Consider the following 144,179-nt stretch of genomic DNA (forward strand, 5'->3'; position numbering starts at 1 on the left):
TCCTGTTCAGAAAAAAAAAGATGCAGCTGTAGGAATTTGGTCATGAACAGGGTTAGTAATAAAAATTTCATAAGAGAAAATGTCTCACAGCATTTTACAACCTGAAATGACAATCAGCAAACTGCAGAAAGGAAGCACAGGCAGCACAGGTGGGAAGCAGGCTTTTCAGCCCACCTGGTTTATCACATGAGAACTTGTACTAATATATTTATAGTACCTTATTATGTGTATTTCAATAGCTAAGATAACTCGTGTTTTATCTCAACACATCATGGGTTCAGGAAGTCGCCTTCCAGAGAGGAGCTTATGATCCACTTCTAGTGCAGTACTGAGGGAGTGCTGTACTGTCAGAGGGTCAGTACTGAGGGAGAGCTATACTGTCAGAGGGTCAGTACTGAGGGAGAGCTGTACTGTCAGAGGGTCAGTACTGAGGGAGAGCTGCACTGTCAGAGGGTGAGTACTGAGGGAGATCTGTACTCTCAGAGGGTGAGTACTGAGGGAGATCTGTACTGTCAGAGAGTAAGCACTGAGGGAGATCTGTACTGTCAGAGGGTCAGTACTGAGAGAATGCTGCACTGTTGGAGGGTCAGTACTGAGGGAGTGCTGCACTGTCAGAGAGTCAGTACTGAGGGAGCACTGTACTGTCAGAGGGTCGGACTGAGGGAGCGATGCACTTTCAGAAGGTCAGTACTGAGAGAGTGCTGCACTGTCAGAGGGTCAGTACCAAGGGAGCACTGCACTACTAGCACATCAGCGCTGAGGTAATGCTGCAGTGTCATAGCGGCTGTACTGTCAGAAGGTCAGGATTGAGGGAGCACCGCACTATTGGCTGGTCTGGACTGAGGTAATGCTGCAGTGTCATAGCAGCTGTAATGTTAGAGGGTCAGTACTGAGGGAGTGTCGTACTGTTGGAGGGTCGGTTCTGTGAGAGTATAACACTGTGAGAGGGGCTGTGCTGAGGAAGCACTACACTGTCAGAGGGGCAATACTGAGGGTGTGATGCACTGTTAGAGGGGCCATTCTAGGGCAGTGCTGTGCTGTTGGAGGTACCATCTCTCAGATGAGTCGTTGAACCGAGTTGTCCTCCTTCCCTCTCAGGTAGACATAAAAAGTTGCATGGCAAAATTTCAAAGAAGAGCAGAGAATTTCTCCGAAGCACAGTAGCTAACATCATACCTCAACCAACATCCCTAAAACAGATTGTTTCATCGTTCTTTTACTGCTTTTAAGACCTTCCTTTGTGTAAATTGGCTCCTGCAGCTTCTACTTTACATCAGTGATTCCTCTTCAAAAGTACTTCATTAACTGTTAAATGCCATGGGACTTCCTGAGATCATGAAAAGGTTCTATCTAAATGCAAGTCTTTGCTTCATCATTAATGACTCATTTTAAGGTGTAATCGCATTTTTTATGTAGGAAGACAGAGCCATCATTTTGCAGACACAAAGAGAAAAGGATATAAATAATCAGTTAATCCATTCTATTTTAATTCATTAAAGGAGGCTCTGCTCAATTCCAAATAGTGCCAGGAGATATTTTGCATCCACCTGAATAGACATTTTTTTATTCTATCATGAGATGTGGATGTCGTTGGCAAGATCAGCATTCATTGCCCATCCCTAATTGCCCTTGAGAAGGTAGGTATGAGTTGCCTTCTTGAGCCACCGCAGTCCATCTGGTAGGTACACCCACAGTGCTGCTCGGAAGGGAGTTGCAAGATTTTGACCCTGCGACAGTGAAGGGACAGCGATACGGCTTTAAGTCAGGATGGTGAGTGGCTTGGAGAGGAAATCTCAGGTGGTGGAGTTCCCATGTATCTGCTGCCCTTGTCCTTCCGAATGGTAGGGGTCACGAGTTTGGAAGGTGATTTTGAAGGAGCCTTGGTGAGATGCTACAGTGCATCTGCTGCCACTATGAATCAGTGGTGGGGGGAGTGTATGTTCAAGGAGGTGGATGGGGTGCCATTCAAACGGACTGGTTTCTCTTGGATGGTGTCAAGCTTCTTGATTGTTGTTGGAGTGGCACTCATCCAGCCAAGTGGAGAGTGTGTGCCTAGTGGACAGGCTTTGGGGAGTTGAGAGGTGAATTACTCACCTAAGACTTCCCAGCATCTGACTTGCTCTTGTAGCCACAGTATTTATATGGCTGGTCAAGTTCAGTTTCCAATCAATGGTAACCCCAAGGATGTTGGAAGTGGGGGTTTCAGCGATAGCAACACCATTGATGTCAGGTTCTCTCCTGTTGGAGATGGTCATTGACTGGCACTCGTGTGACATGAATGCTACTTGCCACTTATCAGTTCAAGCCTGAATATTGTCTACATCTTGGTGCATGTTGGCACAGACTGCTTGAGTATCTGAGGAGTTGTGAATGGTACTGAAAAATGACACCTCTGGCAGTGCAGTGTGCTCTCTGTGCTACACTCAGGCTTTTAAGTAGGACTTGAGCCCACAGCCATCACTAAGAGTTACACCACCATGAGAGGAGAGTTGAGAGGAACGACAACAGCATTCCTGGAAGAGAAATTAGTGTGGGATAGGGGAATGAACTGCAGAGTGTATGAGCTGGGATGGGGGCATTAGGGAATTCTTTTCATTTATACTCTGGCTGTTTCTGGTAACATTGGCCTTCTGCTTGAACTGCTGCTACAGCTGAGTGAGTGGCGTGTTTTTTTTAAATTCGTTCATGGGATGTGGGCATTGCTGGCTAAGCTAGCATTTATTGCCCATCCCTAATTGCCCTTGAGAAGGTGGTGGCGAGTTGCCTTCTTCAAGCACTGCAGTCCCTGTGTTGTATAGGAACACCCACTGCTGTTGGAGGGGCACCAGTAAGGGAGCACTTCATTGTGGGAGAGGCAATATTAAGGGTTTGCTGCACTTGTTGGAGGGGCAGTATTGAGGAGCGCTTCACTATGTGGGGCAGTACTGAGTGCTGCTCAGTCTTGGCCTGTACTGAGGGAGTGCTGCACCGTCAGAGGGGCAGTACTGAGGGAGTGCTGCACTGTAGGAGAGGAAGTACTGAGGGAGTGCTGCAATGTCAGAGGGTCAGTACTGAGGGAGCACTGCATGGTTGGAGGGTCAGTACTTAGGGAGTGGTACGCTGTCAGAGGTGCAGTACTGCGGTAGTGCTGCACTGTCAGAGGGGTAGTACTGAGCAAGCGCTGCCCTGTCAGCGGGGTAGTACTGAGCAAGCACTGTACTGTCAGGGGGCAGTACTCAGTGCATGCTGCACAGTCAGTGGGGCAGTACTGAGGGAGTGCTGCATTGTTGGAGGGGAAGTATCACAGAATCACAAAATCACTCACTGCAGAATAGGCCCTTTGGCCCATCGAGTCTGCACTGACACGTAAAAAAGACCTGACCCACCTACCTAATCCCATTTACCAGCACTTAGCCCATAGCCTTGAATGTTATGACGTGCCAAGTGCTCATCCAGGTACTTTTTAACGGATGTGAGGCAACCCGCCTCCACCACCCTCCCAGGCAGCGCATTCCAAACTGTCACCACCCTCTGGGTTAAAAAGATTTTCCTCACATCACCCCTAAACCTTCTGCCCCTCATCTTGAACTTATGCCCCCTTGTGACTGACCCTTCAACTAAGGGGAACAGCTGCTCCCTATCCACCCTGTCCATGCCCCTCATAATCTTGTACACCTCGATCAGGTCACCCCTCAGTCTTCTCTGCTCCAACGAAAACAACCCAAGTCTATCCAATCTCTCTTCATAACTTAAATGTTTCATCCCAGGCAACATCCTGGTGAATCTCCTCTGCATCCCCTCCAGTGCAATCACATCCTTCCTATAATGTGGTGACCAGAACTGCACACAGTACTCCAGCTGTGCCCTCACCAAGGTTCTATACAATTCCAACATGATCTCCCTACTTTTGTAATCTATGCCTCGATTGATAAAGGCAAGTGTCCATATGCCTTTTTCACCACACCACTAACATGCCCATCCGCCTTCAGAGATCTATGGATACACACACCAAGGTCCCTTTGTTCCTCAGGACTTCCAAGTGTCATGCCATTTATTGAATACTTCCTTGTCAAATTACTCCTTCCAAAGTGTATCACCTCACACTTTTCAGGGTTAAATTCCATCTGCCACTTATCTGCCCATTTGACCATCCCGTCTACATCTTCCTGTAACCCAAGACACTCAACCATACTATTAACCACCCAGCCAATCTTTGTGTCATCCACAAACTTACTAATCCTAGCCCCCACATAGCCATCTATGTCGTTTATATAAATGACAAATAATAAGGAACCCAGCACAGATCCCTGTGGTACGCCACTGGACATTGGCTTCCAGTCAATAAAGCATCCTTCTGTCATCACCCTCTGTCTCCTACAACTAAGCCAATTTTGAATCCACCTTATCAAATTACCCTGTATCCCATGTGCATTTGCCTTCTTTATAAGTCTCCCATGTGGGACCTTGTCAAAAGCTTCGCTGAAATCCATATAAACTACATCAACTGCACTACCCTCATCTACACACCTGGTCACCTCCTCAAAAAATTCAATCAGACTTGTTAGGCATGACCTCCCCCTGAAAAAACCATGCTGACTATCCCTGATCAAACTTTGCCTCTCCAAGTGGAGATAGATTATCTCCTTCAGAACTTTCTCCAATAGTTTCCCTACCACTGACGTGAGATCTGCTGGCCTGTAGTTCCCGGGCTTATCTCTACAACCCTTCTGAAATAGCGGAACCACATTAGCTGTTCTCCAGTTCTCTGGCATCTCCCCCGTGGCCAGAGAGGAATTAAAAATTTGGGTCAGAGCCCCTGCGATCTTCTCCCTTGCCTCCCTCAGCAGTCTGGGACACAAATCATCCGGAGCTGGAGATTTGTCCACTTTTAAGCCTGCCAACACCTCCAATACCTTGTCACTCCCTATTTCAATTTGCTCAAGAACCTCATAGTCTCTCTCCCTGAGTTCGATACCTTCATCCTCATTCTCTTGGGTGAAGACGGATGTGAAGTATCCATTCAACACTCTAGCGATGTCCTCTGGCTCCACCCATAGATTGCCCCCTTGGTCCCTTATGGGCCCTACTCTTTCCCTGGTTATCCTCTTCCCATTGATATACTTCTAGAATATCTTGGGATTTTCCCTATTTTTACCAGCCAGAGCTTTCTCATATTCCCTCTTTGTTCTCGTAATTGCTTTCTTTAGCACCACCCTGCACTGTCTGTACTCCACTAATGCCTCCGCTGATTTGCTTCCCTTGTACCTGCTAAAAGCCTCTCTTTTCCTTCTCATTGTAACCTAAATATCTCTGGTCATCCATGGTTCTCTGGGCTTGTTACTCCTTCCTATCACCCTAGAGGGAACACGTTGAGCCTGTACCCTCCCCATTTCCTTTTTAAACACCCCCCACTGTTCCTCTGTAGATTTCCCCAATAGTAACTGTTCCCAATCTACCTTGGCCAGATCCTGCCTTATTTTACTAAAATCCACTCTCCCCCAATCCAAAACATCTTTTTGCAACTTGTCTATTTCTTTGTCCATAACAAACTTAAATTGTGGTTGCTATCACTAAAATGCTCCCCCACCACCTCAGCCACATGAGTGGCTTTATTCCCCAGAATTAGGTCCAGCAATGCACTGGTCCCTTGTTGGATCGTCTACATATTGACCTAAAAAGTTGTCCTGTACACATTTCAAGAAATCCACTCCATCCAAGCCCTTAACACTATGTCCATCCCAATTTGTGTTGGGAAAGTTGAAATCACCTAATATAATTACCCTATTGTTATTGTTTTTACACACCTCCACAAATTGTGCACATATTTGCCCTTCAATTTCCCGTTGACTATCTGGGGGTCTATAATAAACACCTAACAATGTGGTTGCCCCTTTTTAATTCCTAAGCTCTACCCACAAAGCTTCATTCAATGCCCCTCCAAGATATCATCTCTACTTACTGCAGTAATCGACTCCTTAACTAATAATGCAGTGCCTCCTCCTCTTTTACCCTCTCCCCTGTCTCGCCTGAAGATTCTACATCCCAGAATGTTGAGCTGCCATTCCTGCCCCTCCCTCAACTGAGTACTGAGGGAGTGTTGCACTGTTGGAGAGTCGTATTGAGCGAGCCCTACTCTGTCAGGGGGACAGTAATGAGGGGTGCTGCACAGTTGAGGGAAAGTACTGAGGATGCACTGCACTGTCAGAGGGTCAGTGCTGAGGGAGTGCTGATTGTCAGAGGGTCAATACTGAGGAAGTGCTGCACTGTCAGAGGGTCAGTACTGAGGGAGCATCACACTGTCGGAGGGGCAATTCTGAGGGAGTGCTACACTGTTGGAGGGGCAGCACTGAGGGAGCGGTGCATTGTCAGAGCGGCAGCACTGAGTGAGTGCTACACTGTCAGGCAGGCAGTACTGAGGGAGTGCTGTACTGTCGGAGGGGCAGTGCTGAGGGAGTGCTGTACTGTCAGAGGGGCAGTACTGAGGGAGTGCTGCATTGTTGGAGGGAAAGTACTGAGGAAGCACTGCACTGTCAGAGGGTTAGTACTGAGGGAATGCTGCACTGTCTGAAGGCCAGTACTGAGGAAGCTCCACACTGCCAGAGAGACAGTACTGAGGGAGTGCTGCATTGTCAGAGGGGCAGTACTGAGGGAGTGCTGCACTGTTGGAGGGAAAGTACTGAGGAAGCACTGCACTGTTAGAGGGTTAGTACTGAGGGAATGCTGCACTGTCAGAAGGTCAGTCCTGAGGAAGCTCCACAATGTCAGAGAGACAGAACTGAGGGAGTGCTGCATTATCAGAGGGGCAGTACTGAAAAAGCGCTGCACTGTCAGGCAGGCAGAACTGAGGGATCAATGCACTGTTGAAGGGGCAGTACTGAGGGAATGCTGCACTGTGGGAGGGGCAATTCTGAGGGAGTGCTGCATTGTTGGAGGGGCAGTACTGAGGGTGTGCTGCATTGTTGGAGGGCCAGTACTGAGCAAGCCCTACTTTGTCAGAGGGACAGTACTGAGGGGCCGCTGCACAGTTGGAGGGGAAGTATTGAGGAAGAACTGCACTGTCAGAGGGTCAGTATTGAGGGAGTGCTGCTTTTTCAGAGGGGCAGTACTACAGAAATGCTACACTATTAGACAGGCAGTACTGAGGAAGCTTTCCACTGTCAGGATCATTACTGAGGAAGTTCTACACTGTTGATGGGACAGTACTGAGGGAATGCTGCACTGTCTGAGGGTCAGTGCTGATGGAGTGCTGAACAGTCAGAGGGGCGGTACTGAGGGGTCGCTGCACTGCTAGATGGGCAGTACTGAGGGAACGCTGCACTGTCAGGATTGTTACTGAGGGAGTGCTACACTGTTGGAGGGGCAGTACTGAAGGAGTGATGCACTGTTGGAGGTGCAGTACTGAAGGAGTGCTGCACTGTTGGAGGGGCAGTACTGAGGGAGTGCTGTACTGTAGGAGGGGCTGTAGGGAGTATTGCACTGTTGGACTGGCAGTTCTAGGTGATTTAGATAGTTATAAGCCAATCACTTGTATCAGCCTGGCTGGATAAGAATGCCAGGTTGCCTTCCCCGAAGGACATTAGTGAATGAGTTGAGTTTCTATAACAATCCTTTGTGGTCACTTTTACGGATACCAGCTTTTTATTTCTAGATTTTTAAAAACTGAATTCACATTCTTAAATTGCTGTGTTAGGATTTGAATTCACATTCACTAGATTACTGGCCCAGTGAAATAACCACGACACTACTGCACCCCAGGGTTCAAAGTAGGTCAGGAAGTGTCCGACCTTTGGAACGATCCCAATGGGTGAAGATGATAACTGCTTGGCCCTTATGTCCTGATACATTCTTCAGGAAATTAGAACATGGTGTAGTAGAGGGAACGGGATAATGTTTCCTATCGACACATCATGGACTTAATTATCTCAGCGAGTCGGGGAGGAATTTCCCAGGACTTTTTCTGAAACTGGTCAGAATATTTTTGCCTTCACCCCACCGGAGTGTGTCATCCTAATGAATGATTGGAAAGGATAGTGGATGAGGTGTTATTGAATGGATATGGTGGCCATGGAAGGCCCTGATGGCCCTTTCTAATCTGTCTTTGAACCTGTTCATATGGGATGAAGGTAATAGGCTGAAGATGTCAGTGGGTCCAGTTTAGAGTAGAGAGAAGAAATTCAGAGTTGGCTTTGCTCCTTGGATGATTCTGGAGTACTAGGAGAGCTCAGGGGTGCAGAGAAGAGTAAGGGTGGTGGAGGTACTTGTGATAGTCAAGCCTATCCGGGGGCAAAAACCACACGTTCATCTCAAGTTAAATAGGATCTCTCACAAAATAGTGCCCACTTTTCCTTACACAATACCAGTCACTGCACTTCCAAATAGTTCACCAGGTGACATGGAATGTTTCTAAGAGATGATGTAGGAGGTGACAGTGGGGAAGGTGAAGGGAAAATGTGTCTAGTCAGGCTGGTCAGGTCACCACGGTGTGAACAGCCTTGCTGGACTAGCTTGCCTTTTCCTGCCCATCAGTTCATATGTCGTATTCCTGATATGATGTACATCAAAGTGTGCTGTAGCCTGTCGCTCATATAATTGAGGCCGTGGAGGTGAATGTTGTCCAAGTGGCATAGTTGGAATGGGTGTTTACGGGGAGGTTAGGCAAAGACTAAGCAATGTGGTTTGTTTCAATGTCAGTGCAGGTGCAGAGCATGTTGTCTTGGGCACACACATAAGCAGGTGTGAGAAAGATTGTTAATACACCCTAGAATACACAGATCCATGTACAACGGCTGTGTTGCTAGAGGCAGCAGCAGTTGACTGTATACTATAAAAATGAGATAATTCACCCATCCAGTGGCACAGGTATTCAAACATGGACCTCAAGAAAGGAATTCAGAGGTCGGGAAATCAGGTATTTTTTTTTCTAATAGGTCCTCCAACAGTTAGTGGTGATAGGTGATTACATAATGTATCATACACTGTAAGTGGGAATGTAATGGCGTCACAAATTGGGCTGGATTTTGATCAGTTCAGTGGGTCGCACCCTTTTCTCTGAGTTAGGATGGTTGTTGGCTCAGATCCCAGTCCAGAAACATGGAGGAGGATTCTCCCCTCGCCGGGCAGGCGCGGCAGGTGGTCCCAGGAGTGGCCGCGCAATGGTCTGCCTCCCACGATCGGGGGGCCCCGAGCGTGGTTTCACACTGAAACGCTCAGTGCTGCCTGAGTGGGGAGGGGGAGGAGGGAGAGCATGGAAGTCGGCACATGTGCTCAGGCGCACGCGCAGAAAGCTCCCTGACAGCGCACAGCTGCCCCAGGGAGCTGAAGATTTTTCACGTTAAAAATAAAGAATGGAAAAATAAGGGACGCATGTGACTCTGTTATATGAGCAGGGACGTGTTAATAATGAGTTTTAAAAGCCCGTGGATGAGGTTTTGCGAAAAATGCAAAGGCCGCTTGGCCTATTCACCCGCCCGCCAACCGAACGCTTGGACAGGCAGCGAAACATTCCGCTTAATTTATTGATTAAGGGCCGTAATAGGCCTCTTAATTGTTGGCGAGCGCACTGCCGCCTCTCTCGCACGCGCCCGCTGAGTGAAATATCGTGAGAGCGCACGATGACGTTGGGACACTCGCCCGATGACACCGCGCACAATTTTACTCTCGTTCGGGTCGGACGCGTGTCTGCCTGACGAGGGAAAAATTCTGCCCATGGGCACAATGAATTCTGGCACTCTAGAACTGCACTCTCAGAAGTGCTGTCTTTTACATGAGGCGTTAAATTGAGAGCCGGTCTTCCCTCTGAAGCGGCTGTAAAAGATGCTGTTCAGAAAAGAGATAGAGGAGTTATTTTGGTGTCTTCAATGAAGGGCATGACACTAGGAAGTTCTGAGGAACAAAGGTACCTTGGCGTGTGTGCCCATAGATCTCTGAAGGCGGAGGGGCATGTTAGTGGGGCGGTGAAAAAGGCATATGGGACACTTGCCTTTATCAGTCGAGGCATAGATTACAAAAGGAGGGAGGTCATGTTGGAGTTGTATAGAACCTTGGTGAGGTCACAGCTGGAATACTGTGTGCAGTTCTGGTCGCCACATTATAGGAAGGATGTGATTGCACTGGAGGGGGTGCAGAGGAGATTCACCAGGATGTTGCCTGGGATGAAACATTTAAGTTATGAAGAGAGGTTGGATAGACTTGGGTTGTTTTCGTTGGAGCAGAGAAGACTGAGGGGCGACCTGATCAAGGTGTACAAGATTATGAGGGGCATGGATAGGGTGGATAGGGAATAGCTGTTCCCCTTAGTTGAAGGGTCGATCACGAGGGGACACAAGTTCAAGATGAGGGACACGAGGTTTAGGGTGGATATGAGGAAAAACTTTTTAACCCAGAGGGTGGTGACGGTCTGGAATGCGCTCCCTGGGAGGGTGGTGGAGGCGGGTTGCCTCACATCCTTTAAAAAGTATCTGGCACGTCATAACGTTCAAGGCTATGGGCCAAGTGCTGGTAAATGGGATTAGGTAGGTAGGTCAGGTGTTTCTCACCTGTCGGTGCAGACTCGATGGGCCGAAGGGCCCCTTCTGCACTGTGTGATTCTGTGATCCTGTGATTCTGTGGCAGGGCCTGTTTGTGGATGCAGCTGAAGATCCACAGTGAACCATTGCTTGTTGATGCCTTGCTAGACCCTGGGTTTATTGATGGTGCCTGTCATTCCTGCACATGACCGAGAACCAATGTCGCCGAAGACTGCACATGTCAAGGGAACTGGTTGGTCACATGTGCCACCTGCTGAAGGATTTGGTGCCACGGGGGACATGGAGGGCATCCACTGCAAGTGGCTGTGAAAGTGACAGCGGTGCTCAATTTTTATGCCAGTGGCTCCTTCCAGGGCTCCACAGGTGACCTGTGCAGGATCTCACAAGCCTCCACGCTCACATGTATCCAGGAGATCACGGACACCATCTTCGCAAAGGCGCAGAACTTTGTGTATTTTGCCTCGGATCAGGAAAGCCAGGAAACAAGAGAGCTGGGATTTGCCCAGATGTCAAGTTTTCCACAGGTGCAGAGGGCCATCGACTGCACCCACGTGGCACTTAGATCTCTGGCAACAAACAGTCAACTATGTCAACCACAAGGGCTTCTACTCACTGAATGTTCAACTGGTTTACAAGCACCACAAATGCATCCTACAGGTCTGCGCATGATTCCCAGTGAACCCTCCTACATCTTTGGCAGGTCTCAAATCCCTGACATCTTCCAGGGTCCACAGAGGCTGCAGGATTGGCTCCTTGGGGACAAGGGCCACCCCGTGAGGATGTGCATGATGATGCCCATGCGGTGGCCTCAGACTGCAGCAGGGTGACGGTATAACGAGGCTCATGCCACGGCCCAGACTTTGGTGGAGCAAATGATAGGCATTTAAAAAAACCAGGTCCCGGTGCCTCGAACAGTCTGGTGGAGCACTGCAATACAGTCCCCAGAGAGGGCCGCACATCATTGTTGCCTGCTATGCGCTCCACAAACTGGCTGCAACGGTGGGGGGAGGACCTGGCTGAGGAAGAGATGGAGGAGCTGCACGTATCCTCCAATGAGGAGGACATCGAAGGGGGTGATGAGGATGAGGTCGTCGAAGGCAAGGATGCTGGCATTGCACTGACCAGACGAGGCAGGCGCGCTTGGGAGGCCCTAATAGCTGCTGTATGAGGAGTGCTCATTGCTTGTTTCAGATTTCCAGAATCTGCAGTATTTTGCTTTCAGCTTCCCTCAGCTACTCTTTTCCTTTTTATATACATGTAGATGCTTTTACAGTCTGCTTTGATATTTCTGAGGCAGGAATGGGACAATACGGCATGAAAACCCACCATCGAGGCCAGCGGGTAAAACATCCTTCTTCCCGCCCTTTACCCCCCTTGTGTCCTCCTCACAATCTACTTTCCTACCTATCTTTGTATCATCAGCAAATTTGGTTACATCCAAGTCATTCATATAGATTGTAAATAGTTGAGGCCCCAGCACTGATCTCTGTGGCATTCTACTAGTTGTAGTTTGCCAACCTGAAAATGATCCATTTTTCTCATCTCTCTGTTTCCTATTTGTTAGCCAATAATCTGTGCATGCTATTGTATTATCCCTAACATCATGAGCTCTTATCTTGTGTAGAAACCTTTTACTTAGTAACTTATTGAATGAAATCCAAATGCACTACATCTACTGGTTCCCCTTTATCCCATTTGCTTGTTACATCTTCAAAGAATTCTAATAAATTTGTCAAACATGATTCCCCTTTCACAAAGCCATGTTGACTCTGCCTGATTGTATTACAAGTTTCTAAATGCCTTGATGCAGCAGATTCAATAATTGATTCTAACATTTTCCCAATAACAGGTGTTAGGCTAACTGGCCAACAGTTTCCTGTTTTCAGTCCCCCTCTTTTCTTCAACAGAAGTGTTATATTTGTGATTTTCCAGTTTGCTTAGATCCTTCCAGAATCTAGGGAATTTTGGAAGATTACAACCAATGCATCCACTACCCCTGCAGCCACTTCAATTCAGACCCCAGGATTCAGTCCATTAGGCCCAGGGGACTTGTCAGCCTTTACTCTCGTTAGTTTTCCTAGTACTTTTTGTCCAGTGATTGTTTTAAATTTTATCCTCTCTTTTACCCCTTGATTTTCTATTTTTCTTGGGATACTTTTTGTGACTTCTACTGTGAAGACAGATACAAAATATTTGTTTAGTCTCTTCCTTTTCCTTGTTTTCCAATATTAATACCCCAGTCTCATCCTCTAAGAGACCAACACTTACTTCAGCTACTCTTTTCCTTTTTATATATGTCGAAGCTCTTACAGTCTGTTTTTATATTTCTTACTAGTTTCCTCTCATACTCTAATTTATCCCTCTTTATTGTTTTTGCCATCCTTTGCTGGTTTCTAAAAAATTCCCAATGTTCCAACCTACCACTAATCTTTGCAGCATTGTATGCCTTTCCTTTCAATTTGATACTGCCATTAACTTCCTTAGTTAGCCACAGATGGTCTGTCCTTCTCATACAGTCTTTCTACCAGCATAGACCAGTTGGGCCGAATAGCCACTTTCTGTGCTATAGATAGGGTAGACAAGAAGGAGCTTTTCCCCTTGGTGGAGGGATCAATAACCAGGGGGCATAGATTTAAGGTTTGGAGGGGATGTGAGGAAGAATATTTTCACCCAGAGGGTGGTGGGAATCTGGAACTCACTGCATGAAAGGGTGGTAGAGGCAGAAACCCTCATAACATTTAAGAAGTATTTGGATGTACATTTGCGATGCCATGGCATACAAGGCTATGGGCCTAGTGCTGGAAAATGGGATTAGAATAGTTAAGTACTTGTTTGACTGGCGCAGGCTCGATGGGCCGAAGGGCCTTTTTCTGTGGTGTAGACCCCCATGACTCTGAGATTTTATGTAGACTATCAGCAGTCCACCTATCTCATTAATTGCTTACAAATCATCTGCTACTATTACAATTTCAGAGTGGCTGAAGGCCCACATTGGGAAGGAATTTTAGAGCTTGAGGTGTCAAAAAGTCAAAACAAAATAATAAATTAAATAATGAAGTCAAATGCATCAGTTGAGGCTTTAAAAACTCTTCCAGCAGCACCTGGCTATGCAAATGAGCAGCTGCTGTACAAAAATAAACGTCAGCATTTTGCTTTGTGCCACGCATTTAACGCAAAATAAAAATAACATATTTTTTAAAAGTTCTTAAAAATGAAATTTCTGCCAGTTAAAAAATCAGTGGCCTTGGTCGTTGTCCCCTCCCCTTTTAAAACGTTGCCTTTAAGATTACGGGACGAAGAGCGACGCAGGCGTCGACCCAGCTTTGATCGCGAGCAGCCGCTGGCGTATTGTGATTGACAGGAGCCCTGGACCAATAGATGGTGAGTACCGCCATTTCCCTGTCTAAAGCGTGAGCGGCAAAATAGCCAATTGGCGTGAGCCGAGGGCGGGTCTTGGCGCCAGTGATCAAGATAAAAACAAGGCTCATGAGGACTCGAAGCCGCGACTTTGCTCTTCTCCGCCGATGTTGCCAGAGCTGCTGAGTTTTCCCTAGGTATTTTTTTTTTTTAATTTTTTTGCCAGTGATTAAGTTCGTGTGAGTGGGAATAAGATGGCGGCAGCGGAGTGAGGGATAGGAGTTAAGTAGGCGAGCAGGAGCGGTGCAGATGGAGTTAAAATAGAGACAGGGCCCTGTAATTAGGCCTTGTTACCGCCCCCATGCTTGGATGCCATGGTTACTGCCCCCTGGTGCCCATTTGGATGCTGTGGTTACTGCTCCCTCCCGGTGCCCATTTGGATGCTGTGGTTACTGCTCCCTCCCGGTGCCCATTTGGATGCTGTGGTTACTGCTCCCCCCCCCGGTGCCCATTTGGATGCTGTGGTTACTGCTCCCCCCCCGGTGCCCATTTGGATGCTGTGGTTACTGCTCCCCCCCCCCGGTGCCCATTTGGATGCTGTGGTTACTGCTCCCCCCCCCGGTGCCCATTTGGATGCTGTGGTTACTGCTCCCCCCCCCGGTGCCCATTTGGATGCTGTGGTTACTGCTCCCCCCCCGGTGCCCATTTGGATGCTGTGGTTACTGCTCCCCCCCGGTGCCCATTTGGATGCTGTGGTTACTGCTCCCCCCCGGTGCCCATTTGGATGCTGTGGTTACTGCTCCCCCCCCGGTGCCCATTTGGATGCTGTGGTTACTGCTCCCCCCTCCCCCGGTGCCCATTTGGATGCTGTGGTTACTGCTCCCCCCCCGGTGCCCATTTGGATGCTGTGGTTACTGCTCCCCCCCGGTGCCCATTTGGATGCTGTGGTTACTGCTCCCCCCCCGTGCCCATTTGGATGCTGTGGTTACTGCTCCCCCCCTGGTGCCCATTTGGATGCTGTGGTTACTGCTCCCCCCGGTGCCCATTTGGATGCTGTGGTTACTCCACCCTGTGTGCCTGGTAAAATGCCAGGGCTACTGGCTCTGGTTGGATGCCATGGTTCCTGCCCTGCCTCTGTCCATTGGTGTCTGGGAGGCGATCCCCATTTTGTTGTTCCCTGCTGCTATGCAGGAATGTGGATGTTGCTAGTTTTTTAAAATATTAATTCACGGGATGTGGACTTCACTGGCTGGACCAGCATTTCTCCAAGTCAGGGTGATGAGTGACTTGGAGGGGAATCTCCAGGTGGTGGTGTTCAAATCTATCTGTTGCCCTTGTCCTTTCAGGTGGTAATGGTTGTGGGTTTGGAAAGTGCTGTCTAAGGAGCCTTGGTAAATTCCTGTAGTGCATCTTGTAGATGGTATATACTGCTGCTACTGTGCGTTGGTGGTGGAGGGAGTTAATGTTTGTGGATGTGGTGCCAATCAAGCGGGCTGATTTGTCCTGGATGGTGCCTAGCTTCTTGAGTGTTGTGGGAGCTGCACTCATCCAGGCAAGTGGGGAATGTTCCATCACATTCCTGACTTGTACCTTATAGATGGTAGACAGGCTTTGGGGAGTCAGGACGTGAGTTATTGGTCACTAGATTCCTAGCAGTATGAATGTAGTTAAGTCGTTCTGGATGGCGGGGGTTGGGAGGAGAAGGGGTTCTAAAATGAACAACCATTTTCCTTTTATTTATTAGATGTCATGTTACTAGCAAGGCTAGATTGTCCCTAATCTGCCTTTCAGTGTCTTGTTAGGCCATTTTAGAGGGCAGTGAAGTGCCAACCAGGTTGCTGTGGATCTGGAGTCACATGTAGGCCAGACTGGCAAAGAATGTGAGATTTTCTTCCTTGACTATTAGTGATAGCTTTTTTTAACAACAGTTTGGTTGTCATGTCACCATCACTGATAATAGCCTTTTATTCCAAATTAATTTAACTTACATTCCTTAGCTGGCATGGTGGGTTTTGAAGTTTAGTCTTTGAGTCATTAGTCCAAGTTGTACTAGTCCAGTAACATAATTGCTATACTATCGTTCCTAGTGCTTCTTCGGAGACTTTCTTAAAAACCCACCCACCTGCTTTAACATGCTATCACTAGGGTTGTCAACCCTCTGGGAGTGGCCTGGAATCTCCAGGAACTAAAGATTGATCTCCTGGATACTGCTGTGAGCAACCCTGGTTAAATCAGGGCCATTAATAACAATTGTTTTTTTCTATTTTACTTGAATACTTTTGTTATAAAAATATTGAAGAGAGCAGGCTGTTTAATAGTTTTATATAATAATATGCAGTTGGAGACATGGTCATGTGAATGATGAAAACTCGTGGAATATGTTGAACCATAATTGGCAACTTTGATTTCTTCCCTGATCTGAATGGGCTTATGAACTTATCTCAACATGGCAAGTGGGTTATGGTTGCTGAATGAAGCAGCATTATAGACTCATCCATTTTATGCGCACGATGTGGTGCCACTGCCAGGGCCACCATCAATTGACTGTCTCTTAACTGAGTGGCTTGCTAGCCCATTTCAGAGGGCAGTTAAAAGAATTAACCACATTTCTCTGGTGTGTAGTCACACATAGACTAGGACGAGTAAGGATGGCATATTATAATTGTGTGTTTAAAAAGGGAGGACGAGATTCACTTAATTACAGGCCAGTCAGCCTTACCTCAGTGGTGGGCAAAATATTGCAAAAAATTTTGAGGGTCAGTACAAGTTATCATTTAGAAAGGTATGGATTGTTCTTCGCTCTTGGAGGTGAAGATGACCATATTCCTCAGCTGGGGTGTTTGGTGAGGTTATGGTGGGCACATAGGTGACCACTAAGTTGCCTGGAAGGTTCTTCTGCAAATAGGGCAGGATACCACAGACGATTGAGTCTTGGGTCAGCTGCTGGCTCGTGATTTTTTTCCTCTCCTTGCGTTTTCTTTCTCCTCTGATATGTGTTTGCTTTTCAAGGAGGCCGCACCACTTCATTGTGACTGGTGCAGTGATCCTGGCGAGCTTCTCCCGGGTCTCGGGAATGATATCAAAGACAGTCAGCATGGATTTATTGAGGACAGGTCATGTGTGGCTAACTTAATTGAATTTTTTTTTAGGGGATACCGAGGGTCCGTGAGGATAGTGCATTTGATGTAGTGCACACGGATTTTAGCACGGCTTTTGACAAGGTCCCACGGAGCAGATTGGTTGGTAAAGTAAAATCTATGGCACCCAAGGGAAAGTGGCAAGTTGGGTCCAAAATTGATCAGTGGCAGGAAGCAAAGAGTAATGGTCAATAAGTGTTGGAAAGATTGTTCCCAGTGGCAGACCCCAGGATTTTAGAATTATATAAAGGTTACAGTTGAGTTCAGTGTTTTCAGAACCATTTCTTAGCGCAGCACATTTTTAGCACCAACCAGAGAGCAAGCTATTCCAGATCTGGTAATGTGCAATGAGACAGGGATTATATGATAGAATTTCAGATTCAGTTTGAGGGAGAGAGAGAGGAGTGGATCTAAGACAAGTGTTTTAAAGGTAAATAAGGGAAGTTATGAGGCATGAAGACAGAGCTGGCCAAAGTGAGCTGGGAAATTAGGTTAAGTGATAGGTAAATAGAAATGCCGTGGCAGACATTTAAGAGATATTTTAGAATATGCAGAATACATTTCAATAAGAAAGAAAGACTCTAGGAAATGGACACATCATCCATGGCTAGCTAAAGATCGAATTGAAAGGAAAAGCGTATAATTCTGCAAAGATGAGTCGCAGGACAGAAGATTGGACAGAATATAAAGAATAGCAAAGAATGACTAAACGATAATAATAAAGGAGAAATTTAAAGTGAGAGAAAGCTAGCTAGAAATGTTAAAAAAAAAACAGATAGTAAAAGTTTCTACAGGCATTTAAAAAAAAGAGAGTAAGTAAAATGAGTGTTGGTCCTCTAGAGTGAGAATGAGGAATTTAATAATAAAAAAATAAGGAAAAGACAGATAAATTGAACAGATATTTTATATCTGTCTTTATTGTGGAGGATATAGATAACATCCCAAAAATAATTGTGAATCAGGAGATGAAAGGGAAGGAGGAACTTAAAACAATTACAATCACCAGGGAAAGAGTACTGAGAAAATTACTAGAACTAAAAGTTAACAAGCCCCCAGGTCCTGATGGACTCTGTCCTAGGGTTTAAAAGAAGTGGTTGCTGAAATACTAGATGTATTGGTTTTAATTTCCCAAAATTCTCTAGATTCTGGAAAGGTCCCATCAGATTGGAAAATAGCCAGTGTGATTCCTCTATTCAAGAGAGGAAGGAGACAGAAAGCAGGAAACTGCAGGCCAGTTAGCTTAACATCTGTTGTGGGGAAATTGCTAGAATCTATTATTAAGGAGGTTATAGCAGGGCACTTTGAAAATCTCAAGCAGTCAGGCAGAGTCGACATGGTTTGGTGAAATCATGTTTAACTAATTTATTGGAGTTCTTTGAAGCAGTAACAAGCAGTGTGGATAAAGGATGTGCTGCACTTGAAGGAATTAACAAGGTGCCACATCAAAGGTTACTACACAGAATAAGATGGGTAACATATTAGCATGGATAGTGGATTGTTTAGCTAACAGGAAGCAGATTGTAAGGATAAATGGGTTGTCTTTGCTGCAAGATGTGATGAGTGGTGTGCCACGGATCCCTGCTGGGGCCTCAACTATTTACAATTTATATAAATGATTTGGATGAAGGGACCAAATATACAGTTGCTAAATTTGCTGATGACACAAAGATAGGTAGGAAAGTAAGTTGTGAAGAGGACATAAGGAGTCTGCAACGGGAAGTAGATAGGTTAAGTGAGTGGGCAAACATTTGGCAGATGGAGTATAATGTGGGAAAATGTGAACTTGTCCAGTTTGGCAAGAAGAAACACAGCATATTATTTAAATGAAGCGAGATTGCAGAACTCTGAGGTGCAGAGGGATCTGGATGTCTTGGTACTTGAATCAGGAAAAGTTAGTATGCAGGTACATCAAATCAGTAGGAAGGCAAATAGAATTTTGTTTATTGTAAAGGCTTTGGAATATAAAAGTAAGGATGTCTTTCTACAGTTCTACAAGGTGTTGGTGAGACCACATCTAGAATACTGTGTACAGTTTTGGTCTCCTTATTTAAGAAAGGGTATTAATGCGTTAGAAGCAGTTCAGAGAAGGTTCACTCAACTGATACCTGGGATTTTTTTGGGGGGGGTGGGTGTGGTGGTGTGGGGCTGTGGTTATTATCTTAAAAGGAAAGGTTGGTCGAGTTGGACAGGAAGGTGTGACTGTAGGTGAAGCAGGTGTGGGGACCCAGTGGGTAGTGTTCGAGGAGCCTCGGCCCCTGCAACTGCCCAACAGTTACAAGGTTCTTGCAAGCTGTGTGGGAGAGATCAGGGACTGCAGGGAGGGTGAGTGAACTGACCACAGCACCATGGTATAGGGAGCCATTCAAGTGGGGGGAGGTAAAGGCAGTATAGCAGGGGCCAGTATAATCAGGGGGATTGATCCAGTTCTCTGCAGCCGTGAGCATGAGTCCCAAAAGCTGTGTTGCCTGCCAGGGTTAAGGACATCTCCTAAAGGCTGGAGAGGAACTTGGAGTGGGAGGGGAGGGATCCAGTTGTTGTCTTCCACGTTGGTACCAATGACATTGACAGGACTAGAAACGAGCTTCTGCTGAAAGAATTTGAACAGCTAGGAGCTAAATTAAAAAGCAGAACTTCCAAGGTAATAATCTTAGGATTACTACCTGAGCCATGGGCAAACTGGCATTGGGTAAATAAAGTCAAGGAGTTAAATGCATGGCTCAGAGATTGGCATGGGAGGAATGGATTTCAGTTCATGGGCCACTGGCACCAGTACTGGGGTAGAAGGGAACTGTTCCTGTGGGATGGGCTTCACTTGAACCACGCTGGGACCAGTGTCCTGGCAAACCAAATAACTAGGGCTGTAGAGAGGGCTTTAAAGAAGCGGGGGAGGGTTCTGGAAAGAGTACTTAGGCTTACAAAGCAAAAGGACATGGCAGCCTTGCAGGGCGCTATTTGGGTAATGATACCTAGAGTGTGACAGGAAGGCTCAGAGTGTGCAAACATCAAAAAAAAGCAGCAAATGGGGCCAAAGGGGGGAAAAATGGTTAGAAGGCAAAATGAATGGCCCTTAAAGTATTATTCGTGTCAGTATTCGGAACAAAATAAATGAATTAACAGCACAAATAGAGGTTAATGGGTGTGACCTTTATAGTCATTACGGAGATGTGGTTGCAAGGAGATCAAAGCTGGGAACTAAATATTCAGGTGTATGTGACTTTTCGAAAGGGCAGGCAGGAAGGAAAGGGTGGTGCAGTAAAAGCAAAAAACTGCGCATGCTGGAAATCCAAACCAAAAATAAAAATATCTGGAAACACTCAGCAGGTCTGACAGCATCTGTGGAGAGGAATACAGTTAACGTTTCGAGTCCGTATGACTCTTCAACAGAACTGGTGGGGTAGCTTTGTTAGTAGGAGATGGAATAAGTACGATAGCTAGAAAGGACCTTGGATCAGAAGATGTAGAATCCATATGGGTGGAGGTAAGAAATAACAAGGGGAAGAAGGCATTGGGAATAGTCTATAGTTCCCCTGACAGTAGCTATACTGTAGGACAGAGAATAAATCAGGAGATAATGAGGGCATGTAAAAAAGGCTTTACATTATTCGTGGGTGACTTTAATCTTCATGTGGATTGGGAAAATCAAATTGGTAGAGGTAGACATGATCAAGAATTCATAGTTTGTTTGGTTCAGTTTCTTAGAACAATATGTTGTGAATCCAACCAGGGATCAGGCTATTTTGGATCTGGTAATGTGTAATGAGGCAGGTTTAATAAATAATCTTGAGTAAAGGATCCCCGAGGAAACACTGACCATAACATGGTAGAATTTAGCATTCAGTTTGAGAGTGAGAAACTTGGGTCGGAAACAACTGTGCTAAACTTAAATAAAGGTAATTACAATGGAATGAGGGCAGAGTTAGCTGGTGTGGACTGGGAAAGCAGTTTAGCAGAAAAGACAGTTGATGAACAATAGCAGACGTTTAAGAAATTAGTTCATGACTCTACATCCCAGATATATCCCAGTGAGGAAGAAGGATTCAAGGAAGGCGATAAACCAACCATGGTTAACCAAGGAAGTTAAGGACAGTATCAAATTGAAAGAAAAAACATAGCAAAGATTAGTGGTAAGCCAGAGGATTGGGGAAGTTTTAAAAACCAGCAAAAGATGAGCAAAACAATAATAGAGGGAGAAAATAAACTTTGAGAGTAAACTAGCAATAATATAAAAACAGACAGTGAGAGCTGCTTTAAATATATAAAGAAGAGAGAAGCCAAAGTGAACATAGGCTCCTTAGAGAATGGAGCTGGGGAAATAATAATGGGGGACCAGGAAATGGCAGAGGAGTTGAATAAATACTTTGCTTCAATCATCATGGCAGAAGATATTAATAGCATTACAAAAATACTAACTTATCGAGGGGAAGAAATGAATACAATAACTATTGCTAGAGAAAATGTACTCGGGGGAAACTAATGGGGCTAAAGGATGATAAGTACCCTGGGCCTGATATGTTGCATCCTAGGATATGAAAGAAAGTAGCTAAATAGATAGTGGATGCATTGGTAGTAATCTTCCAAGAATCCTTAGATTCTGGAAAAGTCCTAGAGGATTAGAGAATGGCCAATGTAACACCCTTTTTCAAAAAGGGTGGGTGACAAAAAACAGGTAACTGCAAGCCAGTTAGCTTAACATCTGTCATTGGGAAAATGTTGGAGTCTATTATAAAGGATGTAATAACAGAGAAATACATAATCTAATCAAGCAGTCAGCATGGCTTCATGAAGGGGAAGTCATGTCTAACAAATTTATTGGAATTCTTTGAGGAGGTAACAAGCAGGATAGACAAAGGGGAGCCAGTAGATGTAATATATTTGGATTTCCAAAGGGTGTTTGATAGGGTACTGCTCATAAGGCTAGGGTACCGCACATAAGGCTACTTAATAAGGTAAGAGTCCATGGTGTTGGGGGTAGTATATTAGCATGGATAGAGGATTGGCTAACTAATAGAAGACAGAGTTGGGATAAGTGGGGGGGCATTTTCGGGATGGCAACCTGTAATGAGGAGTGCCACAGGGATCAGTGCTGGGGCCTCAATTTTTTACAATATATGTTAATGACTTAGATGAGGGAAGTGAATGTACTATCATCCAGTTTGCAGATGACACAAAAATAGGTGGGAAGGCAAGTTGTGAGGATGACACAAGGAGTCTACAGAGGGATATAGACAGGTTAAGTGAATGGGCAAAAACTTGGAAGATGGAATATAATGTGGGAAAATGAGGTTATGCACTTTGATTGGAAGAATAGAGGAGCTGAATATAATTTAAATTGAGAAAGGCTGCAGAAAGCTACAGAGGGATTGTGCATGAATCCCAAAAAGCTAACATAAAAGTTCAACAGGTACTTGGGAAGGCATGTGGAATGTTGGTCTTTATTTCAAAGGGAATGTAGTATAAGAAAGGAAAGTCTTGCTAAAACTATACAAGGCACTAGTTAGACTACACCTAGAATACTGAGCCATTTTGGTCCCCTTTATCTAAAGAAAGATATACTGGCATTGAAGGTAGTCCAGAGAAGGTTCACTAGGTTAATCCCAGGTATGGAGGGATTTTCTTATGAGGAGAAGTTGAGTAGGTTAGGCCTGTACTCATTGGAGTTTAGAAGAATGAGAGGCGACCTTATTGAAACATGTAAGATTCTTAGGTGGCTTGACAGGGTAGATACTAAGAGGTTGTTTCACCTTGTGGGAGAGTCTAGGACTGGAGAGCATAATCTCAGAGTAAGGGGTCGCCCATTTAAAACAGAGATGAGGAGGAATTTCTTCTCTCAGAGGGTAGTCAGTCTGTGGAATTCTTTATCGCAGAGGGCTGTTGAGGGTCGTTAAGTATATTCAAGTCTGAGATATACAGATTTTTAATCAGTAAGGGAATCAAAAGTTATGGGGAAAAGGCGGAATAGTGGTGTTGAGGATTATCAGAGCCATAATCTCATTGAATGGCAGAGCAGACTCAATGGGCTGAATGGCCTACTTCTGCTCCTACATCTTATGGTCACAGGAACATAGGACTTCGAAGCAGGAGGAGGCCATTTGGCTTTTCAAATCTACTCTGCCATTCAAAATGATCATGGCTAATTTGGTTGTTGTCTCAGCTCTAGTTTCCTCTGTCCTCCCACATAACCCTTAATTCTCTCCTTTATCAAAAATCTATCTAACTCTGCCTTGTATAAATTTAAAAACCTAGCCACCACTACTTTCTGGGGAAGAGTTCCACAGACTAATGACTCTTTGAGAGAAAAAAAAATCCTCATCTGGATCTCATGTAGATCTCTTATTCTTGAACTGTTACCCCTACTTTTAGTCTCTCCCACAGGAGGAAACATCCTCCATGTGTCCACCCTATCAAGTCCCCTCAAGATCTTACATTTTCCAATAAGATTTCCACTCATTATTCTAAACTCCAATGGGATAACCTCTTCATCCCAGGAATGAGTTGAGTAAACCACTTGCTGAATGTGCATACTAACTTTTCCTGATTCATGTACCAGGAAACACAGATCCCTCTGTACCTCAGAGTTTTGCAATCTCTCTCCATTTAAATAGTATATTGTTTTTCTGTTCTTCTTGCCAAAATGAAGAAGTTCATATTTATCCACATTACGTTCCATCAGCCAATTTTTTGCCCACTCACTTAATCTGCCTGGAAACCTTTGCAGACTCCTTATGTCCCCTTGACAACTTACTTTCTTACCTATCTTGGTGTGGTCGGTAAATTTAGCAACCATACATTTGATCCCTTCATTCAAGTAATTGATATCAATTGTAAAACATTGAGGACCCAGCGTTGATTCCTGTGGCACTCCACTAATTTCAGCTTGCCAACAGGAAAATGAGCCATTTAGCCTACTTTATGCTTCCTGTTGGCTAACCAGCCCTTTATCCATGCTAATATGTTCGCTCCCTACACCATGTGCTCTTATCTTGTGAAGGGGGTAATCCATTAAAGTTTGGAAGATTGAAAGATGGCCTTATTGAAACATATATGAGCTTCTAAGGGGACTTGGCAAGGTGGATGCTGAAAGGATGTTTCCCCTTGTGAGAGAGAATAGAACTAGGGGACACGGTTTAAAAATAAGGGGTCTCATATTTAAGACGGAGATGAGAAGAAATTTTTTGAGGCTCGTGAACCTTTGGAACTCCCTCCCCGAGAGAGCAGTGGAAGCAGGGCCAATGAATATGAGGCAGATAGATTCATGATTAACAAGGAAGTCAAATGTTACCAGGGGTAGGTAGAATTTGATGGTATGGCCGCAATCAGATCAGTTATGATCTTATTGAATGGCGGTGCAGGCTCAAAGGGCCAAATGGTCCACTCCTGCTCTTAATTCATATGTTTGTATGTAGTACAGAAGGAGAGCATCCAGCCCATCTGTCTATGCTGACTCTCTGCTAGAGCAACTCAGTTGGTTCCCAGCCCTGTCGTATTTTTCTCTTCAGGTGTTTATCCATTTCCCTTTATGAAAGGCACAATTTAATTTGTCTTCATCACGGACATGCCAGATCCTAACCGCTTGCTGTGTAAAAACTTTTTCCTCATGTTGCCATTGCTCCTTTTGCATTCACCTTATATCGATGTCCTTTGATTGTCAAACCTTCCACTGATATGGACAGTTTCTCTCTATCTGCTCTGTCTAGATTTTGAAGATCTATTAAATCTCCTCGCAACCTTCTCTTCTCTAAGGAGAGCAGCCCCAGTTTCTCTAATCTATCCATGAAAGTCCCTCATCCCTGGAACCATTCTTGTAAATCTTTTCTGCACCCATTCTAAAACCTTTGCATTGTTCCTAAAGTTTGGTGCCCAGAATTGGACACAATACTCCAGCTGGGGTTGAACCAATGTTTTATAATAAATGTTCATCATAACTTCCTTGCTTTTGTACTCAGTGCCTCTATAAAACCCAGGATCTTGTATGCCCTTTTCACCGCTTTCTCAATCTGACCTGCCACTTTCAATGATTAGTGCACCCCCAAGTCTTGCTCTTCCGGCATCCCCTGCAGAATTTTTTCTTTTACTTATTCGTGGGATGTGGGCGTTGTTGTATGGGCCAGCATTTGTTGCCCATCCCTAATTACACTTGGGAAGGTGGTGGTAAGCTGCCTTGTGAACTGCTGCAGTCATGTGGTGTAGGTGTACTCAGTGTTGTTAGGGTGGGAGTTCCAGGATTTTGACCCAGCGACACTGAAGGAACAGCAATATATTTCTGAGTCAGGATGGTGAGTGGCATGGAGGGGAATTTCCAGGTGGTGGTGGTCTCATGTGTCTGCTCCCCTTGTCCTTCTAGATGGTAGTGGTTGTAGGTTTGAAAGGTGCTATCTAAGGAGGCTTGGTGAGATCCTGCACTGTATCTTGTAGATGGTACGCATTGCTGTCACTGTGCATTGGTGGTGGAGGGGGTGAATGTTTGCGAATGGGGTGCCAGTCAAGTGGGCTACTTTATGTCAAGCTTCTTGAGTGCTGTTGGAGCTGCACTCATCCAGGCAAGTGGAGAATATTCCATCACATTCCTGACTTGTGTCTTGTAGATGGTGGACAGGCTCTGGGGAGTCAAGAGTGAGTTACTCGCTACAGGATTCCTAGCCTCTTACCTGCTGTTGTAGCCACAGCATTTATATAGCTAGACCTGTTCAGTTTCTGGTCAACCATAACCCCCAGGATGTTGATAGTAGGTAATTCAACGATGGTAATGCCATTGAATGTCAAGGGGTGATGGTTAGATTTTCTCTTGGAGATGGTTCAAATGTTGGAGATAGCCCAAATGTTCTCCTTGTTCTTACTACCAAAGTATATCACCTCTTACTCTGGATTAAATTTCATCTGCCCGTTCCACCAGTGTTTCTCTGCCCCCTTAAAAAGCTGATTGACATAAAACCATGAGGAGGATAGCATAGTTTTGTGGCCTCGTATTAGGACCCTTGCTTTTTGTGGCATATATCAATGATTCAGATTTAAATGCATGAGGCGAGAATAAGAAGATAATACATGTAGATGATGCAAAAATGTGGATGATAGTGAGGGAAAAAAGTTGTAACATGCAGGAAAGCATCATTGGACTGATGAAGTGGGCAAAAAATGTGGCAAATGGATGTGTGAGGTAATGCATCTGGGGAGGCCAAACGGAAAGAGAATACAGAATCGATGGTAGAATATTAGGAAGTGTGGAGGGACAGAGGACCTTAGAGCGTCTTTGAAGGTAACAAGACAGGTCAAGAATCACAGAATTATTACCATGCTGATGGAGGCTATTGAGTGACCATAATATGATAGAATTTTTCATCAAGATGGAGAGTGATGTAGTTGATTCTGAGATTTGGGTCCTGAATCTTAATAAAGGAAATTACGATGGTATGAGGCACGAGTTGGCTATGATGGATTGGGAAACGTTACTTAAAGGGATGATGGTGGATAGCCAATGGCAAACGTTCAAAGAGCGCATGGATGAACTGCAACAATTGTTTATTCCTGTCTGGTGCAAAAGTAAAACAGGAAGGGTGGCCAAACCACGGTTTACAAGGGAAATTAGAGATAGTATTAGATGCAAGAAAGAGGCATACAAATTGGCCAGAAAAAACTACAGACCTGTGGATTGGGAGCAGTTTAGAATTCAGCAAAGGAGGACCAAGGGATTGATTAAGAAGGGGAAAATAGGAGTACGAGAGTAAGCTTGCAGGGATCATAAAAACTGATTGTAAAAGTTTCTATCAGTATGTGAAGAAAAAAAGATTGGTGAAGACAAACAAAAGTCCCTTACAGTAAGAAACAGGGGAATTTATAATGGGGGATTTCAATATGCAGGTAGACTGGGAAAATCAGGTTGGTAGTGGATCCTAATAAAAGGAATTTGTGGAATGTCTACGAGATGGCTTTTTGGAGCAGCTTGTGATGGAGCCCACTAGGAAACAGGCAATTCTAGATTTAGTGATGTGTAATGAGGCAGATTTGATAAGGGAGCTTAAGGTGAAGGGACCCTTAGGAGGAAGTATCCATAATATGATAGAATTTACCCTGCAATTTTATATGAAAAAGCTGCAATCAGATGTAACGGTATTACAGTTGAATAAAGGCAACTACAAAGGCATGAAGGAGGAGCTGGCCAGAATTGACTGGGAGATGAGCCTAGCAGGAAAGACAGTGGAACGTCAATGGCAGGAGTTTCTGGGAGTAATTTGGGAGACACAGCAAAAATTCATCCCTAGGAAGAAGAAGCATACTAAAGGGAGGACGAGGCAACCATGGCTGACAAGGGAAGTCAGGGACAGCATAAAATCTAAAGAGAAAGCATACAATGTGGCGAAGAACAGTGGGGAAACCAGGGGATTGGGAAGCATACAACGACCAACATAGGACAACTAAAATAGAAATAAGGAGGGAGAAGATTAATTATGAGGGTAAACTAGCCAGTAATATAAAAGAAGATTGCAAGAGTTTTTTTAGATATATAAAGGGTAAGAGAGGCAAAAATGGACATTGGGCCGCTGGAAAATAACGCTGGAGAAGTAGTAGTGGGGAACAAAGAAACGGCGGAGGAACTGAATAGGTACTTTGCGTCAGTCTTCACAGTGGAAGACACGAGTGATATCCCCAAAGTTCAAGAGAGTTGGAGGGCAGAGGTGAGTATGGTGACCATTACCAAGGAGAAGGTGCTAGGAAAACTGAAAGGTCTCAAGGTGGATAAATCACCTGGACCAGATGGATTACACCCCAGAGTTCTGAAGGAGATAGCTGAAGAGATAGTGGAGGCATTAATGGTGATCTTTCAGGAATCACTGGAGTCAGGGAGTGTCCTAGAGGACTGGAAAATCGCTAATGTAACCCCCTGTTTAAGAAGGGAGTGAGGCAAAAGACGGGAAATTACAGGCCGATTAGCCTGACCTCGGTCGTTGGTAAGATTTTAGAGTCCATTATTAAGGATGAGATTTCAGAATACTTGGAAGTGCATGGTAAAATCGGGCAAAGTCAGCATGGTTTCATCAAGGGGAGGTCATGCCTGACAAATCTGTTAGAGTTCTTTGAGGAGGTAATGAGTAGGTTAGACAAAGGAAAGTCAATGGATGTTATCGACTTGGACTTCCAGAAGGCCTTTGACAAGGTGCCGCACAGGAGGCTGCTCAGTAAGATAAGAGCCCCTGGTATTAGAGGCAAGGTACTAGCATGGAAAGAAGATTGGCTGTCTGGCAGGAAGTAGAGAGTGGGGATAAAAGGGGGTCCTTCTCAGAATGGCGGCCGGTGACTTGTGGAGTTCCGCAGGGGTCAGTGTTGGGACCACAACTTTTTACTTTTTATACATTAATGATCTAGATGAAGGAACTGAGGGCATCCTGGCTAGGTTTGCAGATGATACAAAGATAGGTGGAGGGACAGGTAGTATTGAGGAGGTGGGGAGGCTGCAGAAGGATTTAGACAGGTTAGGAAATAGGGCAAATAAGTGGCAGATGGAATACAACGTGGGGAAGTGTGAGGTCATGCACTTTGGTAGGAAGAATAGAGGCATAGACTATTTTCTAAATGGGGAGAGAATTCAGAAATCTGGAGTGCAAAGGGATTTGGGAGTCCTAGTCCAGGATTCTCTTAAGGTTAACTTGCAGGTTGAGTTGGTAGTTAGGAAAGCAAATGCAATGTTGGCATTTATTTCGAGAGGACTAGAATATAAGCAGGGATGTGCTGCTGAGGCTTTATAAGGCTCTGGTCAGACCACATTTAGAATATTGTGAGCAATTTTGGGCCCTGTATCACAGGAAGGATGTTCTGGCCCTGGAGAGGATCCAGAGGAGGTTCATGAGAACGATCCCAGGAATGAAAGATTTAACATATGAGGACTCTGGGTCTATACTTGATGGAGTTTAGAAGGATGAGGGGGATCTGATTGAAACTTATAGAATACTGAAAGGCCTGGATAGAGTGGATGTGGGGAAGATGTTTCCATTAGTAGAAGAGACTAGGACCTGAGGGCACAGCCTCAGAGTAAAGGGAAGACCTTTTAGAACAGAGATGAGGAGAAACTTCTTTAGCCAGAGAGTGGTGAATCTATGGAATTCATTGCCACAGAAGGCTGTGGAGGCCAGGTCATTGAGTGTATTTAAGACCAAGATAGATAGGTTCTTGATTGGTAAGGGGATCAAAGGTTACAGGGAGAAGGCGGGAGAATGGGGTTGAGAAACTTATCAGCCATGATTGAATGGCAGAGCAGACTCGATGAGCCGAATGGCCTAATTTCTGCTTCTATGTCTTATGGAACAAAGAAATGGCTGACCAACTAAATACATACTTTGGTTCTGTCTTCACAAAGGAGGACACTAATAACATACCAGAAATAGAAATGTCGGGGAACACAGGGATTAGTGAGAGGGAGGAACTGAAAGAAATCATTATTAGTAGGGAAATGGTGTTGGGGAAATTGATGGGATTGAAGTCCGATAAATCCCCGGGGCCTGATAATCTGCATCCCAGAGTACTTAAGGAAGTGGCCCTAGAAATAGTGGATGCGTTGGTAGTCATCTTCTGAGATTCTATAGACTCTGAAACAGTTTCTACAGATTGGAGGGTAGCTAATGTAACCCCACTATTTAAAAAGGGAGGTAGAGAGAAAACAGGGAATTATAGACCAGTCAGCCTGATGTCGGTAGTGGGGAAAATTCTAGAGTCCATTATAAAAGATTTAATAGCTAAGCACGTGGAAAACAGTGGCAGAATCGGACGGAGCCAGGATTTATGAGAGGCAAATCATGCTAGGCAAATCTACTGGAATTTTTTGAGCATGTAACTAGTAGAGTTGATGAGGGGAGCCAGTGGATGTGGTTTATTTGGACTTTCAGAAGACTTTTGACAAAGTTCCACATTAGAGATTGGCGTGTAAAATTAAAGCGCGTGGGGTTGGGGGTAGTGTATTGAAATGGATAGAAAACTGATTGGCAGACAGGAAACAAAGCGTAGGAATAAATGGGTCTTTTTCCGAATGGCAGGCAGTGACTAGTGGGATACCGCAGGGATCGGCGCTGGGACCCCAGTTATTCACAATATATGTTAATGATTTTAGATGAGGGAATTAAATGTAATATCTCCAAATTTGCAGATGACACAAAGCTGAGTGGGAGGGTGAGCTGTGAGGAGGATGCAGAGATGCGTCAATGTGATTTGGACAAGCTGAGTGAGTAGGCAAATGCATGGCAGATGCAGAATAATGTGGATAAATGTGAGGTTATCCATTTTGGTAGCAAAAACAGGAAGGCAGATTATTACCTGAATGGCGATAAATTGAGAGAGAGGAATGTGCAACGAGCCTTGGTGTCCTTGTACACCAGTCGCTGAAGGTAAGCATGCAGGTGCAGCAGGTGGTAAAGAAGGCAAATGGTATGTTGGCCTTCATAGCCAGAGGATTTGAGTACAAGAACAGAGAAGTCTTGCTGCAATTATACGGGGCCTTGGTGAGACCACACCTGGAATATTGTGTGCAGTTTTGGCCTCCTTATCTGAGGAAGGATGTACTTGCTATAGAGGGAGTGCAGTGAAGGTTTACCCGACTGATTCCTGGGATGGCAGGACTGACATATGAGGAGAGATTGAGTCAGTTAGGATTGTATTCGTTGGAGTTCAGAAGAATGAGGGGAGATCTCATAGAAACCTATAAAATTCTAACAGGACCAGACAGAGTAGATGCAGGAAGAATGTTCCTGATGGTGGGGGAGTCCAGAACCAGGGGTCACAGTCTGAGGATATGGGGTAGACCACTTAGGACTGAGATGGGGAGAAATTTCTTCACCCAGAGTGTGGAATTCGCTACCACAGAAAGTAGCTGAGATCAAAACATTGTATGTTTTCTAGAAGGAGTTAGATATAGCTCTTGGGCTAAAGGGATCAAAGGGTATGGGGAGAAAGCGGGAGCAGGCTATTGAGTTGGATGATCAGCCATGATCATAATGAATGGTGGAGCAGGCTCGAAGGGCTGAATGGCCTACTTCTGCTCCTAGTTTCTATCATGTCTGTAGCAGCTTTCTAAATGAGCATTATGACTTTGTGCCATTCTTCTGCCTTTTCCCCGTACCCTTGTAACTCTTTCGAGTACAAACCCGTTTCCATCTGTTTCAGATGAAGTTATATTGTTTCATAGTTTGCCATTGTGAGATTTGAACTCTTGATCTTGGGGTTACAAACCCAGTACCATAACCACTTGGCTATTTAGGCCAAGCCCCCTGTACCCTTGTACATTGTTTCTATTCAAATAATCATCTAATTGCCCTCTTGAATGCCTTGATCGAACCTGCCTCCACCACACTTCAGGCAGTGCATTCCAGAAAGAAGGTGATTGAGAAGGTATGTGGTAGACTTCCCTTTATTAGGTAAGGCATAGAGTTTAAGAGCAGGGAGGTTATAGGAACTATATAAAACTAGTTAGGCCATAGTAAGAATACTGCGCACAGTTCTGATCATCACATTGCAGAAAGGATGTAATCACATTAGTGAGGGTACGGGAAAGATTTGAGTGTGTTGCTGGGGAATGAGGAATTTTAGTTATGAGGAATGATTGGCTAAGCTGGGATTAGTTTCTTTGGAGTAGAGGAAGCAGAGGAGAGATTTAAATGAGCTGTATGAGATTTTGAGGCCAAGGTAGAGGATATTTTTTCCATTGTTGAGGTCAATAACAGGGGTCTAGATTTAAAGTAATTGGCAGAAGAATTAGAGGGGCGTTTGAGAAATCTTTTCACCCAGAGGGTGTTGGGGTTTGGTGCTCAGTGCCTGAAAGAGTGGTCAAGACAGAAGCCCTCGCTGCACTTTAATAAAAAAAAAGTTCTTGGATATTCACTTGAAGTGCTGTAACCTGTTGGACTCAGGGCAAGAATTGGAGGTGAGATCAGGCTAGATTATTCCTTTTTGACCAGCACAGACATAAAGGACTGAATGTCCTCCATCTGTGCTGTGCATTTTCTATGTTCCAGATTCATATAATTAACTGAATTTAAATTTCCTAGCTGCCATGGTGGGTTTTTTGAACTTTTGACTGGGTCATTAGTTGAGGCCTTTGAATTATTCGTCCAGTAACATAACCACTAGGCTGATGTACTCCTGGTAACATAGTGTACAGCGTGCATTCCATCCATATTCTTTTGTCACATACAATGTTAGTATTTAATTGAGAGGGAATAGGAGAATTAAGAATTAGAGTTTGTTCTATGATCGTTGAGATGTGACAAATGGTATTCCTTGGGCATCAGTGCCATGGTGGTAATGTCACGTTACTAGTAATCCAGCGGCCCAGGCTAATGCAGTGGGGACACTGGTTCAGGTCCTACCATGGCAGCTAGTGGAATTTAAATTCAATTAATAAACCTGGAATATAAAGGTCGTTTTAGTAATGGTGACCGTGAAACTATCATCGATTATTGTAAAAACCCCTCTGGTTTACTAATGTTATTTAGGGAAGCATCCTCAACTGGCCTTACATCTGACTCCAGACCCATAGCAAGTTGGTTGACTCTTTTAATTGCAAGTAGCAAGCCACTCATATGAACATATGAATTAGGAGCAGGAGTAGGTCACTTGGCCCCTCAAGCCTGCTGCACCATTCAATAAGGTCATGGCAATAAGATCAATAAATTCAAGGGCAATTAGGGATGGGTAACAATTGCTGGCCTTGCTGGCAATGCCCACATCCCATTAAAGACTGAAGAAAAAAAATCTGTGATGAGGTCTCTGCTTTTCATCATCTATATTGATGACTTGACTGAATGAATAGAGAGTTTTATATTCCATTTTACAGATGACACTAAGTTAGGAGGCACAATAAGTTGTTTAGATGGGCGTAGGAAGTCATAAAGGATTGTAAACGAAGAGAGTGGGGGCAGAACAATGGCAGATGGGGTTTCATGAAAGCAATCATCCACTTTGTTAGTAGAGAGCTTTGGGTGTCAATGTACACTGGTTACTTTATGTACCTGCACACTAACTTTTAGTTATCAAAAAGACTAACAAAATGTTGGCCTTTCTCTGTGTTTTTGAGAAAGTGATGCTTCAATTCTAAGGAGCTCTGGTCAGACTCTATCTGGAGTACTTGTCATTAGTTCTCACCTCGCCTCGGAGGATATATTAGCCTTGGGTGTGGTACTGAGTATAAATAGAATTGAGGCTTGAAGAGTTAAATTAAAACGGTAGGCTGCATATCCTTTGAGTTTAGAAGGATGAGTGTTTATTTAATTGAGGCCTTTTAAAATAGGATTTGATAGAGATGGAGAATTAAGAATTGGAATAAAGAGTTTATTCTGTGATTGTTGAGATTTGCTCTGGTGGGGGAAATACAGTACCGAGAGGCACAGTTTTAAAATTAGAGCTTAGGCCATTTAGGAGGAAAATCAGAAAACACTTTTCACCCTAAGTACAGTGTCACATAAGAGACTTGTTAGCAAAATTGATACCCAAGGGTTTAAATGGGTAATGGCTGCATGGATATAAACTTGGCATGACAAAAAAATAGAGGGTAGTGGTCAATGTGCAGCGTTGTCCTGCAGGGATCAATATTGGAACCACCGCTCTTTGATGTACATTAATGACCTGGCTTTGGCTATAGAGGGCATATTTTCAAAGCTGGCTGATGACAAAGTTTGGAAATGTGGTTATCAGTGAGGAGGAGGATAATAGCAGATTTCACAAGGGCATAGATTGGAGAAATGAGCAGACACATGGAAGATGAATTTAATGCAGCAAAGTGTGATACATCTTGGAAGGAAAAGTTACTAGAGACAATGTAAACAAAATGGTACTATTTCATCAGGGGTGCTGAAATGGAGACACTTTGGGTTCATGTACGTGAATGTTTGAAGGTGGCAAAATTGCTTGTGAGACTCCAGGCTGGAGTATTAGAGCTAATTCTAGGCATCACATTTTAGGAATGATTTTAAAACTTTGGAAAGAATGCAGGGGATATTTAACAGAATGGTGCCAGGGCTGAGGGACTGGCAAAGGTGGCATTGTTCTACATAAAGCAGAGAAGGAGAAGACAACTTACAGGGATAAGGGGAAAGAATGGTTGAGTGGGACTTTTTGTTAGGGCCAGCACACCCTTGATTGGCTGAGCAGCCTCATAGAATCATAGAATGATTACAGCACAGAAAGTGGCCATTTAGCCCATCATATCAGTGCTGACTTTGTGCAAGAGCAACTCACCTGTGCCCACTCCCCTGCATTTTCCCCATAGCCCTGCAAATTTTTTCTGTTGAGATAATTGCCCAATTCTGCTTTGAAAGCCATGATTGAATTTGCTTCCACTGCCCCCTCAGGCAGAGCACTCCAGATCTTAACTATTCAAAAAGTTTTTCCTCATGTTGCCATTTCCTCTTTTGCCAATCATTTTAAATCATTATCCTCTGGTTCTCGATCTTTCTGCCAATGGGAACAGTTTCTCTCTATCTGCTTTTCCAAGCCCCTCATGATTTTGAACACCTTTGGTTTGTTAGGGAGAAAAATACATTTCTGTGCAGTGGCAGGACACTTATCTAGTTATTAACAAATAACAGCACCATTTACGGAAAGAGCCAGTTGACATCTGAAATTTACACTATTTGGCTACCTGTCAATAAATTGTCTGTTAAAGATGCAAATGGATGAATAGGCTCAGTAGTAACTTCTGACCAGGGCAGCTCACTAACATTTTGTTTTGAAAAAATCGGTCAGAATTTACTATAGTTGGACATCCAACAGTTGCTTGTTAGTTAGTCTTGTCCTTGCACGTTTTTAAAATTTTTACATGGCAAGTTGCTGACTGTTTTCCCCATGACTGATGATAAGATCACCTTGGATCGTTATTGACCCCTTGGATTTGTTCCCTATAGTTTTGATTCTCTTGGAGAGCAGAAAGCTTCTTCACTATAATCTCAGGACATGAGAAGTGTAATGGGCTGTATGCCACTGTTGGGTATGGGTCTCGAGGGAGCTGGAGAAGGAGTATGGAGGATTTTGAGATGATATTTTAATACTTAAATTGGTTTAAGTCCAATTTTCGTGATTGTATATCAGTGCCAGTTTGCCACCTTCCATAAGTGTGAAAGTTTATTACAGAAACAGTGATGAAATGCTGACTTTCTCTCATTCCAGTGACGCTGTGACATTCCTCTTTACCGTTGATTAAGGACTCGTCTGGCTGAAGAATTTCATGAGGATTGAGGGAACACCTTGATGGAAGGCTCTTCATCTCCCCACACCTCTAGGCCTTCGTCTTCACGCAAGCGTGAAGGAAGTGTGGAAAGCCAGCATAGGTCATGCGTCCGAGTGACCTCCAAGCCAGTAAGGAAAGTACGGCGAATGGCGAGGTGGAACACCACAGACTACACGGTTCACGATACCGACAATGACATGCTCTTGATCATTTCTAATGAAAACAGGGTGCAGAGGAAGCCGAGGAAACTGGCAGGGAAGAAAAGTAACCGGAAGTTGAACGCACAGCACAGTTCCCACAAAAATAAGGTTTCCCTGGACAATAGAAGGATGAAGGAGGCCATGTCTAAGAGCCTGGCAGGCCAGGTTAAGCTAACTGATTCAGAACTGGAGCCTGAGAAGACAGAAGTCTTGGACCGATGGGGCCAAGAGCTTCCGATCGAAGTCTTAGTTCATATCTTCCATTATGTAGTGTCATCGAATGGGGCCGTACCATTTCTGTGCAGGTAAAGACACAGTGAGCGAGGGAGCATTTATTTCTTATTGGGTGTTTGTAACCTCATACTGTACAGATAACTCTTGTCAAAAGTTTTTCCCCTTCCCTTTGAAAGGCTATTAAGGATTCTGCTTCCCTTACTATCTCTGGTTGCGCATCGATGTACTAACAACCTTCCTGCAGTTGAGCTTATTTGCACCATGCAGTGGGTAGAGACTTTCTGATATAATTGTTTTCCCTATGATGGATGGTAAGGTTATTGACCCCTTAGATTTGATCCCTGTAATTTTGACTTTCTTGGAGAACAAAGCTTCTCCAGTATAATCTCAGGATTACAAATCTGCATTTCCGTCTGTGTGGTGGTGCGATTTTGATCTTCCTGAGCTTTCTTTTGTTTTTAAACAGGATGGCCCGTGTTTGTCACCTGTGGTATGGAGCTGCTGCCAACCCCAAACTCTGGCAGAAAGTTACAATCTCCTATTGCTGGACAGATTCTGGAAAGAAACTGGTGCCTCCAATTCAAAGAAAAATCCAAAACACCCTCAACTGGCTAAGAGACAACAGGTTTGTATAAGTTTGTGCGAGGTGGGGGAAATGGGCATGGTCTTTTCAGGTGAGGACTGCTGTTGGAATGGTAAACAACAAGAAGTTGCATTTATATAACAAAGTTAATGTTGTAAAATGTCCCAAAGAGCTTCACGATAGCATTACCAAACAAAATTTTACATTAAGCCATGTAAGTAGACATTAGGAGTGTTGAGGAGTTGGGTATTAGGGGACACCTTTTAAAGGAGAGAATAGTGGAAAGTTTTAAAGGATATTCCACAGTTTCGAACCTTGACAACTAAAAGCATGGCTGTTGATGATGAAGTGAAGGAAGTTACTCAGCATTGGAGGAGTGTTGAGTTCTTGGAGGGTTACAGAGATGGGGAGGAGTGGGCCATGGAAGGATTTGAATTCTGGAAACACAATTTTAAATTTGAGGTGTTGTAGGGCTGAGAACCGGTGTAGGTGAATAGCACAGGGGTGATGTTTGAAGAGTACGGTGTGAGCTCGGATATGGACAGCAGAGTTTTGGATGGGCTGATGGTTATGGAGCTTGAGCTCTAAACTTTCCTCCCCTCCCATGAAATATACCACCTTGTCCAGCATTTGGTCACCTGGCCTACACTCTCCTCTCTTGGCCCTGTCTCCATTTCCTGCAATGGTTCCACTAAGCCCCTTGAACTGTTTTCAGGTTGAAGGCAGCGAGAAGTGAAAAGTCATATTACTCCTAGCAGTAAAGAAACAGCCACTGAAATGGCTTTAACTTTGAGACAGGCACAGGTTCTCACTCCTGAGGAGTGCATGATCATTCTCTGTGCTAAAAACAAAAAACTGCGGATGCTGGAAATCCAAAACAAAAACAGAATTACCTGGAAAAACTCAGCAGGTCTGGCAGCATCAGCAGAGAAGGAAAGAGTTGATGTTTCGAGTCCTCATGACCCTTCAACAGAACTGGTGAGTTTTTCCAGGTAATTCTGTTTTTGATTCTCTGTGCTAAGTTGGCTGGCTTTCAAAATGAAAGGAGTCAGTTTCAAGATGGGAAGTTGTGGTAAAGTTGTAAACTGATTTAATCGGCATTTGTTTTTAAATGTACAGGTTTACACAGCTTCGGGAGTTCTCTCTCTGCCACTGGAACAATCTAGTGAGTTACACCATGAAGGTAAGACTGACCTTCAAGGCTCGCTCTCCAGTTGGATTAGCAGTGTGCAGTTTGCTTTTCAGTGTGAAGTCACCTTCAAAGGAATATCCACTAATGCTAACTCTTTAACTCAGTCACTCAAATGTTAAAGGCAAAACTTACCAATATTTCCAAAAATGGTGGGATCGATTTACAATGATATTTTCCGGTTTTGTACTCTAGTTTGATCTGTTCCTTTCCCTTTATAGGCACAGCCTGGGTATAGAGGCGTAAAAATAATCAACTTAGCTGGCGAAAAGTTGTGTTTAAAGAAAACAAAGGTCCAATCATCTGCTTGTATGTGAGAGTTGATAATCAGAGGGCATAAGGATGCAAATATTGGTAGTGGAATAGTTCTACTATTGTGGTTAAACTGCATTGTGGAGGAAGCTTTACTTTGCTTCCCCTTACTTGGGCATGCTTGATAGGGCAGCTTGATTGTGTGTGCTTTACGCTGCACTGTATATGCTTGAATTAAAGGGATTTTCATCTGTCCTGTACTTTATCTGATCTGCAACCTAATATTGAGGTAGGATGAAAATTGTAGGGAAGCATTCATTCTGTACTGTTGAGTTTAATTTCCACGTTGTTCCATATGGCACCATCTCATCGTGTTTAATTTGGGAGCAGTGTTCCAGGTCTCTCTGTTGCTCCAGCATTTTTATTATATTGCTGAGAAGAGAAGCTTTTCATTTTGGAATGATCAGGACAAATGCAAAAATACCAAATTTCAAACAATTGTAACAGTTTATATTACAGGAGGAAAGGGTGCTGATTGGCCAAGGCGTTGCCATTTAGAAAGCAATGGGGAACTATAAGCTCCCCAGGTTCCAGGGTAATCCAAAAAAGGTTTAAACCTATTCCTTATGTTTGCAGAGCACAAGTCCCTGTGTATAAATGTATGTCACTTTTAGCAAGTGTAAATGAGCCATGTTATGAGCAAAAACAGAAAATGCTGGAAAAACTCAGCAGGCCTAACAGCATCTGTGGAGAGAAAAAGAGTTAACGTTTCGAGTCCTTATGACTCTTCTTGAAACATTAACTTTTCTTTCTTTTCTCTCTACAGACGCTGTTAGACCTGCTGAGTTTTTCCAGCATTTTCTGTTTTTGTTTTAGATTTCCAGCATCCGCAGTATTATCTCATGTTACGAGCAAGACTGTTTATCTTAAATTGGTTGCCAACGTGGCTGTTTATTGTTCAGCAAGTGTTGCCCAATTGCAGGATTGCATCTAATAATAGCTGTGCAAGTGGTATTTTCCACTAACAGGATGCTGCCATCAGTCTAAAAAAGATGTTCTGCCTAACACAATTGAGCAATGTCGTGTATGAATTTCAGTGCTGGTGCTGTGGTAGGAAGGTAGGCCATCCGTTCTAATAATTGGTTGATCAAATCAAACTTTGGTTCCTTTGGTTGTTCGTAATAGGCAGTGTACAGACTTTACTCAACTAGCTGGTGTTTGTAAAACCCAAACAAAATGTCTATTGTTAGATGCGATTCCATAATTGGGCAGCACTTGCTGAATAACCCTGAGTACGCCAATAGCTACACTAACAATCAATTTAAGATGATCAGTCTTGCTGTAATGTGGTTCATTTACCCTTTCTAGAAACAACATGAATTCATACACAGGGGCCCAATTGTCTGCAAACAAAAGGGATATGTTCAAGCTTTAAACCTTTTTTTGAATTACTTGGGAGCTTTCTCCATGGCAATGCCTTGGCCAATCAAAGTTGAAGTGCCAACCAATCAACATACTTTTCTCCTGTAATATAAATTGTTATGATTGTTTGAAGTTTTTTTAATTCAGTCATGGGATGTGGATGTTGCTGGCAGCCAGCATTTATTACCCATCTCTAATTGCCCTTGGGAAGATGGTGATGAGCTGCTGCCTTGAACCGCTGCTGTCCATGTGGTGTAGGCATTCTTGTCCTGATGAGTGCAAGACAAAAAGCTTCGGCAACATGTCTCTCTTTTCAGCAATATTCAAGTTCTGTACAGCTGAGCGACCATTTTTTACACTGTAGCTGTTGCTGTTTTCCTCTTTTCAGACCATCACGGAGTCCTGCCCTCACTTAGTCTCCTTGCGGCTGACTAACTGCACCGGTGTCACATCTGATATCTTTGAGGCATTGATCACCCATTGCCGGAAGCTGGAAAGTTTAAATCTGCAACATTCAGTGGTAAGTGGACTACTTGTGAGTTGCACGCTTGAGTTGTAAGCGTACACTCCAGTAATTGCACCAGTTTGAACAAGAGTTCAGTCCGCCTATCATGCCTGGGCTGGTGCTGATTATTCTTGACCCCTTTTATTATTATTTTTTGACCAATATTGATGTAATTCCCTCTTAAATGTATTGGACTTGCTTTAATGGCTATTCTGTTTGCTTATGTGGGAAACTTTTATTATTAAACCCTGTGTTTATGCCCTATTATCGATTCACCAGCTAATATAAACAGCCTTATCCTTTAGTGTGGTTTCTAGGAGTTTCGTACTACTATGAGTCTAATCATTCTATACTAACCTGCCTTAACCTTTTCCAATTTTTGGATTATGGATAGCAACATAAAGCCATTTGCTCCTTTTGAGACTGCTCCACAATTCAGTAAAATCATGACTGATCTGATTGTGGCACTAACTCTAATTTCATTCCAGCCCCCTATAACTCTCAAATGCCTTGTAGATCAAAAATCTGTCTAACTCATCCTTGAATATATTCAATGACCCAGCCTCCACTGCTCTGGGGTAGAGAATTTCAAAGGTTAAAGACCTTTTGAGACTCTTCTTCGTATCTCTTAAATCGGAGATCCCTTATTTTGAAACTGTTCCACCTAGTACTAGATTCCCCCATGAGGGGAAGCATCTTCTCAGCATGTACCCTGTCAAACGCCACCCCCTCTTCCCCCCCCGCCCCCCCCACCAACCTCCCCAGAATCTTCTGTTTCGTTAAGATCATCTCTCATTCTTCTAAACTCCAATGAGTGTAGATTCAACCTGCTGAACCTTTCCTCATAAGACAATCCCTTCATCCCAGGAATCAGCCTAGTGAACCTTCTCCGAACTGCCTTGAAAAAGATATATCCCTGAAGTAAGAATACTAACTGTACACAAGTACTCTGTGTGGTCTATTAGACTCCAACTTGTTCCCCCAGTTGTTGCTATTTACTCAACTAGCCACGCATACACACCATCTTAACTGGTTACTCTTCCACCTGGGTGCCAAAGCATTATTCATTGCTCCCATCTGTATGTTGGTTTCCCAGCCCCAGGAAAATGGTCACAGAATGGTGCTGAATCAGTGTCCCTGCCAGTGGTGATGTCCAGTTACTTCAGTGTGCTAGAAATCTTTTTATAATCCTGTAATGTTTATGAATTCTGAGTCTTTTACATAATCAAAATAACACTGTATGACTACATGCGGGCCACAGTTAGCTTTTGTAAAATTCAAATGCAGGAAATTATATGGCAAAAGTGCATACGAACATGTTTGCTGTCTGGGTAATAATGTAGAGTAAAGTGTAGTTTTGTAAGCAGAGTTTACTGACTGCCATTTAGGTTGTTTCTACTTGGGTTAACATGGCACTCTAATCCAGAGCGCATTCTATTAATCTGCTTCAATTTGTCTAAAAATCTACTGTATTTTAATAACCGGTGGCCTTTAGTCTCAGCCTTGGACATCACAGACAATGCAATTCCATATGTATGGGAAGTGTGCCCTCTACAGTTGCAATGTCACTAAACTCAGCCTTTCTTATTAGAGCCACCACTTTTGCCAAGAATTTCTTCACCCCTCCTAATAGATCCCTCTTTGATTTGGTTTCTCTTTTTGTCCGATTACTGCTTTGGGAAGATTATTTCTTTGGAGGTTTTTCTATATTAGAGAGAAATTGGCACTCTCTAAATGCAGGCTGTTATTTAGAAAGTATTTGACTCTTTATGTTGTCTTCTGTTTTTTCCTTTATAATTACTGTAGATTCACCTTGTGATATCTCTCTTTGCTCTTCCAGTACTTTTAATTTCACCTAATTCTTCTGGCTTTAATCTGGGGAATAGAGAAGCTGGAAGTGGGTTGTGATGTCAATTTTAAAATAAAATGCTTCGTGGTACAGTAGGCAAAGATATTAATAACCCTCTGAGATCTGGGTTGAATCCATCCCAAGTTGAATATGATAATAGCTGCATTTCTCTGCTGGCTGGCTGAGTACTGTCTGAGATTATATGGACGTTCAGATCCAAATTTGTGGAACCTTTTCAGTCGGTATTAATTGGCCCTCCCATTCATTAAGGCTACTGAAATAAATGGAAGAATGCCATTTTAATTCATTTAGGGATGGCAGGTGAGGTATATGGTTTGTGCAGAGTGAAGGATGCTTTATCTTGTATCTAACCCTAGAGTGACCAAAATAAGAGTATTGCTTTCCTTAGTAATGACATCATTCTCCTAGTTAAATGCAAAATCCATGATAATTTCGTGTGTGTTTTGTAAAAGATCAGTGCTGTGACTCTATCAAGATCTTTTATTTAATATCAATGGCAGCAGAAAGTAAGTATTGAAAATGTTTCTAGAATTGCAGTGGATGTAGCAACTGCAGCCCTGGTTGAAAGTTCAACACAGACCAAACACTTCCTGAACAGAAGGTCTTCCATGCCTCCTCTGCCCCATCCTCTCCAAGCTTACCTTGTCTATGACACTGCTCCCTTGATTTCCTACCTGTTCAACTCCTGATGATGCAGCTATGTTGTTGATGGTCCCTTCTCTGGCACCATCACTGCAAAATCACTGTTATCACTCCCTCAAAAACCCAGCCTCAGTCTTTCCAGCCTGTCCCTTTGCTGCCACATCTCCCAGTTCCTTTTCCTCACTAAGGCCCTCAAAGCTGCAGAGGCTAGGTTAGTTGGAGCTTTCAGAACTGAGAGTGATGAATGACAGGAAGCTGTTTCTTTGAGTTTTGATCCCCATATTGTGTGTTTTTCTTTACAGGTTGACACTGTAGCTGTTGTTAATTTTCTTGAAGCAGCAGGTTCGAATCTGAAACAACTGTGTGTGACTTACAGCAGTCGCCTGCACAACATCTTCAATGCTATTGTGGTAAGGCATATCATAGGTGGCAATTTAGAATCAGTCATAGAATGGTTAACAGTACAGAAGGAGGCCATTTGGTCCATTGTGTACATGATGGCTCTCTGCAAGGACAACTCATTTAATCGGACTCTCTTGCCTTTTCCCTGTAGTCCTGTAATTTTTTTTCTCTCAGGAACCCATTATATTTGGGCTATGGTATGGGAGGGGGAAATATTCTGCGATATATAAAGTAAATCCCACATGACACACTTGGATTCCATTACCAGAGTACAAGCAGGGGTACAGTTTTGTAGGACTAGGCTGAGAGTCTGTCTGATTTATATTGGTTTCATTTGTAATAAAATAACAGTTTTCTTAGTTAAAGGTTGCTGGTGGATATTTTTTCCACCATCCTTTTCATGCTCTCAGGTTGATACCATTCATCATTCCCATGGCTTAGTGAGGTAGCCTCTGGAACAGAAGGTTATGTGTCAATATTGAAGAAATGCTGCACTATGGATGTGTCATCTTTTGGATGAGAATTGAAACTGAGGCCTTGTTTGCTCTTTCAAGTGAACATAAGATTCCTTGAACAAGAGTTAGAGGAGTTCTCCCTGGTCTCTTGGCCAAAATTTATCCTTAACCAACATCACTGAAAAAACAGATGATCTAGCCATTTATCACATTGCTGTTTGTGAGACCTTGCTATACATAACTTGGCTGCTGTGCTTCCTATATTACAACATTGATTATATGAAAAAAAAGTAATTAGTTAGCTTCAAAGCACTTTGAGAGTCCTGAGGTTGTGAAAGATGTTAAATAAATGCAAGTTTTTGTTTTCTTTATTCCGGGGCTACCCCCTGGGATGTTGATCTTGGGGGATTCAGTGCTGGTAATGCCATTGAATGTCAAGGGGCGATGGTTAGATTCTCTCTTGTTGGAGATGGTTATTGCCCGGCACTTGTGTGGTGTGAATGTTACTTGTCACTTGTCAGCCCAAGCCTGGATGTTGTCCAGGTCTTGCTGCATTTGGACATGGACTACTTTAGTACCTGAGGAGTCGTGAATGGTGCTAAACATTGTATAATCAACAGCAAACACCCTCACTTCTGACCTTTATGATGGACGGAAGGTCAGTGAATCCAAACTGAGTCTCAGTAAGCAGGTTATTGCAGAGCAAGTGCCGCTTGAAAGCACTGTTGATGACCTCTTCCATCATTTTACTGATGATCGAGAGTAGACTGATGGGGCAGTAATTGGCTGGCTTGGATTTGTCCTGAAAGATTGGAGAAGTTGGGATTGTTCTCCTTGGTGAAGAGAAGGTTGAGAGGAGATTTGATTGACAATTCAAAATCATGAGGGATCTGGACAGAGTAGATAGGAAATCTGCTTCTGCTGGTAGAAGGATTGAGAACCAGTGGACAAAGATTTAAGGTAGTTGACAGAAGAAGCGATGGTGACATAAGGAACAACGTTTTCATGCAGGAAGTGGTTCGGATCTGGAAAGCGCTCCCTGAGAATGTGGTGGAGCCAGGGTCAATCGAGGCTTTTGAAGGGAATTAGATCATTATTTGAAAAGGATAAATTTGTAGGGTGATGGGGAAAAGAGGAACGAGCTGGTGGGGCAGCATTGGACTCCCTGCATTTCCCAGTTGACTCCCTGCTTTACTCACCTGTTTTCTCTTGTGCTTCTGTCCTGTAGGCGGGCTGCTGCACTGAACTTCGGCTACTGGAGGTAAACACTGAAATCAAGCAGACCAACCCCTATTTCCAGTTCTGCATTGAGATGCTGCAGGCCGGCTGTCCCAAGCTGCAGGTATTTCATGAGTAATTGCTTCACATTCTGTCCTTTTGGGAAAGATTCCTTCTCTCTTCAGTATCCCCCTCATTAAAGAAATACAGCTTCAGTCCTCTGTTCTGGTAATCTAATGCCCCATCTCCAACCTCGCCTTCATCTTCAAAGTCCTCCATTGTGTCCTTATGCCTATTTCCTCCACAAGTCTCAATTTTAATTCTTCCTATTAGACGACTGTTCTAATTCCTAAAGCAAGTTTAAAGCATAGAACTAGAGCTAATCTTTGCAAAGCTTTGTTTCTTTGCAGAATTGCATGTTACAAGCACACACCAGTCAGTTTTAGCCTGTGCCTATTTCGAGGGCTGAAGTAAATCCTTCAGTCACCCCTAATTCTAGGTTGTCCCACAAGAGGAAACATTCTTTCCACATTCACCCTTCAAGACCGCTCACTCTTCAAAACTCCAGCGAATACAAGCCTAGCCTGTCCAACCTTTTTTATAAGACAACCCACCCATTCCAGGTACATTTTCAGTAATTCAGTAAACCTTCTCTGAACTTTTTCCACTGCATTTGCATCCTAAAAAATGAGGGGTCACCCATTTATGATCATAGGAGTGTATGAAATAGGAGCAGAAATAGGCCATTCAGCCCCTCGATCCTGCTCTGCCATTCAATAAGATCTTGGCTGATTTGTTTGTATTTTGAGTTCTCCATTCCCACTTACCCCTGATAACCTTTGATTCCCTTGCCTACCAAGAATCTATCTACCTCTGCCTCAAAAATATTCATTGACCCCATTTCCACTGCCTTCTGAGGCAGAGAGTTCCAAAGTCACACAACCCCCTGATAGAAAAACTTTTTCCTCATCTCTGTCCTATAAAGGTGAGTCCTAATTTTAACAGTGCCCCCTAGTACTGGACTCATTCACAAGTGGAAACATCCCTTCAGAGCTCTGAAGAAGAGTCATACAGACCCAAATCATTAACTCCCTTTCACTCTCCACAGTCACTGTCAGACCTGCTGAGTTTTTTTTGGCATTTTCTGTTTCTCTTTCAGAATCCTAGCATCTGCAGTATTTTGCTTTTATCCTTGCCTTTATGTTCAATTCCTTTTGTAGTAAAGGATAGTATTCCATTAGCCTTCTTGAAAAAGTCCCACACAAGCTGTTAGTGTGTAAAATAAAAGCACATGGTATTGGGGGTAATATATTGACATGGATTGAGAATTGGTTAGCAGACAGGAAACAGTAGGAATAAATGGGTCTTTTTCAGAGTGGCAGGCGGTGACTTGTGGAGTACAGCAGGGATCAGTGCTTGGGTCGACTAGGTCTGTATTCACTGGAGTTTAGAAAAATGAGAGGGGATCTCGTTGAAACTTATAAAATTCTGATAGGGATGGACAGACTGGATGCAGGGATGATGTTTCATCTGGCTGGAGGGTCTAGAACAAGGGGTCACAGTCTCAGGATACGGGGTAAGCCATTTAGGACTCAGATGAGGAGAAACTTCTTCACTCAGGGTGGTGAACTGTGGAATTCTCTACCACAAAGCTATGGAGGTCAAGTCACTGAATATATTTAAGAAGGAAATAGATTTCTAGACCCCAAAGGCACCAAGGGGTATGGGGAAAGAGCAGGAGTATGGCATTGAGATAGAGGATCAGGCATGATCATATTGAATGGCAGAGCAGGCTCGAAATGACCTATCCTGCTCCTATTTTCTGTGTTTCTATTGCATGCTGTATATGGCTAGTCCAGTTCAGTTTCTGGTCAATGGTAACCCCCAGGATGTTGATAGTGGAGGATTCAGTGATGGTAATGCCATTGAACGTCAATGGGTGATGGTTAGATACTCTCTTGTTGGAGATGGTCTTTGCCTGACACTTGTGTGGTGCAAATGTTACTTGCCAGCCTGGATATTGTCCAGGTCTTGCTGTCTTTAGACATGGACTGCTTCAGTACCTGATGAGTCACAAGTGAGCTGAACATTGTGCAATCATCAGTGAACATCCCCACTTCTGACCTTATGACACTACCCTGAGGAACTCCTGCAGTGACGTCCTGGAGGTGAGATGACTGATCTCCAACAACCATAACCATTTTCCTTTGTGCTAGGTATGACTCCAACCAGTGGAGAGTTTTCCCCCTGATTCCATTGCCTGTAAGTTATGATTCTGTGTGGATGACTGTCAGACTGTTGCTTGGCTAGTGAGACAGCTCTCCCAATTTTGGCACTAGCCCCCAGATGTTAGTAAGGAAGACTTTGACCTTGTAGGGTCAACAGGGCTGAGTTTGCTGCTGTTGTTTCTGGTGCCTAGGTCGCTTTCATTCCTTTTTTTGTAGTGGTTTGATACAACTGAGTGACTTGCTAGGCCATTCAAGAGTCAACCATATTGCTATGGGTCTGGAGTCACATGTAGCCCAGACCAGGTAAGGATGACAGATTTCCTTCCCTAAAGGACATTAATGAACATGATGGGTCTTTACAACAATTGACTATGGTTCCATGGTCATCATTAGACTTTTAATTCCAGATTTTTATTGAATTCAAATTCCACCATCTGCCATAGCAGGATTCGAACCCGGGCTCCCAGAGTGTTACCCTGGGTCCCTGGGTTAGTAGTCCAGTGACAATGCCACTACGTCATCGCCTCCCCAGTTTGATGTTATCTTTTTAACTTTTTTAGTTAACCAGTTAGTTATTGGGCCCTCTCCTCGTAATTTTTCCTTCTCATTGGAAAGTGTCTATTCTGCGTATTCTTAAATGTCTGCCATTGCATCTCCATTGATCTATCCCACCCCAATTGCCCTTGAGAAGGAGGTGGGTTTCTACCTTCTTGAAACTTGCTCGGCCATTTCAGAGGGCAGTTAAGATTCAGCCAGGTTGCCATGGGTCTGGAGTCAGACCAGACCAGGAGGGCAGATTTCCACCCCTAAAGGACATCAGTGAACCAGATTGGCTTTTACGACAATCTGGTAGTTACGTAATCACCATTATTGATTGTAGCTTTTATTCCAGATTTATTGAATTAACTGCATTTAAGTAACCTTGCTGCCATGGTGGGATTTAGACTCCTGTCTCATGATAAATAGTCCAGGCCTCAGAATTACCAGTTCAATAACATAACCACAATGCCACCATTCCTGGTATAGTCTCCAACTCCTCGTTGCAAACAGCCATCTCATCATTAGCTGCAATTTTCTCATGGCCACACTTTTTGCAACCTGAGCTGAGTTACCAACTTCATATTCTGTCCAGTGCAAAGATGCCCACTTCTATCTTTTATAACATCATCCATCCACACCTGAATCTCAGCTCATCTGCCACTGACATCCTCATCCATGCCTTGACTTGAGTGGATAATGTCTGATCTACCACCCTCCGTGAACTTTAGCTCATCCAAGAAGATGCTATCCTGCACCAAACCCCTCTTGTCCATCACCCTTGTCCTTGCCGAGCAACATTGAGGCATTGGCAGTGCTTCCCCCCTCCTTTGAACTATCCATTCGTCTGAAGTCTAGATGTAACATTTATTCACTCTCCTTTTAAGGAAAAATAAGTCCCGTTCTGTTGTCCTGCACTGATTTCTGGTCAGGATCAGCATTGTACCCCTCAGAATCACATCAAAGGCCTTTGAAGTTGGAGCCAAGTGCTTGCCAATGTTGTCTTAGCAATGGTTTATGAAGGGGTTAAAATGCGCTGTGTGAGCGAGTAGTGAATTGCATTTTGGATTCCATTCCAGATCTTCAGTATGGTCTGTTAACGTTGGGCCTTGAAGTAGCTGGTCAATATTTGCATTCCGATCTTATGTTCTTCTCCTGTGTGCTCAGCAATACTCATTCAAAGTTTAGATCTCATCCGTTATCATTCAGTGTCCCAGACATTGAGAACCTTTAACAATTTCTTGTGCAGGTGCTGAGGCTCCTGAACTTGACCTGGTTCCCAAAGGCTTGCACGATGATTGTTTCACCGGAGGTTGGCTTCTCGGAGCTGGAGGAGTTGTGCTTGGCCACTTCATCATTCTCGCTGGTCACGGACGAAGTTCTGGTGAAGCTGCTGCACTTGTCATCCAGGTTACGGACATTAGACCTGAGAGGTTGTTATCGGATCACATCAGCAGGATTACAGCTTCTGCCCTGTCAAGGTAAGGACATGTTTCTCTGAAACCACTTTATGACTCCTCCATCTAGATATGTGTATGTTTAGGGCACTTTGATTTATTCTTATTTAATATTACAGGTGTATTGCTACAACCAGGTTAGTTTTCTAGCTCACTGTTTTCCCTAAGCTCTCCCAGATCAGGCAAAAGATGTTTAAGATGCAGGATAAATCATCTCTTTGCTCTGAGCTCTCCCAAACCAAGGACGGCACAGGTTAGATACAGAGTAAAGCTCCCTTTACACTGTTCCTATCAAACACTGCCAGGACAGGTATAGCACTGGGTTAGATACAGAATAAAGTTCTCCCCACACTGTCCCATCATCCAATAATAGGGCAGGTAGAATGTGTTCGCTGCAGATTGAACCACTGCCGTCCAACTCATGTGTGAGCTGTTATAGGAGGTTGCTATCTTTATTTAGTTTAGGGTGAGTTATCCTGTCAGAAAGTGCACTCTTCTCATTGTAATCTGGTCACATCCTTGCATTTACCCCAGGAAGAACTCTGTCTCACCATCCCATGGCACTGAGCCCTTGAGCGCACTGGTGGCTCTCTGCAATTTGCAGCAAGGTCCATCCTCCTTCCACAGGAAAAGAGTCATGGAATTTATCACAGTCTAAATGATTGATGGTCCATCTTCATCTAGAACGCTAGAAGACACAAATTACGTACCAGAAATTGAGAGTGACCAAGAGGCTAATAAGTGTTTTTCACTGCTGATATTAACATTATTAGAGAAACTAAAGAGACTAAAAGTTGACAAATCCCCAGGACCTGATGGCCTACATCCTAGGGTTCTACATTTCTAGAGGTAAGATTGGTCAGGAAGAATAGAAAAGCAGCATATTATTTAAATGGGAGAGATACATCAGAACACTGAGGTACAGAGGGATCTGGGTGTCCTGGTACATGAATCACAAAATGTTAGTATGCAGATACAGCAAGTGATTGGGAAGGCAAATGGAATGTTGGTGTTTATTGCAAGGGGAATGGAATATAAAAGTAGGGATGCTTTGCTAGACATACAGATGTTGTTGAGACCGCATTTTATTTTTAATTCATTCGTGGGCTTTACTGGCTAGGCCATCATTTATTGCCCATTCTTAATTGCTTTTGAAAAGGTGGTTGCGAATTGTCGTCTTGAACAGCTGCAGTCCATGTGGTATAGGTACACCCGTAGTGCTGTTGGGGAGGGAGTTTCAGGATTTTAACCCGACAACAGTGAAGGAATGGTGATGTGATGTATTCCCAAGTCAGGATGGTGAGTAGCTTGAAGGGGAGCTTCTAGGTGGTGATGTACCCATGTATCTGCTGCCCTTGTTCTTCCAGATGGTAGCGGTCATGGCTTTGGAAGATGCTGTCTAAGGAGCCTTGGTGAATTCCTGTAGTGCATATGTATATGATACACACTATCTCTGCACTGGTGGTGGAGGGAATGAATGTTTGTGGAAGGGGTACCAATCAAGCAGGCTGCTTTGTCCTGGATGGCGTCAAGCTTCTCAAGTGTTGTTGGAGCTGCACCTATCCAGGCAAGTGGAGAGTGTTCCATCATTCTCCTGACTTGTGCCTTGTGGAAGTGGACAGGCTTTGGGGAGTCAGGAGGTGAGTTATTCATCGCAGGATTTCTAGCGTCTGAACTGTTCTTGCAGCCTCAGTATTTATGTGGCTAGTCCAGTTCAGATACTGGTCATTGGTAACCCCCAGGATGTTGATGTTGGGGGTTTCAGCAATGATAATACCATTGAATGTCAAGGGATAATGATGAGAATCTGTCTCTTGGAGAAGGTCATTGTCTGGCACTTGTGTGGCATGAATGTTATTTGGCACTTGTCAGCCCAAGCTTGGGTATCGTCCAGGTCTTTCTGCATTTGACATGGACTGCTTTAGTATCTGAAGTCGTGAATGGTGCTGAATGTTGTGCAATCATCAGTGAACATCCCTACTTCTGACCTTATGATGGAAGGAAGGTCATTGATGAAGCAGCTGAAGATGGTTGGGCCTCAGACTGTGGCACTCCCTGAGGAACTCCTGCAGCGATGTACTGGAGCTGAGATGATGGACCTCCAACAGCCAGAACCATCTTTCTTTGTGCTAGGTATGATTCCAACCAGCAGAGAATTTTCCCCCTGGTTCCCATTGACCACAGGTTTGCTAGGGCTTCTTGATGCCACACTCGGTCAAATGCTGCCTTGATGTCAAGGGCTCTCACTCTCACCTCACCCTGGGAGTTCTGCTCTTTTGTCCATGTTTGAACCAAGGCTGCAATGAGGTCAAGAGCTGAGTGGGTCTCCTTCAGAAAGGATATAAATGTGTCAGAAGGAGTTCTGAGAAAGGTAACTTAGCTGATTTAAACCCCACCCCACAATCCCTGGTATCCTACGAGCAAAGGTTGGGCAGGCTGGTCCTGTATCCATTGGAGTTTAGAAGAATGACAAATGTATAAGATCCTGAAGGGACTCAACAGAGTGGCTACTGAGAGGATGTTTCCCCTTGTGGGAGAGACTAGAACTAGGGGACAAAGTTTAAAAATAAGGAGTCTCCCATTTAAGGAGGAGATGATGAGAATTTTTTTTTCTCAAGAGGCTCGTTAGTCTGAGAAATTTTCTTCCCAGGGACTGGTGGAGGCAGGGTCATTATTTTTAAATCAGCAATAGATAGATTCTTGACTAACAAAGGAATCGAAGGTTAACGGTAAGGTGGGAACGTGGCGATGAGGCCTCAATCAGATCAGCTAAGATCTTATTGAATGGCAGAGCAGGCTTGAGGAGCCAAATGGCCTCCTCCTGTTTCTGACTTGTATGTTTTTATGAAACAGTGTGTGGATAAATGGGGCATTTTCAAGTTGGCAGTCTAACTAGTGGAGTGCTTCAAGTATCAGAGCTACTTACAATCTGTATATCAGTGACTTAACTGAAGAGACCGAGAGTAATGTATCCAATTTTGATGATGATACATTTCCATTTTGCTTTGTAAGTTGGGGAGAACACGAAGAGGCTGCAAAGGTTAAGTGAGTGGGCAACAAGGTGGCAGATGGGGTATAATGTGGGGAAATGTGAGATTATGTACTTTGGTCGTAAGATTAGAAAGTAGAATATTTTTTAAAAGGCATGAAACTTCTAAATATTGATGTTCAGAGAGACTTGAGTGTACCCGTAGAAGGAACACAAAGTTAGCATTCAGGTACAGCAAGTAATTGGGAAGCCACATGGCATGTTGGCCTTCATTGCAAGTGGGTGCAGTACAGAAATAAGGAAGCCTTGCACAGGGCTTTAATGAGTCCACACCTGGAGCACTGTGTAGTTTTAGACTCCATATTTAAGGAGGGATATACTTGCCTTGGAGGTGGTCCTTTGAAGGCTCGCCAGATTGGTCCCTGGGATGAAGGTCCTATGATGAGACGGTGAGTAAATTGGTCTATATTCTCTGCAGTTTAGAATGAGATATGATCTCATTGAATCATACAGGATTCTGAAGGTTTGACAAGACAGACAGAGGCTGTTTTCCTGGCTGGGGAATCTAGAACACGGGAGCACAGTCTCAGGGTAAGGGGTTGTGGGAGGGTGGGGGGGTTGGAATTACTAGCATTGATCACAACCACAGGACATCTCAAAGTTCTTTACAGCCAATTAAACACCTTTTAAAAGAATAAAACTGTTGTAATGCAGGGTTGAGAAGGCATTGGCCATTTCAGACCGAAATGGGAAATTTCTTCACTCAGTGGGCTGTGAATCTTTGGAATCTTATACCCCATATAGTATATCCTTCCTTAAATATGGAGACAAGTGTTTTGGGTGCTCATTCAGTATATTCAAGACTGGAATGATGCTGAAACCAAGGATAATGGCAGTGGGCAGGAAAGTGTTGTTGTGGATCAATCCCATGATCATATTGCATGGACTTGAAGGACCATGTGATCTACTCCTCTCCTATTTCTTATGTTCTTATGGAACTGACAAATACCAGGCAATTTGGGGCCAGTTCCTGGAGGCTCAAAAGACATGAGGCCCTCCCATCTGCAGTGGTTATTCGTGTCTAGCCTTGGTTTGCAATATAAAGGGTGATAAGGGGATGGCATAGTGGTATTGTCGCTGGACTAGTAATCCAGAGACCCAGGGTAATGCTCTGGGGACCTGGGTTCGAATCCTGCCGCGGTAGATGGTGGAATTTGGATTCAGTAAAAATCTGGAATTAAAAGTCTAATTATGACCATGAAACCATTGTCGATTTGTTGTAAAGACCCATCTGGTTCACTGAAGGAAATCTGCTGTCCTTACCTGGTCTGGTCTGGCCTACATATGACTCCAGACCCACAATGTGGTTGACTCTTAAATGCCCTTTGAACAAGGGCAATTAGGGATTGGCAATAAATGGCTAGCCTAGCCAGCGATGCATACAGGATTCTGAAGAGGTTTGACAGGAAAAGCACAGAGGTTCATGAATGAATATATAAAAAAAAAAAGGCCTCAAGCTTGTACCTTTTAATTGAGCCTGTGTAATTAATGTTTGTCAGAACCTGTCCTACCTAATTCGGTTCTGGTGAGACAAAACTCTCCAAGGAGGCAAGAAATTTCTCCCCTGGCCCCTGAAGTAAAATATAATATCGGTAAAATATAAAACCTGACTCGTGGACAGTCTTATGGGCCTTGAGAAATAGGGTTTCAATCCATCCCATCATCTGTACCAGTGGCACTCAGTATATGGGCTCAGAGCTCCTTTATGTCCCTCCTGTCCCCTCTTTCAGCTCTTGGGAGACTTACTGCTACATATCTCTGGGGCTCCATTCAAGTCCTACAGCTGTGAGATTGCTGCCTAGAGATTTTGCATTATTACAACTCCCTCTCCTGGTGGTTATAGAGAGAGAATCCGAGCAGAGACGTGAACCTGTCTCAACCAAGATGCTATATTAAACCTGCATGTCCTGTAGAACTTATTCCTTCTGCCTTGCCCTTAACCTGTGGCTGCATTATTGAGATCAGGATCTGATGCTGGAAGAATCATGAGTGCAATCTTATGTCCATTCAAACCCTGCCTACTTGAACAACAGCAACCTGCATTTATATAGCCTCTTTTTAACTCAAGAAGTACTGTAGGAGGTTTTACTAAGAGTGATTATCAAACAAAATTTTGACACCAAGCCACATAAGGAGCTATTAGGTGATTAACAGCTTGGTTAAAATGAGAGGTTTTAAGGGATGCTTGCACAAGAACAGGGGAAAGACCTCATCCTGAGTGAGACACAGCCAGAGTGAGTGTGGGTATTGGCAATTTGGTGCACAGTGGGAACTGGGTGCATAAGGGAAGAGGTGCTCTTTGCATTTTTTCTTTGCTATCAAACTTCTTAAATCTTCAGAGTGGTCTTGCCCTGCTGCAGCAGTAGAGGCCACAAGGGAAAGGAATGACTGGTAAGTAGTGGGTAAGGTTGGGTAAATATTTACTACTTTAATTGCTTATAGTTTAAGGTCTTTTTGTGGTTTATAGTTTGTATATTCTGTAGTAACGAGGATCAGGAAAGAAGGGCCCAAGAGTAATTGAATTAAATGGTTTAATTTAAAGGGATAGGTCATGGCAGAAGAGCTCAAAGCCATGGCGTGCTCCTCATGCTCCACGTGGGAAGCCGGGACCAGCATGTGTGCAGGAAGTGTGTCCAGCTGCAGCTCCTGGAAGCTTGGGTTTCAGAACTGGAACAGCAGCTGGAGACACTGTGGAGCATATGAGAGCATCGTGGATAGCATGTTTAGAGAGATGGTCACACCGCAGCTGAAGGGACTTGAGGAAGGAAGGGAATGGGATTGTAGCTCATATCTTCTCACACCTGCACCCTCTCCTGTTGTGATTTCCACGGCTAAAGGACTAAATCGCTTTATTATGAAACTTTCTGCTTGTTTCAGATCTGGCACGGCTGTTCTTGGGACTTTACTGCAGCACTACCACCCTACTGCTGGCTAAACAGGGCTCGGAGCAGATGGCATTAAAATGGAAGCACTCTTTGCAAGAACTGGATCTCACTGGGCAGTGCTACAATGAGAAGGATCTTGAGCTGGCCATGGAAATCCTAGCGGGGCCTGAGGGAAACCATCTTCTGCGCTCTCTGAACTTGGCTGGGACCAAAGTCACGTTGGATGCCATCAGGTATTCATCATTAGATGTGCTACTCAGTGTGGTCTCTTAATTGTAAGAAGATCTGAAGTGAGAAAGGGCAATTAAACACATCATAAAGGAATTGAATATATACTTAAAAGGGAAACATTTGCAGGGCTATGGGAAAGAGCATGGGAGTGAAATTGATTAACTCTCTTTAGCGAGTTGGTACAGCCTCTGATTCTAAGATCAATTGCAATGTACTTGGAGTTTAAAAACAAAAAAACTGTGGATGCTGGAAATCCAAAACTAAAACAGAATTACCTGGAAAAACTCAGCAGGTCTGGCAGCATCGGCGGAGAAGAAAAGAGTTGACGTTTCGAGTCCTCATGACCCTTCGATAAGTTCTGTCGAAGGGTCATGAGGACTCGAAACGTCAACTCTTTTCTTCTCCGCCGACGCTGCCGGACCTGCTGAGTTTTTCCAGGTAATTCTGTTTTTGTACTTGGAGTTTATGTTTGATATTCACTGCTACCTGCCCCTGTAGATCCCTTATGTTATACTTCCTGGTCAACACAATTCCCTTATGAGCATTTAAATGTGAAATCACCATGTGTGTTGATTTTGGGTTTTGATTTAAATATATTGCTGAATTCCCCATTTCCTGCCTTCCCCATTTAATAGATGCTAAGCAGTGTCATGTTGGGAACGTAGGGGGAGCGATGAGTTTAGCATCAGAAAGTGACGGCATGTCCGGAATGCGTGCCCCAGGATTGTCAGCCCAAGGCCCACTGAAAATTGGACTCCCGATATAAAACTGGTGAGCTGCAGACAGCAGTCCTAATGCAGCTCGCTAGGCCCTACAGAATTGAGTCGGCTACGACACTGAGCCGGTCTGGGAGTAAGTCTTGGTTTGGGATGGATCAGAGATGGGAGGGTAGAGACATGGCATTCTCAAGTCGCCAGCAGTTTGTAGCAGCAGGACTGCCTCTGCATTAATGCCAATACAACCAAAAAAATGTACTTGCCTTTTCTCAGCGGCCTCATATTAAGGAGTTTGGTTTGGCCAGTGTAAACAGAGAGATTCAAGTTATAAATGAGGAATTTGGTAACACTGGAACATAGGAAGTCAAAGGGAGAAATTTAGTGGAAGTTTTCAAAATTAGCAAAGGTTCATAGAGAGCAAATAGTGAAAGATTGTTGCCACAAGTTCACTTGGAATGTGGTAATGTTCTAGTTTTTGTCTTTCCAAACTGCGCAGCGTTAAATATTCTGGTACTTTGCCTAAACAATGTGCCTTTAACCCAGCCTCATATCACTGCATCTGCCCCTCTGACATTTTCCAGTTCCTCACACTAGTCAGCATATAGCTTCTTGGGGTAAAATTGTCAATTAGTACCAATTCTTTCTGAGCCGAAGGCCTCCAGGACCTAGACCTGGTTGTCCAATCCCATTTCAAATAACGAAAGAAAGGACTTGCATTTCTAAAGCACCCAACTATTTTAATGACTTCGATCAAGGGACCGAAAGTATGCTTGCTAAATTTGATGATGACACCAAGATAGGTAGGAAAAAAGTTGTCAGGAGGAGGTAAAGAGTCTACAAAGGGATATAGATCAGTTAAGTGAGTGGGCAAAAAATTGGCAGATGGAGTATAATGTAGGAAAATGTAAATTTGTCCATTTTGGCAGGAAGAATAAAAAAGCAAATTATCTAAATGGAGAGAGATTGCAGAGCTCTTAAGGTACTGAGGGATCTGGGTGTCCTGGTACATTAGTCACCAGAAAGTTAGTATGCAGGTACAGTAAGCAATTAGGATAACAAATGGAATGTCAGCATTTTTTTTTTTTGCAAGGGAATGGAATATATAGGTATGGGAGTTTTACTGCAGCTGTACAGGGCCTTGGTGAGATGTATCTGGAGTACTGTGTACAGTTTTGGTCTCTATTTGAACAAGGATATAATTGAGAGAAAATTCACTTGACTTATTTCTGGGATGAAGGACTTATCTTATGAGGAAAGGTTAGGCAGGTTGGGCCTGCACCCATTGAAGTTTAGAAGAATGAGAAATGATCTTATTGAAACATACAAGATCCTGAGGAAACTTAATAGGGTGGGTACCAGGAAGATTTTGCCTCCTGTGGGGGAGACTAAAACTGGGGGACATAGTTTAAGTATAAGACATTGCCCATTTAAGACAGACGAGGAAACATTTTTTTTGAGGGTCGTTAGTCTGGAATTCTCCTCAGATGCATTGGAGGCTGGGACATTTAATTTATTCAAGGCTGTGTTGGACAGATTTTTGATAGATGACGGAGTCGAAAGTTAGGGAGTAGCAGAGAGGAAGGTGGAGTTGAGACCACAACCAGATCAACCATGATCTTATTGAATGGCAGAGCAGGTGAAAAGAACTGGATGGCCTACCCCTCCCAAGTCCTATGTCCCTCAGATGAACCTAAAACATGTCTCGCAGTTAATGAAGTACTTGTGTAGTCATGTAAAATTTGGTCTGGAGTTGCAGATTCTCCAAAAAAGGGAGTTGAAAGCCATAGGTGATTTTAAAACAGCTTATTAAGAAACAACAATTTAGAAATGATACATAGCTAAATTGGCATAAAAGACACATGATCCTTAATAGGTGAGAATGATTTACTGCTACCAGATCTTGGGGTGCGGTGGTGGGGGAAGATACTGATTTCAATGGCTGACAGAGGCAGTCTCTTCTAAATGGTTTACTGGTCCCATAGTGGACTAACTCATGAATGAAGCTGACCTCCATGATTGGAGGTAGAAGTCTCTGTCTTCTAAAACTGGCCAAAACCAGCATGGAACACTTTAGAAAAGCTCTTTTAGGTCCGAAGTGATTTCTTCTACCCCCCAACCCGCCCGGCCCCGGAGCACATTGAACCTTTACTCAAGAAGTAAGTTTGTCTAGGTCATGAAATCCAATCTAATCAGGTTTAGGAATGTCTTGTTTCGGGGCATATGCTAAAGATATGTCCTTGGCAGAGATAACAGGCTTACACTGCCCTGTGTCCGTCAGCCAGTAAGCTGCTATGGAAGCTTTTTTCATGGGAAGCTGAGAGCTCGCTATTTCTATAATGTTCAATAAATTTCTTAAGATTTTTAAGATTATTAGACAGAGATTTCCTAAAGTCACTTGTGATGAGGATGCTAATTAGTGTATAGCACAATCCCACAAAAAGCAATTAAATTAATAGCCAGGTCACCAGTTTTAGCTGTTGGTTGAGGGGTAAGTGTTGGTCTGGACTCTGAAGAGCTATGTCGACTCAAGCACAGGTGGAGACTCAATTTAAGGCTTCGCTGGCACCTCCCACAAAGCAGTGCTAACTTTGCACTTGTACTGCACTGCGGAAATGTCATAAAATCATAGGATAGTTACAACACAGATCTGTTGTGCTGATGCTGCTGTCTGCAAGAGTAACTCGGTTTTCAACTAAACAGAGCTTGGGGGACACCTGGTTTATTGCCCACGGCAATGCCTTGACCAATCAGAGTTGACCTGCCTGTTTGAGTTTGAACAAAAGCGTGGCAGTTAACTGTCCCCCAAGTGATAACTTTCTCCTATTTAGTTCTTGTGTATAGAAGCATATGCTGATAGGGTTGAATGAAGAGAAGAGGTAGGAGGCTTGTGCCAAACATAAACGCTGGTGTGGATGGTTAAACAGAATGAATTATGCTGTACATTCAATGTTAAATCTGTCTTTCTCCCCTGGATGCCAAATGATTTTCTGTGGGTCATAATTCTCTGAAGAAACCTCTGACTTCCTGGTTGCTATTTCTGGTCATTGGAGTAATATTTGCTTTTTCCCTTCCTGCCCCTGTCCTCCAGAGTGGTGGTAAGCAGCAGCCCCAATTTGATCTACCTGAATCTGACGTCCTGCCGCTGTCTTCCCCGTGGGCTGAAGCGCATCTACCGAGGCCAGGATGAGATCTCCCAGTTTGTCAACCGGTTGCTGGGCAGCATGGAAGTCAGCAGCTCAGCTGTGAATGTGGATCACAAGGGGCAGTTGTGAAGCAAGCAGCCTACTCAAAGACACCAGCAAAGGCCATATTGCAAATTCAACTGACTCACTTTCTTAAAACAAAGTGCATGCGCGCGCGTGTGCATGTGAACGTGTATGTGTGTGTGTTTGCGCACGTGTATGTGCCTCCAGCTCCTTCCGTAAAGTTCAAAGCACAATCAGTAAATAAAAGATGAAAAAAAAAATCGATGGTGCTCCAGGTTGAGATCAGTTACTACCAGTAAACTTAAAAAAAAAAAGCCTAGCTACAAATCCTCAAAAAAAAACAATCGCAGAGCAATAGATATTTGAAACAAATTGAAGAAAAGGTTGTTAGAATAGACTTCAGTTTAAGGTACTTTGGTGATTGAGGAAAAGTTGCAAGGTTAAAGTGAGTTTAAAAGCATGAGAGCCCAGACAGACTAGACTATAAATGGGACTTTGAAGTGCAAAGTAAGGGTTCTTTTAAGGTTGTGTATAACTCTGCGAAGTGGTAGGTGAGCTCTTGTTTCTAAACAAAGTGGCTATGAAACTCTGCTTCTGTGTTTCTAAGTTGCTGAATGTAAACTTGAGGCCCAATTTTGCAGCCCTATAAGGGCACTGTACACTTTTACAATAACAGTTTTTAAACAGTTTTATCTGAACACTACAGGGGAAATAAATGTCTAGTGCCTTAAGTGTTTATCTTCTTTTGTACACCACACCCTCTCCTAGCCCCACTAGAGGCTAACTATTTCTTTCAATGGTGCTAAACTGTAATTGCAGTTCCACATTTTGAATGCAAGAGCAAAGGCCATTGTGGTGAATACTTAAATCATGGTGTATTACTGAAAATATGAACTCGAAATTTAAAGTTTTTTTTTAATAATATTTGGGGATGTTGCAGTTTTCATTCTCAGGAAAAGTTTGGTAGCTTTCCCAGCTGGTTAAGCAACTTGGGTGCTAAATTGATTCCTCCCTGTCCCCTACCTTAGATAACATTGAGCTTAGCCTGGTCAGCAACTCATTTCAGGGAACAACCATGCCCATTACTCTGGGTTTGCAGGAGAGAAGGGGTAAAGGAGAATTAAATTGTTCTAGGATCTGGGATTTTAAATGCTCTAGAAACGCATACAAGAACTCAAGCAAGGATAGGAATAGACATAGCAGTTGCCTCCCCTGCTGTTTTCTCTCTGTCTAGAATCACGTGGTAATTGACATATGGCCAAGAACCATGACACTGTAATCCCAATAAGGGAGGCAGAGGGGCATGGTGAGAACAGGAGAGCATTCCAAACTGTAGATGCTAAACCAGTGATTGATGCTTTTATGCTCCTGCAATATTCTATGAAAATGTTTTTTGACTCATTAATAAAGTGAATGTAGAAATAAATAAATGGAATATGTAAATAAATATTTGTAAAACTTAAAATTTTTCATTCTTTCCATTTGTAGCATATCAGAATTGTGACCAGTAAATTGAGCAGAATATGTTCGTGAAAGGTTTTGATTCAGCAAACAAGGAGAAAGTGCCAGAAGGATTAGTAACCAGGGGTCATATATTTCAAGTGATTGACAAAAGAACCAGAGTTGATGTGAGGAAACTTTTTTTCTAAAGAGAGATGGGATTAGGAATGTAATTGAGTCAGAGTTTTACAGCACAGAAAGAGGTCCTTTGGCCTATCCTGTCTGCGCCGGTCATCAAGCCCCTATCTACTCTATGCCATTTTCCAGCATTTGGCCTTTAGCCTTTTATGTTATGGTGTTTCGAGTATTCATCTAAATACTTCTTAAAAGTTGAGGGTTCCACTACCACCCTTTTTAGGCAGAGAGTTCCAGATACCCATTTTCTGGGTGAAAATTTTTCCTCAAGTCCCCTCTAAGCCTCCTACCCGGACCTTTAAATCTATGCCCCCTGGTTACTGACCCCTTAACTAAGGGGAAAAGTTTATCTATCTATGCCCCTCATAATTTTGTACACCTCAATCAGGTCCCCCTTCAACCTTCTCTGCTCTAAGGAAAACAACCCCAGCCTATTTAGTCTAATGCTGACGTAGAAAACTTTACAGAGCTTTGGGGAAAGAGCAGGGGAGTGGGATACAAGGTACGGTTGATTCATCAGGTAACACTATCAAAAAGCAGGCATGTGCACAATGTTGTGAATGGTCTTTTGTGCTGTACCAATTATGATTTAATGGGACAGAGGTGAAGGTATCGTTGGTGTGCTAGAGCCTGCCACTTAGTTGGTGTCTCTTAAAATCCCTGGTGTGAAAATACTACATTAGGCACTTTAAAATCTACTCTCATCAACTTTGACTTGCCAACTGCCCTAGGCCATAGGGTATTCTTGAAATTTAGTGTGATTGTGTCCTTTCAGGAACCAGTACATTCAGGAGATGAATTAGGGAATTTTGGAGTTTGTATCTTGAGCATTTGATGGTGGGTCTACAGTTGGCGACTCTAGATTATGGCTTCCAGACCTGACCAGATTGGCAGGATAAAGTGTTTTTTTTTAATCTGAAAGAGTCCTACAGGAATCCATTTTTGTAGTCTTAAATTGCAAGAATGGGCTGGCAGCACAGAACTGACTTATTTGAAAATTTTAATTAGGCCACAGGACACTAATTGTGAGAAATGCAAAAAAAAATCATATTGTGACAGCTAGAATAGAGTGGATGTGATTAGATCTTCACTCTGTATCTGACTGTGCAGCACATGATCCTGGAATCTTCAATTTGTCCCCCCACTCCCTCACCGAGGTCACAAACCAGTTGAGGGGCAAGGGTGTGGCGAAGGTGCCTGAATATATCAGCACCAGGTTGGTGTGTAAGTTTGAAAACTCTGTTCCTGCCACTGCATTGTTCTTGAATGTGGGGGGGTGGGGGGGAAGAGAGGGTAGGAGGGTAGGACAGTGATTTTGTTCGCCTCCCCATTGAGGCCAATTAAAGTATTTAAAAAGACTGTAAAGGGCTTTTCAGAGGGGGAAGGTGGAATTTTGAAGAGGGCACACTGGTTTCAGAAGCTGTCCATGATTATGATTTAAAAAAAAAAATAATAGGTGCAAGAGTCAGCAATTCAGCTGAACCTGCTCCATAATCAGTAAGATCATTGCTGATTTGATTGTGGCCTCAACTCCACTTTCCTGACCCTTCATGGAGGTCATCAACCTGAAATGTTAATCTGTTTCTCGCCCACAGTTGCTGCCTGACTTGCTGACATTCCCAGTATTTTCTGTTCTTACTGCAGATGTTGGAAATCTGAAATATTTTACTTTATTTTGCTTTTTTTGTTAGATTTTAATTCACTACATTTTTTCTTCTGGGAATGCTTACCATGAAATTCTGTTTGTCTTCTACGTTGTTCACCTTCATCGCTGTTTCCCTTGTGTTTGATCAGGTATCTACAAAAACATTGCTTCCACAACCATCTCCTTCCTTAGCTGTTGTCTCCAGTTCCAATTTATATCATGTGGATTGCTACTGAAATTCCATCCTTCGTATTTCAGATCCACACGTGATTACAAATAACTTCTGGACATTCGATTCCTTGAACTGTTCATGCTACACCCCAAGATCCACTCTCAATACCACATGCTGTCACAAGCATATTCTTGACCTGTCTCGAGCAGCACCAATTCTGTCTACCTCAAAGCTATTTTGATGAAGGGCTGTCAGTCTGAAATGTTAACTCTCTCTCTCTCCACAGATGCTACCTGATCTACGTAGTATCTCCAACACTTTATTTATTTAGATTGATTATAGGTCCAACCTGCTCAGCCTTTCCTCATGGGACAAAAAACCTCATCATTCCAGGAATAAACCTAGTGAACTGTATCCAGTACAAGTATACCCCTCCTTATAAGTAGACCAAAACTACACTGTTGTAACAAAATTTATTGCCCTCGCAATAAAGGCCAACATTTGATTTGGCTTCCTAATTACTTGCTGTAGTAAGTACCTGCATGCTGGCTTTTTATAGTTCATGTATGATAACGCCCAGATCCTCCTGTACTGCAACATTCTATAATCTATTTAAATACTTTGCTGTTCTAGTCTTCCTATCAAAGTAGAAACCTCTTTCTATTATATTCCATTTTGCCCACTTGCTTAATCTCTCATCCCTTAGCAGACAGTCTTCCTCACAACTTGCTTTCCCACCTATCTTTGTATCAACAACAAATGTGGCTACAATACACTGTTCTTTCATTCAAGCCATTAATGTAGAGTGTAAACAGTTGAGGCCCCAGCACTGATCCCTTTTGGCAACCTATTAGTTTGCCAACCTGAAAATGATCCATTTATCCCAATTTAATTTCTTGGTGGGTTAGACAATATCTATTCTAATACATTACACCCATCACCGTAAGCTATCTTGTGCCTTTCATGTGGCATCTTATCGAAGTGGATGCATTTTTGGTCATCTTCTGAGATTCTATAGACTGGAACAGTTCCTACAGATTGGAGGGTAGCTAATGTAACCCCACTATTTAAAAGGGAGGTAGAGAAATTATAGACCAGTCAGCCTGACGTCGATAGTAGGGAAAATTCTAGAGTCCATTATAAAAGATTTAATAGCTGAGCACGTGGAAAACAGTGGCAGAATTGGACAGTCAGCATGGATTAATGAAAGAGAAATCATGCTTGACAAATCTGGAATTTTTTGAGGCTATAACTCAGAGTTGATGAGAGGGATCCAGTGGATGTGGTTTATTTGGACTTTCAGAAGGCTTTCGACAAAGTCCCACATAAGAGATTGGTGTGTAAAATTAAAGCACATGGGATTGGGGGTAGTGTATTGTGATGGATAGAAACCTAGTTGGCAGACAGGAAACTAGGAATAAATGGGTCTTTTTCCAAATGGTAAGCAGTGACTGGTGCTGGGACCCTGGTTATTCACAATATATATTAATGATTTAGATGAGGGAACTAAATGCAGATGACACAAAGCTGGGTGGCAGGTGAGCTGTGAGGATTTGGACAAGCTGAGTGAGTGGGCAAATGTATAGCAGATGCAGTATAATGTGGATAAGTGAGGTTATCCATTTTGGTAGCAAAAACAGGAAGGCAGATTATCTGAATGGCTGTAAATTGGGGGGTGGGGGGGTGGGGTGGGAGAGGAGAGAGAAAGAGAAGAGAAATGTACAGCGAGACCTGGGTGTCCTTGCACACCAGTTGCTAAAGGTAAGCATTCTGGTGCAGCAGGCGGTAAATGGTATGTTGGCCTTCATAGCCAGAGGATTTGAGTACTGGAATAGTGCACAGTTTTGGTCAGCTTATCTGACGAAGGACGTACTTGCTATAGAGGGAGTGCAGCAAAGGTTTACCTGACTGATTCCTGGGATGGTGGGACTGACATGAGGAGAGATTGAGTCGATTAGGATTATATTCGCTAGAGTTCAGAAGAATGAGGGGGGAATCTCAAACCTATAAAATTCTAACAGGACTATACAGGGTAGATGCAGGATGGATGTTCCTGATGGTGTGCGAGTCCAGAACCGGAGTCAGTCTGTGGATATGGGGTAGACCAGAGAGTGGACAGCCTGTGGAATTTGTTACCACAAAGTAGTTAAGACCAAAACATTATGTTTTCAAGAAGGAGTTAGATGTACCTCTTGGGGCAAAAGGGATCAAGGGTATGGGGAGAAAGTGGAGCAGGCTATTGAGTTGGATGATCAGCCATTATCATAATGAATGGCCTACTCCTAGTTTCTATGTATTTGGATTTCCAAAAGACCACATCTTCTTGTTCCCTTTTATCCATTGTTACATCCTCAAAGAACTCTAATAAATTTGTCAAACATAACTTTCCTTTCACAAAACCTTTGCCAGATTATATTATCTTATTGTCCTGCTACTACTTAGTAATGGATTTTAACATTTTCCCAATGTTCGATGTTAGGCTAACTGGCCCATAGTTTCCTCCTTTATTGAAACGAAGCTGTTATTTGTACTGGGACTTCTTCAGAATCTAAGGAATTTTGAAAGATGACAAATAATGCATCTATCTCAGCAGCCACCTCTTTTAATACACTAGGATGATTAGGTCCAGGGCGTTTAAGTTCCTCCCTTCCTCCTTGTACCATGGAGAGTTATAAACTATTTATTCTATTTCTGCCATTTCCTTGTTTCCCCATTATTAATTCCCCAGTCTCATCCTCTAAGTGATCATTGTTTATTTTATTTACTCTATAAAACTTTTTTTTGCCAATTTATTTATTCTAATTTTTCCCTCTTTTCCTTTGTCATCTTTTACTGATTTCTAAAATTTCTCCAACCTCCTGGCCTAATGCTAATCTTCACAGGATCGTACACCTTTTCTTTCCATTTGATACCATCCTTAATTTCCTGTCAGTTGAATAGAATCAGGTACAGGCTGCCCCAGGAAACCACCCCAGCCCCATACAAGTGAGTGAGGCAAAGGGGAAACTTTGCTCTGTGCAAGTGGTGGGGAAAGTGGATATTGAGCATTCAGGCACTTAATGGGATTGTCACCCCCACTGGCATTGTGGGGGTCAGAAGAAAAGCAAAATAGTCATATTTGGTGGTCATCTGTCCATTAGACTGCGGTTGGCATTGAGGGCATGACTCAGTTTTTGAGCCTGTTGGCAGGTGATGGCATAGTGGTATTGTCACTAGCCTAGTAATCCAGAGACCTAGGGTAATGCACTGGAGACCTGGGTTCAAATCCCACCATGGCAGAATTTGAACCCTGGTCCCCTTATAGATCTGGAATTAAAAGTCTAACGAGACCATGAAACCATTGATTGTTGTAAAAACCCATCTGGTTCACTAATGTCCTTTAGGGAAGGAAATCTGCTGTCCTTACCTGGTCTGGCCTACATGTGACTCCAGACACAGCAATGTATTTGACTGTTAAATGCCCTCTGAACTAAGGATAGGTAATAAATGCTGGCCTGGCCATCCACATCAACACCCCATGCACGAATAATTTAAAAAAGAGGGGCAGCACACCTGCATTTAGGGTGGAACACCAAGCAACAGGAAGGCAATGGGGACCATATCCTTAACATAGTAGCTGCTGTCAAATGCCTACTCTAGCACCCTCTTGCAAGGTTCTCTGGTGTTGCCCTTGAAAAGAGGCAAATTATCAGGGCAGGAAAAGGAGGAATTGGAGATGGAGAGAATATGGAGCAGTGCCCCAATGCACAATGAGGCAGCTAGGCAATATTTGGTACAAAGGGTTGATCATGATTTCAGGAACATGTCAACTGAGCTCCTCAACCAGCTTGAGGGACATGGTATAGTAGAGTCTAAGGTACCTGCATTGAGACATGAATGGACGTCTAATGGCTTAGGAAGGAAGCAGAGCCTTTATCCTCAACATAGAGGATCTAATCATGTCATCACCTCATATCACTTTTTCCGTCACATCAGCAATAAAAGGCGTTGTGCTTAAAGTGTCATGTATACAGTACAAATAGATTAAAAACAGTTGGCAGAGACATAGTACACACCAGTGATGTATTTAGTGCTCCATGCAACACGATGGCCTTCTGCCACCCTTCACAGCCACCAGCATTAGATCCAGGTCAGCATCGATGAACTGAGGGGGGACAATCCTGCACCAGGTGTTAGGCCTGTGGCTCTCCTGGCCATCTCCGGTGCTTTAGGAGACTTTGGCACAATCAGATTTCTCCCTTAGGACAACCAGTAGCCTCAATGATAGCTGCCATAGGGAGTCTAAATCAGTCCCACACTTCATCTGACTCCCACTGGCTCTAATTGGGCAGGGAATCAGTCTCTGTGTCAATTAAGGGCTAATTCCCTATGAAAATCATAACTTTAAGCAATTTCCCCACCAGAGGTATGTTCCTGACCCACAAACAAACTTGGTTCCTGTTTTCCACCTTTGTGATGAAAATTCAGCCCAAGTGTCTGATGTGGAAAGTTCACCATTCTCTATCAACAACACCCCTCATCTTGAAAAGCAGAAGAAACACAAACAATCAAATGTACTGTTCTAGGCAGGTGTTAGCATTTCATTTTTAATCTATTTACATTTGTAAAAAATATCAGATCAAAGATTATTTCATCTGCACACTTTCTGAAGCTTTTGGCACTTATCCCAGTCAGTCCTTTTTTCTGAGGGAGTGGCAAGGAGTAGTGACTTGAGGGGGGGTGGGGGTGGGGTGGGGAGAGGAGTGCTCAAAGTTCATCATCTAAGTCATGGCTTGCATCATCTCCCTCTGGTGCCATTGAAATGAAGAGTCTCATTCCGACAGGAAGGTGGTCAGTCAGTCCAGCCAGCTGGGTGATAAAGGTGAACTCCTCCAGTTCCTGCATTGGAGAATAAATAAATAGCACCATCACTCAATGAGCTACCATTATGGAAAAAAATTAAGATAATTACTTTTAAAAAACTTGTTCAAACAACGTGAACATCACCAGCAAAGCCAGAACTTTTGCCCCCACCCAAATTCCCTCAAGGTGGTGGTGGTGGTGAGTCACCTTGACCACTTCAGTCCATGTGATGTCAGTATACCCGGAGTGCTGTTAGGAAGGCTGTTCCAGGATTTTCCAGATAGTGACAGTGAAGGAACAGTGACAGTTTCATTCTGAAGTTTTGGGGGTCATGTGGTATACCTCTATTAAAGCCTAGCATTGGAAATATTACTGGATTTCTTAATAGTTAAACATCTATAAGGGAGTGTTGCCTGGAAGGTGTTTACTTGTGGGTCTGGCCAACTGGAGTGTCTTTTTGTGGGGAGTGTTTGTAAGACTAACCTTAAGTACACAAGATTACAGTTGCACAATTAAGTTTCCTTTTATTCTTAATAAAACTTTTAATTTTTAAAATGTCAGTAGTGTTACTGGACTTTTACTGCCTAGATCAATATATCTTCTCGTTTTCAGAATACAAAAAAAGGTATAACCCGTAAACCAAGTTTCTCTCTGGGATTAACACCGAATATGGTCATAATACTCAAAAAAAACTTCCAACAGGTTTGTTAAACATGATTTCCCTTTCATAAATCAATGGTGATTCTACCCTAATACTGATGTCAGGCTGACAGGTCTGTAGCTCCCAGTTTTCTCTCCCTCCTTTCTTAAATAATGGGGTTACATTTGCCACCTTCCGATCTGCAGGAACCATTCCAGAGTCTATAGAATCAAGTGGGTTGTTGTGTGTTGGATGGTGCTGATCTTTGAGTTTTGTTGGAGCTGCACGCATCCAGGCAAGTGGGAAATATTCCATCACTTTCCTGACTTGTGCCTTGGAGATGCAGGCTTTAGGGACTGAGGGGTGACTTACTGGCTGCTCTTTTTTTTTTTATTCGTTCATGGTTAGTCCAGCATTTATTGCCCATCCCTAATTGACCTTGTTCAGAGGGCATTTTAAAGTCAGTCACATTGCTATGGTTCAGGAGTCATGTGTGAACCAGGTAAGGACAGCAGATTTCTTTCTCTAAATGACATTAGTGAACCAGATGGGTTTTTATGACAATCGACAATGGTCTCATGGTCATTTCAGAATTTTTATTGAATTCAAATTCTACTATCTGCTGGGGTGAGATTTTAACCCGGGTCCTCAGAGCATTACCCTGGGTCTCTGGATTACTAGTCCAGTGACAATACCACTATGCCACCACCTGGTCCAATTAAGTTTGCAATTAATGGTGACCCCAGGATGCTGATGGTGGGGGATTCCGCAATGATAATGCTATTAAATATCAAGGTGAGATTCCCTCTTGTTGGAGATAGTCATAGTCTGGCACTTGTGTGACACAAATGTTACTTTCTACTTAGCAGTTCAAGCCTGAATGTTGTCCAGGTCTTGCTGCCATGTGGGAGTGGACTGCTTCAGTGTCTGAGGAGTCACAAATGCTACTGAACACTGTACAATCAGTGAACATGGCAGAGGGAAGGTCATTGATGAAACACCTGAAAATGGTTGGGCCTCAGACACTGCCTTGAACTTCTATAGTAGTGTCCTAGGGCCGAGATGAGTGCTCTCTAATAACCATAAGCATCTTTTTTGGTGCTCGGTATGAGTTTTTCCCAATTCCCATTGACTTCAATTTTGCCTGGGCTCCTTGATGTCATGAGCAGTCTCTCTGAAAACCCTGGGATAGTTAAAACTTAAAATTTACTGACATTTATTAACTGTAGAATAAAACCTGAATGAGTTGGCATTAAATGTGTTTATAACATTTGGAAAAAGGAAAATTAAGGGCCCCCTAGATTTCTCAATTGGTAGCATTCAACCTAATGCGGAACTCAGTCACTTGGGGCTGAATACGTTTCCTGTTCTTCTCTGTCAATCCTCAGCCTGAACTGAAGCTACGAGTTCCCTCAGCAGCCGAGGGAATGGAGAGCAAAAATCGAATCAAGAATCAGAACCTTGGCCATTCAGTAACTACTGCTTGCAGATTCAGTACACAGACTAGGCAAGGACCAGCTTCAAGTGAAAGTTCACATTCCTTTGCTAACTCTCACTGCTGTCTGAAGTCACCTAGGAAGCCATTCAGTTGTAAGAAAATATGCAAGGGTGGCTTCAGCTAAGTTGTTCACAATCAAGTATGAACAATAAAAACCCTGGTGGTTTCAGAACCACTGGGGCGAGAGTTTCTAATCCTCTACTCATTTTTGGGAATAAACTGTCACTGAACTCCGCACTGACAGTGGGGAGTTAACAGTAGATAATAAGGAAATGGTGGAAGAAATGAACAAACATTTTGCTTCTGTGTTCATTATAGAGGATACAAAACCATTCCAGGTGGTGAATGGGAGAAAGGAACTTGGTGAAATTTAAGAAATTGGGGAAACAGTACTGAGCAAACTGATGGAACTGCAGGCTTGCAAGTCTCCAGGTCCTGATGGACTACAAGCTAAAGTCTTAAAAGAGGTGGCTAATGAGGTAGGTAAAGTGCTGGTGTTAATTTTCCAAAATTCGCTAGATTCTGGAAAGGTTCCATCAGATTGGAAAGTAGCAAATATAACCCCTCTATTCCATAAGACCACAAGAAATAGGAGCAGAAATTAGGCCATTTGGCCCATCGAATCTGCTCCGCCATTCAATCATGGCTGATAAGTTTCTCAACCCCATTCTTCCACCTTCTCCCCGTAACCTTTAATCCCCATACCAATCAAGAACCTATCTCCGTCTTAAATACACTCAATGACCTGGCCTCCACAGCCTTCTGTGGCAATGAATTCCATAGATTCACCACTCTCTGGCTAAAGAAGTTTCTCATCTCTGTTCTAAAAGGTCTTCCCTTCACTCTGAGGCTGTGCCCTCGGGTCCTAGTCTCTCCAGTAATGGAAATATCTTCCCCACGTCTACTCTATCCAGGCCTTTCAGTATTCTGTAAGTTTCTATCAGATCCCCCCATAACCTTCTAAAGTCCATCGAGTATAGACCCAGAGTCCTCAAACGTTCCTCATATCTTAAGCCTTTCATTCCTGGGATCGTTCTCGTGAACCTCCTCCGGACCCTCTCTATCCTTCCTGAGATATGGGGCCCAAAATTGCTCACAATATTCTAAATGTGGTCTGACCAGAGCCTTATAAAGCCTCAGCAGCACATCCCTGCTTTTATATTCTAGTCCTCTTGAAATAAATGCCAACATTGCATTTGCCTTCCTAACTACCGACTCAAGCTGCAAGTTAACCTTAAGAGAATCCTGGACTAGGACACCCAAGTTCCTTTGCATTCTAGATTTCGGAATTCTCTCCCCATTTAGAAAATAGTCTATGCCTCTATTCTTCCTACCAAAGTGCATGACCTCACACTTCCCCATGTTGTATTCCATCTGCCACTTCTTTGCCCATTCTCCTAACCTGTCCAAATCCTTCTGCAGCCTCCCTCAATACTACCTGTCCCTCCACCTATCTTTGTATCATCTGCAAACTTAGCCAGGATGCCCTCAGTTCCTTCATCTAGATCATTAATGTATAAAGTGAAAAGTTGTGGTCCCAACACTGACCCCTGCGGAACTCCTCTAGTCACCGGCCGCCATCCTGAGAAGGACCCCCTTATCCCCACTCTCTGCCTCCTGCCAGACAGCTAATCTTCTATCCATGCTAGTACCTTGCCTCTAACACCAGGGGCTCATATCTCACTGAGCAACCTCCTGTGCGGCACCTTGTCAAAGGCCTTCTGGAAGTCCAAGTAGATAACATCCATTGGCTCTCCTTTGAGGAGGTAACAAGTAGGTTAGACAAAGAAAACTAACAGATTTGTCAGGCATAACCTCCTCTCGATGAAACCATGCTGACTTTGCCCTATTTAACCAAGCACTTCCAAGTATTCTGAAATCTCATCCTTAATAATGGACTCTAAAATCTTACCAACGACCGAGGTCAGGTTAATTGGCCTGTAATTTCCCAACTTTTGCCTCAATCCCTTCTTAAACAGTGGAGTTACATTAGTGATGTTCCAGTCCTCTGGAGCCCTCCCTGACTCGAGTGATTCCTGAAAGATCACCACTAACGCCTCCACTTCAGCTATCTCCTTCAGGACTCTGGGGTGTAATCCATCTGGTCCAGGTGATTTATCCACCTTCAGACCTATTCAGGAAGGGAGGGTAGCCGAAACCAGGAAACTATAGGCCAGTTAGCTTGACGTCTGTCGTGGAGAAATTATTAGAATCGATTAAGGAGATTATAGCTGGGCACTTAGAAGAGCTCAAGGCAATAGGGAAGAGTCAACACAGTTTTGTGAAAGGAAAATCATGTTTAACCAAATTATTGGGAGTTTTTTTTGAAGGAGTAACATGTGCAGTGTATAAAGGGGAGCCTGCAGACATATTGTACTTGGATTTCCAGAAGGCATTTGATAAGGTGCCACATCAAAGATTATTACGGAAAATAAAAGCGCATGGTGTAGTGGGTAACATATTAGCATGGATAGAAGATTGGGTGGCTTGCAAAAAGTGTGCATAAATGGGTCTTTTTCTGATTGGCAGGATGTGACAAATGGAGTCCCACAGGTTCTGTACTGGGGTCTCAACATTTTATGATTCACATCAATGACTTAGATGAGGGGAGCAAAGACATGGAGCTAAATTTGCAGTTGACACAAAGATTGGTAGGAATGTATGTTGCGAAGAGGACAGGAGGAAGTTGCAGATGGATATTGATAGAGTGAGTGAGTGGGCAAAGATCCAGCAAATGGAGTTTAACGTGGGAAAATGTGAAGTTGTTCACTTTGGCAGGAAGAACAAAAAAGCAGAATATTACTTAAATCAAAAATGGCTGCATAATTCCGAGGTGCAGAGGGATCTAGGTGTTCTAGTACATGAGTCACAAGAAGTTAGTATGCAGGTACAGCAAGTAATTAAGGATAATAGAATACTATCCTTTATTACAAGAGGGATTGAACATAAAAATGAGAATGTTATGCTTCAGTTATACAGGCATTGGTGAGACCGCACCTTGGATACTGTGCAGTTTTGGTCTCCTTATTTAAGGAAGGATGTAAATGCATTGAAGGTGGTTCAAAGGAGGTTTACTAGTTTGATGCCTGGAATGAGTGGGTTGTCTTATGAGGAAAGGTTGGACAGACTGGGCTTGTTTCCACTGGAGTTTAGAAGAGTGAGGGGTGATTTGTTTGAAGTATACAAGATCCTGGATGGCCTTGACAAGGTGGACGTGGAAAGGATGTTTCCTCTTGTGGGTGAGTCCAAAACTGGGGGCACTGTTTTAAAGTTAGGGGTCACCCTTTTAAGACAGAGAGGAGGAGAAATTTCTGAGGGTTGTGTGACTTTGGAATTCTCTGCTCCAGAAGATGGTGGAGGCGGGTCATTGAACATTTTTAAGGCAGAGGTAGATTGATTCCCTTGCCTATCAGGAATCTAAGGTTACTGGAGTTCTTATTGAATGGCAGGGCAGGCTTGAGGGGCAGAATGGCCTACTCTTGTTCCTATTTATGTTCTTATGATTAACATTACTGCAGCAACAACAACTTGCATGTAGTTAGTACATAGTAAAATGTACCAAAATTCTTCACAGGAGCATTATGAAAAAAAAAGCACAATGAGTCATTTAATATCTGGTGAACAAAAGATTGGTCAGAGGCAGGTTTTAAGAAGCATCTTACAGGAGGAAAGAAAAGTAGAGGGATTTAGGGAGGCAATTCCATAATTTAGGCCTAGGTGGCTGAAGCCACGGCCACCAATGTGGAATGATTAATATCTAAGATGTGCAAGAGGCCAGAAAAGGAGGGCTGCGGGGCTGGAAGAGGTTACAGAGAGAGAGTAGAGTGGAGCCATGAAGGAATCTGAGAACAGGGTTGAGAATTTTAAATCATGGCACTACCAGTGAGCACAGGGGTGTTAGGTGAATGGGACAGGGATGTGGGAGTTGAGCTAAATCAGGAAACTCACAGTAGTCACTTCCTTTGCAACAGTGTCTTCCCGATACAGCAAGTAATCGATCCTTCGTCCACCTCCAACATTTCTGGTCTCTGTGCTGTCAGCGTTGTTCATAGCAGGGTTCATGGGGAACGCCAGGTATTGTTTCCTTAATTCATCAATCTCTAAGGCCCTAAAAGGATTGAAAGCATTTGTGTTTTGAACCTTGGATTATTCAAGTATTTTCATTCAACTACCCTTGCAGCTACCTCCTGATCTGTCAGGTATGACAACCAGAGACAGACAGGCAACAAAGGTTATAGAAAATATTTATAGAAATAGTTCACAAAGTGCTTCATTCACACTGAGCTGTTGGAAGTTTTCTTTTTTAACTGCAATGTAGGTAACCTATTCAGAACAAAGAAATAAAACACCACATTTATATTTAAGGCACCTTTCATGGCTTGGCATCCTGAAGCACTTTACAATCAGATAAACTACGTTTTGACGTATCACATAACATAGGAAACATGGCATCCAATTTACACAAAGCCTGATCCCACAAACAACAATGGGATAAATGACCAAATAATCAGTTTTAAATGTTGGTTGAGAGATAAACATTGGCAAGGAATTGGGGAAAATTCCTCCTCATAAATGAGAAGTTTTATTACCCAAGGCTGCAGACCTTGGTTTAATGTCTCATTTAAGAGATGGCACCTCCAGCAGAACAGCACTCCCTGAATATTTGCACACACAGCATTCCTAGTGTGATCTCAGCTCTTACAACTGTAGCAAAACTTGCTTATACTTGCACTCAAATTCCCTTGCAATAAGGTCAACATGCCATTTGTTTGCCTAATTGCTTGCCATTTCAGCGCACACACAGGACTGTACTGGGAATGCCTGCCTGGATTGTGCGCTCAACCTGTGGCCTGGGACTTGAACGCACAACCTTGTGACTCAGAGGCAAGAGTGCTACCCACTGAGCCATAGCTGCCACTTAAATGCAGGGAGTTTTGTAATTGGGCTCAGTTCTGCTCATTGTGCACTGCCCATACTCACCGCTGCAAGTTTTCTGGGTTCATCACTGGGCCTTCATACATGGTTCTTTGTTCTAACAGTGTACCTAAAAAAACAGATGGGACAAGCCTCTTATTATAAGAGCGTATCTATGTGCCATAGGATGCTCTTTCTTTTGGAGTATTGCCTGTTCACAATAACAGAACCATACATTAGATATGCCCAAGAACATTCATTTCACCATGATGATCAGATCTGGCGATGTTGCTTGCCCCTTGACGTTCCCTGGATTGGATCTCTGAATATGAGCAAAGCCTAGTTGAATGGTCAAAATCAGTTCTTTACTGAAGATGTTTTAAGATCAGCTGGCATGATTTTACCCTCTTCTCTCAGGAACTTAGGAATAGGATAAGGCTATTCAGCAACAGTAACTTGCACTGATTTAATTTCTTAATATAGCAAGACATCCCCAGGCAATTCACAGGAACGTTATGTCAAAATTGACAGTCACATAAGGAGAGGTTGGGACAGATGGTCAAAAGCTTGATCAAACGTATAGGTTTTAAGGAACATCTTAAAGGGGGAAAAAAAAGATAGAGAAGCAGAGGGGTTCGTGGAGGGAATTCCAGAACTTAGGGCCTTGGCAGCTGAAGGTACAGTCACCAATAGTGGAGCAATTAAAATTGAGGATGCACGAGAGGCCAGAATTGTAGCAGTGCAGATAGCTGAGAATTCTAGGCTTGGGAGAGGCCAATGAGCATTTTGAAAACCAGGACGAGAATTTTAAAATCAATGCCTTGCTCAACAGGGAGCCAATGTAGGTCAGCAAAAGCTGGGGGTGATGGGCGAACAAGACTTGATGAGAGTTAGGATACAGGCAGCAGATTTTTAGATGCTCTTAAGTTTATGGAGGGTGAAAGATGGAAGGCCAGCCAGGGATGCATTAGAACAGTCAAGTCTAAAGGTAACAAAGGCATGGATGAGGGTTTCAGCAACGGATGAGCTGAGACGGGGACGTGGTGTAGGAAGTAACATATTAGCTTGGAAAAGGCGTTGGTTGGCTAACAGGAAGCAGAGAATAGGGATAAATAGGTTTTTTTCAGATTGGCAAGCTGTAACTAGTGGAGTGCCACAGAGATTAATGCTGGGTTCTCAACTATTTACAATCTGCATCAATGACTTGGATGAAGGGAACAAATGTATGATAGCTAAATTTGTTGATGACACCAAGATAGGTAGGAAACTAAGTTATCAATAGGACATAAGGAGTCTGCAAAGGGATATAGAGAGTGAATGGGGCAAAAATTTGGCATATGTAGTATAATGTGGGTAAATGTGAACTTGTTCACTTTGGCAGGAAGAATAGAAAAGCAGTATACTATTTAAATGGAGAAAGATTGCAGAACTTGGTAATAAAAACAAAAAACTGCGGATGGAAATCCAAAACAAAAACAGAAATACCCGGAAAAACTCAGCAGGTCTGGCAGCATCGGCGGAGAAGAACAAAGTTGACGTTTTGAGTCCTCGTGACCCTTCAACAGAACTAAGTAAAAATAGGAGAGGGGTCTTCTCTGCCGATGCTGCCAGACCTGCTGAGTTTTTCCAGGTATTTCTGCTTTTGTTTTGCAGAACTTGGTGGTAGATGAATCACAGTTAGTATGCAGGTTCAGCAACTGATTAGGTAGGCAAATGGAATGTTGGCGCTTATTGCAAGGGGAGTGGAATATAAAAGTTGGGAGATTTTACTGCAGTTACACAAGGCTTTGGCGAGGCCACATAGTACTCCTATGTGCAGTTTTGGTCTCATTTAAAAAAAATTATTTTTAAGCAGTTCAGAGAAGGTTCACTGGACTCATTCCTGGGATGAAGAGGTTGTCATATGAAGAAAGATTGAACCCATTAGAGTTCAGGGAATGATAGATGATCTTATTGAAATATTTAGATCCTGATGGGACTTAATAGGGTGGATACCTGGATGTTTTCTCTTCTGGGGCGCGGGGGGGGGGGGGGGGGGGGGGAGAACTAAAACTATGGGTCAAAGTTTAAAAGTAAGAGGTCTCCCTTATAAGACAGGGTCAAGGAGAAACTTTCTCTAAAAGGGTCACTGGTATGTGGAATTCTCTTCCCCAGAATGAATTTATTTAAAGCAGAATTAGACAGATTTTTGTTACGCAAAGAAGTCAAGGGTCATGGGGACAGACAGGAAAGTGGAGCTGAGACCACAACCAGATCAGCTATGATCTTACTGAATGGTGAAGCAGGTTCGAAGAGCCAAATGGCCTACTCCTGCTCCTATGTTCCCAGGGACAGAGTTGGGTGAAAACAGACAGTCTTAGTGACGACGCAGAGATGTGGTGGGAAGCTGATCTTGGATTCAAATACAACACCAATGTTGTGAACATTCCAGTTCAGCATTACCGACAGGGATAGTGATGGACTAGGGACCAGTTTAGAAAAAGGATTGAAGACATTGGCTTAATAATGTTTTTTTAAACTTGAGAATATAGACCCAATTTACACAACCTCATCATACAGCAAACATATCATCCCAGGGATCAATCTAGTGAACCTTCGCTGTACTGTCTCTAAAGCAAGTATGCCCTTCCTTAAATATGGAAACTGAAATTGTACACAATATTCCAAGTGTAGTCTCAATAAGCCTCGTACAATTATGGTAAAACTTTTCTTGTACTCGAATACTCTTGCAATAAGTCAACATACCATTTGCTTTCCCAATTGCTTGCTGTACCTTGTGTCCCTTGAACGAGTACACCCAAGTCTTTCTGAACATCAACATTCACAAGTTTCATGTCTTTTAAAAAAATATTCTCTCATTCTTACTACCAAAGTGAATAACTTCACAATTCCCTATATTATACTCCATTTGCCATCTTGTTGCTCACTCACCTAAACTGTTTTTGTCTCTTTGTAGCTCCTCAGTGTCCTCCTCAAAGCTTACCTTTCTACCTAGCTTGGTATCAACAAACTTAAATACATTACTCTCTTCATTTGTTAACAGATTTTAAATAACTGATCCTTACGGCACTCCCCTAGTTACAGCCTACCAACTTGAAAATGCCCCATTTATCCCTTCTCTCTGCTTCCTGTCCATTAACCAATCTTCTATCCATGCTAATGTTACACCCCAACTCCATGAACTCTTCCCTTGTCTATTAACTTTTTGCATGGCACATTATCGAACGCTTTTTGGAAATCCAAGTAGATTACATCTACTGGTTCCCCTTTATCTACTGGTCACATCCTCAAAAGTCCTGAAATTTGTCAAACAGAATTTCCCTTTCATAAAACCATGTTGACTTGTTCTAATCATGCTGTGCTTTGTTAAGACTTCCTTAATAATAGATACCAGCACTTTTCCAATGATTTAAGTTAGGCTAACTAGCCTGTGGTTCCCAGTTTTCTCTCCCTCCTTTCTTGAATAACAGTGCTTGCTAACTTTCAATCTCCTGAGACCACTCCAGAATCCAAGGAACTTTGGAAAATCATAGATGTAGAGATGGAGGATGTGCTGGATATCTCTTTTAGAACCTGAGGATGTAGGACATCAGGTCCTGGAGCTTTGCTGGATTTTAATGCCTGAGTTTCTCCAAGACTTTTTCTCTGCTGATATTACCTTAATTTCCTCACTTTTATTAACCCCTTTTAGGTTACCCTCTATTTTTGATATGTAACTTTGTGTCTTCTATTGTGAAGACAAATTATTGTTCAATAGCTCGTCATTTCCTCATGCCCCATGGTAATCTTACTGTCTCTGCTTCTAAGGGGCCAACATTTACTTTAGTTCCTCTCTTTTTATATACTTGTAAAAGCTCTTTGAATCTGTTTTTGTATGTCTGGCTAGTTTACTCATTCTATTTTTTAACTTTTTAGCCAAATCTTTGGTGGCCCTTTGCTGGTTTCTAAAACATTCCCAATCCTCAGACTTAATACTATTCTTTACGACATTTTAAGCCCCTTCTTTTAATCTAATCTAATCCTTAGTAAGCCACGCTGTTTGTTTATCAATGGAGCGTTTTGCTGTTGAGAATTTTGCACTGTTTCTTTAAATGTTTCTCACTGTTTGTTTACCACCATATCTTTCAGTCTATTTACCCAATCAGCCTTAGCCAGCTCTCCCCTCATGTATATAATTGGCTTTAAGATTCTTGTTTGATTGTTTTCAAACTTAACGTGGAATTCAATTGCATTAAGATCACTATTTCCCAGTTGATCTTTTATTATGACATTTCTAATAAACCCTACCTCACTGCACAATACTAGAGCTAAAATGGCCTTATCCCTAGTTGCTTCCACAGCATATTGCTCCAGGAAACTGTCATGAAAGCATTCGACAAACTCATCTTCCAGACAACCTTTGTCAATACGATTGGTCTAGTCTATAAGATTAAAGTGTCCCGCAACTATTACATTGCCTTTTGTTACAAGCTCCAATAAGTTCTTATTGATTGCTCTGTCCAACGTTATAACCACCGTTACGGGATCTATAAACCACTCCCAGAATTATCTGACCCTTGCTATTCCTGATTTCTAACCATACATCCTGATTTTCTGAGCCAAGATCCCTTTTCACTACTGTCCTTATGTCATCCTTGATTATCTTGCCTGCACTCCTCCCTTTCCATTCTGCCTGCCTTTTCAAAATGTTGTGTACCCTGGATTATTTATTTCCCAACCTTAGTCATCTTGTAACCATGGGCGGAATTTTCCAGTTCCCCCGGTGCCTGCTGGGGGTGGGGAGGAGGTACAATACAGCAGGAGACGAAAAGTTGGTCTCCTGCTGGCGCGAAATGACAACTGGAACATGCACTCTCACCCATCACTGTGGGTTGTCATCCCGCCAGAGACCGACTTGAAACTGCTTTGCGTCCAGTTAATGGGATGCAGACGAAGGCTTGACTGGAATCGTTTCCCCCCTCTGCCCAAACATGCTGCCAGTGGATTTTCACGCTGGTCTAGAACACGTCTGGACCAAAATGGCATGCAAATGTCAGTACTTACCTGAAGGAGGCCTGGGGCAGCCTGCCAAGAAGCAGTGGAGGCTTCCAGTGACCGTGGAGCAACATATGCAGCAGTGGGTGGGTGGAGCTTCGACTAAGTGGATCCTTTAGCTGCAGCAACTTCCAGGAAGTGGTTTCTCAAGCAGCAGCTTCTTCCAGGTGGATCTTCAAACTGGAGGTACTGTTGGGCGGCGATGGTCTGTGCTTGGGAGAGGGGGTGGTGGGGGGGGGGTGGGGGGGGTGGGGAGAGAAAAATGAAGAGGTGGGGCAGGTGTGGAGGCCTAGAGAGGGGGGCACAGGGGAGGTAGGGGAAAGAGATGCTTCAGGAAGTGTTGAATGGGAGGGCCTTGCCGGAGCGCGAGTGTGCATGGGCGCGGGGGTGGGGTGGGGCCAGGGTGCACACTGGCAGGTACACCAACGTGACGTATCTTCTGCAGGCAAAAGGGGTACGTCCAGATATTGCACCTTTTTTTGAACAAAAGCATGCTGCATGCGTCACAGAAACATCTTGAGCAATCAGAGCCGACTTGTCAACTCATCAGCAGCCTTTTTCTCATGCAGCATATATTGTTGTTCCCTTTGAAATTTGGCACTCTTGCGTCTTGAGTGCAAGATGAAAAGCTTCGACAGCATGTCTTTTTTCAGTAACACCTGTTATTTATTTGGGCTACTCCCTTCTGGCTCCACAAACACCAGTGACACTCCCATCCAGAAGCTCTTCATAGTGCAGTAAAAATTGAATTTCAGCCCAAGCTGTCACATTCTGAACTGTTTGTTCTCTTCTGGGAGGCTGTTCACTCAATTCTTGAAAGCCGCTTACTCACATTAGGTACTTTCAAATTGCCACATCAAAAAATATTTGTCGTGTTAAAATCCTTTCATGGCATCAACTCTCATCTCAGCCCTACAACAAATCAAACTCTTTTTATGGATTCCCACCCTTCATCTCCCCATAAGCAGCTGTGCCTTCAGCTGTCTAGGCTTCATACTCTGGAACTCCCTCCATAAATCCATCTACCTTTCAACCTCACTCTGTTCCTTGGAGTACGTCCTTAAATCCCAACTCTTAGAACCAACACAACCAGCAGCATTTGTATTGGTCAATCTCCCAGTCTTTCTTCTCCTACAAAACTGGATTTAAAACCAGCCCAGGTGATGATTTATTGCCCTTCCTGGAGGGGAAGTATAAATCACCACTTGGACTGGTTTATCTGAGGATTTTAATTCCCTTCCTGTGGGGAGCACTCTGTCCCATCCACAATGACAGTTAGTAATCTGGAGCTTTATTCTGTCTCAAGGTATGATAATCAGGCAAATATTCATTCATCCTAAATTTGAATAAAGACTTCTCCAAAACTGGAGCTAAAACACATTGCGATCCCCACCATTTAACAGTGTCCACATTTAAATCGGGCAGTTGCTTATATTGGCCAAAGAGCAATAACCATTATCCATTTCAAAATTGCCTGTTATTGCAATTTAAGTACTCCACTTATTTGGTGCTGAAACAGCTGTGTTCATTCACTAGTTTGCCCCTTATTAAGGTACACTGAATGCAAGAACCAGCATAAGTATTTCTGTGTATAATGCCTTTGTGTGCTTAAGTCCTTCTAATTGCCTACAAGTGGAATGGGGTTACAGTTTGTGTTAAACTCAGACTGCTGTAACAAAAGTGACTGCAATCGTGACCTACAGTGTGTACGCGCGTGCTGGAACACTGCCCTGGCGCTATATCATTATATGGCTAATGCATACGTTAGACAAAACCTGTTTGCAAGCGTGCATCCCTGTAAATGGTAGGAGACTGTATATAAATCAGACGACAAGCTTCACCAAATAACTGAGCAAGTCCATTGAGTACTAACCTATGACCCCAGGCTTCTCTTTGCCTGGTCCAATACAGCAGGGATCTTTATACATTTTGAGTATCTGATGCTGCTGTTCCAATTGGTCTTCTACAGGAAAAAGAACAAGTGGGTTAAGGAAGAAAAAACAGAAAATGCTGCAAAACCACAGCAGGTCTCATAGCGTCTGTGGAGAGAAAAACAAGAGTTGACTTTGAGTCTGTATGACCTTCCTTCAGAATACAAAGAACAGAGAAAAGTACAAGACAGGAACAGGCCCTTCGGCCCTCCAAGCCTGAGCCGATCATGGTTAAGGATATTAGCCTTTTTCCATCTAGTGCATTTAGTTAGCATCATCCAGTCTAAGTAGGGTCCTTTGATAGTTCAGGATTGGGTTAAACTGATTTTGGCCTATTTTAATGTTCAGCTTTAACTTGTTAAATTAGATAACCTTTTTCTCACATGCCTATTATTCGGATAAGATATTCTAACTACTATATTAAGATCAGCACAGACCAAGGATTAAACATTGGCTCTTCCAGCTCAACTTCACATTTTACTAACACCGGCTAAATAACAGTGTCTAGAAAATGGCTACATTTTTGTTAAAAACCTAACTAGTTCAATAATATCCTGTATTGAAAGGAACTTGGTAGTCCATATACAAACCCAGTCCCATGCCAAGTTGGTCCACTCTTAACTGCCTCTGAAGTAGCTGAGTGAGCCACTTCAATGTATCAAACTGACTGCAGCAAGAAGGTAGCCCATCCCGGTCTTCTCATGGTAATAAATGCCAGCCTTGCCAGAGACCCTCAGATCCCAAGAATCACGTAAACTTACGATGGTAAAGGACAGCCTGCAGCCAGATGACTAATTACAATAACATATCTTAATATCTTTTAACATGATGAAATGTACTAAGGCACTTCACAAGAAGTAAAATAAAATATGACACTGAGCCACATAGGAGGTATTAGGTCAGATGACAAAAAGCTTGGTCAGAAGTAGGTTTAAAGGAGGAAAGCGAGGTACCGAGGCAGAGATGTGCAGGGTGGGAATTCCAGAGCTTAGGCAACAGAAAGTACAGCCACCAATGTTGGCGCAATTATAATTGGGAATGCACAACAGATCAGAATTAGAAGAGCACAGATATCTTGGAGGGTTGTGGGGCTGAAAGAGATTAGAGAGATTGGGAGGAGCGAAACCATGGTAGGATTTTAAAATAAAGGTATTGTCTGACCAGGAGCCAATGTAGGTCAGAGAACACAAGGATGATAGGGTAACATGACTTGTTGTGAGTTAAGGCACAAGCAGCAGAATTTTGGAAGACCTCAAGCTTAGAGAGTGTAGAATGTGGGAGACCAGCCAGGTGTGTGTTAGAATAGTTGTGCCTTGAGGCAGCGAGTGAAAGCATGAATGAGGGTTCAGCAGATGAGCTGAGACAGGTAAAGTCAGGCAATGTTAAGGACGTGGAAATAGGTGGTCTTTGTAATGGCATGAGTACGAGTTTGGAAGTTCATCTCGATATCAAAGGTGACACCAAGGTTGCGAACAGACTGGCTTAATATCAAAACTTCTTCCAGGGAGGATGAGCTTATAAAATAGGTGAGTGTTGGCTATCAGTGGCAGAGAAGGGAGAGCATTTTTATTTTCAAGTGAATGGACAGACAGACACTCACCCAGTGAGCTGTTGTCAAAGTTGAAATCCCCACAAAGAACGTCGAACACGACTTTCTCATCCTCACTCCTGGATGTACCCTGGAACTCGCTGATCCACACCACCATGTGACTGAGCTGGCCTTGGCGAATGTGACAATCCTCTGAAAGAGGCGTATGGACTTGAAACCAGGCAAACACTCAAACTTATGTAAAGCATTCCCTTGGTTTGCAATTTAAAAATAGAAAGTCTCTCATTTCCACATCAAGACTTCAGGAATAAAAACTACTCCCAAATTTTACTTTACAGACATCCAGACTCATTGTGTTTAACAATATCAGATCAGCTGTGTTTGCTCCCAATGCTGTGCATGCGCAGTTGTAAGCTCAGGTTTACGGGCAATGTGCAGCAGGATGCATGCACGGTCATCACCGTCCCTGACGGAAGGAGAGAATGATGTGAATTTCTATCTTGGACTGAGTGATGGATTTTGGAAACCTCTTTTACAGGGGTTAGAAGGATTTGCAGACAGGAAACTAACATCTTTTCCTTGTGGGATGTTTTACTGCAATCATGTTGGTCAGTTTTTTAAAACTCTGTTTCAGACTGTTATGGAGGCTGCACTCAACCCGTTCCTTCAGCCAGACCACATGGCATATGCTCTGCGCAGACAGTAATGTAAGTGGATCGTAGATAGCTGTGAATGTTAGACAATATTGCCTCTCATTCTTCCCCCTTCTTCCTCGGAGTTCCAGACTGCAGGCTCCAGCAGGGACGTCAATGGATGTCTGTGCACATGTGGACAAGTGCGCATACGCAGACAGGTATCAGTGGCCACCTTGCATGGCCATATTGTGTTGGCAGGTGAGTGTTTCAGATCATAACCTCTGCTGCTTCCATTCATTTTGGAGAACAGCCATTGATTTTAATTCTCCTATTCTCATTCACACCTCCTCTAGACACATTTTTTGTGCCTTTACTTGTTGGAGGTCGAGGTGCAGTGGGTAGCATTGCTGTCCCTGAGCCTGAAGTTCTGGGTTCAAGTCTCACTCCAGGACTTGATAGTCTAGGAAAGTGCATTCATAATATGGCCAAACAGATTGAGTACCAACCTGCAAATCCTTCTGACACACACCAATGACAGTAAGTGGGAGAGATTCCTGATCAACCATGTGATGGGAAGAAATTTGGAGTCTCTGCCATCACTATCCACACCACCACATGTTCCATTGGCCAGTTAGCTACACGGCAAGCACGTGGTTCAGAACAACAGGGGCTCGATTCTTGTTCCGCTGAAGGAGACTTGGGACTCGCCTCCTCATCCTGCCTGAGTGTGGAAGGCAATGCCAAACCACTTCTGAAAAAACAGCCAAGGAAATGACCCAGTATGAAGCATCAGCAGACAATGGCCTGCCTTCAGGAAAAGCACAAATTAATGAATAAACTTGTTATCCCTTTTGTCATATAATTTCTGCTGCTTTCCACACTACCATGGACCTAGCCCCATCCCCCTTATTCCCTGCATCTGTGCTTGCTTGAAACCTGTTACATCTCTTAACATTTCTCATTTCTGATGCAGAAATGTGAAAATATTTCAGGCCATTGACCTGAAACATTAACAGTTTCTCTTGCCACAGATGCTGCCAGACCTGCTGAGTATTTCTGGCATTATCAGTTTTTATTTCAGATTTCCAGCATCTGCAGTAGTTTGCTTTTGTCAAAAATCTGAATCTTTGAATATTTTTGGCAGGTAGAATCTGACCAAGCTATGGGATGAGCAACAAATGGTGGCCTTGAAAGCAACACCCTCATCCCATGAAAGAATTTCCAAAAAAAGATCACTATGGAATGCTGATGGAAACTTCATTTTTTTTGCTTCTTTGCTGCTCAGTCTATTCTGCCTTTATAGATAAAGATGAACAAGTGGATGCATCGTTTTCAAAAATATTCGGGGCTGAATTTTGAGGTTGTTGGGCAGGCTCGGGAATGGCCAGGAAACGACTCACCGCCCGTGACTGGTCCTCGATCGCGATTTCACGCTGCAATTCTGTCTATAAAAAAAGCCGGATTAATATAATCTGACCAATTACCAACGTTATCACTCTACTCTCAATTATCAGAAAGGTGATGGAAAATATCATTGATAGGTAATTGCCAATTGATAGCACTCAATAACCTGCTCACTAATGCCACCAGGATGACTTGGCACCAGACCTCACTACAGCCTTGGTCCAAACATGGACAAAAGAGCTGAATTCCAGATGTGAGGTTAGAGTAATTGTCCTTGACATCAAGGCAGCATTTAATGATTAGTGAGGCATTGAGAACCCCTAAGAATCAGGGGGAAAACTCTCCACTGGTTGGAGTCATACCTAGCACAAAGGAAGTTGTGGTTGTTGGAGGTCAATCATCTCAGCCACAGGATGTCACTGTAGGAGCTCCTCAGGGTAGTGTCCTAGGCCCAGTTTCAATTGCTTCATCATTGACCCAAAACCTGCTGGATTAAGGAACCCATTCCCATGCTTCTTTACCTGCGGTGGCGTGCAGGTGAGTGCAGCTGAGATATCCCACAATCTGCTGACCTTTCTGAGTCAAACCAACTTGGACCTGAAAGTAAAAACATTTTCATTAGCATTTTGCTTTTGATGACAGGCACATTTTAAGAGCCGTTTTTTAAAATTAACCTTGCCCACACATCATCAGGAAAAGGATTTGAAGAAGAGCTACACTTAGATGTTGGCATTTAAAACAAAGTGCATTCACACAGGTTTGGAAAGTAAAGGTGTGGAGATAAAAATGTGGTTCAAAGGCTAATTCATTTTTTAATTCGTTCATGGGATATGGACGTCGCTGGCTAGGCTCATCCCTAATTGCTTGTTTCTCCATACAAGAGAGAGCAGCAAACCATCAACCTCTCTCAGCAATCAGTAATCTCACATCCATTGTATTGGAAACTTTTCGGACTTGGTTGATTGGCACGTGGTGTTTGCACAGGCTCTTCCCCCTCAGGTTATAAACGCAGAAATTAAAAAAAGGGACAAAAATACTCATGGATGGTCAGAGTTTTCTATATAAACAGGGCATCTTTGTCAGGTTCAGAAGAATAAAATGCAAATAAGCAGTTTATAAATTATTTTGTTGAAGTCAAATAAGGCAACCCCACTAAGGTGGGAAAGGGGAGCATGTTAATTATTTTGTATTCTTACATAAAGGAACTGATTGAATGAAGCAAGTCCAATTATAACTGCTGCTCCACAGGTTTGTTCACTGGTCACGAAATAAACCAGCTTAAGAGTTTATTTTTAGCCATGTCTCAGCCTCGGTTTACTATTTGAAAGATCAGAGAGTGGGGAAACATGCAAAATACATAAATTTCCTAGGTGCAGACAAAGTTTATGAGTGTGGTACCAGGGATGAGGTACTTTAGATATGTGGAGAGACTGCAGTGGCTGTGGTTTTCTCCTTAGAACAGTGGTGGTTGGAGATTTGGTGGAGGAATTTAAAATCATGAGCAGCTTTGATGCAGTAAATAAAGATAAACTGTTTCTAGAATTGCAGAAGGTGTGGTAATCAAAGGACACAGATTTATGGCAGTTGGCAAAAGAGCCAGAGGGGACATGTTAAAACATTTCTTTCATGATTTGGACTGGAACGCTCTGCCTGGTGGAGGCAGACTCAATAGTAATTTTCAAAGGGAGCTGAATAAATACTTGGAAGGGAAAAGACTTACAGGGCAAAGGGGATAGAGCAGGGGAGTGGAACTAATTGGATAACTGTGAAAAAGCTGGCATTGACACGATGGGCCAAGTGGCCTCATCTTATGCTGCATCATTCTATGATATTGTCTCCCAAACCATGTTCTGTTGGCGAGAAGTTGGCAAGACTGGAATTTCAAAGAATCTAGGTCCACTTTATAGCACTATCCAATACATCACCCAGTAAAATCAACTGGAGCAGGGTTGGAGGGGGTAGTACGAGGCCTACTGCTCAAGTGAATGGTTAGTGATGTGATGGTTAGGAAGTCTTTTCATATGGTTTGAGTCATGGAGGCATCGAAGGAGACCATTCGGCTGAAATGGTGGTAATTCCAATCTGGGATGAATTCCAATTACGTTGCTTCAACAAAAGATGGGCCTGGATACTCCCTATCAGTTTCATCTGATATCCACATATGAATCAGGTGAACCAGATCAGAAAGCGGGTGGAGGCCAGTAACACTGGAGCAGTGTCTAAGAAAGGAAACAAGGGGCAGGAGTTTCATTCACTTACCACTGACAGGAAAGCAATCAATCTATCCCAATGCAGTCATATTTATACCCATGATTAATGGATACTCAGGGTTGCTAGGGAATTGGTGTTTTGCATAAATTAATTCAAAGGGCATAGCAACAAAATTAATTCAGCAATTACAAGTCAAGCACCACTTATTATCATGGCTCATTTATTCTCTGGTGTGATTTTGATTGCCAAGACTTTGCAGCTGTTGTGCCACTCCTGTTCTCCAAATTCCCCAATAGTTAATTTCTCAACTTCCAAAGATTAAGTAGCCTCATTATACCTCCTAGCCAAATGAATCACATTCTGTATTGAATTTCATTTATCATTTTTCATCTCACTCTGCAAGCCTGTTTACATCTTCCTGTACTTTAGTACAGATTTCCACATTAGCAGCCACATTGCCAGTTTGTGATCACATACAAGGTTTTGACACCATGCCTCCAATGCCCAAATCAATTTGATAGAACAGTACAGCATGAAAGGATAATCATCCCATTGAGTTTGCATTGGCTCTTTTGAAGAGCAAAGCAGTTAGGACCGCTCTTTATCCTTTCAACTTTTTCTCCCTCAAGAATTTTTCCAAAGCTTTTTAATCCAACAGAGGGCGCTGGTGAAAAGTGACTGAAGCATTCTGGGAGAATTAGCGCAGTCAACATGACTCAGGAGGGAATCGAGGAGAAGGACTCTTGCACTCAACATGAGGAAGGGCATCCAACAGAGGGTGCTGGTGAAAAGTGACTGAAGCATCCTGGAAGAAGTCAGTGCAGTCACCACGACTCAGGAGGGAATCGAGGAGAAGGACTCTTGCACTCAACATTTGAGAAAGAGCGTGGATCTTGAAGGCAGGTCAGTTGAAAAAGAGCACGGAGATTGAAAATAAAAGGAGGGGAAGCTGAAGAGGAGCGGCCAGCTTGTGAGTGGCCCAGTGAAGGAGTGGAGCTTTGAGGGTTTGGCTCGAGAGGCTTAGGACGAGCTTGCTCCCAGTGGGGTAGGGCCGGGTAAAGTCCTTTAAGTAAATTAAGAGTAGGTAATGGAGGCAGCAGTTGGGGCAGTCGAGTGCTCCGAATGCAGCATGTGGGAAGTCATGGACAGCATAATTGTCCCTGATGACTAAACCTGCAAAAGGTGCATCCAGCTACAGCTCCTGACAAACCGAGTTAGGGAACTGGAGCTGGATGAACTTCGGATCATACGGGAGGCAGAGGCAGTAATAGACAGGAGTTTCAGGGAGACAGTCACCCCTAAAAGTCAGGAGGCAGGCAGCTGGGTGACTGTCAGGAGAGGGAAGGGGAATAGACAGAAAGAGCAGAGCACCCCTGTGGCCGTTCCCATCAACAATAGGTATACCGGTTTGGATACTGTTGGTGGGGACAACCTACCAGGGACAAGTTGTAGTGGCCGCGTCTCTGGCACCGAGACTGGATCCTCAGCTGAGAAAGGAAGGAGGGAAAAGAGGAGAGCAGTAGTGATAGGGGATTCAATAGTTAGGGGGACAGATAGGAGGTTCTGCGGGAGAGATCGAGAATCCTGGATGGTCTGTTGCCTCCCTGGTGCCAGGGTCCGCGATATCTCGGATCGAGTTCTTAGTATTCTCAGGAGGGAGGGTGAGCAACCAGATGTCGTAGTCCACGTAGGGACCAATGACATGGATAGGAAGGAGGTCCTGCAAAGAGTGTTTAGGGAGTTAGGTGCTAAGTTGAAGGACAGCACCTCCAGGGTTACGATCTCAGGAGAGCTACCCGTGCCACTTGCTAGTGAGGCTAGAAATAGGAGGATAATGCAGCTAAATATGTGGCTAAGGAGATGGTGCAGGAGGGAGGGCTTCATGTTTCTTGACAATTGGGCTCTGTTCCAGGGAAGGTGGGACCTGTTCCGACAGGACAGTTTGCACCTGAACTGGAGGGGGACTAACATACTTGCGGGTAGGTTTGCTAGTGCTGCTCCAGGGGGTTTAAACTAGATTTGCAGCGGGAGGGGAACCAGAGTGTTAGAGCAGATAGTGAGGTGGAGGAGGATAAAGGTCAAGCGAGGAATGCATGTATAGACAGAAATCAAAGGTTTGTACGTGATAGAAATGTTCTCAGGTGGATCTATTTCAATGCAAGGAGTATTGTCGGAAAGACAGATGAGCTTAGGGCGTGGATTGGCACGTGGGATTATGACATTATTGCTATTAGTGAGACTTGGATGCAGGAGGGGCAGCTCAATGTTCCGGGATTCTGTTGTTTCAGACGTAATAGAGGGAGAGGGATGAAAGGGGGAGGAGTGGCATTACTAGTCAGGGAAAATATCACAGCTGTGCGTAGACAGGACAGCGGAGGGCTCGTCTACAGAGGTCATATGGGTGGAGCTGAGGAACGGGAAAGGGGTGACCACACTAATAGGGTTGTATTATAGACTGCCCAATAGTCAGAGAATTGGAGGAGCAAATCTGTAGAGAGATAGCAGATCGATGTAAGAAACAAAATGTTGTGAAAGGAGGAGATTTTAACTTTCCACATATTGACTGGGATTCCCATACTGTAAAAGGGCTGGATGGCTTGGAGTTTGTCAAGTGTGTTCAGGAAAGTTTTCTAAATCAATATATAGAGGTACCAACGAGAGAGGATGCAATACTTGATCTATTAGGGAACCAGACAGGTCAGGTGACAAGTATGTGTAGGCGAACATTTTAGGTCCAGTGACCACAATGTCATTAGTTTTAAGCTAATTATGGATAAGGATAGGTCTGGTCCTCGAGTTGAGAATCTAAATTGGAGAAAGGTCAATTTTGTGGAAATGAGAAAGGATCTAGGAAGAGTGGATTGGCATAAGTTGTTTTCTGGCAAGGATGTGTTCAGTAAGTGGAAGGCATTCAAAGGCGAAATTTTGAGAGTGCAGAGTTTGCATGTTCCTGTCAGGATTAAAGGCAAAGTTAACAGGCATAGGGAACCTTGGTTTTCAAGGGATATTGGCAATCTGGTTAAGAGAGAGGTATATAGCAGGTATAGACAACAAGAAGCAAATGAGGTACTTGTATAGAAAATGTAAGAAAATACTAAAAAAGGAAATCAGGAAGACAAAAAGATGACGAGGTTGCTTTGGCAGATAATGTGAAGGTAAACCCGAAAGGTTTCTACAAGTATATTAAGAGTAAAAGCATAGTAAGGGACACAATTGGTCCCCTTGAAGATCAGAGTGGTTGTCTGTGTGTGGAGCCTCATGAGATGGGGCAGATCTTAAGCAGTTTTTTTGCATCAGTATTTACTCAGGAAACTGGCATAGTGTATAAGGAAGGAAGGGAAACAAGCAGTAGTTTCATGGAACATATAGAGATTAAAGAGGAGGAGGTGCTTGCTGCCTTACAGCGAATAAAGGTAGATAAATCCCCCGGGCCTGACATGATATTCCCTTGGACCTTGAGGGAGACTAGTGTAGAAATTGCAGCGGCCCTGGCAGAAATATTTAAAATGTCCTTAGCCACGGGTGAGGTGCCGGAGGATTGGAGGGTAGCTCGTGTTGTTCCGTTGTTTAAAAAAGGCTCCAAAAGTAAACCAGGTAATTACAAGCCAGTGAGCCTGACGTCAGTAGTAGGTAAATTATTGGAAGGTGTTCTAAGAGATCGGATATATAATTATTTGGACAGCCAAGGGCTGATTAAGGATAGTCAGCATGGTTTTGTGCGTGGTAGGTCTTGTTTAACGAACCTTGTTGAGTTTTTCGAGGAGGTTATCAAGAAAGTAGATGAAGGAAAAGCTGTGGATGTTGTCTACATAGACTTTAGTAAGGCCTTTGACAAGGTCCCACTTGGGAGGTTACTTCAGAAGGTTCAGACTCTTGGTATCCATGGAGAGGTTGTGTGGGAGAAGACAGAGAGAATGGTAGTGGATGATTGCTTCTCAGACTGGAGGTCTGTGACTAGTGGTGTGCTTCAGGGATCTGTGCTGGGACCATTGTTGTTTGTTGTCTATATCAATGATCTGGATGATAATGTGGTAAATTGGATCAGCATGTTTGCTGATGACACTAAGATTGGAGGCTTTGTAGACAGCGAGGAAGGCTTTCAAAGCTTGCAGAGAGATCTGGACCAACTGGAAAAATGGGCCAGAAAATGGCAGATGGAATTTAATGCGGAAAAGTGTGAGGTGTTATATTTTGGAAGGTCAAACTAAGGTAGGACATACACAGTAAACGGTAGGGCACTGAGGAGTGCGGAGGAACAAAGGGATCTGGGAGTTCAGATACATAGTTCCCTGAAAGTGGCGTCACAGGTAGACAAGGTTGTAAAGAAAGCTTTTGGCATACTGGCATTCATAAATCAAAGTATTGAGTATAGGAGTTGGGATGTTATGGTGAGGTTGTATAAGACATTGGTGAGGCCAACTTTGGAGTATTGTGTGCAGTTCTGGTCGCCTAACTACAGGAAGGATATCAGTATGATTGAGAGAGTGCAGAGAAGATTTACTAGGATGTTGCCAGGTCTTAAGGAGTTGAGTTACAGGGAAAGATTAAACAGGTTTGGTTTATTCTTTGGAGCGTAGAAGAATGAGGGGAGATATGATAGAAGTTTACAAAATTATGAGGGCTATAGACAGAGTAAATGCGAGTAGGCTCTTTCCACTTAGATTAGGAGAAATAAACACGAGAGGACATGGCTTTAGGGTGAAAGGGGAAAGGTTTAGGGGGAACTTCTTCACTCAGTGGTGAGAGTGTGGAACGAAGTACCATCTGACGTGGTAAATGCGGGCTCACTCTTAAGTTTTAAGAATAAATTAGATAGATACACGGATGGGAGAGGTCTGGAGAGCTATGGACTAAGTGCAGGTCAATGGGACTAGCGGGGTAATATTTTGGCACAGACTAGAAGGGCCGAATGGCTTGTTTTCTGCGCTGTAGTGTTCTATGGTTCTATCTATATCCGCCACCAGCAGCACATTCCAAATTCTAACCACTTATTGCATAAAAAGGTTTTTCCCCCCATCTCTGGAATTCTATATCCCAGAATGTTTAGTCATCGAGCATATTCAAGGCTGAGATAGGGGATTCAGATGGGAAAAGAGATGAGGTTAAAATTCAGTTAGTGAATGGTGGAGCAGTGGCCATATAGCCTACTGCTGCTCCTATTGCTCATGTTATGTTGTTTCTGGTTATTTTGCTGATCACTTTAAAATCTGTGTCCTCTCGTATGGGCATTCAGTAATTGGAAACAGTTACTCCATATTTTGTCTATCTAAACTATATCTTAAACAACTCTATCAAATCTTTGTTCTCTAAGGAGAACAACTGCAACTTCTCCAGTCTATCGATTTAACTGTAATCCCTCACCCTTGGAACCTTTCTAGTAATCTCTCCAAAGCCTTCAGATTTTGTATTCAATGCCTCTCTTTATAAAGTCCAGAGTCCCATATGCTTTAAGTGCTTTGTCAACCTGCCCAGCCATTTCAAAGGTTTGTGCACAAACACCTGTAAAATTGTACCACTTTGTGTTGTCTTGCTTCATTCTTTCTACCAAAATATAACACCTCGCTTTTCTGTTTGAATTTCATCTGCTGCATGTTTGCCTATTCCAGCCTATGTCCCCTTGAAGTCTATTACTACATCCCTCACTGCTTGCTACACTTCCAACTTTTCATGTCATTTGCAAGTTTCTAAACTGTGCCCTGCACCCCCAAGTTCAAGTTATTGACACATCAAAAACAGTAGCAGTCTTACTCCTAAATCCTGGGACCCTTCCTCGTCACCCACCCCACGTATACCTCCTTTCAGTCCACAACTCTTTTTCCCATCCTTTAGCCAATTCTGTATCCATACTGCTACTGGCCCTTCTATTCCATTGGCTTCATTCATTCTGCGGGTCAGATCAAAGATAAAAAGGTGGCAACACACACTTCATGAGCAGAAGTTCAAGTAGCTAAGGGTTAAGTTGAGAATTCTTTTAAAACTTGGTGTTTAACATCCAACCAGAGTAGCAAACTACTCCAGTCATATCACACCTTGAACACTGGTATATAGGATCAGAGAAAGTGTATAGCACAGAAAAAGGCTGTTCAGCCCATTATGTCTGTGCTGGCTGAAAAAAAACAAACCACCCAGCCTAATCCCGTTTTCTAGCATTTGGTCCGGAACGCTGCAGGTTACCGCACTTGAGGTGCATATCCAGACACCATTTAAATGTTGAAGGGTCATGAGGACTCGAAACGTCAACTCTTTTCTTCTCCGCCGATGTTGCCAGACCTGCTAAGTTTTTCCAGGTAATTCTGTTTTTGTTTTGGACTTCCAGCATCCGCAGTTTTTTGTTTTTATCACCATTTAAATGAGTTGAGGGTTTCTGCCTCCACTACCCTTTCAGGCAGAGAGTTCCAGACCTCCACAACCCCCTGGGTGAAAACATTTTTCCTCAACTGCACACCCCGTCCCCCCACCCAAAAAATCACTGACCTCTATGCTAAAGTAAATGGGCCCTTCCCATCCACTATCCAGGCCCCTCACAACTTTGTACATCTCAATCAAATCTCCCCTCAACCTCCTCTGTTCCAAAGAGGAGAATAACAACAGCCTATCCAATCTTTCCTCATAGCTGCAATTTTCCAGTTCAGGCAACATCCTCGTAAATCTCCTCTGTACCCTCTCTAAAATGGAATTATATCCTTTCTGTAATGAGGTGATCAGAACTGTGCACAATATTCAAGTTGTGGCCTAACTAATGATTTCTGTTCCAGCATAATCTCCCAGCTCTTATATTCTATGCCTCAACTAATAAATGAAATGAAAGGATCCCACATGCCTTCTTAACCACCTTATCAACATAGGAACAGGAGAATGTTGTATAGACTCCCAACAGTGAAGCACTCCCTCAATACTCTTCTGAAGGAGTCAGCCTAGATTGTGCACTCAACTCTCTGGGGTGGTGCATGAACCCACAACCTCTGACTCAGAACAGAGAGCGTTACTCACTGAGCCACAGCTGACCTCCAATCATTACACATAAGATGCAGCAAACATGCACATGGAAATTCCTTTTGAGAAATAAACCTTTCTTTACCTTAACACACAGGAGACCTTTAGCAGCCAAGGCATCTTCACCTCGGGTCCTGGAGAAACAGTAGAACTTGGCATCTAAGATGGGATATCGGCTGGCAAAGAAGATACCGCTATTGAGGAATTTAAATTCACAACAGCCATGGAAGCCGTACACACCAACATCATAAAGAATGTGTCCGAAAGCTGGCTGAAGGAGCTCCTTTAGCTTGGCTGCCGCCCGTTTCTCAAACACTTCCAGGAGACAGACAAAGGCCACGTCGGCAGGAAAGAGTGGAGATATTTCCGCAGGTGGGTCATCGTCTTTCCTGTTTCGGTTTTTCCGAGGCCTACCTTGGCTCTTCAGAGAGGTGGGAGATGGAGCTTGCTGTCCACTGGGCTGGTCAGCTGGTATCTCGTCTGTGATAGTTAATGGGTTGCTTTCTTCTATCACTGTAAGATCCGAAGGGTCCTTGTTGGTTTGACTTGCACCCAAGCTCTCATGCACATTCTCAACTTCGCTGCTCTCCTCGGAACTATCGATGTAGTGTAGGTTGTTCACTGCCAGAATTGACCCTCCAGGTCCATGTGATTTAGTCGCGCCATAAGAGTTGAATTCTTGTTTGATGGCAGCTAAGGGGCTATTTCTGCTCTGCGAACTTGCAGTCATGCTTGTTGGAGAGTCCACGCAAACTTTAATCCTTGGCCGGTTGACAGAGTCACAGATATGGGAGGCAATCCGAGCAGCTCTCCTTTGGGTCTGAGACAGGTTGTTAAAGCGGGCCAAAGAATTGGGCAGGAAGCACAAGTTCGCCTCCACAAAGCTAAACCCTTTCCCCTCTCCGTATCCAGTCCATTCCTTCTGGATGTCTATTTGTGGGTTTTTCTCACAGGAGTAACTAAAGGGCCTTCTCACTGCTTGTAGAGGCACCCAGATGATGAATCCAACTAGTGCCAATGGCACAGAAATTGCCAACAGAATCAGACACAGAAGAAATCTGAAGAATACCTTCACTGGCCAAAGGTAGCACTCTTGCTCTTGTTTTTGTAGCTGCTCGTAGGTTGTTGGCTTAAAAGAAGCCACCATGTGATCCAGCGACCAGAAACAGGGGAAGATCAGGCCCCAGGCTGCAGTGTGCAAACCATGGACACAGGCATTGGGGAAAGGAGATTCACGTAGAACCATCTTTACAAAAAAAAACTCAATATATAATCTTCCCAGGCTGCAAATATGCTACAGGTTCACTCAATTTTGGTAGGCTGGAGCCAATCATTTACCATTGTATTTTGTTTTACATTATGTTGCATTCCATTATATTCCAGGAGACCATGCATCCAGAAGGGCTGGTGCGGCATGTGTCCCCTCTTTGCCCTCTTGAGACCTGCAATAAAACAAACATCATAAATTTTGGTATCTGTTCTTAAAATGGAAAGAACCTGGTAGACTTCAATGCAAGTCCATGCAACCCCTTCTATGCTGCAGCCCAAGCTAGCTCCTGTGCTTTTGATTCCTTTGGTTTTACCCTTTCTTGTATAAAAAAATGTACAGGACCTACATGATAACAAGTCTCTAAGCCAAGTAATGAAAGACTTAAAAAGAACATGAATACTAAAAAAAAATTATTCATATTCCAACTAATGGTTCTGAGAGGTTTAAGCAGTGATGGAATCACACGCTTGGCCAGTGTTAATTCACCTGAATTTTACAACCTTAAAACATCAGAGCCACTTGACTCATTCACCACGTAAACAGATTTTTTCAGCATTTACTCCCCTCCCTAAATAGACTAATGTCCAGAAACCTGAAAAAAAAATCAAGCACATCCCATTACAGACCCAGCAAGTTGAGGAACACAAATATAACTTTTTCTCAGAAGCTAAAGCTACTAGGTTATGACCAAATTTAAAAAAACAGCCACTTTATTTAATTTATCTGACGCAGGCTGGATTAGTAAATCAAGTATTGAGATGGCACCTTCTGACTCAGAGGTGACCATTCTAACCAATGAGTCAGGACTGAATGTGAGAATCAATGAATCATAGAATGGTTACAGCACAGAAGGAAGCTATCTGGCCCGTCATGCTTGTATTGGCCCTCTGAAGGAGCAATTCACCTAGTGCTACCACATTACTTCAGTTGAGGCCAAACCAGCGTTTTATAAAAGTTTAACATAACTTCCTTGCTCTTGTACTCTATGCCCCTATTGATAAAGCCCAGGATGCAGTTTCCTTTATTAACCTGTTTCAATCTGTCCTGCCACTTTCAATGATTTACGCACATATACATCCATATTCCTCCGCTCCTACACCTTCTTTAGAATTGTACCATTTTATATTGTCTGTGTTCTTCCTACCAAATGAAATGACTTCCCACTTCTCTAATTAAATTCCATCTGCCAATTGTCTGCCTATTTCACCAATACGTCTATGTCCTCTTGAAGTTCTAAACTATTCTCCTCCTGGTTCACAACATTTCCAAGTTTCAGATAATCTGCAATTAACAAATTGTGCCCTGCACACCAAAGTCTGGGTGATTATTGGATATTGGAGTAGAGGACCTAACAACAACCCCCGAGGAACTCTCACTATAAACCTAACTCCTAACCATTTACCACTACTCCATTTCCTGTCACTTAGCAAATTTTGTATCTATGTTGCTACTGTTCTTTTTATTCCATGAGTTCTAACTTTACTCAAGTCTGTTGTGTGACACTTTATCAAATGCCTTTGGAAGTTCACCACATCAACAGCATTACCTTCATCAATCCTCTGTTATCTCATCAAAAAGCTCAAGTTAACACAGGATTGTTATGGTGCAGGGGGAGGCTATTTGGCCTATCATGTCTGCACCAGCTTTCTGAAGGAGCAACTCACCTAATACCATTCCCCCACCTTCTCCCCGTAACCCTGCATATTCTTCCTTTTCAGATAACGGTCTAATTCCCTTTTGAATGCTTCAATTGAACCTGCCTCCACCACACTTCTAGGCAGTACATTCCAGACTCAAACCACTTGTGTGAAGAAGTTTTTTTTCTCAAGTCATACTTGCTTCTTTTGCAAATCACTTTGAATCTGTGCCCTCTCATTCTTGATAGTTTTATGAGCAGGAACAGCTTCTCCCTATCTACTCTGTCCATCCCCTTCATGATTTTGAACATCTTGATCAAATCTCCTCTTAGCCTTCTTCTCTCCAAGGAGAACAGTCCCAACCTCTCCAATCTATCCTCATAGCTGAAGTTTCTTATCTCTGGAACCATTCTTGTAAACCCCTTCTGCAGTCTCTCCAATGTGTTCATATTCTTCCTATAATGTGGCACCCAGAACCGTACATAATATTCCAGCTGAGGTCTATCGATTGTCTTACATAAATTCAGCATAACCTCCTTGTTCTTGTATTCTATGCCCCTACTAAAGCAGCCCAGGATACTATATGCTTTATTAACAGCTCTTCACCTGTCCTGCCACCTTCAATGATCTATGCACATATAAACTCAGATCTTTTGGCTCCTGCACCCCCTTCAAAATTTCTGCCCTTATTTTACATTGTCTGCCCATATTCTTCCTACCAAAATGCATCATCTCACATTTCTCTGCATTGAAGTTCATCTGCCACCTATCTGCTCACTCCACCAACTTGTCAATGTTGTTTTAAAGTTCTACACTGTCCTCCTTGCAGTTTACAATACTTCCTAGCTTTGTATCATCCTAACTTTGAAGTTGTCCCCTGCGCATGAAGATCTAGTTCATTAATATATATCAGGAAAAGCAAGGGTCCTAATACCAATCCCTGGGGAACTCCGCTACAAACCTTCCTCCAGCTCAAAAAATATCCATTGACCATTACTCTCTGCTTCCTATTTTTCAACCAATTTTGTATCCACATTGCTACTGTCCCTTTTATTCCATGAACAATAACTTCTCCCACAAGTCTGTTGTGTGGCACTGTATCAAACACCTTTTGAAAGTCAATGCACACATCAGCAGCATTAGTCTCATTGACCTTTTCTGTTACCTCAAAAACTCCAGGTCGGTTAAACATGATTTCCTCATTAGAATTCCATGCTGGCTCTTCCTTATCAACCCATATTTTTCCATGTGACTACTAATTCTATCCTGAATAATTGTTTCTAGAATCTTGCCCACCGCTGAAGTTAAACTGACTAGTCTGCAATTGCTGGGCTTATCCTTACAACCTTTTTTGAACAAGGGTGTAATGTTTGCAATTCTCTAATCATGTGGTGCCTCCAAGTCTAGGGAAGACTGAAAGATTATGGTCAGTGCCCCTCAATTTATACTCTTACTTCCTTCAATATCCTTGGATGCATCTCATCTGGTCCTGGTGCTTTGTCGACTTTAAGTTCCAACAGTCTATTCAACACTTCCTCCTTTTCAATTTTGAACACTTCTAGTGACAGAGTTTCCTCGTATGGCCTGGGTAGCAGCTACCTCCTTGGTATTGCAAAGTATTCATTTAATACCTCAGCCATGGCCCCTTCGTTCATGTGCAAGTTCCATTTTAGGTTCCTAATTGGCCTTACTCCCCCTTTTATCATTTATATGCCTATAGAAGACTTTGGGATTTCCCTTTATGTTAGCTGCCAGTTTTTCCACATAATCCCTCTTTTCTTCTTCAATAAGCTTTTTCACCTCCCCGCTGAACCTTCTGTATTCTTCTTCGTCCCCAATTGTATTTTATAGCTGATACCTATCATAGGCACACTTTTTCTTCTTTTTCTTAATTTCTATCTCCTTTTTCATCAGACTAATTCCTGGGATGGATGGATTGTCCTATGGGGAAAGATTAATTAGATTGGGCCTTTATCTGGAGTTTAGAAGAATGAGAGGTGATCTCATGCAAACATACAGAATTCTTACAGAGCTCAATAGGGTAGGTGCAAGAAGGAAGTTTCCCCTGGCTGGTGGGATCTAGAACAAGGGGACAGTGTCAGAATAAGGGGCAGGCCATTTAGGACTGATGAGGAGGAACTTCTTCACAGAAGGTGGTGAATCTTTGGAATTTTCTGCTCCAGAGGTTGTGGAAGCTCAGTCATTGAGTATGCTCAAGGCTGAGACTGATAATGTTTTTAATATGTAGAAATCTTAAGCGGAGATAGTGTAGGAAAATGGTATTGAAGTAGATCAGCCATGATCTCATCGAACTGTGGGGTGGGCTCGAGGGGTTGAATGGCCTACTCCTGCTCCTATTTATGTTATGTTGGTCAACATTAAACCCATCACCTTAAGCATTCACTTCTCACCAATGGTACATAGTGGTGGCAGTGCTTTTTTTTTTTAAAAATTCATTCATGGGATGTGACCCTCACTGGCTAGGCCAGCATTTATTGCCCAACCCTAATTGCCCTTGTTCAGAGGGCATTTAAGAGTTAACCACATTGCAGTGGGTCTGGTGTCACATGCAGGCCAGACCAGGTAAGGACAGATTTCCTTCCTTAAAGGACATTAGTGACCAGATGGGTTTTTGCGATAATCAGCATTGGTTTTATGGTCAGACTTTTATCGAATTCAAATATCATCTGCCATGGTGGGATTTGAACCCAGGTCCCCAGAGCATTACCCTGGGTCTCTGGAATACCACGAGTGGAATTTAAATTTGATTAATAAATCTAGTCACAATAATAGTGACTATGAACCTATCAATTTTTATAAAAATCTATCTGGTTCATTCACGTTCATTAATGAAGGAAATCTACTGTCCTTAGCTGGTCTGGCCTACATGTGACTCCAGACCCACAGCAATGTGGTTGACTCTTATCTTCCCTTTGAAAAGGTATAGCAAGCCACTCAGTTGAATCAAACCACTACAAAGTCTATAAGGAATGAAAATCAGCATCGACTTTGGCACCGGAAATGACAACGGTAAACTCAGCCCTGTTGACCCTGCAAAGTCCTCCGTTCTAACATATGGGGACTGATGCCAAAATTGGGAGAGCGGTCTCAGATTTGTCAAGCACCTCCCTCCCTGACATAGTCATCCTCACGAAATCATACCTTACAGATCATATTCCAGACACCACCTCGACCATCCCTAGGTATGTCCTGTCCCACCGGCACAGTGGTATACAGTTGGGAGGGAGTTGCCCTGGGAGTCCTCAACATCGACTCCGGACCCCCATGAAGTCACATGGCATCAGGTCAAACATGGGCAAGGAAACCTCCTGCAAATTACCACATACCACCCCAGCACCTCAGCTGATGAATCAGTGTTCCTCCATTTTGGAAACCACTTAGAGGAAGCACTGAGGGTGGCAAGGGCATAGAATGTACTCTGGTTGGGGGACTTAAATCACCAGGAGTGGCTTGGTGACACCATTATTGACCGAGCTGGCTGAGTCCTAAAGGACAGCTGCTGGACTGGGCCTGCAGCCGATGGATGGGAACCAACAAGAGGGAAAAACATTCTTGACCTCAGCCTCACCAACCTGCCTGCCACAGATGTATTTGCCCATGACAGCATCTGTAGAAGTGACTACTGCACACTCCTTGTGGAGAAAAAGTTATGTCTGCACATTGAGGATACCCTCCAGTGTGTTGTGTGGCACAACCGTGCTAAATGGAATCGATTTCGAACAGATCTAGCAATTCAAGACTGGACATCCATGAGGCACTGTGGGCCATCAGTTGCAGAATTGCACTCACCAAAATCTGTAACCTCATGGCTTGGCATATCACCCACTCTACCATTACCACCTAGCCAGGGAATCAACCCTAGTTCAATGAAGAAGGCTGGAGAGCATGCCACAAGCATCAGGCATACGTAAAAATGAGATGTCAACCTGGTGAAGCTATAACACAGGACTACTTAAGCGGAATGCAATAAACAGAGCTAAGTGATCCCACAGCCAACAAATCAGATCTACGTTCTGCAGTCCTGCCACAGCATTGTAAATGGTGGTGGACAATTAAACAAGTCACTGGAGGCGGCAGGTCTGCAAATATTCCCATCCTCAATGATGGGGGAGCCCAGGACATCAGTGCAAAAGATAAGGCTGAAGCAGTTGCAACAATCTTCAGCAAAAGTGCCGAATGGATGATCTATCTTGGCCTTCTCCAGAGGTCCCCAGCGTCACAGATGCCAGTTTTCAGCCAATTCAAATCACTCATGATATCAAGAAATGGCTGAAGGCACTGGATACTGCAAAGGCTATGGGCTCTGACAATATACTGAAGACTTGTGCTCCAGAACTTGCCACACCCCTAGCCAAGGTGTTCCAGTACAGCTACAACACTGGCATTGATCCGGCAATGTTACAAATGGCCGATGGGTGCCCTGTACACAAAAAGCAGGGCAAATCCACCCGGCCAATTACTGCCCCATCAATCTACTCTTGATCATCTTGATGATGATGGAAGGGGTCATTAACATTGTTATCAAGTAGCCTCTTGCTTAGCAATAACCTGCTCACTGACGCTCAGTTTGGCTTCCACTGGGATCACCCAACTCCTGACTTCGTTATAACCTTAGTCCAAACATGGACGAAAGATGTAAACTCCAGAGGTTTTTTTAAAAAATTCATTTACGGCATGCAGCGTCACTGGCTACACCAGCATTTATTGCCCTTGAGAAGGTGGTGGTGAGCTGCCTTGAGCTGCAGCAGTCTCTGTGGTGTAGGTACACCCACAGTGCTGTTAGGGAGGGGAGCGCGACTTCCCTTGACGTCAAGGCAGCAATTGACAGAGTGCGGCATCAAGGTACCCTTGCAAAACTGGAGTCAATGGGAATCAGGGGGAAAACACTCCACTGGTTGGAGTCATACCTAGCACAAAGGAAGATGGTGGTAGTTGTTGGAGGTCAGTCACCTCAGCTCCAGGAGTTCCTCAGGGTAACGTGCTAGGCCCAATCATCTTCAGCTGCTTCATCAATAATCTTCCTCCCATCATAAGGTCAGACGTGGGGATGTTCACTGATGATTGCACAATGTTCAGCATCATTCACGACTCCTCAAATACTGAAGCAGTCCATGTCCAAATGCAGCAAGGCCGGGACAATATCCAGGCTTGGACTGACCAGTGGCAATTAATATTCACCTCACACAAGTGCCAGGCAATGACCATCTCCAACAAGAGAGAATCTGACCATCGCTCCTTGACATCCAATGGCATTACAATCACGATGTCCCACTCCCAACATCCTGGGGGTTACCATTGACCAGAAACTGAACTGGACCAGCCATATAAATACTATGCTACAAAAGCAGGTCAGAAGCTAGGAAGCCTGCAACAAGTAGCTCACCTCCTGACTCCCCAAAGCCTGTCCACCATCTACAAGGCACAAATCAGGGGTATGATGGAATACTTTCCACTGGATGAGCGCAGCTCCAACAACATTCAAGAAGCTTGACACCATACAGGACAAACAGCCTGCTCTACTGGCACCCCATCTAAAAACATTCATTTTCTCCACCACCGACGCACAGTGGCAGAGGTGTGTACCATCTACAAAATGCATTGTAGGAACTCACCAAGCCCCCTCAGACAGCATCTTCTAAACCCATCACCACTACCATTTAGAAGGACAAGTGCAGCTGATGCATGGGAACACCACCTGGAACTTCCCCTTGAGAAGCCACTTACCATCCTGATTTGGTGAGTTGCTAGGTCAAAATCTTGGAATTCCCTCCCTAACAGCACTGTGGGTATACCTACACCACATGGACTACAGCAGTTTAAAGCAGCAGCTCACCACCACCTTCTCAAGGGCAGTTAGGGATGGGCAATAAATACTGGCCTAGCCAGCAACAGCCACATCCCATTAATAAATTTTTAAAAAATGAACAGCAACAGGAAGCAACGGAGGATGAAGCCAATCTGTAACATATATCCCAAGTCAAAACAAAAACAGAAATACCTGGAAAAAGTCAGCAGGTCTGGCAGCATCGGCGGAGAAAAGCGCAGTTGACGTTTCGAGTCCTCATGATCCTTCAACAGAACTAAGTAAAAATAGGAAAGGGGTGAAATATAAGCTGGTTTAAGTGGGGAGGGGGGGTTGTTGGGACAAGAAGCCAGTAATAGGTGGAGATAACCAAAAGATGTCACAGACAAAAGGACAAAGAGGTGTTGAAGGTGGTGATATTATCTAAAGGAATGTGCTAATTAAGGGTAGAAAGGACAAACAAGGTACAGATAGTTCTAGTGGGGGTGGGGTGAAGGAATACTAAAAAGGCTAAAATATAGAGATAAAACAGTGGGTGAAAATACATTTAAAAATAATGGGAAAAGAGAAATCTATATAAATTATTGGAAAAAACAAAAAGGAGGGGGAAGAAATGGAAAGGGGGTGGGGATGGAGGAGAGAGTTCATGATCTAAAATTGTTGAACTCAGTATTCAGTCCGGAAGGCTATAAAGTGCCTAGTCAGAAGATGAGGTGCTATTCCTCCAGTTTGTGTTGAGCTTCACTGGAACAATGCAGCAAGCCAAGGACAGACATGTGGGCATGAAAGCAGGGTGGTGTGTTGAAATGGCAAGCGACAGGGAGGTCTGGGTAATACTTGCGGACAGACCGAAGGTGTTCTGCAAAGCGGTCACACAGTCAAACACCTTCGGTCTGTCCGCAAAGATTACCCAGACCTCCCTGTTGCTTGCCATTTCAACACACCACCCTGCTTTCATGCCCACATTTCTGTCCTTGGCTTGCTGCATTGTTCCAGTGAAGCTCTACACAAACTGGAGGAACAGCACCTCATCTTCTGACTAGGCACTTTACAGCCTTCTGGACTGAATATTGAGTTCAACAATTTTAGATCATGAACTCTCTCCTCCATCCCCACCCCTTTCCATTTCTTCCCCCTCCTTTTTGTTTTTTTCAATAATTTATATAGATTTCTCTTTTCCCATTATTTTTAAATGTATTTCCACTCACTGTTTTATCTCTATATTTTAGCCTTTTTAGTATTCCTTCACCCCACCCCCACTAGAGCTATCTGTACCTTGTTTGTCCTGCTTTCTACCCTTAAATAGCACATTCCTTTAGATAATATCACCACCTTCAACACCTCTTTGTCCTTTTGTCTGTGACATCTTTTGGTTATCTCCACCTATTACTGGCTTCTTGTCCCAGCTGCACCAGCACATGAAGATTCAGCAAGTTTGTTAAACACAATTGGCCCTTAACAAATCCATACTGGCTTTCCTTAATTAACCCACATTTTCCCTGCCCATGGCACTACTAATCTTGTCCTAAATCGTCAATGCTAGAAGCTGCCCCACCAAGGAACCTAAACCAACTGGCCTGCAGTTGTTAAACTTTTCTTTACACCCTTTTTTTTTAAAAACAAGGGTGGTAAAATGAGCCTCTCCCATCCTCTGGCACCACCCCAGTCTAAGGCAGGTAGGAAAATTATGGCCAGCGGTTGCTCCGCAATTTCCTTTCTCACTTCTTTCACTATGAGAAAGCACAACATGAAAAGCTGGAAAGATGCAGCAGGTCCATCTGAATGGGAACCGAATAAGAGTCCTATTGGACTCAGAATGTTAACTCCGTTTTTCTCTCCATAGATGGTAACAGACCTACTGACCATTTCTAGCACTTTCTGTTTTTATTACCATCAGAATCGATTGTTGTGGTGCGGGGAAGAGGTAACACTGCCCACTTGGCCCGACTGACTGATTCACCAACCCTCTCCGGGGTCAGGGCCTCACCTGCAACCACTTCGCCATCACAGGAGCTCGATGCTGTCTGCATGAGAAGCCAGGCGGCTCCTCTTCCTCTGCTGTCCTTCTCCACAAACACACCTCAAACCCGCAGCGGGGGAATCAAGCGGAAGTAGCCGCTCATTCGTCCCCTCCCCCAACCGCCCACCTGGCACCTGCTCTCCGCGCACGCGCAAGCGCACTCTCACCTGCCCCACCTGCCGGCCGGCGTGACGTCAACGCGCATGGCACGTAGCCCCGCCCTCTGGCAGGTGCAGCCTGACAGCGCGGAGTGGCAGTTAGGCATTTGCGCGCACCTGGGGAGGGGAGGGGCGGTGACTGTTGTCCAGTGATTTTTAAAGGTTCATGTCTATGTTTTAATTTAACATTGTTATATTTATCACTTATTTTAGAAGTTTTTATCTAGGATTCGTTGGAAGATTCAGATTTAAAAAGATTAGAGGAATAAGTTGTCCACGCAATATTCAGAATTCTTTTATTAATTTTCAGGATGGAAGAATTGCTGACAAGCTTGTCATTTGTTGCTGATACCTCATTTACCTCTAATGGAACAATTTGCTCAGCCAGTTCAGCGGACAGTTGGCATTCAAGCAGATTGGTGTGGGGCTGTATTCACAAATAGATCAGGTAAGGATAGAAGATTTTTTTTTATGCATTGCCGGGATGTGGGCCAGCATTTATTGCCCATCCCTGGTTGCCCCCTGAGAAGGTGGTGGTGGTGGTGAGCTGCTGCCTTCTTGATCCGCTGCAGTCCCTGTGATGTAGGTACACCCACCGCGCTGTTAGTGGGGGGAGTTCCAGGATTTTGACCCAGCGACAGTGAAGGAACGGCGATATATTTCCAAGTCAGGATGGTGAGTGACTTGGAGGGGAACGTCCAAGTGGTGGTGGTGTTCCCATCCGTCTGCTGCCCTTGACGTTCTAGATGGTAGTGGTCGTGGGAGCCTTGGTGAATTCCTGCAGTGCATCTTGTAGATGGTACACACACCGCTGCTACTGTGTGTCGGTGGTGGAGGGGAGTGAATGTTTGTGGATGGGGTGCCAATGAAGTGGGGCTGCTTTGTCCTGGACGGTGTCCAGCTTCTTGAGTGTTCTCGGAGCTGCACTCATCCAGGCAAGTGGGGAGTATTCCATCACACTCCTGACTTGTGCCTTGTGGATGGTGGACAGGATACGATGAGAAGGAAAAGGGAAACTTTTAGCAGGTACAAGGGGAGCAAATCAGCGGAGGCATGAGTGGAGTACTGAAAGTGCAGGGTGGTGCCTGAGGACATCGGTAGATTGTTGAACGAGTACTTCACATCCGACTTCACCCAAGAGAATGAGGATGAAAGTATCAAACTCGGGGAGAGAGACTGAGAGGTTCTTGAGCAGATTGATACAGGGAGTGACAAGGTATTGGAGATGTTGGCAGGCTTAAAAGTGGACAAATCTCCAGGTGCAGATGATTTGTGTCCCAGACTACTGAGGGAGGCAAGGGAGGAGATCGCAGGGACTCTGACCGAAATTTTTAATTCCTCTCTGGCCACAGGGGAGGTGCCAGAGGCATGGAGAACAGCTAATGTGATTCTGCTATTTAAGAAGGGTTGTAGAGATAAGCCAGGGAACTACAAACCAGTGAGTCTCACATCAGTGGTCAGGAAATTATTGGAGAAAACCCTGAAGGAGAGAATCTATCTCCACTTGGAGAGACAAGGTTTGATCAGGAGTAGACAGCATGGTTTTTTGTCAGAGGGAGATCATGCTTAACAAATTTGATTGAATTTTTTGAGGAGATGACCAGGTGTGTAGATGAGGGTAGTGTAGTTGATGTAGTTTATATAGATTTCAGCAAAGCCTTTAACAAGGTCCCACATGGGAGACTTATAAAGAAGGTAAATGCACATGGGATACAGGGTAATTTGATAAGGTGGATTCAAAATTGGCTTAGTTGTAGGAGACAGAAGGTGATGACAGTGGGCTGCTTTAGTGACTGGAAGCCAGTGTCTAGTGGCGTACCACAGGGAACTATGCTGGGTTCCCTATTATTTGTCATTTATATAAATGACATAGATGACCATGTAGGGGGTAGGATTAGTAAGTTTGCGGATGACACAAAGATTGGCCAGGTGGTTAACAGTGAGGTTGAGTGTCTTGGGCTACAGGAAGATATAGATGGGATGGTCAAATGGGCAGATAAGTGGCAGATGGAATTTAACCCTGAAAAGTGTGAGGTTATACACTTTGGAAGGAGTAATTTGACAAGGAAGTCTTCTATGAACGGCATGACACGAGGAACTTCTGAGGAACAAAGGGGCCTTGGCGTGTGTGTCCTTAGATTTTTGAAGGCGGAGGGGCATGGTAGTGGGATGGTGAAAAAGGCATATGGGACACTTGCCTTTATCAATTGAAGCATAGATTACAAAAGTAGGGAAATCATGTTGGAGTTGTATAGAACCTTGGTGAGGCCACAGCTGGAGTACTGTGTGCAGTTCTCGTCGCCACATTATAGGAAGGATGTGATTGCACTGGAGGGGATGCAGAGGAGATTCACCAGGATGTTGCTTGGAATGAAACATTTAATTTATGAAGAGAGGTTGGATAGACTTGGGTTGTTTTTGTTGGAGCAGAGAAGACTGAGGGGCGACCTGAAGGAGGTGTACAAGATTATGAGGGGCATGGACAGGGTGGATAGGGAGCAGCTGTTCCCCTTAGTTGAAGGGTCAGTTACAAGGGGACACAAGTTCAAGATGAGGGGCAGGAGGTTTAGGGGGGATGTGAGGAAAAACGTTTTTACCTACAGGGTGGTGACAGTGTGGAATGCGCAGCCTGGGAGGGTGGTGGAGGTGGGTTGCCTCACATCCTTTAAAAAGTACCTGGATGAGCATTGGCACGTCGTAACATTCAAGGCTATGGGCCAAGTGCTGGTAAATGGGATTAGGTAGGTAGGTCAGGTGCTTCTCACGTGTTGGTGCAGACTCGATGGGCCGAAGGGCCTCTTCTGCACTGTGTGACTCTGTGATTCAGTGACAGGCTTTGGGGAGTCGGGAGGTGGGTTACTCGTTGCACGATTCCTACCCTCTGACCTGTTCTTGTAACCATAGTATTTATATGGCCAGTCCAGTTCAGTTTCTGGTCAGTGGTTACCCTCAGGATGTTGATCGTGGGGGATTCAATGATGGTAGTGCCATTGAACATCAAGAGGCGATAGTTGGATTCTCTTTTACTGGAGATGGTCATTGCCTGACACTTGTGTGGGGCGACTGTTACTTCCCACTTGTCAGCCTAAGCCTGGACATTGTCCAGATCATGCTGCATTTGGACACGGACTGCCTCAGTATCTGAGGAGCCGCGAATAGTGCTGAACATCGTGCAATCATCAGTGAACATCCCTACTTCTGCCTTGTGATGGAAGGAAGGTCATTGATGAAGCTGTTGAAGATGGTTGGGCCGAGGACACTACCCTGAGGAACTTCTGCGGTGATGTCCTGGAGCTGAGCTCCTTAACAGGAGGAAGGGCATCCAACAGAGGGCGCTGGTGAGAAGTGACTGAAGCATTCTGGGAGAAGTCATTGCAGCCACCGCCACTCACGAGGGAACCGAGGAGGACCAACTGTCAAGGAATGGAATAGCCCCAAACATTACATTGCTGTAGTGTTTCCATCCCTCCCTCCTCCTCAAACCTAAAAAAAAAGAGAGAGAGAAAGAGGCAGTGCCTTCAGGAGTGCACCAGACCTGTGAGGGACACTCTTCTGAAAGTGGATTTTAAAGAAAAAGCAGCTGATTGGTGAGTAATCCTGGGAGAAGACTCGGCGGGAGGAGCACCGGAGCGGTGAGTATAAATCTAGCTTACCTCAGGGATTCGCGGCCTTGTCTCTAGGGAGCAGACTCGGAGGGAGGAGCACTGGAGCACAGAGTAAATGAAGCCAAAACTGAAAAAGTGACATCACAAGAAAGCTGTGGCCTGATTGGTTGGTAGGAAATCTGCACCAAATTTGAAAAAAAAACACTGCAAAGCTAATTAATAAATTAATTATCTAAGTAGAGATGGCTGGGCAGGTGAAGTGCTGTAGCTGTATGATGTGGGAGCTGGCAGGTCCCATTGCGAGCCGCAGTGACCACATCTGCAGCAAGTGTTGGTTGCTGGAGGAACTCCGGCTCAGAACTGATGAGCTGGAGTCTGAGCTCCGGGCGCTGCGGCACATCCGGGAGGGGGAGAGTTACCTGGACGCTTTGTATCAGGAGGCGGTCACACCCGGTAGATTAAGTACTTCAAGTCCGGTCAGTGGTCAGGGTCAGCAGGGTGTGACTGCAAGTGAGGCAGGTAGAGGGATCCTGTGTTCAGGAGCAGAGGATCCTTAGCTCTTGACCTTGTCCAACAGGTACAAGGTACTTGCTTCCTGTGTGGATGAGGAAGAGGGCTGTAGGGTGGATGAGCCAGCTGACCACGGCACTGTGGCACAAGAGGCCATTCAAGAGGGGGGAGCAAAAAGACAAGTAGTAGTTGTAGGGGATTCTATAATTAGGGAAATTGATAGCTTCCTTTGTCAGCAGGATCGCGAGTCCCCCATGGTATGTTGCCTGCCCGGTGCCAGGGTGAGGGACATCCCTGACCGGCTTGAAACGATATTGGAGAGGGAGGGGGAGGATCCAGTTGTTGTGGTCCACATTGGGACAAATAACATAGGAAAGACTAGGAAAGAGGACCTGTTTGGGGATTATCAGGAACTAGGAACTAAATTAAAGAACAGGTCCTCAAGGGTTATAATCTCTGGATTACTACCTGAGCCACGTGCAAATTGGCATAGGGACGCGAGAGTAAGGGAAGTAAACACGTGGAGTGGTGCGGGAAAGAGGGGTTCCATTTCATGGGGCATTGGCATCAGTATTGGAACAGGAGGGATCTGTACCATTGGGACGGTCTCCACCTGAGCCAATCTGGGACCAATGTTCTAGCGAAAAGGGTAAATAGGGTGGTCAACAGGACTTTAAACTAGAAAGTGCAGGGAGGGGGGAGGGAAGGGTAAAACTCCAAGAAACACGACTAATGGGAAACAAAGCAGCAGGTTAGCATGTGTGTGTGTGTGGGGGGTGGGGGGGGGGTGTGGTGGGTGGGGGGTGGATTCAACTTCATGGAAAATTATGAAAAAACTGAAAAGAAAGGAGAGCCCAGGAGAGGCTATTAAAAGTCTCCAGAACACAAAATAGGACAGAGTGTTTGGAAAGGACTAGGAATTTAACTTCAAGCACATCACATAAAGGGATGACAATGAGAAAGGGGGTGGGAAATACAGGACTGAAGGTGTTGTATCTGAATGCATGCAGAATACGAAATAAGGTAAATGAGCTTGTGGCGCAGATTAAAATTGCCAGGTATGATGTGGTGGGCATTACGGAGAATTGGCTGTAAGGGGATCAGGACTGGGAGCTGAATATCCAAGGATATACATCCTATCGAAAAGATAGGCAGGTTGGCAGAGGGGTGGGGTTGCTTTGTTAGTAAGAAATGAAATTAAATCGATAGCAAGAAGTGATGTAGGGTCAGATGATGCAGAATCTGTGTGGGTAGAGTTGAGGAACCGCAAAGGTAAAAAAACTATAATGGGAGTTACGTACAGGCCTCCGAACAGTAGTCAGGATGTGGGGCACAAGATACACCAGGAGATAGAAAAGGTGTATAAGAAAGGCAAGGTTACAGTGATCATGGGGGATTTCAATATGCAGGTAGACTGGGAAAATCAGGTTGGTAGTGGATCCCAAGAAAAGGAATTTGTGGAATGTCTACGAGATGGCTTTTTGGAGCAGTTTGTGGTGGAACCCACTAAGGAACAGGCAATTCTAGATTTAGTGATGTGTAATGAGGCAGATTTGATAAGGGAGCTTAAGGTGAAGGAACCCTTAGGAGGAAGTGACCATAATATGATAGAATTTACCCTGCAATTTGAGAGAAAAATGCTGGAATCAGATGTAACGGTATTACAGTTGAATAAAGGCAACACAGAGGCATGAGGGAGGAGCTGGCCAGAATTGACTGGGAGATAAGCCTAGCAGGAAAGACAGTGGAACAGCAATGGCAGGAGTTTCTGGGAGTAATTTGGGAGACACAGTAAAAGTCCATCCCTAGGAAGAAGCATACTAAAGGGAGGACGAGGCAACCATGGCTGACAAGGGAAGTCAGGGACAGCATAAAAGCTAAAGAGAAAGCTTACAATGTGGTGAAGAGCAGTGGGAAACCAGGGAATTGGGAAGCATACAAAGACCAACAGAGGACAACTAAAAAAGAAATAAGGAGAGAGAAGATTAAATATGAGGGTAAACTAGCCAGTAATATAAAAGAAGATTGCAAGAGTAATTTTAGATATATAAAGGGTAAGAGAGAGGCAAAAGTGGACATTGGGCCGCTAGAATATGACGCTAGAGAAGTAGTAGTGGGGAACAAAGAAATGGCGGAGGAACTGAATAGGTACTTTGCGTCAGTCTTCACAGTGGAAGACACGAGTGACATCCCCAAAGTTCAAGAGAGTCGGGAGGCAGAGGTGAGTATGGTGGCCATTACCAAGGAGAAGGTGCTAGGAAAACTGAACGGTTTGAAGGTGGATAAATTACCTGGACCAGATGGATTATACCCCAGAGTTCTGAAGGAGATAGCTGAAGAGATAGTGGAGGCGTTAGTGGCGATCTTTCAGGAATCACTGGAGTCAGGGAGGGTCCCAGAGGACTGGAAAATCGCTAATGTAATCCCCCTGTTTAAGAAGGGAGTGAGGCAAAAGATGGGAAATTACAGGCCGATTAGCCTGACCTCGGTCGTTGGTAAGATTTTAGAATCCATTATTAAGGATGATATTCAGAATACTTGGAAGTGCATGGTAAAATTGGGCAAAGTCAGCATGGTTTCATCAAGGGCAGGTCATGCCTGCCAAATCTGTTAGAATTCTTTGAGGAGGTAACGAGTAGGTTAGACAAAGGAGAGCCAATGGATGTTATCTACTTGGACTTCCAGAAGGCCTTTGACACAAATAACTTCCCAGGAATGCTAAGGAACCAAGGGTCTAATAAAAAGGAGGACTTGAAGGAAATTAGTATTACTAAAACAATAGTGCTGGAGAAATTAATGGGACTGAAAGCCGATAAATCCCCAGGGTCCAATAATCTACATACCTTGGTTCTAAAGGAGATGGCCATGGAAATAGTGGATGTGTTGGTTGTCTTCTTCCCAAATTCTGTAGATTCTGGAACAGCCCCGGCAGGTTGTAGGGTGGCAAATGTAACCCCACTATTTAAAAAAGGAGGGAGAGAGAAAACAATGAAATACAGACCTATTAGCCTAACATCAGTAGTAGGGAAAATGATAGAGTATTTTACAGGATGTAGTAACAGGATACTTAGAAAATATCAACATGGATTTATGAAAGGGAAATCATGTTTGACAAACCTACTGGAGGCTTTAGAGGATGTAACTAGCTGAATAGATCAGGGAGAACCAGTGGATGTGGTGTATTTGGATTTTCAGAAAGCTTTTGATGAAGTCCCACATGAAAGATTGGGGGCAATATATTGGCATGAATTGAGAATTGGTTAGCAGACAGGAAACAGAGTAGAAATAAATGGGTCTTTTTTGGAGTGGTAGGTGTTGACTAGGTTACCACAGGGATCAGTGCTTGGGCCCCAATTATTCACCATATATATCAATGATTTGGATGAGGAAGCCAAATGTAATATTTCCACGTTTGCTAACAGCACAAAACTTGGTGGGAATCTGAGCAGCGATACGGGTGTTAAGAGGCTTCAAGGCGATTTAGACAGGTTGAATGAGTGAGCAAATACATGGCAGATACAGTATAACATGGATAACTGAAGTTATCCACTTCGGTAGGAAAACAGAAAGGCAGAGTATTATTGAAATGGTGATAGATTGGGAAATATTGATGTACAAAGGGACCTGGGTGTCCTTGTACACCAATCACTGAAAGCAAGCATGCAGATGTAGCAAGCAGTTAAGAAGGCAAATGGTTTATTGGCCTTCATTGTGAGAGGACCTGAGTACAGGAGCAAGGATGTCTTACTGCAGCTGTACAGGGCCTTGGTGAGACCACACCTACAGTGTTGTGTGCAGTTTTGGTCTCCTTACCTAAGAAAGGATATGTTGGTCATAGAGGGAGTGCCACTTTTAGGTTCCTTGCAAGTTTACTCTTATACTCTATTTTTCCCCTCTGAATCAATCTCTTGGTTCTCCTTTGCTGAATTCTAAACTGCTCCCAATCCTTAGGCTTGCTACTTTTTCTAGCAACTTTATACGTCTCCTCTTTGGATCTAATACTTTCCTTAATTTCTTTTGTTTGCCATGGTTGGGTCGCTTTTTCTGTTGTGTTTTTGCGCCAGAAAGGAATGTATGACTGTTGCAATGCCTATATTCGTTCCTTAAATATTAGCCATTGTCTATCCACTGTAATGCCTTTAATGAAGTTCCCTAATCTATCTTAGCTAATCATGCCTCATACCTTTGCAGTTTCCTTGAAGATTTAGGATGTAATTTCAGATCAGACTACTTCACTTCCCATCCAAATGAAGAATTCTATCATGTTATGGTTACTGTTCCCTAAAGGACCCCACGCAACAAGATTATTAATTAACCCCTTCTCATTGCACAATACTAAATCTAGAATAGCCTGTTCCCTAGTTGGTTCCTTGACATACTGGTCTAAAAAACTCATCTTGTACACACTCCAGGAAGTCATCTGCCATTGCCCAGTCTGTACGTAGATTAAAGTCACCCATGATTACTGTAGCACCCTTGTTACATGCATCTCTAATTTCCTATTTAATGCTATCCCCTACTTTATCACTATTATTTGGAGGCCCAAGGACAACTCCTACAAATGTTTTCCTGCCCTTGCTACTTCTTAGGTGCACCCAGACTGATTCTACATCTAGATTTTCTGACCCAATTTCCTATCTCATTATTGCACTAATCTCATTCTTAATTAACAACACCACGCCAACTCCTTTTCCTTTTTGCCTGTCCTTCCTAGATATCGAGAATCCTTGGATATTGTGTCGGTGCAGAATCAATGGGCCGAAGGGCCTCTTCTGCACTGTGATTCTGATTCTGTGATTCAGTTCCCAGACTTGGTCGCCCTGCAGCCACGTCTCCGTAATTGCAATATCCAGGCTTGGGCTGACAAGTGGCAGACTGAACCCTGGGATGTCAGGATTGTCGCGTAAAGAGAGATTGAGCCAACTAGGCCTGTATTCACCGGAGTTTAGAAGAATGAGAGGGGATCTCATTGAAATGTATAAAATTCTGACTGGGATGGACAGACTGGATGCAGGGATGATGATTCCTCTGGCTGGGGGTGTCTAGAACAAGGGGTCACAGTGTCTGGATACAGGGTAGGCCATTTACCACTGAGATGAGAAGAAACCTCTACCCTCAGATGGTGGTGAATCTGTGCAATTCTCTACCACAGAAAGCTGTGGAGGCCCAGTAACTTTAAGAAGGAAATTGGTTTCTGGACTGTAAAGGAGTCAAGGGGTAAAAACAAAAAAACTGCGGATGCTGGAAATCCAAAACAAAAACAGAATTACCTGGAAAAACTCAGCAGGTCTGGCAGCATCGGCGGAGAAGAAAAGAGTTGACGTTTCGAGTCCTCATGACCCTTCGACAGAACTTGAGTTCGAGTCCAAGAAAGAGTTGAAATATAAGCTGGTTTAAATTGTGTGTGTGGGGGGCGGAGAGATAGAGAGACAGAGAGGTGGAGGTGGGGGGGGGGGGGGGCTGTGGTTGTAGGGACAAACAAGCAGTGACAGAAGCAGATCATCAAAAGATGTCAACGACAATAGTACAATAGAACACATAGGTGTTGAAGTTAAAGTTGGTGATACACCAACTTTAACTTTAACACCTATGTGTTCTATTGTACTATTGTCGTTGACATCTTTTGATGATCTGCTTCTATCACTGCTTGTTTGTCCCTACAACCACACCCCCCCCCCCTCCACCTCTCTGTCTCTCTATCTCTCCGCCCCCCACACACACACTTTAAACCAGCTTATATTTCAACTCTTTCTTGGACTCGAACTCAAGTTCTGTCGAAGGGTCATGAGGAGTCAAGGGGTATGGGGAGAGTCTGGGAGTATGGCGTTGAGATAGAGGATCAGCCATGATCATATTGAATGGTGGAGTAGGCTCAAAGGGCCGAATGACCTATCCTGCTCCTATTTTCTATTTCTATGTTTCTGTGGCCAAGTCTTGCTGCATCTGGACATGGACATGGACTGCTTCAGTACCTAAGGAGTCACGAATGGTGCTGAACATTGTGCAATCATCAACAAACATTCCCACTTCTGACCTTATGATGGAAGGAAGGTCATTGATGAAGCAGCTGAAGATGGTTGGGCCTAGGACACTACCCTGAGGAACTCCTGCAGTGATGCCCTGGATCTGAGATGATTGACCTCCAACAACCACAACCATCTTCCTTTGTGTGAGGTATGACTCCATACCAGTGATCACCAGTGACGTTACTGCTACGCCTTCATCTTCCCCCACGTCCATTGAAATTTTCAAGACTGAGATTGATAGACTGGAGATGCAGATCATCCATGATTTAACTGAATGGTGGAACAAGCTCGTGGGGCTGAATAGCTTCCTCCTGTTCCTATGTTTGTTCTGCCACATGATCCTAATTCACTTGTTTTATGCTCCTTCTTTGAATTTCATTTCACATTTTTGCATCCCCTTTTTGTTTCTTCCTGGTACTAGTGCTAGCTTCAGGATGCTTTCTTCCACGTTCCTGTAGTTTGGCTTTACTTGCTTCATGATGCTTCTTTGATATGCAAGCTCATTATGTTGAAGTTAAGACTTGTTGCATAAGCTATGTCCAATTCCTTCTGAGGACCTCAAAACTGTAACACTTCTTCTCTGCCACAAGACCCTAGGATTGATTTTTAGAAATACAGAAGTTACTCGACAATAAAAGATGAAGCCCATCTCTTTCACCTTCTACCACCTTGGTAGTGTTGTGATATGTTGCTTCTCAAGGGCAAATAGGGATGGGCAACAAATGCTGACCTTGCCAACAATGCCCACATCTCATGAAAGAATCAAAGTAAATGGAGTTGCAATAATAGCAATTCATCTTTATTCCATTAGTCTACAGCTGACCCATACATGTGGTGTGGAAATCATCAGCAGGTTATAGGTTTGGGAAACATAGTTCCAAAGTCATCTGTTCCTTCCAAGCTATAACTACCAACTAGTTTCAGGGCAGAATTTTTTGTTCTGGAGACTTAAGTGCAATGATGGGCAGAAAAGTTGGCATTATTCCCACTGGGGCGTGTTCTTGCATCAGATTGTCTGCTTGTCAGCTCATTATTTATTCACCAACAAGGAGCTTGTTGAATCTCGTCATGAGTTTGAAGGTCCGGGTGCCATATTTAAATGGCACCCACAGACACATTCATTCTCTGCGGCCCAGGACATATTGTGGCGAAGATAATAATAGTCCCAAGAAGAAACAAGCCCTCTGCCCTTAACTTTAGCAATACCTCCCTGGAGAGACTCCACCAGGCAGTCCAGGACCATTGGGATGTTCTCTATCCCAGAGATGGTGGCAGGAGGTCCACTAACCTGACCATGGTGGCTTGGGAGGAGGTCACCAGGGAGGTCAGTGCCTTTGGGCCACAAAAGGACTGCCCCAGCATTGTAGGAAGAGGATGAGGTCTCATCTGTTCTGCCAGGGTAGGTCAACCTTCTTAATCCAAATTCGCACTCGTTAGGCCATCAGGATTCAAAGGGTTACAGTCCACAGGGTTCTTACACACTACCAACAGAAGCAACATCAGCACTGATTGTCTGACGGATGCTTTTAACGTCATCATTGCCCATAACACCTTGCCATCTTGCACAAGTCACATCTTCAGCCCTTACTGGGGAGCATTCAGCACACACAGCAGGCATGCATGCTTATGATCTTTTTCATCAGTGGATGCTTACAATCTACCCATCTGTCGTTATGCTGGAGAAGATCGCCCACAACAAGAAGGAGAGATCCCAGACCATAGGGTGGATGCCAGAGTTGAGCCTTTCACTCCCTAGGAAGAACAGGTGGCACAACTGGCTGGAGAGGACAGGGACCGTTCCTGTGTGGAAGGCGAAATCGGCATCCTCCAACAAGCCAGTGAGGGTCCATGAGGAGTCACCAGCCACCCATGGACCATGACTAAGTGATCTTTAATGTAGGTGACTGTGTAGCTAATCACTAATTATCTCTTTCACAGCATTACTGTGCTATCTCCTAAGGGCTATCAATATGCATGGCATAATATGTCTTAGGCTTCCTTGTGCATATCACTGTCTGGTAGAATGAAAGTGTGGAGGACTATAATGGGATAAGAGCAAAGTTCATGTGCATTTAATAATTGGTCTTTAGTATTAACGATGGTATTAAGTTATCCATAACTGCTGTGTTGTGTCTGAGTGGGCCACATCTCTCCCAGATGCCAAGGCAATATTGGACGTGAAATTGGGAAACTCTCGATGAAGACAGGGACATGAGTGCTTGTCAATGATCAGTTGATGGTGCTGCTGCAGCACTCGCTTTGCACACAAAGGTAACCTGACTCGTAGGCTTGCTTCCATTCTGTACAGTGACAGACCACAGTGTTCTGAAGAGTGATGTCATTCTGTGGACCCACGGTCAAGATGAGGCCTGAACATTAATCATGCAGGAGAGACTTTTGGAGAGATGCTGCTCTCCGGATTTATATCCATCCTCAGACGGTCAAGCGAGAACCAGTGTCTGATGATTGGTCTTATTGATGCGCCTTGCAACCCTCCAGGCATAGTGTCATGAGTGCATTGATGTTTTCAGCGGCATTTCAGCCTCTTGAAGGTTGCCATAATCAGTGAAATGTTGGCACTATGCTTGAAAGGACTGCACCATGTCACTTGCTTCAGATTGAACACTGGTGGAATTTTTAAAAATTCATTTATGGGATATGGGTGTTGCTGGCTAGGACAGCATTTATCGCCCATCGCTAATTGCCCTTGAGAAGCTGCTGGTGGTGAGCTGCCTTCTTGAACGGCTGCAGCCCCTGTGGTGTAGACACACCACAGTGCTGTTAGGGAAGGAGTTCCAGGATTTTGACCCAGCGACAGTGAAGGACCGGCAATATATTTCTAAGTCAGGATGGTGAGTGGCTTGGAGGGGAAGTTCCAGGTGGTGGTGTTCCCATGTACCTACTGTCCTTATTGTGCTGTTATGGGTTTGGAAGGTGCTGCCTAAGGAGCGTTGGTGAGTTTCTGCAGTGCATCTTGTAGATGGTACAAACTGCTGCCACTGTGTATTGGTGGTGGAGGGTGTGAATGTTTGTGGATGGGGTGTCAATCAAGCAGGCTACTTTGCCCTGGATGATGTCAATCTTCTTGAGTGTTATTGGAGCTGTACTCATCCAGGCAAGTAGAGAGTATTCCATCACACTCCTGACTTGTGCCTTGTAAATGGTGGACAGGCTGTGGGGAGTCAGGAGGTGAGTTACTTGCTCCAGGATTCCTAGCCTCTGACTTGCTCTTGTAGCCACAGTATTTATATGGCTAGTCCAGTTCAGTTTCTAGTCAATGGTAACCGCCAGGATGTTGATGTTGGGGGCTTCAGCGATAGTAATGCCATTGAACGTCAAAGGGCGATGGTTAGATTCTCTCTTGTTGGAGGTGGCCATTGTCTGGCACTTGGGTGGGGTGAATGTTATTTGCCACTTGTTAGCCCAAGCCTGGATATTGTCCAGGTCTTGCTGCGTTTGGGCATGGACTGCTTCAGTATCTGAGGATTCGCAAATGGTGCTGAACATTGTGCAATCATCAACGAACATCCCCACTTCGTCCTTATGATGGATGGAAGGTCATTGATGATACAGCTGTAGATGGTTAGGCCTAGGATACTACATTGAGAAACTCCTGCAGTGATGTCCTGGAACTGAGTTGATTGACCTCCAATAACCATAACCATCTTACTTTGTGCTAGGTGTGACTCCAACCAGCAGAGAGTTTTTTCCCTGATTTTCATTGACTCCAGATTTGTTAGGGCTCCTTGATACCACACTCGATCAAATGCTGCCTTGCTGTCAAGGGCAATCACTCTCACCTCACCTCACCTCTTATCCCATTACGGAACGGCCAAATGCTCTATAGGTTGCTTAGCCTTTTAAGGATGAGGCCATTGTCACGACTCCCTGGGGATAGTGCACTGCAATCAAGCCTCACTGCTCCCCAAGCCGTGACAAATACGAAAACGTTTGATCAACCCATCTAATTGGTTAATTTAGGTTAACAGAATATGAGCACCAGGTTTGTAAACTTAATAAGTAAATAACTGTTTATTGAATAAATTGGTTTTAACCAGTGGCAAAAGAAAGAAACATGGGCTGCTAATTTCTAACTCTATAACCTAAACTCTACCCCTTCTTAAATCCCTATACACACATACAAGACACATAAGATACACAAAAATATAGATTTTAAGGATGGGATAAAACGGTTCAATAGCACCAATTGTGGAGTACAGGATTCGATGGGTTGATTTATCGAAGTCTTCCAAAGCCCTTTCAGCTCTTTGTTGATGACACGAGGTGTCTGGATGAAATGTATCCCAGGCTGATGAGTGAGGCAAGGGAGGAGACAACAAGGGCGCTGGCAAAGCGCTTTCTGTCTTTAGTTCACTGGTTGCACACTTGCCTTTTCAATGTCTCTATCAGTGACTTTCCCCTCTGCCTCTTGACAGGGGTTTTCAGAGAGAGAACAGGTTATAGAGATATGAGGAGAAGAAGCCAGCTGACCTGCTGATTATGTCCTGGAAAAGTTTAGACATACAATTGGACCAAGATTCTAGCTTTATTTCAGTTGGTGGGCCATAACGAGTGAAAAACTGAGTTAACTTTTCCACCACCATCTTAGCTGTAATTGTCCTTAAAGGAATAGCTTCTGGAAATCAAGTTGTCATATCCATGATTGTGAGGATATACTGATGCCCTGCTTTCGTTTTGGGTAATGGTCTTACACAATCTACTAATACCTGACTGAATGGTTCTTCAAAAACTGGTATGGGTATTAAAGGCACTGGTTTGATTACATGTTGAGGTTTACCTACTACCTGACATGTATGACACGTTTTATAAAATTGCACTACATCCTTATGAATTTTTGGTCAGGTAAAATGCCTGTTTATCAATGCTTGGGTTTTCTGTATTCCTACATGTTCTGCCGTAGGAATTTCATGTGCTACTTGTAATATCTTATGATATTGGGCGGTACCACTATCTGATGAACAACCGTCCATTCTTCATATGCAGGTCTGAGAGGGTGTCTCCACTTCCTCATCAGAACTCCGTTTTTAATATAATAGCGCTCCGGAACTCCTTCTGTCTCAGCTTCACTGTGAGTTGACTGTGCTAGCTTGTTTAACTCTGGATCTGCTTTGTGAGTCTCAATTAATGAAGACATGCCAAACACTTCCTTTGAATTATCCTCATCCTTAAAGAAAGTTTTGACTACTCGTGGTATTACTTTGACCTCTGGTGATGGACTTTGTTTAGCCATTGCTCTGGTCACCACACACAATGGAAAAATATCAGGAACTTGTTCTGGTAACTGCTCCGTCTCTTTAGCCTCTCTTGGACTTTCTGTAATTATGGGCAAAACCAAAACCTTCACTCCTGCCAAATCATTCCGCAGGAGTAAATCAACTCCGTTGATGGGTAATTTCTTAACCACTCTTACAACCACCAATCCAGACAACAAATCACACTTCAATTGCACTTTTTACAATAAAACTGGGATATACTCTGCACTTATCCCGTTTACCAATACTTTAGCTGTCATTGAACTCTCTGGCAGGAAAACTAGGCCTTTCTTCAGCAAAAGAGTTTGATTAGCTCCTGCGTCCCTTAGTATAGTTTGGGTTTAGCTGTATCATTTGATGAAAAAGGGGTTATCTTTCCTTTAGACAAAAAGCCTTTATATCTCTCAGCTACCTTATTCACTTCACCTGCATTCATAGCAGTGTTTATCTCCAGACCCTTATTTGTAGTTAAAGTACAGTTTGATCTGTGGCATTTTCTTTTTGAATTCCCTTTTCGGACTCACTCTTACCAAGTCCCACGGGCTTCCCTCACAATTTACAGCATTCTGAATGAATGTGTCCCACTTTATTACAATGGAAACACTTAGGCCTTTGAGTTTCACCTCCGCCCTCAGTACCTCACTTCCTGACCTGGGGTGTAGATCTCAAGGTATCCCTAGCTATCCATTCTTTACCCTGGCTACTTGCCTTCCTTTCACTCTTCCACTTTCTATCCTTTTCAAATTTATTTGATAGAAAAAAGGTTTAGTTTTATGGATCGGCTTACAATCGTCAGCCATTACTGCTACCTGTCTAGCAGCTGCAACCCTTTGGTCTTCAACATGGGTTCTTGTGACAGAAGGTAGGGAATTTTTAAATTCTTCCAAGAGAACTTCAGAGATAGTTTCAACTCCTAATGCTTGTATCTACTTGTCAAAACTATTTTGTTTAACCCTTCCAAATTCAATGTAAGTCTACCCAGGTTGTTTCCTTAAATTTCAAAACTTTTGTCTGTATGCTTCAGGAACCAACTCATATGCACTCAAAATGGCCTTTTTCACCACATCATAATCCATAGAAACCTCCTCTGACAGTGAAGCATAAATTTCCTGTGCTTTACCTATCAGTTGCTTTGCATGAGCAATGTCCAGTTTTCCTTTGGCCAGGTCATCTGTTTAGCTATCTTCTCAAATGAAATAAAGAATGCTTAAACATCCCTTTCCTCAAACCTTGGAAGAGCTTGTACAAATTTAAACAACTCCCCACTGGATTCTGATCTGGAAATAAGTCCTGCCTTACCTCATGGTGTCTCTTTTTTTAACTGCCAGCATTCTAAGCTGGAATTCTCTCTCTCTTTTTCTCTTTGCTGCTTGGCTAACCTTGCCATTTCTAACTCCTTTTGAAATGCTCTCTCTCTTTCCCTTTCTTTTTCTTTTTCTGCCCTTTCTTTTTCTGCTGCCCCTAGTTCCATTTTTTTAAATTTGCAAGTGAATTTGAGCCCATTCCAATGAACCACCCCTTGGAGAACTCGGTCTCTCAGGTACTCCTTCCAATTTGAAATGCTGTGCCATCTCTTCAAATTTCTCTGCTTTCCTAGCTTTGACAGGCAATCCTACTTTTAATTTACTTGCCAATTCAATTAACCTGGCTTTTGGGATCACTTGTAAAATCGTCAGGGACATCTCTTCCACTTGTAGGAAAGCTTCAGCAGTTTCCAGTGCCATCTTATTTTTGACGTGCCAGCCTGGTGTTTCCTTTTAGCTTTTATTACTTAGTAAATCTATGTCCAAATCATCATTATCTTTTGTTCCAAGTATCCCGGACCAGAGCCCCCAGACTTTGTCACGACTCACTGCGGATGGTGCGCTGCAATATCAAGCCCCACTGCTCCCCGAGTCGTGACAAATGTGAAAAAGTTTGATCAACCCACCTAACTGGTTAATTTAGGTTAACAGAATGTGAGCACCAGGTTTGTAAACTTAATAAGTAAATAACTATTTATTGAACAAATTGGCTTTAACCAGTGGCATAAGAAAGAAACATGAACTGCCAATTTCTAACTCCATAACCTAAACTCTACCCCTTCTTAAATCCCTATACACATACAAGAGACATAAGACACACAAAAACATGGATGTTAAGGGTGGGATAAAACAGTTCAATAGCACCAATTCTGGTGTACAGGATTTGATGGGCTGAATTTGATCGATGTCTTCCAAATTTCTTTCAGTTCTTTGTTGATGAGATGAGGTGGTCTTCCAGGACTTTCAGTCTTTAGTTCACTGGTTGAGCACTTGCCTTTCAATGTCTCTAACAGTGATTTTCCACTTTGTCTCTTGACAGGGGTTTTAGAGAGAGAACAGGTTATAGAAATATGAAGAGAAGAAGCCAGCTAGCTATTATTTTAGAACTACTGGAATCTTACACACACAGGAGAGAGAGGGTTTTTAGGTCTTTTTCCTTTCAGAGTAGGAGCTGTTCTGCTGCACTGCTCTCACACAAACCCTGGTCACCTGGTCAGGAGCCAATTAAAATGTTGCTGCCAGGCAGTTGCCCATTAGACTAGACTCCTTCTTGGCACCATCCTGTCTTTCATGGCGCACACTGTTCCAGGACAGGAACATTATATATATCCCTCACACTGTTCTAGTGGACATGTCCTTCAAACTGCCATTGTAATTTTAATCCACAGTCTAACAGAAATAAAAAGATATGTTCTTTACACCATCGTAATGCACAATTGTGACCACTGATTATGAAATTGATGTCCTTTTGTGAGATGTTGTGGATTACAAAGAAGGCATTGATGTCGATCCTGTATCGAAGGGACAGCTGAAATTCGCTCGTAAGAGTTAGTTTTAACCTTCATAGTTCTGGAACCTTATCACTATAAGGGTCTCACGGGCACATCTGCCATGTCTTGCTTATGCAGCAAGCCTCTTCCTGCGGGGCATCGTCATGCTCGCCCTCCTCGATGTCACCTCTTTCTGCCTCCTCCTCATTTCAGGACATATGCAGGCCCTCCATCTCTCTATGTGGCAATTCATCTCCCCTTTGCCGTGCCAGGTTGTGTAGGGTGTAGGAAACCATTATGATGCAGGCCAATAAGAAGATGGGAAAGAGGAGTTTTTACAACTATGAATAACCTAAACGAAAAAGACTCATAGATCAGTTCATTTAGTTGCCAGAGTCCAGAAAGTCAGATCCATTGAGGGTTCCTTCATGAAAGAAGTACAGTTCAGCTAGCTGAAGCAGGATTTGCAGAATTCATTTAAAGTTGATGGCACTGTGAGATGAGTTTGGTATACCAAAACTTGGCCTGCTCGGCAGCAGTGGCAGGAATCTTCCAGAGAAACAGGCTCTGAGGAGCCTTAGACTTGATGCAGGCTGTTGGTCAGCCTGAGGCTCTGCTTTAATGTTTGCAGACTGGAGTTTTGACCCTGGAGTAGACTGAGTTGTGACTCTAGAAACGTAATCTTAAAACTTTCCAAAGGCAAGAAGCTTAGGTCATGTGATGCCCATTAATAAGTCAGTTGCAGGCTAACCAGCAGTTTCTATGCCTCTGGTCAAAATCCATTGTTGACCTTAGGAGATGGATGGTGGCTATTAGCACCTCAGCAGGTATAACGAGTTTCGATGGCGTTTCCGTTGTTATCGGACCAGGCTGAGGAGACAGATCAGCTGTTGGTCCCTAGTTTTGTTGATTTTAATGTGTCCTCATAATGAGAGGTGTGAGATTTCACAAGGATGAGGGTTGAGCTTTTACCCTGTACTGCTGTTGGAAATTTCCAGAAACTGTAGCCAACTTGTGAATCATATGACCTGTAGTAATCATCTTTTGGTTCAGAAAGGTCCATTTTTTAAATAAGCAAAAAGGTTTGATTGAAACAGTTCACTCTTTCAGGTCTTAGGGATATGACACACATCTTTTGGGGGTAGCCTTTATCACTGATAAGCCAGCCCTGAATGTGCTGAGGACACTCAAAGATCTATGTGTTACTCACACCTGAGTAACTCGAGATGTAAGCATCGGTCAAGCTATTAGGGTACCTCGCATAAGCCTGTGTAATCTGCTTTTGGTGATCAGAGATCAGCTGCACTTTGAGAGAGTGAAAGCCTTTTCTATTGATTGGTACTGCTGCCACGGATCTCTGAAGGCCATACGTGTGCAGTTGATGGTATACTTGTGGAAAGCTGGAGATTGTTGTGAATCCCACTGCTCTGGCAATCTGACTGGCTTCATCTGTGGAGAACTAGATGTAATTGTGTGCCTTTTTGAAAAGGGCTTTGGTGACCTGCCTTATGCATTTATGACTGGAGGATTGCGATATTTCTCAGCTGTCACCAATGGAACCTTGGAATAATCCGCTGGCAAAAAACGTTAAGAGCAGCAGTACCTTCAGTGAGACCCTCAATCTAACTAACCTCCTAGCTCACACAGAGTGACCTTATCACAGAGGATCTGGCAGATATAATCCACCCTTGAAAATCTCAGGCATCTTTAGCACTGTTTTTGCTCATCTCTATGCATGATAGACGCCTTCTCTAGACCCTTGGTCAGGCCCACGCCTCAGTGGATGTGGTTCATCCTCAGCAACATCAGGGTCTTTGTTGGCCCCCGCTGGCTCTAGATCCTCAGGGCGACACTCTTCCTTGACCTGTGCACTATGGCTGCGGGTCTTTCTTCTCGCTTGCATCCGAGCTATCAGCATTGCCTGCAGCCCGCATTGTATATTCCTCCGTGTATTTGTGGACAAATAGAACGGGGACATGATTGCAGCTTAGCCTGGAATATCCTCCCTCAGTCGGCACAACATAAGGCCAGACTAGAATCGCAGACCTCCTGTCATTAATGACATATCATCCCCAGGCCACCCCTTGTAGCTGATGCACATCTTGAAGGTTTACAGGTGGCTGAGCATCCCCCTCCGATGTGACTGCACATTTGCAATGGGTCTTTGAACAGGTTGAATACAGCCATGTGCTCTCACCCTCAGTCAGGCTATTGTCAACCTGTTGCCATTAGCCTAGACACTAGCCCAGTCTCGATCCGATTTCATGACTGCAAAAGTTGCGGCCAGTAAGACATGACCATTGAAATGGATATATGTAATGTTGTCTACAGCTTGATGCTTATGCCCAACGGCTGTGTCCCTTTAGTTTGCACCCCATTCCCTCTTTACGTATCACCATTACTAACATGTGGGCAGTCAGACCAAATCAAATATTTCTGCTGCTTCTTGCTGACTGCGGCTGAATGCACTCCAAGAGTTAAGGTGCCAAACTGCTTGAATTGGCATTAGACACATGTTAACAGATCTCAGCAGAGCCATGACCTGCAGGACTCAAGCTGAAAATTAGCATGCCTCTTCAATATGCCCCAAAATTGCAGTGGTTGACTCCTCCCTCATGTCCTCTGACCCTCTCCCTGGGCAATTTTTTTCAAACTTCATTTTTCAACTGTCATTCGAGATCTGCATCAAGCTGGTGTTACTGCAGTTTCTGTTTTGAGGCCAGTATTCAGCCTCCTCCTGTTATACTCTAAGTCCCTCCTCCATCCTCACCACATCCAAATTCCCCTTCCTCCAATCACTCAATTGCCTCTCCCGTTACCCTGGAGCCAATCTTCATTTATGTTTATGTTGATGTTTTTGTGCACCCTCCATCAACACGCCAAACCCTTTCCTGTTGATGTGTCCATGCCTTATGTTTACTTGACCCCCTTTTTGAAGCCACATGTACCTTGACTTTCTGGGACCCCATGAGACCTTCCAATACCAGCCCATGATGTACCAGCTCCCCCCGTTACCAGATTCAGATGCTTCCCCTGATTTTGCCTGTGTGATCTGATCCTGCAACACCTAGAACCAACCTCTGTAGCACACTGACCAAACCCTGCACAGCATGCCTAGAGAGGCTTTACCCCTCCCAGACCAGGACCAAGACATGCGTACCATGCATACCATGCATGGCCCGCTCAGCCCCAAGGCTGCCTTCTTAATCTGCCCCTGATAGTACAGCATTAGCCCGAGGACTGGCTTTCTGATTCTGCCCTTGACATTATGTTCTCAGTCCCAAGACTGTCTCACACAGGGTGGTAACCCTCTATACCTCTGACCTCTGACAATTGCAAACCAGCCCCCCAACACCCCAGTCAAGTATCTGTATTCTGCCCTTCCCTCCCATGCTCCACTCACATCCCCACCCCCCCACCCCGTCATGCCTGTGTTTTCTCCCTTGCCTCCAGTACTCCACCCATTCCCCCACTGTCATGTCTCTGTCTTCCCCCTCCCTGCTGGTATTGACTCCCACGCATCAGCCCTGGTGCAGCTTCATAAAAGCACTGATATGTCGCAGCACTACTATGAAAGGTAGGCGAAAGAAGCGTCTACATACCTCATAGTTACTGGTGAAGTGAAGTTCACCAGATGCTTGCGACTTATACCTGATCAGGAAACAGAGACCGTTCTAATTATCTGCTGGCAGGGCATTTAAATTTGGAGTGAGAACATGATTCCAGCAGGCAGCATTTTTAGTGAGCATTTATGAAGTGCAAAGTAATGTAAATATGGTTCCCGACATGGAGCAGCAGGAGCTTGACCTGCTATGAAAGTAGGGAGGGGACAATTCCAACATAATTTCCTGCCAGTGGGAAACTGACTTTTGCCATCACTTCAAATTTTGTGTGCCTACCCACCATGATTCCTGCCACTGGGGGAGCAGAAAATTCCACCCTCAGTTTCTTTGTCTAAATTTGTTCATTAGTTATAAAATATAAGTGGGTGGTGGGAGATGACTGTTTAACAGTCAGGACTCATTGAATCAATGAGGGAAGGCGGCTTATGGAGAGAATGGATGTGCCTGGCATTCAATAGTAGGAGTCTTACTGAGAGTCAATGTGGAGAAGGATGAGGTGATGCATTTTGGTAAGAAGAACATGGACAAACAATATAAAATAAGGGGTAAAATTTTGAAGTGGGCGCAGGAGCAGAAAGACCTGGGTTTATATGTGCATAGATCATTGAAGGTGGCAGGACAGGTGGAGAAAGCAGTTAACAAAGCATATAGTATGCTGAGCTTTATTAATAGGGGCATAGAGTACAAGAGCAAGGAGGTTATGCTGAATTTATATAAGGCACTCGTTAGACCTCAGCTGGAGTGTTGTGGACAGTTCTGGGCGCCACATTATAGGAAAGAGGTGAACACATTGGAGAGAGTGCAGAAATGGTTTACAAGAATGGTTTCAAGGATGAGAAACTTTAGCTGCAAAGATAGATTGGGGAGGTTGGGACTATTCTCCTTGGAGAGAAGAAGGCTAAGAGGAGATAAAAGCAAAAAACTGCGGATGCTGGAAATCCCAAACAAAAATAAAAATACCTGGAAAAACTCAGCAGGTCTGGCAGCATCTGTAGAGAGGAACACAGTTAACATTTCGAGTCCATATGACTCTTCAACAGAACTAAGTAAAAATAGGAAAGAGGTGAAATATAAGCTGGTTTAAGGGGGGGTGGGGGTGGGGGTGGGATAGGTAGAGCTGGATAGAGGGCCAGTGGAGATAGCCAAAAGATGCCATAGACAAAAGGGCAAAGAGGTGTTGAAGATGGTGATATTATCTAAGGAATGTGCTAATTAAGGGTAGCAAGCAGGACAAGCAAGGTATAGATAACCCTTGTGGGGGTGGGTTGGGGTGAAGGGAAGGGATCAAAATAGGCTAAAAGGTAGAGATAAAACAATGGATGGAAATACATTTAAAAATAATGGAAATAGGTGGGAAAAGAAAAATCTATATAAATTATTGGAAAAAAGGGGGGGACCGGAAAGGGGGTGGGGATGGAAGAGAGAGTTCATGATCTAAAATTGTTGGCTAAGACTTAGCCATGGCTAAGAGGAGTTTGATAGAAATGTTCAAAATCATGATGGGGCTGGACAGAGTAGAGAGGGAAAAGCTGTTCCAGCTTGTAAAAGGATCAAGAATGAGAGGGCACAGATTTAAAGTGATTTGCAAAAGAAGCAATTGTGATGTGAGAAAAAGACTTTTTTACACAAGTGGTTTGGGTCCGGAATGCACTGCCTGGAATTGTGGTGGAGGCAGGTTCAATCGAGGTATTCAAGAGGGCATTAGATGATTATTTGAATAGAAACAATGTGCAGCGGTATGGGAAAAAGGCAGGGCAATGGCACTGAGTCATAATGCTCATTATGAGAGCCTGTGCAGACACGATGGGCAGAGTGGCCTCCTGTGCCATTAACATTCTGTGATTTTTGAGGGGTGGCCCAGTTAGGGATGGGAGGTCATGTGATGAAACCTTCCAGAATATGGGAATTCTAGATCAGATAAGGTGTCAAGTTCCCTCTCCTGAAGGATATTAGTAAACCAGTTGGATCCCTACAACTTTCTAGCGGTGTTCTTGGATATTTTCCTGGCCCTAACCCACGACCAATTTTATTGAATTCAGTTTCACAATACGAATGATTTAAAACTCAGCGTCTGTGAATGATTAATCCGGGTGGCAGCTGAAGATGGTGGTATCACACTTGCTTCTGAGTTGGTCTAATTGTACAACTAAATAACAGTGATTGTGAAATATGCCATATTTATTTACTTTTAAGCACAATGGTTGCGTGTTTCCAGTCTTTCTGTGGTTGTCATTAAACTTGAAAAAGGCAGTGACTTAAACAATGACATATTTGAATAGAAAGTACATTTATGGGAAGCGGTGAGGGGTTGTTGGGGAAGATCTATTAACTGCCTTATCATTTTTTAATTCATCCAGGGGATGTGGACTTCGCTGGCTGGGCCAGAATTTATTGCCCATCCCTAGTTGCCTTTGAGAAGATGGTGGTGAGCTGCCTTCTTGAACCGCTGCAGTCCATGTGGTATAGGTACACCTACAGTGCTGTTAGGGAGGGAGCTCCAGGATTTTGACCAAGTGACAGTGAAGGAATGGCGTTATATTTCCAAGTCAGGATGGTGAATGAGTTGGAGGAGAACATCCAGGTGCTGGTGTTCCCATCTATCTGCTGCACTTGTCCTTTTAGATGGTCGTGGCCGAGGGTTTGGAAGGTGCTGCCTAAGGAGCCTTGGTGAATTTCTGCAGTGCATCTTGTAGATGGTACACACTGCTGCTATTGTGCGTTGGTGGTAGAGGGAGTGAATGTTTGTGGATGTGGTGCCAATCAAGTGGGTTGCTTTATCCTGAACACTGTCAAGTTGAGTGTTGTTGGAACTTATCCAGGCAAGTGGGGAGTATTCCATTACACTCCTGACATGTGCCTTATAGATGACGGACAGGCTTTGGGGAGTCAGGAGGTGAGTTACTAGTTGCAGGCTTCCTAGCCCCTATATAAGGGAGAAAGCACATGGAATGATGAAGCCCAGAAATAGAGGAACAGTTGTTTTGTATTTAGGCTTCAACTGTGCTTGAGGCAGAGATCAGAAAACATGGACACACACCGTGAGCTAAAAGCATGTGGGAAGATGATGTTATGTCAATAATGGAAACATGGCTTAAATATGGTGAAGACTGAGTGCTTATTATTCAAGGGCACAAAAAATGTGTTCAGAAAATATAGGGAAGGAAAAAGGGGAGGAGGGCTGATTAGGGAAGACATTATTGTGTTGGAAAGGGAGAATGCCCTTGAGCGGACAAGGACAGAATCCATTTGGTTACAGGTGAGAATTAAGAATGGTATGATTTCACTGCTGGAGGTATTCTATAGTTGTCCAAGTACTGAGAGAGGAGCAAATTTGTGAGGAAATCGCAAAGTTGTGCAAGAACTATAGAGTAACCAACTAATGGGAAGGATGTAGAGGAACAAACTTTAAAAGAAGTTACAGAGAGGTGCAAAAATTGTAGAGTATTTATGGGGGACTTTATCCAAATATGGATGGGGATAGTGGTAGTGTAAAGAGCAGAAGTAGTAGTGTAAAGAGCAGAGAGGGGCAAGAGTTTCTAGAGCGTGTTCAGGAAAATTTTCCTCAAGTATGTCCCCAGTTGAATGACCCATCCCATTTCCAAGAACAAGGTCTAGCAGTGCGCTAGACCTTGTTCTTGGAAATGGGATGGGTCAAGTAGTGCAATTGTCAGTAGGAGAACATTTAGGTGACAGTGATCGTTGTATTATACGTTTGAGGCTGACTGTGGAAACGGACAAAGAACAGTCTAGAATAAGAAAACAATAACTGGGAGAAAGTCAAAATCAATGGGGTAAGATGGGCTCTAGGTTGAATAAATTGGAGTCAAAGGTTGGCAGGAAAAACAGTAGCTGATCAATGGGCTACCTTCAAAGTAGAGATGATTCGGGCACAGTCGAGGTATATTTCCTCAAAAGCAAAAGGTAGGGAAAACAAACCCAGAGCTCCCTGGGTGGCAAAGAGATGGAAATTAAGTTAAAGCAGAAAAAGTGTGCTTATGACTGGTGTCAGGTAGAAATTAGAATTGAAAACAGAAGGTTCAGAGGAGAGCAAGGAGGAAGTATGAAAAGAGACTGGCAGCTAGCATAAAAAGGAATTCCAAAGTTTTCTATCGGCATTTAAATAGTAAAAAGGTGGTAAAAGGAGGAGTAGGGCTCATTAGGGACTAAAAAGGGGATTCAAATATGGAGGCAGAGGGCATAGCTGAGGTAGTGAATGACTACTCTGCATCTTTCTTTACGAAGGAAAAATGCTCTTCAGGTCATGGTAAAAGATGAGGTAATTCAAACTCTAGAAGAGTTTAAAATTGAAAAAAGAGGAGGTATTGGATAGGTTATCTATTTAAAGTTGATGAGGCATGGGGACTGGATGAGATGCATCCAAGTATACTGAGGGAAGTAAGGGAATTGCAGAGGCACTGGCCGTAATTTTTCTGCCTTCCTTAGACTCCGGAGTGGTCCCAGAGGACTGGAGAATTGCAAAGGTTACACCATTGTTTAAAAAATGGTGTAAAGGTAAGCCCAGCAACTACAGGCCAGTCAATTTAACTTTGGTGGTGGGAAACCCCAAGAAATAATAATTCAGGACAAAATTAATAATCACATGGACACATGCTGGTTAATTAAGGAAAACCAGCATGGATTTCTTAAGGGAAAATCATGTTTATCTAACTTGCTGGAGTTTTTTGAAGAGGTAACAGAGGGTTGATGAAAGCAATGCTGTTGATCTGGTTTACATGGACTTTCAATAGGCGTTTAATACAGTGCTGAACAACAGACTTGTGAGCAAAGTTATAGCTCACGGAATAAAAGGGACAGTAGCAACATAGATACGGAATTGGCTGAGCGACAGGAAACAGGTTAATGGATGTTTATCATGCTGGAGGAAGTTTTGTTGTCGTGTTCCCCAGGGGTCGGTATTGGAATCTTTGCTTTTCCCGATAAATATTAATGACCTAGACCTTGATGTGCAGGGCACAATTTCAAAGTTTGCAGATGTTACAAAACGTGGAAGCATTGTGAACTTTGAGGTGGATAGTGTAGAACTTCAAAGGGACATAGACAAATTGGTGGAATGGGTGGGAGGGTGGCAGATGAAGTTCAACGCAGAGAAGTGTAAGGTGATTCATTTTGGTAGGAAGAACATGGAGAGACAATATAAAAGGTATAACTCTAAAGTGGGTGGAGGAGCAGAGGGACCTGGCTGTATATGTGCATAAATCATTAAAGGTGGCAGAACAGGTTGAGAGAGCAATTAGTAAAGCATATAGTGTCCTGGGCATTATTAATAAGGACACAGAATACAAGAGCAAGGAGTTTATGTTGAATTTGTATAAGTCACTAGTTTGGCCTCAGCCAAAGTATTGTGTCTAATTCTGGGTGCTGTACTTTAGGAATGATGTGAAGGCATTAGAGAGGGTGCAGAAAAAAATTACAGGAATGGTTCCAGGGATGAGGAACTTCAGTTATGAAAATAGATTGGAGAAGTTGGGACTGTTTTCTTTGGAGAGAATGTTGAAAGGAGATTTGATAGAGGTATTCAAAATCATGTAGGTCTGCTCAGACTAGATAGAGAGAAACAGCTCCCTCTGATGGAAAGTTCGAGAATGAGAGTGCACAGATTTAATGTAATAAATAAAAAGCAAAAGTTTTATGAAGTGAGTGGTTAGGGTCTGGATTGCACTGCTGAGAGTGTGATGGAGGCAGATTCAATTGAAATTTTATTTCTGCTTCACTTTTGATTTTTAAGTAAACCTTAATTGAATCTTACTTTGTAGAGATTGATTTAAACCTAGGTGTGATTGTGCTTTGATTATTGATTAATTATATAATCAATAATATTATTAACTGTAGACTTGGACTTTTCCCAAGGATTTTTCTTGCGCTTCATATTCACAGCTGCTGTTTTGACTAAAGATTGTCTTTTTTCCCTTGATGTGCCATTGGAAAACAAAGTTATTTATCCATTGTTTATGAAAAGGAACTGTTCTTACTGTATTGACCCTGATGACTATTGAACTACAAGCCAGGAGAATGAATGGCTTTACACTTGGGGCAGTCAGCGAGATTGAAATTGACTGATGGACACTGTACATTCGAGAGACCATCAAGGATGTGTAAACAGCTTGAGTTCTGTGAAACCTGCAGACTTTGTAAAGTCTGTGAGAATGGTTCATAAAGACTCATGGTTATTCAGACCTATATTTTGGGAACACCTGCACAAGGCCTTGAAAGAAAGGAATAGAGCCCAAAATTTGGCATAAAGGGATACTACTTCCAGCGTTCACTGCTGCAGCCAGAGTGGATTATGGAAGAAGGGACATTGGTGTGACTGGCTGAAGAGTCCAACCCCATGTAAGGTTATTCAGATTTGGTAATGTTTGTACCAAGGGGCATTTTACTAAATTAGGCTCCTGTCTTGGAACAGATTAATTTGGGGTTTTCCATTTTGAAGAGCTGTTGAGGAACAGACCATTTTGGGGTTATTGTTTGTGCTTTGAAAAAATTGTTTTTTTTCTTCTCTTCTGATATATATACAAAGTGTTTTCTCCATTCAATGAAGTTATCTTTCTTTCTTCTTTCTCTCTATATTATCAATTTATCATTGTTCAATATTCAATAAAATTATTGTTTTAATATTACTTGGCATTGTCACTCATTCCTGTTACATTCAGAATAGGTTCCGAACCTAAGTGAGACTCCGCAAGGACTCTCACGCCCTTACAAAATGGCCTCCTTTTGTCTATAACAATTCTGTGATTCTGTGATTTAACCACTGTGGTGTAGTTCCAATCAGATCACACGTAGAAGATGAGTTGTTAGATTTGATTTATAAATATAGTTTAAAGAGAAAAAAAAGGTCATCTGTTGTTTTGCCAAGTGTAGTTATTCACAGATTTGTTTATTTGTTTTTGAAGTTATAGAGTTTGTGTACCTGTAAATAGTTTATTGCACTGCTTCCCCTGAATTTTGTTTAATGTATTCATTTTATGGGCATGCCCAGTGCGTGATGATTTTTTTTATTATTCATTTACAGGATGTGGGCTTCCCTGGCTGGGCCAGCATTTATTGCCCATCCCTAGTTGCTCTTGAGAAGGTGGTGGTGAGCTGCCTTCTTGAATCGCTGCAGTCCGTGTGGTGTAGGTACACCCACACTGCTGTTAGGAAGGGAATTCCAGGATTTTGACCCAGCAGCAGTGAAGGAACGGCGATATATTTCCAAGTCACAATGTTGAGTGACTTGGAGGGGAACTTCCAGGTGGCGGTATTCCCATCTTTGTGCTGCTCTTGTCCTTCTTGATGGTAGTGGCCGTGGGTTTAGAAGTTGCTGTTGAAGGAGCCTTGGTGAATTTCTGCAGTGCATCTTGTAGATGGTATACACTGCTGCTACTGTACGTTGGTGATGGAGGGAGTGAATGTTTGTGGTTGCGATGCCAATCAAGTAGACTACTTTGTCGTGGATGGTTGCGTGTTGTGGGAGCTGCATTCATCCAGGCAAATGGGGAGCATTCCATCACATTCCTGACTTGTGCCATGTAGATGGTGGACAGGTTTTGGGGAGTCAGGAGGTGAGTTACTCGTCGCACGATTCCTAGCCTCTGACCTGCTCTTGTAGCCACAGTATTTATATGGCTAGTCCAGTTCAGTTTCTGGTCAATGATAACCCCCAAGATGTAGATAATGGGGGATTCATTGATGGTAGTGCCATTGCACATCAGGGGGCGATGGTTGGATTCTCTATTGTTGGAGATGGTCATTGCCTGACACTTGTGTGTGACGAATGTTACTTGCCAATTGTCAGCCCAAGCCTGGATTTGGACATGGACTGCTTCGGTATCTGAGGAGTCGTGATTGGTGTTGAACATTGTGCAATCATCAGCCAACATCCCCTCTTCTGACCTTATGATGGAAGGAAGGTCATTGATGAAGAAGCTCATAAGAAAATCTCTCCAGCCCCAGGATCAACCTAGTGAACTTTCTCTGGACTGTCTCCAATGACAGTATATCTTCCTTCAATAAGGGGACCAAAACTGTTCACAGTATTCTAGGTGTGATCTAATTTGTATAGTTTTAGCAATGCTTCCACAAACAAAGGACAAACAGGTAAGGCCTCTCTTCAGGGATGGGCTTTAGAGGATAGGCGTTATAGAATAAAGGATAAAGTTCACAGGGTCTCAACACTGTCGATCTGGAGCTCCCTTGTGTGAAGATTAGCCGGTGGTGCCGGTAGATGCCTGGAAGTTTTCACCAACAGAGTATGGCGGAGAATATTACTGGGTCAATCCCTCTTGTTTCAGCCTCTCTGGTTTCCAAAAACAGACAAGCTCCACTGAGCTAGTGATTTTTAGCTGGATATTGACGACCACTTTATTTCAGGCAAGGCAAGAAGGCGAGCTGGGTAGATTTTACTTCCTCAGTTAGGTCTCAACTGAACTCAAAAACTTAAAGCTCATCCCTGTCATGTGATTCCCAGTAATTCACTAGCTTTTTGCCTTTAAACCAATTTTTTTGTCCATCAATTAAAGTACTTGCAATTCAAAAAAAAACACAGCTCTTTTCTCCACCCCCCCTCAAGGACCATCCTGATCAGGTGATTTCTTGCAATAGGAATGCTTGTTGACAGTTCCAATGTGAATTAATGACCTTTTTAAAACATACTCCAGCATCAAAAGCTCCAAATAATACAATGTCCTTCCAAATTTTAAAAGAAGAATCCTGTTCATGAAGATATGGTTTTCGCAACACCTGTCAATCAAACCGTGAACTTACAACCCCCTACTGTGATAATGGTAGGTTCTGGAAAGCAGATTGTAATGATATAATGAGAGCCCTTTGGCTTTCGTCAACAAACAGCTATTCTAACTGCTAGAACAGGTTTGTTTCATCTCTCATTGATACAGACAGGCAGTTTTTTTTTCAAATTTTTTTAAGCGCAGGGAATTCAAATAACTTGACAGCTCTCACTGCCAGTTAGGCTGATTTTTTTTTAATTTTAAAGGGCCGGGGATTTAAACAACTTGACACCTCAACAGTGCTACAGACCTTGGGCGAGATTTTCTGCTCCCATCTGCAGCGGGTATTGTGGTGGGCGGGAGTGGAAAATATCACGGAGTGAAAATATCAGTTTCCTGTTGGCGTAGACTCAAATGCTCGAGACCTTAATGGAGGAGTGCATTTCCTGCCTTGCCATATCAGGTACGCCATTTGAATAGATTTGAATGTTGTGAACACTCATTATCAAGGTAGCTCGCCAGGATCACCTCCCATACTGGATCAGTAAAAGTCTTTGCATGCTCAGTGAAGCATTTATCTGATTATAGACCATGTTGGCATCTAATTAGACCAGCATGTTTCACAACCCCATATAAGTGACATGCACCTGGTGATTTGCACTTCGCTTGTGACTTTGAGGTTTGTTCACCTACCTTGATTCACTCAGTGCTCAAGGTGCCTCGAACCCTGTGCCAACCTTCGCAGGCAACACCACATTGCATTCAGGGGATTTCCCGAGGCAAGGCTTTACATACCAGACCAGCAGTAAGGCTGGGGTGGGTGTAATGTGCTGCAGGACAAGGTCTCGACTGAGAGGTGTGGATGAAGACGACAGACACAAGAAAAGGGGGTGCAGGGCAAGGGCTCAACTGGGGTGTAGGGAGACTGTGGAAAGGGTGCGCAGTGTTGGAACGAAGCATCCTCTGGGCCACAATGGGGAAGGGATCTCTGACAGAAGGGCATAAGTGAGTTGGGGCCAGAATGGGAGGATCAAGGAGTGAAAAAATGCTTCACTGAGCTTGCAAAGACTTTTGTCCCAGTCCAGGGAGGTAGAGGGCATGTTCGTCCAGTGTCAGTTGAGCCCCACAAGTTGTGCGCAGGGTGTGGTCGTAATATCACACGTATTGGTCCAGGGGAGTATCTGGCATAATACTGGGCGACAGATGGCGCACACTCAGTCAGAGGAAGCACCTGTAACCTTTGGATGGGGAAAAGGTAGTGTAGGGGCACTTGAAGGTCTCATGGCGGGAGCGATCACTGTGTAATAGGCCTCAAGATGGGGAAGAGTAAGGTCAGCATGGCGTTCAGGCTTATCCACCTCAAATGATTCAGGGGGTCACACAGGGATATCCACCACAATCACAATGGGATTAAGGATTATAGGGGGGAGGACCAAGAGTTATTGGATAGAGGGAAACTGAACGTTCTGCTCCTGCAGGACAATGGTAGGGATTTTCACGGTCACACAGGGGAGGGCCCACACTGGCCTGGCAGTAAAACCTCAGCACAACCATCTTGCAACCTGAAGCGATGGCGCAGTAGAAAATTCAACTCAGAAATAACTGTAGTGGGGAGGGATCTGAGGGCCTCGAGGAGGAGTGGTGCACTTCTAGGAGACAGATTAAAAGGCACCCAACTGAACGTTGTGTTACCAAATGAGGAAAGGTGCACTTCTGACAAATGATAGGAGCCTTTCAATGACAATGCAGGGAATCAGAAGAATTAAAAAAGTTAAAGCTCATTAATGTAAGACTAATCCCGAATCGTGTCACTAATCGATCTCCTTGTAATAACCCCTTGTTCCGAGCATGGAAATTCCCCAGAGCGATAACGAAGTCAAGAGCAAGTGGGCGACTGGACAAGCTGCAGATGCCTGTTCAAAGCAGGAGCTAAAAATCTTGGCGTTGGCAGATTCACAGATGGAGACCCTCAGTGCCCCCCCTCTCCTCCCAGAAATAATCTCACTGTCTCACTAAACATTTGCCCTCATCTGTATTCCAAAGAATGTAGTCTTAGACTGAATGAGGATCCCAGTCCCTGGGCTAAAAGCAGCACTCAGCACCTGGCCAAAGTAATCACATTGTAGTTTGTCATGTAAAGGTGGGAGGGAAGTATAATATGATCCTTGAAATTGACGTTGTGTTGGCCAGGATTTCAGTGGCAAATAGGTGTGACACTGGTACCAAGCCCTTGAACCCACAGTTACTCACTAGTCATCAGTAGGACGTTTGGAGGCTGATGCTCACTCGTATCTTTTTCACATTGATCCTGCATAGGAGAGACCTTCAGGAAGATGAAGCAGCATTTATTGCTGTCTGCATAATTGCATACAGGTAGGAGAGAAAGCAGAGAAGATTGTGACAGCGATTCCAGGCTTGCCAAAGGGAGGTGTTACCCTAATGAATAAGGGGCTGCAAGGCCCCCTCTGGATGTAGAGGATGAGGCTCACAGATACTTTGTGTGTAGGTGGTTCCCAAGACCAAGGGTGTACAGAGCTTGCATGTCTTTTCTGCTGATGAGTGAGAGACAGTGTCACCGACGCCTCCGTATGTCCAGGGATCTGGTGGCTCACATCTGCCACATTCTCCAGGATTTGATGCCATGGGGACTGGGAGGACATCCATTGCCAGTGGCTCTGAAAATCACCACCACTCTTAACTTCTACATGAGTGGTTCTTTCCAGGGCTCCACTGTGGACCCCTATGGCATTTCTCAAGCTTCCATGCACAAGTGCATATAGGGGGAAACATATGCCCTTTTTGCCAAGGCTCACAATTACGTGCACTTCACTGGAGATCAAGCTAGCCTGGATGCCAAAGAACTGGACTTTGCTGCTTTATCCAGATTTTCACGGGTGCCATTGACTGCACTCATGTGGCTATAAAACCTCCCTGGCAAGGCAACAGGCAATCCAATATATCAGTAGGAAAGGAAATAGAACACTTGCTCAATGTTCAGCTTGTCTGTGACCGCAAGAAACAAATCATTCAGGGGTGCGCAAGATACCTGGGAAATTGCCATGACTCCTACATCATGAGTAGATCGCAGATCCCGAACATTTCTGAGGGGCCACACAGGCTCCAGGGTTGGTGACAAAGTGCACCTGCAAAGGATGTGGCTGATGACACCCGTGCGTCAGACAGAAGATCCAGCTAGGAGAAGGTACAATGATGTTCATGCCGTGACCCTAAAATTGGTAGAGCAGAGCATTGGCATCTTGAAGATGTGATTCTGATGCCTCAACAGATCTGGCAGAGTACTCCAGTACACTCCCCAGAGGGTCTTATGGATCATTGTGGCTTGCTGTGCGCTGCATAACTTGGCACTGCAAAGAACGGAGGACTTTCCGGATGCTGACATGGAGGAGCCAGTGGAGGCAGCGGTGTAGTGTTATCATCATTGGGCTAGTAATCTAAATGCCCAGGGTAATGCTCTGGGGACCTGGGTTCAAATCCCACCATGGCAGATGGTGGAATTTGAATTCAATAAATATCTGGAATTAAAAGTCTGATGATGACAATGGGCAGAATTTTCGGGTCGGTGGGCGGCTGTGATCCCACTCTTGGATGAAGTTTCCTCAAAAATACAAAGGCCGTATGGCTAATTTGCCTGCCTGCCAACCATAACGTTGGATGGGTAGCGAAAAATCGCTGTCAATTGCTACATTAATGGTCTTAATTGTTGGCGGGTGCACTGCCAACTCTTGTGTGCGCCCACTGACTGAAATATCATGAGAGTGCACAATGGCGTTGGGATGCTCACCCGTCATTATCATGCATTATTACATGGGCGTGTGCCATATGCCGAGCGGAAAATTCTACTCCATGAAACCATTGCTGATTGTCGTAAAAACCCATCTTGTTCATCAATGTCCTTTAGAGAAGGAAATCTGCTGTCCTTACCTGGTCTGACCTACATGCGACTCCAGACCTAAATCAATGTGGTTGACTATTAAATGCCGTCTGAACAAAGGCAATTAGGGATGGGCAATAAATGGTGGTCTAGCCAGCAATGGCCACATTCTATGAACAAATAAAAAAAAGCTGCATGTCTCCTCTGATGAGAAGAACATCGAAAGGGAGAAGTGCAATGAGGTCGAGGAAGGTGAGGTACAGCTCAGCCGACACGAGGCAGGCATGCACGTATATCCCTCATAGCCACCAGATTTCATGACAATGATGACGAGTAGTACTGAGTTTCCTCTTGGGTGTGCCCTCTATCATGGGCCCACATGAACTCCAGCATTGCTATCCCTCTCATTTCAACCATCCGCTTCAATCTGAGAGTATGTAGGTACCCAATAGGCTCACTATTGTCCTGATCCATTGAAGGATGATGAAGCCTCGGGAGCATGTCATCAAAGGATGATAAATCAAAGCGGCATCTTTCAGTGATATTATCACTGAACTAGTATTCTAGAAATTTAGGGTAATGCTCTGGGCACCCAGGTTTGAATCCTATCACAGAAGACGGGAAAGAAATCTGCCACCCTTACATATGACTCCAGACCCATAGCAATGTTGACCCTTAAAATGCCCTCTGAACAAGGGCAATTAGGGATGGGCAATAATTGCTGGCCTAGGCAGCGAAGGTCACATCCCATGAACAAGTATAAAAAAAACTCCTCTAGAAGATCCATCTCTAGTAACGGAACAATGCATTTTGTTTAACCTTGATGGTGGTATTTATAGGTGACACTTGTGTCAAGGCAGCCGAGGATGTTCTGCTGATGTTAATCTATTTCGAGGTCATTCAGTCCTCTATGTCACCTTCATCTCCATGACATTGACATCCAGCATTCTCAGTTAGGGATACAGGCCTGCATTTAGCCTGACCTTTCAATGGAGGTGGACCACCTGAGGGTGGCCACGTTCACATACTCGCTCACATGAAAATGCCTCCTCTTTAACACAGTCTCCCATAATGGCCAGCCTTATCCCTTGTGAATTCGATAAGCTAACATGTGTGCATTGAGAGCATGCTTGAAGGTCCCATTGACCACAATACATCACCATTTGGATTTATCATCGCTGACCTCAGTGAGTGTTTAGATGAGGGGATGCTAAGCAGAATGTATAGCCCAGCGCTGCATCCTTACATTGTGATGAGAGCCTTGTGGGTGCAATACAGACAACTACAAGGTGGGAAACACTCAATGTTGTAGCTTCAAGCGCCAGGACAATAATGTGGCTATGATGGGCAGATCTCTGGCACATTGATCTTGGTAGGAGAGCAAAGAGGAGATATGAGAAAGCTCTGGCTGGTAAAATTAGGGAAAATCCCAAGATATTCTATAAGTATATCAATGGGAAGAGGATAACCAGGGAAAGAGTAGGGCCTATAAGGAACCAAGGGGGCAATCTATGGGTGGAGCCAGATGACATCGCTAAAGTGTTGAATGAATACTTCACATCCATCTTCACCCAAGAGAATGAGGATGAAGGTATCGAACACGGGGAGAGAGACTGCGAGATTCTTAAGCAACTTGATATAGGGAGTGACAAGGTATTGGAGGTGTTGGCAGGCTTAAAAGTGGACAAATCTCCAGGTTCAGATGATTTGTGTCCCAGACTGCTGAGGGAGGCAAGGGAGGAGATCGCAGGGGCTCTGACCCAAATTTTTAATTCCTCCCTGGCCACGGGGGAGGTGCCAGAGGACTGGAGAACAGCTAATGTGGTTCAGCTATTTAAGAAAGGTTGTAGAGATAAGCCAGGGAACTATAGGCCAGTGAGTGTCATGTCAGTGGTAGGGAAACTATTGAAGAATGTTCTGAAGTGACCAGGTGTGTAGATGAGGGTAGTGCAGTTGATGTAATTTATATGGATTTCAGCAAAGCCTTTGACAAGGTCCCACATGGGAGACTTATAAAGAAGGCAAATGCACATGGGATACAGGGTAATTTGATAAGGTGGATTCAAAATTGGCTTAGTTGTAGGAGACAGAGGGTGATGACAAAAGGAGGCTTTAGTGACTGGAAGCCAGTGTCCAGTGGCGTACCGCAGGGATCTGTGCTAGGTCCCTATTATTTGTCATTTATATAAATGACATAGATGACTATGTTGGGGGGGTGGGTTTGGATTAGTAAGTTTGCAGATGACACAAAGCTTGGCCGGGTGGTTAACAGTGAGGTTGAGTGCCTTGGGCTGCAGGAAGATATAGACGGGATGGTCAAATGGGCAGATAAGTGGCAGATAGAATTTAACCCTGAAAAGTGTGAGGTGATACACTTTGGAAGGAGTAATTTGACAAGTAAGTATTCAATGAGTGGTATGACACTAGGAAGTTCTGAGGAACAAAGGGACCTTGCCGTGTGTATCCATAGATCTCTGAAGGCAGAGGGGCATGTTAGTGGTGTGGTGAAAAAGGCATATGGGACAGTTGTCTTTATCAATTGAGGCATTGATTACAAAAGTAGGGAGGTCATGTTGGAATTGTATAGCACCTTAGTGAGGCCACAGCTGGAGTACTGTGTGCAGTTCTGGTCGCCACATTATAGGAAAGATGTAATTGCACTGGAGGGAGTGAAGCGGAGATTCACCAGGATGTTGCCTAGGATAAAACATTTAAGTTATGAAGAGAGGTTAGATAGACTTGGGTTGTTTTCGTCGGATCAGAGAAGACTGAGGGGCGACCTGATCGAGGTGTACAAGACTATGAGGGGCTTGGACAGGATTGTAGGGAGCAGCTGTTCCCCTTCGTTGAAGGGTTAGTCACAAGGGGACATAAGTTCAAGGTGAGGGGCAGGAGGTTTATGGGGGATGTGAAGAAAAACCTTTTTACCCAGAGGGTGGTGACAGTCTGGAATGCTCTGCGTGGGAGGGTGGTGGAGGCAGGTTGCCTCACATCCTTTAAAAAGTGCCTGGTTGAGCACTTGGCACGTCATAACATTCAAGGCTATGGGCCAAGTGCTGGTAAGTGGGATTAAGTAGGTAGGTCAGATGTTTCTCACATGTCGGTGCAGACTCAATGGGCCAAAGGGCCTCTTTTGCACTGTTAGAGTCTGTGATTTTGTGATACTGTGGTAGGTGCTCACACTTATTGGTGAGCTTAGCAGATGTACACTTGGAGAGTTGGCAATGAGCAAGTCAGACAGGAGTGCACATGAGCTCTGAATATGGGCCCATTGATTGAAAACTCTGCCGGATGATGGAGAATACATGGAGTTCCAGGAACTATTACCCTCTTCCAGGCGGTTTAACATCTCTCCTTCAACACCACACCTTCACCTTTCAGGTCAGGTGGGCACCTCAGCCTCAATCTCACACAGCACAGCCAAGAACGAACGTAACACAACCCGGCAAAGCATGTGAACGAAGTGCTTGCCACAAGCACACTTTATGTTGAGGGTGAGGCATCACTCATGTCTGAAATATACTGAGAACAGATACATACTGTGATGAGATGGATGCATAGACATTGAACAGAGGCACATGATAGCGACATCTGCATCAAGTGGAGAGACGGACTATGGACCTGATTGACTACAACACAGCTCAGCAGAAAGAGGAGGCATAAACAAGAGCAAATGTGAAATGGGTGCCTTCTATTTACAGTGGTGAGAAGTATTTTCATGTGGTGAACACCCATGCCGTTGTCGTGCTTCTAATATTTCTTGCCCTTCCTAACCCTACTCCTACGTCTAGGTACATCCCCAACATCCACAGTGAAGTTGGAGGCAACTTGCTGACTGGTACAATGACTGTCTGCAATGACTTTGGTGGAAGTACTCTGGACAGCCAAGAACCTGCTTTCGGCCTCCTGCTGTAGGGCAGGTGCACCCGCCTTGGCATGTGGAGTTCTAGGTGATGGGATCACAGGAAGATGGGATTGGGATCGGCTGGGCACTTCTGGAGGCATCACTGAACTTGCAGGGCAGAATGTTTCTTGGCTTTGGTGGGGCCTTCTCTCTTGCAGCAGTGGTGGGATGCAGATGATGTAGTGGTATTGTCGCTGGACTAGTAAGCCAGAGTCCAGGGTAATGCTCTGGGGACCCGGGTTTGAATCCTACCACGGCAGATGTCGGAATTAAAAGTCGAATGATTGTTATAAAAACCTACCTGGTTCACTAATGCCCTTTAGGAAAGGAAAGCTGCTGTCCTTATCTGGTCTGGGCTACATGTGACTCTTAACTGGCCTAGCACCACTCAGTTGTATCAAACCGTGACAAAGCCTCAAAAAAGGAAGAAAAGGAGACGGCCAACACGGCATCAACCTAGGCACCGGAAACAGCAACGGCAAACTCAGCCCTGTCGACCCTGCAAAGTGCTCCTTGCTAACATCTGGGGGCTAGTGCCAAAATTGGGAGAGCTGTCTCACAGACTAGTCAAGCAACAGCCTGACATATCCACTCTCACAGAATTGTATCTTGCAGATTATGTACCAAATACCACCCTCACCATCCCTGGGTATGTCCTGTCCCACCAGCAGTAGTGGCTGGGAGTGAGTTGTCCTGGGAGTCCTCAACATTGACACCGGACCCCATGAAGTCTCATGGCATCAGGTCAAACATGAGCAAGGAAACCTGCTGAATACCACGTGCCACCCTCCCTTAGCTGATGAATCAGTGCTCCTCCATGTTGAACACCACTTGAAGGAAGCACTGAAGGTGACAAAGGTGCAGAATGTGCTTTGGGTGGGGGACTTAAATGGCTCGGTAGCACCACTACTGACCGAGCTGGCCAAGTCCTATAGGACATAGCTGCTAGATTGGGTCTAAAAGGGTGGTGAGGGAACCAACAAGAGGGAAATATATGCTTGACCTCATCCTAACCAACCTGCCTGCCCCAGTTGCATCTGTCCATGATAGTATCGATAAGAGTGACCACCGCACAGTCATTGTGGAGACGAAGCCCTGCCTTCACATTGAGGATACACCTACTGTGCTAAATGGGATAGATTTCGAACTGATCTAACAACTCAAGACTGGTCATCCATGAGGCGCTGTGGGCCACCAGCAGCAGTAGAATTGTACTTGAACACAATCTTTAACCTCATGGCTTGGCATATCCCCCACTCTACCATTACCATCAAGCCAGGGGTCAGCCCTGGTTCAATGAAGAGTGCAGGAGGGCATGCCAGGAGCAACACGAGG

General features: G+C 43.9%; 2 protein-coding genes across 4 annotated transcripts; one reads left to right on the forward strand and one right to left on the reverse strand.

Moving 5' to 3' along the window:
* Window positions 1–13,950: 13,950 nt before the first annotated feature.
* fbxl6 (F-box and leucine-rich repeat protein 6) lies at window positions 13,951–59,941 on the forward strand. 2 transcript variants are annotated; one of them, XM_041184811.1, is made up of 10 exons: window positions 13,951–14,059; window positions 35,135–35,700; window positions 36,096–36,254; window positions 37,332–37,395; window positions 39,464–39,595; window positions 42,395–42,502; window positions 44,178–44,291; window positions 48,182–48,413; window positions 54,316–54,556; window positions 58,359–59,941. In XM_041184811.1, exons 2-10 carry the CDS (start codon window positions 35,216–35,218, stop codon window positions 58,540–58,542), a joined length of 1,719 nt encoding a protein of 572 aa, XP_041040745.1. In that variant the 5' UTR covers window positions 13,951–14,059; window positions 35,135–35,215; the 3' UTR covers window positions 58,543–59,941. The 2 variants fall into 2 exon arrangements, with proteins under 2 accessions (XP_041040745.1, XP_041040744.1); XM_041184810.1 differs by having other exon boundaries at window positions 14,036–14,056; window positions 35,134–35,700.
* Window positions 59,942–66,498: 6,557 nt separating this feature from the next.
* Window positions 66,499–104,422, reverse strand: smpd5 (sphingomyelin phosphodiesterase 5). Of its 2 annotated transcripts, XM_041183190.1 has the most exons (9): window positions 104,298–104,422; window positions 102,506–102,587; window positions 93,665–95,021; window positions 84,897–84,972; window positions 82,388–82,528; window positions 80,730–80,819; window positions 73,889–73,952; window positions 72,857–73,016; window positions 66,499–66,806 (listed from the first exon to the last, which is right to left on the reverse strand). In XM_041183190.1, exons 3-9 carry the CDS (start codon window positions 94,823–94,825, stop codon window positions 66,675–66,677), a joined length of 1,824 nt encoding a protein of 607 aa, XP_041039124.1. In that variant the 5' UTR covers window positions 94,826–95,021; window positions 102,506–102,587; window positions 104,298–104,422; the 3' UTR covers window positions 66,499–66,674. The 2 variants fall into 2 exon arrangements, with proteins under 2 accessions (XP_041039124.1, XP_041039125.1); XM_041183191.1 differs by lacking the exon at window positions 82,388–82,528.
* Window positions 104,423–144,179: the final 39,757 nt, after the last annotated feature.

Source organism: Carcharodon carcharias, chromosome 3 (genome assembly GCF_017639515.1).
Source record: "Carcharodon carcharias isolate sCarCar2 chromosome 3, sCarCar2.pri, whole genome shotgun sequence".
NCBI classification, from domain to species: Eukaryota; Metazoa; Chordata; class Chondrichthyes; order Lamniformes; family Lamnidae; genus Carcharodon; species Carcharodon carcharias.

Bases quoted from the DNA above. Each gene is read 5' to 3' on its own strand.
- fbxl6 (XM_041184811.1), top strand. From the start codon at position 35,216: ATGGAAGGCTCTTCATCTCCCCACACCTCTAGGCCTTCGTCTTCACGC. The intron at 36,255-37,331 runs GTTTGTATAAGT...TTAAATGTACAG, and splicing joins AACTGGCTAAGAGACAACAG to GTTTACACAGCTTCGGGAGT. The intron at 54,557-58,358 runs GTATTCATCATT...CCTGTCCTCCAG, and splicing joins GTCACGTTGGATGCCATCAG to AGTGGTGGTAAGCAGCAGCC.
- smpd5 (XM_041183190.1), bottom strand. From the start codon at position 94,825: ATGGTTCTACGTGAATCTCCTTTCCCCAATGCCTGTGTCCATGGTTTG. The intron at 84,973-93,664 runs GTAAAGAAAGGT...TTTTACTTTCAG, and splicing joins AAGGTCTCCTGTGTGTTAAG to GTCCAAGTTGGTTTGACTCA. The intron at 82,529-84,896 runs GTAAAGAAGCAT...CGCCTCTTTCAG, and splicing joins TCACCTGCACGCCACCGCAG to AGGATTGTCACATTCGCCAA.